Genomic DNA, 144,179 nt, shown 5'->3' with positions numbered 1-144,179 from the left:
AACAGAAAAATTAAGACTGTAAAAAGTTGCAACAGCGCCACCTATGGCTAAAAAGACCTTCCAGGTTGCCGGGAAACATGCAACACAAAAATTGACTGTAAGATGAGAAACGAGAATCAGATAACTAGAAGCTTATGTAGCATATACTGCACTTTGCTTCGGGGGGATGGAGGGGTATTCAGTATTTAATCTGATATTGCTAATACTCCTAAATATAAACAAAAGACATAGGCTCATGGAAGCTCATCTTAGAAGAGGAAAGAATCCAGTCCAGCCACTTCATTTTACACGAGGGGAGACTGAGACCTGAGATCTGTCCTCCTGGCAATCAGCAGCAAAGCTCTCCTAGGTCTCATGTCTTGCACTGTAGTAAAAACCAACAGAACTGTACTACGCCTATATTCATAAAAGTCACGTCTGTATTTTTCCAACAGTAGGTAATCTAAGTATCTTGCAAAATACTTCTCAAAGAGCCAGGAAATCATAGAAGGGTATTGAAATACAAAAACATTTATTTACATATTAAAACAGCATGAGCTTTATTCTCTCTATTAAAAAAGTGACATGTCAAATCAAAATTTTGAAATTTTAAAACCTGAAAAGAGTGCAGAAAAAAATCAAAATTTTCTTTAGTCACAAAAGAGAGAAGCTTATTCCCTGATAATAATCAATGTGGATTTTTCTAAACTTAATGGTTCTGGTCAGAATCCCGAGAAATTAAATGTCTGATGGATGGTTACACGGCAACATGAATTCTGAGCTTACATTCTGTGTAAATAATCTTCAAGGTCGTCTGCTTAAGGCAATTTAAGTAGTCCCTGTCTCACTAGAATGACACAGATTTCATTAAAGCTTCATACTGCACTTAAAAAAAACAATCCTAGTTACTTTAAGCCATATTAATGTATATCATATATACACATATTGAATATGCATCAGAAATAAGCTACCCTTTTTAGTATTCAGAGTTGATACTTCTAAACTATCAGTCACTGTGAAAGCGCATTTTTATTAAGCACCTCTACGGTGCTTTGTATACAAGGCGTCCAGCTCTCACAGTCAGACAAGGTAAACCATATTACTCAAATTTCACAAATGACGAAATATACTTAAGCCATGTAAACAACTAAGATATTCATCATCAGGAAAGAAAAGAGTAAGGATTTTACTTACAATACTCACTGACAAAGTTTTCTTTCATACTAAGACTACATAAAACAAATTCAGTGTTTGGAAATTTTTCAGTAAATAAGCACCACTAGAAAAAACAAGTAACATCATTAGCAACAGTTGGACTTTCAAAGACCACTTCTCTCTTGCACAATAGTTATTTTAAATGTTTTGTTTTTAGTTCTCACAAAGCACTAAATTAAAAAACTATTTCCTTTACAGTCATTACCTGAGAATAAAACATTTGTGAAAATGTACAATTTTAATTTATGCCACTCTGCCTCTCATTCTCACTGGTGTCTCTCCTTTGAAGACCTCATCAGGCTGAGATAGCTAAAATCGGTCATTTATGGGCTCACAGGAGTTCGGGAAAACACTCAACGGGAAGCTGATTAGAGGAGCAATTGAGAATTCATCCTGTGCAGCCTGGATTCCAGCATCGAGCTAGCCACCGCCAGCTGCGTGTCATTTGGGGCAAGCTGACCCATCTCTCAATCCCTCAGCTACAAAAAAGGAGACACTGATACCTACAATCAAACACTTGCTATGAAGTAAAATATGAGCAAAGCATTTTAGCCTCAGTTAGGCGTCCACTCACAGCGAGTTTGGTCATTATGATGATGAGGATGGCTGTTAACAAATTAAGCTCGACCAAACAGGAGAAATCACCTTAAAGGAGAAACATTTTAAGTCCATGAGTATTTCCTTTTGGGTGGACTGTAGAATATTCTATAGATTTTTTTTTAATAAACCAAATTTTGTCCATTAATTGTAGATTTACAGGTTCATGGACAAGTCTCCAGAAAAATAATTAGAGGCCTCTAACCTCTGAAAATTAAGATGTAAATTTAAAAAAAATATCAGGGAAGAGATTATACCTCATTTGGGAGAGTATGTGCTTAGCATGCATGAGGCCCTCAATTCAGTCCCCAGTAACTCCATCTAAAAACTTTGTTTTTTAAGAAATAGAGAATTAAAGCAAAAGGATGGAGGAATACGGAAATTTTTAGAGACTCATCTCAGATTTAAGATAGGGAAGAAACCATCCAATTCTCAGAAGAAATCTTGAGGACTATGTAAACTGGATCTGAGATGTCTAGTCTTTTAACATTATTCATGAAATCATATTACCAAGTCTTAAAACTACCTGATAACCCACAGTGGTGATACTGATCATAACAGCTACCATCACGTATCGAGCTCCGGCTAGGACTGCTCTGTTCTGACATCTCTACCCCTAAGGCCTCACCAGGCGGAGAGCACTAAATTCGGTCATTTATGAGCATCTCGTGTAAGTCCTCCATTTGTGCTTCTCACTCTCCCCTCACCAGCTCCTCTGAGGGAAGCACTGTTATCATCTTCCCCACCCGCAGATAAGGCCACTGAGGCACAGACACTAAACCCGTTCCAGGCCACATTGGAATTAAAGGACGTCTGTATTTCTGCTGTTTTGCTTTTGACAAAGGAATCTGAGATATCAATTCAAAGCAGACTGTTAAATAATCAAGTCTGTCAGGTCTTCACCTCAAAGAGCAGATACTATAAATTCCTGATGTAGGATGAGGCTGCCGTCACAAACTGACTCAGCTTGAAATTAATATCCAAGATGAAGCAGCGGATACACGTAAATATTCACGATTGTCAAGTCTGCCCACGGGTCTGGGCCCTTCACTGCCTGAAAGGGGGTGAAATCCCCACCCGTGTCTGGGAGGGAAGCGCGGCTCTTCCCGGGCTCACCCAGGCTTCATAGGCTATTTACCCCCACAGACTAGCCTCAACGGTTAAAAGCTCTCAAGATTTTTACACCAGGCAAAACTGAAAGACATTTCTGTAGATGGAGCACTTTCTCAGGCTTAAATTGTTTTGCCTACACTCAGCCAGAGGGAGAAAAGAAACAGGACTCTACAAAGTCCTGACCCTCACCACTCACAGGAGTAGAATGACCACAGCAGAAGATGGCCCTTCACATTGCAGGATGTGAACAAAATAAAGATGCCCCAACAACAGGCACTCCCAGACACAGCGCTCAGCAGTCTTCTGCACAATCACAGTTGTGCAGCCCTCAACACCTTCTATTTCCAGAACACTTCATCAGCCCAAAAGAATCCCCCTATCACTAGCATTCACTCCGTAATCCCCCTCCACCCAGCCCCTTCCAACCATCACCTGCTCTCTGCCTCTGCATGTGCCTTTTCTGGGCTTTTCAGATCACTGAAATCAACAATATCTGGCCGTTTGTGTCTGCTTCCTTTCAATTAACATGCTGTTAGCAAGGCTTGTATATTTTGAAGTGGCATCAGCATCTCTTTATTTTTTATTTTTTTTGGAAACGTTAAAGATTATTAGAAGGTGGTAAGTACTATCAAAAAGAGTAGAGTGGAGCATAAGTGATTGTGTTTCAAAGGGAAAAGTGTGGGTTGAACAGTCAGGGTGGACTTCCCAAAACAGGTGGCATTTTTCATTTTCCTCTTTTTTTTTTCTTTTTTATTCACTCTTACGTGTGAATAATGTTCCACTACATGGAGATACTACATTCTGTTCATCCATTCAGCAGCTATGTATGGACGAGGTCCAGAAGAATGAGTGTAAGGGGTGACTAGCATGGATGGCATTTAAGCAAAGGGCAAAATGTGTTTTCAAAAAAAAGCCAACAAACAGAGGCGCAAGGAAATTCAGTGCGTTTCTGAGCAAAGTGCTTGCTTGCTTCGGCAGGACTACCGTGCAGGGCTGGGGCGGATATTGGCAGGAATCACGGTGAGGGAGTCACCTGAGAAGACATCCCACTGCAAGCAGCTCAGCCAATCCTCCTCCCTCATCCTGTATTGTTAGAGCAATGTTTCTAGGTTACTCTTATTTCAATTAATAGCATTTAACTGCACGTCTGATCATCACCATCAGACCACATTACCTCCAAGTCACAGAAAATCATTCACTGACCGGAGCAGCACCAGGACATAATGGTGATGGATTAGGGAGTCCTGCAGCATTCCAGCCTGCAGGCACAAACCCCACATGTGCCCTGGTGATGTCCAGAAAATAAAATGCATGGAAATATCTCACTGCTGGAACACGACATCTGCCCTCAAATTGCCCGAAAATCATGCTGGCAAAGCACTACTCAACCTTCTCAGTACAAAAAAAAAAAAAAGCTAAGAAGGCAAATTTAGGCTCTTCCATTGAAAACCAGCAGCCACCACTGCCAGTATTTGAGCTGGAATGCTCCTGACTTTGAAAACCACTGCGCAGTTACTTTTCAAACGTGAAACTCATATATATATACCACGTAGATGATATTGCAGTAGGATTTTTCTTTTCAAAATTTCCAGTTGCAAAATTAGCACAAGAAAGTTTATGTTTAGGCTTTAAAAAAAGTCAATTATCCTCCATTTTCTTAATTTTGAACTTATTATTATTTTATAAATGGAGCTATGGTGCATATTTAAAACCTTTTGATTTCTGAAAACAAGACGTTTATGACCTCACTATTTCAGAGCAAACTTTAACGATTCTTTGAGAGGTGGGGCCTGGGGTGCTCACTAACAGCTCTTTAAATACTGACAAGGATGTGCTATTAAGTAATACAAAGGCTCTAAGTCCACATTAGCTCAGAAAGCAAAGAAACCACACCAAAGACTTCCTTAAATATTTTATATATTCCTATTCTTTTGAATATTAAAGCTCTTAAAACATATGATTTTTTTTGAAAAAGACAACAGCTGTAATAATTTTCCTCTCACCAAGAAAGCAATCTTTATCAGGAATAAAAACCCCTATGGAAATCGAAATGACAGGACGTTTCTAGCTAAGTGAACATCCAGATCTGAACACAAACCTAAATCCTATCAGATCTCACTCGAAGGAGCTCTACAAAGGCCTGGGCAACCCTGGAGATTAGCTCTTTTGTTCCAAATGTTGGCTGAGCTAAGATAATCACACTAGGCATGGAAAGAGAGAAGAGGAATGTCCACCTGGCAGCCTCCATCAGTTTTCTTCCAGCCACAAGGTGCCTCTAGGGCAGCCCCGCTAACAAGTCCCCCATAAGAAAAGCCGGCATCCACACTGCCCCTGCCGTCCCCAAGTAGCCCCGAAGCCCATATCCCAGCCTGTGAATGGTCTTCAAATGATCCCCCAGTTGGTGGCACCCTCCACCTCTTCCCCGCTACACACACACACAAAGCCACGACAGCCTTCCCAAAGCACAAATTTGATTACATCAACCCCACTTCAAACAGTTCAGAGGCTCCCTGGTAGAGTTCTAGCCCCACCCCAGACCCTGCTCGCCCAGCCTCATCTCAGTACATAGGTCCCCAGTGACCTCAGGAGCCCCCTGACCTGCTCCTACTTCCCACTTGCCTCCAGGTTCATTTTGACTGTTTCCCAAGGAAGCCTTCCCTCCCTCCAACCTCCACAATTTGTTCCTCTCTTCCTAGAACATTCTAGGCTAACTGACAACGCTAAGCTCTCAAGAAGCAAATACATTTTGCTTATTTATGTGGCTACACTCTCTCTCCCCTAGACTCACTGAAGTGCACGTGTTATGAATAAATGAATGACGGGTTGGATCTCAAAGGGACAGACATACCTGCTCTCACCCGTCCCGACCCTTTTGTCTGTAGTATATCAGAAGCAAAACCAGAAGTACCTTCCCTGAGGGTCACTTCTGTTGACACCCTTCACTGCCTACTGTGTCAGTTCTAGTAAAACTCAACTTCTTCCAAAGCCCTACACCCCGGACTCTCTCCAGTGTCCTCCCCAGCAGGGGCTCCCTCCACCCTGGACCGCACAGGGCACTCTCCCCGGGTCCCCACGCCATAAGCCTCCAGGCCTCTGCCCGGGCTGCACCTGCGACCTGAGCCACATTCTTGACTCCTTCTCTTGGCTGACTCTTACTCTGTCCTCACAACTGAATGTACAGCCCATTTCTTCCAGGAAGTCCTCTCTGATAATGTCCTTTAGGTCTTGTCTGGGCTCTATCTATAGCAGCAGTACATGGTGACCAACTGGGTGTTTGCCCGCTCCTTTGAGACCACGAACACTTGGGAACCACGTGGGAAGGAGTGAGAGATTACAAGACAGGTGGGGGAATCAAAAAGCAGAAATCACAGCCCAAGTCCCAAATTCAAGGATACTTTCTCAGAAAAAAGTATAAACTATTTCACACGTGTGCCATTTGGCTACTATTTTTGTGGCTTGTGGACAGCAAGAACTTGGTGTTCTAGCCCAAAACCCAGGTTACATGCAAAGAAATGTATATATTCTTATCCAAAGGAAACCAGAGCTGCTCAACAACAGTTTTCATTTAGAACTGAAAGGAAATTTGATAAAGGCAATCTCTCTCTCTCTCTGCTTTCTTTTCTGGAATCATATAATTTTAGAAGTATTTGCGTGACTAACAGACGGCTACAGCCCGTGATTCTGCACTGAAGTGTTTGGGGCTGAGGAAGCCCAGATTACATTCACTCTGTAAATGCAATCACACCAACACACTGATAGGTGCCGTGAGTGGTGGAGCTGATGTTCCAAAGCAGGCAACATTATTCTGTAAGAGAACTCTAAATAGAAAGTAAGAAATGCAATGTCCTGTACTCAATTTCATTTGCTATATGGGCCATTAACTGATAGTATATCTTGACTAATGAAACCCAAAAATAAATTGTCAACTTCGATTTTCTTCATCTGACCGTTTTATGCTAACATCGGATATTAAACTCTCACTCCATATGGAAAGCTCAGGCCTACGCTGCAGCACAGTTACATCCCGTGGAAGAAAGCCGACCAAGGGAGAACTGGAGAGTTTCCCTTCAGAAGCTGCAAAGTCTGGTTTTGCACCTGTACACCATTTGCAACCACGTCATCATCAAAGGAGTTAGACGTTACCTCTCTGGGACGAAAATCACTGCGTGCTTCAGAACCATCAAAGAATGCTGAGCTTTGTGAAACAGTCCAGAGGCGCTTAAATCATACTTTTTCTGAAAGGCTCCAAAACTGACCCACTTCACCATTCCAGGTATAACAGGGAAGTACTGGAAACAGTAGAGAGAACATGCCCTTGAATTCTGACAAGGCTCTGCTTGAATCCTGCTACAGCATTTACTAGTCGCTAAATGGACCAATTCTTTAACCCCTCTGAGAAGGCTTCCCAATCCCCAAAAGGGGGCTGCCACCGCCCACCTGGGAGGCATGGATGTGAATGAAACACGCAAGTGGGGCGGCCGACTGGTACCTGACACGGGGCCTGGCTAGTTTCCCTCCACTGCCCTTCTCCCCCTTTAAACTTGCACTGATCCCCCGGTAACGATCAAGCCCCCGGAACAGACTGCCCGTATCTTCTGTGTATCCCTGGATACATGCCTTACCCTTAGGAGGCCAGAAAAACAACTGCCTCCTCCCAAGTCACTAACAATGTTCTTAAGAGTCTGGGTATTTTTAACTCTATTTTTCAGGGAGACTATTCCAGAATTTTGCAAGCACCATTCTCCAGGTTGGCTCCCCTCCCAGTGCCCATCCCTTCTCACCTCAGATCCTCTGTCTGACTGCCTTCTGTTCATGGGAAAGCGAGTCCGGTAAGGTGGGGCTCCCTAGGCCTCCCTCCCTCCCTCACAGGTGATTGTGACTAACTTCTCCCCACTCCTCACTGCAACTCTAGCTTCTGAGGAGTCTACCCTCCCGTACCCTGCAGCCTCTGCACCTTCCCAAGACGCACACGTGGCCACGACCCTCCCTTCAGATTTCTTCCTGGCTGGCCCTGCCCAGCCCCTGGCCCCTTAAGGATAACTGGCATTGCTTTGAAAATGGCAAACGCCACTGACTGACACACCAGAGCTGTATGGTCTGGGCTTTCCTCCAACCAAGACACAGCCCTGCCCCCCTCAGTCTCAGTCTGCAGCTCTCGAGATGATCTAATTCACATGCAAGGCTGTGAACACCAGCTAAGAATGACGACTCCCAACGTGTATCTCTAGTCCGGCTCCTTCACCTGAGCCCCAGGCTCATCGACCCGAGTGCCTCTTTGAAGTCCTAATTTGGATGACAAATGGCATCTTAAAAATGCCTCATGTCCACCATTTACTCTGGAATTCCATTCCTGTCAGGTATCTCCCAGACTCCCCATTTTAGTAACAGCCCCAGCACCCACCGAGGTGTCTGAGGTCACATTCAATTTCCACTGTTCCCTCCCCCAGGCCCTGCCCTGGAATCAGTCCTGTTATCTCCATCAATAAGCCCATCTCAAGTGTAGTTCTGTAGGGACCATGGCCGGAAACACACAAGCTCACAGCATGGTGCACTAACAGTCCTCCGTAGGGTGCTCCCTGGATGGGGAGGCATCTCCTGCCGCTGTTCACCTCAGAAGGCAGTGGATTCTCACACAGGAGGCCCAGGAGAAGGGACTCAAGGTTCTCCCATGGTCTGAGCTTTGAAGGGCCCGAGGTCTGGGGGAGCTCCTAATTAGCAGACACACTTGCCAATGAGCAGATGAGGATGGGGGAACCCACGCAAGGCTGTTATCACTTCAACTCATGGGCTCTCAGGAGCCATGGGAAAGGCCTGTGTCCAGTGTACAGCCCAGCCATCACAGATCCCAGCCTGCATTTGCCAACCCGGACAGCCTAGACTCCATCTACTTGCGACACTTACTTCTGTTCTGTTCCCCACCCAGAATGTGATGGACTCATTCAGATATTCTGGCCTGTCTCAAGCGAGACAAATTCAGTGAAAAATGAAGTGTCCACATTTGGACCAGAGCATGAAAGGAGAAACAAGGCCTCATGGTCAGCATGATGGTGGTGGCCAAACAATTCCACCAGGTGAGATGAACCAGGGTAGGGTTGAGAATCCAAGGTCCTGGGTTGGACAAATCATCTTCCTTCATTGTTGACTGGGGTGTTGGGGACTGACTACCACAAACTAACGACACGTTAGGGGGCCCACGTGGTGGGCGTCAGCTGCAACAGAAACGGATTCAGCTCTTTACTGCCAACATGGGTTAAAAGTAAAGGCCGAGGCAGGAAGGTCTGCACGGCTGCTGAGGCAAACCACAGACCCAGCTCTGAATGCCCACTGGCTGGAGCAGAGAGGAAGCTACGGCCCTTTTAGCAGTCCCTTTGCCCAACAGATCCAGGTAAGCCAGCTACTTAGGAGAAGGCCATGTTGTCCTGATACTCAGAAAAACCAGCCTCGTAAAGGGAAAAAATAGTGGCATGGATTTTAGACCCAATTCTGCCCATTTATGAAGGCAAAGTAAAGTAAATGGCACGGGGAAGTTGAATGCAAAAAAAAAAAAATTAAAGAATCAAACGGTGACCGCTTCCTCCAACAGCGTCCCCTGCAGCTGTCACCTCCGTGGCGGCCACATCCTCACCAGTGACCGCCGGCCAGGAAGCGACGTCACGCACGTCACACAGCGACAGCCAGGAACCGCGTGCTGAGCACGTTTGTGTAAAAGCAGGAATCGAGCAAAATGCTGCAGAGTTTGACCTTACAAGTTTAAATACTCCATGAAAAGAATCCCTGAGCAGCCGACTAAATCAATTCACATCTTACTTCTTCAAAACAATGAAACAAATTTAATAAGGGCGCATTTGTCACCAAATAAAAGGAGGACCAAACATGTTCCTCAAAAGCAAGGATTTCAACAGGTATCAAACACCAGTGGGTGATGAGCTAACAAAGCAAATATTCCAAAAAATTAGAAAATAAAAAATGACTAAGATAATAGATGGATCAAAACAGCTGTTAGGTTGTTGCTTTTTAAAGCGATGGAGACTGTACGGAGGGCAATCTGGCTATTTCAAATGCAGGGTGTGCACAGCCCACATTTTCAGAAGCAACAACATGCTCACTGGGCAGTACAAGTGAAAAAGGAGTAAAGAAAAAGGAAAAAAGGAACAAGAGAAAATTAGAATCACACAAGAACAAAAATAATTTTGACTGCATGTACAAGAATTTATGTGAGTGTGTGAGGCCAGGGACGTGGGGATGGTGAGGCCCAACCTCACCTCCTGCTCAAGGGAAAGCAGGGGCCTGAGGGGAGCGGCGCTGCCGGGGGACAACAACGTGTTCAGCTCCCCTAACCAAAATTCGACCTACAAGCGACTAGGCAGCTTTTGAGCTACAAATTATTGTCGCATTTCAGTCTGGACCGTTTTACTCACTTCCACCAAGAGTAGCAGGAGAGAATGAGGCTCTGCTCCTGCACCAAAGCATTGTTTAAAAAATTAATGACTGTGGAATAGTAAAAGAAACAATGGAGTAAAAGTGACTGGAGGAGAATGTGCTTGACCCGAGCTCACTGGCCGCGTTATCTCAATGACGTTCAGATGCTGGCTGAGCCCTTATGGTACCAGAATAGACAGACCCACAAGGAGGCAGGTTTAATGTGCTGAACCACTGTGGGCTAAGTACACATCCGGCTACTCCGCCAAGTCCCAAGGGCAGACTTCAAAGGCAAAAACAAGCTGGCATTCTCTGGTGGGTCTGCAGACTCAGAGACAAGCATTTGTTGAGCAAAAATATCACCAGTGCCTCCTATGACAAAAGAAGTGGCACTGGCGTGGGGGCTGGGGCAGGGCTCCAGGCTTCCACTGCTCACTCACCACTCTGCCCAGGGGGAGAAGGTGGTCCCTGCTTAGGTTTCGCTGATGCACCTACCTTGACTAATGTCTGGGGCCTCAGCAGGAGTTGACAGGTGAGGTGAACAGAGCCAGACTCTGTGTAGCACGGTGCTGGGAGCTATGCCCTCAGCAGTGCCCAGGCTCCTAAACATGTCAACTCATCTCCAAGAAGCAGATGGGGAGTGAGAGCATATAGATCACAGGGCCCTGTGAGGACAAGTACAGATCATGGCCACGACATGCCTCTCCTCTTCCTTAAGCCATAGAGGTATTTCCGGGGAGGAACAGAAAATTCATCCAGAGCCTGCTAGGTGGGCTCTCGCAGGTGGGACTAGTGTCCCCTGTGCTTCTCACTCACAGGGCTGGTCTAGACATTCTTTTTATCAATTCTCTAGCATCTTCTCCTCCAACTTACCAACAACCAGAAAGTAGGATCTGATCTTAGGTAAGTTCAAGAATCACAGAGCACCACCTCCAAAGCGGGCCCGGTAGCACATGCCAGGTCTTCTGACCGCCACCTGTGGGACCACCATGAGCCCTCTCCAGACTCAAGGACCGAGGCCGTAGGCCGGGGGGACACAGCTTCCCTCACTCACCCCAGCAAAGGGGGACCATGTCTCGGCAAAGGCATCTCACCCTCTTCAGCCCGAGGGACAACACGATAGATATATGGGGAAACAGAGCAGAAGGTGGGGGGTAGGCAGCCCAGAAGAGCTCATCTGTACTTCCGAGGCAAAGTGGGGCCATTGACTTAATCACAGGGACAAAGTGGGAATGAACATTTCCCTGCTCTGTCCCATACACCATGATACGCCTTTCCCTGCATAAGGAGTTCATTAGGAAGTCCCTGGCGGTGTTTCTGATGTCCTAAATTGGCATGGTGGCTGTCGGGCAGGAAGAGACGGCCTGAGCTGAAAAGGTGCTGGGCCTGGGAGGCAGGTGACAGCGGCTCCAGCCGCAGCTCAACCAGCGCCTCGTTCTGCCTCTCGGGGCTCAGCATCTCATCTATAAGCAAATGGATGAGCATGTACCAGGACAGGCTGCCCAACAGAAATGAAATGAGAGCCATGTAAAGAAAGATTCCCAGTTGCCACGTTTCAAATTTGAAACAAAGAAACAAACCAACAAACAAAAAACAAATACTAGAATGTGATTTTAAGAACAGATTTTACTTAATCTACTGTATGTAAAATACTATTATTTTGACATGTAATCAATATAGGAAGTAAAGAGATAGTTTATGTACTTTTACTAGACAAGCCTCAGCGTCTGATGTGCATTTGACCTACAGCACATCTCAGCTGAGTCCAGCCTCCTCCCCAGTGCTCCTAGCATCAGTGGCTTTGGCTACTTTATTGGACAGCAACTCCAGGGGTCCCACCATGTTCCTGGCTGTAAAGCGGGAGTAAGTGTCCACACTAACCCTAAAAGGATCTCTCTGAAATAAAGGCGGATTCACTTTGAAATGTCTGGAAACCGGCGGGCTGCACCTCCCTCCCCCCTTGGCTACAAGATTGACTTCTTCCTTGCTGATCCCTTTCTGGATGTAGGGAAGCAATCCAGCACACAGCCAAGGTGGACTGGCTTCCAGGTAAACTTACCTGCTGTCTGTGTCCAGTCCCATGAAGTCCTCCTTCTCAAACGGGATGTAGGGGAGGGGGATCTTGTCCCCAGAATTCTTGGGGCCACCATCCAGCCACTTGGACTTGAGCAAGATGAAGAGTGACTCAGTGAAGTCCTCGATCCTCTTCTCCACCACCCTGCAGTACTCTTAGATTGAAGGCAACGTCGGTGCGCGTCTGCTCGGCTACCTCCCCATGCTGCACAAAGACAAAAAGCTGAGAGTCATTAAGCGATGTGCCATACAGCTCCTCTGCATGTGGAGCTTCTCGAAGGCCTTGGCAGAGAGACATTCGGTAATGGTGAGAAGGCCCACGACCTTGGGGTGTTTCTGGAAGACGCTCCACCGATTCTCGGGCACATAGCGGTGCCTGTAGTGGATACAGAGTGTCCACTGGGAGCCACAAGGGCTGATATGGCACACCGAGGTGAGTAGCTGATAGATGCAAAAGAAATTCTCCTCTGAGATGATCTCTATGGATTGGACCACAACGGGACGAGTCTGGTGGTCCTCAGCACACTGCACGTAGTCAGGGATGCTCATGTTGCAGGCCCTGCCGAGAGGGGAGAGGAGATCGAGGTACATTCTCTGCTGTGTGCTACGGGCCCATCTGGGTTGCGGTGACCTGGTGTGTACCAGCCAGAAGACAAGGGAAGCCAAAGCAAATCCAAGGGTACAGTTTGTCCTCAGAGTCTGCATATGGCTACTGTAGCTCGGATCACATTACCCAGCTTTTGGTCTAGGCTTCCTGCCTCTGCAGAGAAAGGTCATTTCTTATTTTCTATTTCCAAGCACCTAGCAAGGCCCTGATGCAAAGTCACTGCTCAAAAATGCTGAATAAAAAATGAACAAAGGAAATGCTTCCCCAACCCCCTTCAGCAGAATATAAAGAGAAGGACCACAGTAGGATCAAAAGATCTGGATTCCTATTCAATTTATTTGAACTCCTAAGCTTCATAATAATGGATAAGAAAACTTGCCTTGGGGTAGAGGGTACTGTTCATTGGTGGAGCACATGCTTAGCATGTACGAGGTCCTGGGTTCAAACCCCAGTACCTCATTTTAAAAAATCAAACAAATAAATACACCTAATTTCCCTCCTGAAAAAGTATTTTTTAATTCAAAAGTCAAAAAACACCTTGCAATTGACACAACATTGTAAACTTGACTATACTTCAATTAAAAAAAAAAGCCTTGCCTTACAAGAATATATCTGGATTACGGATGTTTGAAAATGTAAAATGCATAGGGTACCACCTGCATAAAAGGAGGTGACTGTACACATGTTCTATCCCTCCTTTATGAGTTATACTTCCTTTGGGGGGGTTATAACCTCTCAGAGCTAATTTTCTCAGATTAAAAAATATAAACATTACCTGATTCTCAGTACTGCTGAAGAATCAGATAACTCTATGAAAGCATCTGACCCACAGAGTTTACTCAATAAATGTTTGTTGAATGAATGAATAAACAAGCAAAGTGAATGCTGCTCCCTGCCACAAACCATCATAATGGTACTGCCTGGAAATCCCAAGCCCACGTTCACCCGACTCTGCATTAACAATGTGGGTGACCTGGACAGGCCTGCGTGCTTCTCGAAGCCCCAGTTTAATCGTGAATAGAAATAAGGGCAATAACACAAACCTCAAATTGTTAGTGAGTCAGTAATGAATTGTACCCCAACACTGCAAGATGGAACCATTAAGAAAACTGGGCAAAGGGCCCATAGGCCCTCTCCATATAATCTCTTACTACCACATGGGAATCTACATTACATCTCAAAATTAAAAGTCTAATATTTTAAAGAGGTTATCGAGGTTAGGTGAGCTCACTGTCTCAAATAAGGAACACACAGTACAAATAGGACAATGCCCAGCCCATGAGATACACTCAGTTAACATTCCCACTGAGCCCACTAGTCCCTCCAACTTCAGAGCAAGAGGATGGGTCCTCGTGGCAACAGGCCACAGCACCTGAAGCTAACAAAGCTAATGGTGTCCACTTAAAAGAGCCCCTGTCACCACCCTTGTTCTAATTTTCTATTTGTAATTTTTTTCTTTTCATTAAATTGGAACTCCAAATTGCATAGAATTCTTACCAGATATCATGATGGCAGCCCTTCAAAACCTGACCACAGAGATCATGATGGCAGCCCTTCTTGGTGAAACAATAAAATGAAAAGCCATTTCCACAAGACCTCTGTGTAAATCTACTAGGGAACTTCATCCTGGACTGAGGAAGAGGACTGGGGAGTAGGGGGTAAACAGGGACACGGAGAAATATGGGCCACCTGTCCCACAATGGACTTTAGACTCACCCTCACCCTCCAGGAACGTCTAAATACACACAGACAGAGTGCTATGGACAAGAATTTTTTTTAAACAAATCCCTGAATCCCTAGCAGATCTTGTTTCTACCGAGACACAAATGTCTTATTTGTATAATGTTTCACAGAAGCCTTAAAATATTATCACCCCAACTTGACACATCAAGAAACTGAGGTAGAGAAGTTTATCACATTCTACAAGATTAGAGAGAGGCCACGTCAGACACCGTATTTAAATCCAAGTCCCTGCTCCGTTGCTCACACTAGAAAGTGTCACATACTGCCTCTTTCCTGCCCTCTCCCTGCAATAAATCTCTGAAGAGTCTTTTCTGTGTCACCTGCAATCAAAATCACATCAATTTTTCACAAAGAGCTATGTCACTCCTTGGAGGACATACCAAAATCTAAAGTGTTGGGTTGAGAGGAGATATTTGCATTTTCTGTTTCTCAAAGGAAACATGGCTTTAAAAGAAACTGAAAAGTATTTATCTAGTCTAAGCGCTCATTGTGCACAGAAAGAAACGGAGGCTCAGAGGAGAAGAGGAAAGGGCGTTATTAACAAATATTGCCTCAGTGCAGCACCAAGCCAGCCCTGGGCACTTCTGGGGGAGGATCTGGAAGGCCCAGGAGAATGAGTGTTAGAAAATAGAAAGAGAAGAAGAATATAAGGCCCCGTCTCTACACCACCATACCATGAATTTCCACCAAATTACCCAGTATGGGTGCAGCCAATAGTAAGGTTGTCTAAACAGGTTATTGAAACCTGGAATTCTCAACCATAGTGGAAATTCCAGCATTTACTGTGCTTTTTTCCCAGTTCAATCATCAATTCAGTGGGCATTCTGTACCAGGGACTACACGAGACCTGGAGTTCTCCCAAATAAAGATCTCTATTACCACGTGTGCAAACCACATAAAGACCACCAGAAGAAAAGCGCCCACAGATAAGATGGAATTACTGAAACTGAAAGCAGCCAAAGAGCATATATTACTAGGAAAAATGGTGCTCCTATAAATGGACTCATGGACATAGAAAGCAAACTGTATTTAGCAGGCAGGAAAGGAGGGATTAACAGATACAAATTAGTAAATATAAAATAAATGACAAGGACCTGCTATATAACACAGGGAACTATATTCAATTTCTTGTAATGATTTATACTAAAAACAATCTAAAACATATATATATACATATGCATATGTTTATAACTGAATCTCTGCTGTACACCTGAAACTAACATTGTAAATTGACTACACTTAAATAAAAAATAATTTAAAAAATAAGTAAAAATAAAAGCAATGCCATTAAGAAAAAATAAAAGAACACTCTAATCCCCTTAGCTGTAGGTGGTGGAGAATTCTGGTTGAAAACACCAAGTCCACTGGATCACTCCAGCAATGGCTGTCACTCTTTCTGACCATCAGAGAGTCACTTGTTTCACTGAGGTTTCTTTTCTCTTCTGTGAAAGGCTACAGCTGCAACTAACGATGTATAGAATCTCATCATTCACAAGCCCAACAAGTAGTGAGGACTTCCCATGGGCCAGGCTCTGGACAGAGGAAAATATAGGGTCCGAAATATATTCATGGGTAGAAGAAGTTTGTGCCATAAAGACGTTAATTCTTCCTGTTTTGATAGACAGATTCATTGCAATTCTGATTAGAATTCCTACCAGATTTTTCTTGGAATGTAACAAGTGAATTTATGGTCAAGATTAGCCAAGAAATTTCTTTAGAACCACCACTGGGGAGGGGTGGATAGGTCATTAATTTCCACTGCTCTTTCTGAAGTGATAAAAACGTTCTGGAATAATAATGGTTGCACAACTGTGAATATGCTAAAAGCTGCTGAATTTTACCATTTAAATGGATGGAATTCATGGTGTGTGAACTATATCACAATAACGCTGTTATATGAAAAAATATTTCTTGACAAATATTTTTCTTTTTATACCACTAGTCTGTCCCACAATTTAAGAAAAACAAAAAACCAATACAAACCAAACTGTGCCAGGAGTTCTTTAGGACTGCAATATCCCTGGGTCTCCAAGGCCTCTGGTGATGCTGTTCCTGTTAACACACACTCGCTGGGCTGGGCTAGTTAGGGACTGTAACTGTCTTTTTAAAATCGACGGTCACACGTTTCACCCTTGGAGAGGGAAGGAAGGAGGATATCACAGCTTCATGCCTTCAGCTCATTTTTAACAGAACCAAGCCCTGCTTTCACCACTGTTAATCCCTCTCACTATAAAAACACGTGACATCAACAAGCACCGCCATCATAACACCTGAAAGTGTTCAAGGTACTTACCTGCGGCAGAAACACTGAGGGAGGAGACAGAAGCTTGCTCAGCACTGATGCTCCCTTTTCCCGACTCCACCAGGTGAAGCTGGGCGCTACAGCCAGAGGCCCTCAGCCCCGGGAGCAGCACACACGCCACTGAGCTGGTCCTGAGGGAGGGTGAAAGGGAAAGGAGGGCAGCCCTAGGGGGGAGGGAAAGGGGGGGTGCGGGCTGCAGCCCCGCTCGGAGGCCAGCCCCAGCACCAGCATAAGCCGCCCGCTCCCGTCCAGGTCCGCAGACCACGCCCACCCGGGAAACAGCCCGCCCATTGGTGGGGACGGGCAGGCGGCCGAGGAGAGGAAGCCCGGGAGGAGAGGACTCGCGGGCGGGAGAGGGGAAGGGGACGCCAGCCGTGGACTGAGGGGATCCCGGCTGCGTGAGAGGTGGCAGGCGCACACCTGGACCTGGACAGCTGTGGCCGGGGCGCCGGGGCAGGTGGTGCTGTCAGAAGGGTCTGGCCAGAGAAATTCAGCTGAACACGGGCTGACTGGCGCCCTTGGGGGCTGTGAAAGGCGGATCACCCTCCCGAAGCCGCCTGAACCCTTTCCCGGGAGCCCCCCACCTTGCACATCCACAGCCAGAAGCCCCGGCCCCAGGCAGGAACCAAAGGCCTAACGGGCGACAGAGTTGAGAAGCATTTGGGGCCAATCCCCGGCTTGGACATGGAGCTTCGAACCAGGGGACCACCAGGCACCGACAGCGCATGCGCAGGAGGGACATGGATCCTCTGGATTCTGCGAGAGAAGGTGGGACAGCGAGGGAGGGAGAAGATGGGAGCGGGTGGAGAAGAGGGGAAAAGTGGAGGGATACAGATGGACAGGAAGAGCAGAGAAGGGATGGGTCTGGATAGGGGAGTGTCGTAGCGGAGTTGGAGAGAAAAAGCTTTACCTCTAGGGCACCCTGAGATGGCAGACCTACCTCTGTACCCTTCTGTAACCGTTCAAGTCTCGCAGCTCATGTTTTACCTCCCTGATCCAGCCCTCCATCAGATGCTTCTGCAGAAACACTACGGGGATCACACCCGTTGCCCCCATGCGGAGCTGGGTTTTCTGTTGCTCTGAGAACCAAGCACCCGCAGGTGTTGTCGCTCAGAACTTCCTTGGGAAGAGCACATATTCCCCTTTTACACGCTGGGAAACAGGCAGGAAGGATCACTGCCTTAGCTCCACTGTCCCAGGTGTTGGGCTGGGGGGAGTGGTGTGGTACAAGATCAGAGCCCCAGACAGAGCAGACTGCCTGAGTGTTGGTGCATAGTCCCCATCCCTCCTGGGTAAACCATACCCCACCCTAGTGGAAACATCAAGGGCTCACAGTGGTTTCCTGGGGGTGGGAGAGCTGTCCTCATGTGAAGGAAAAGTCCAGCTGGGCTAACAAGCTAAGTCACAAATCTAAGTGTGATAAGTGTCGGTTTACTGATCTAAGTTCTGCTGGGCTATCTCGTAAATCTGAAGTTTAGTGTCAGTTTATTGGCCTAACAACCTAACTCGTAATTCCAAGCTCAACAAGTGTCAGTAACGTGATCTATTACAAATTGATAAGCTCCAGTGTACTGATTCCTTGCTTTTTGTTCTTTAAGTCTTATTGGCTAATATCCCCTTACTTGTATTGAAGTCTTTAAAACCTCATGTGCACGTCTTGGAGGTGCTCAGAACTTCGGAGCAGAAGCCCCTCTGAGCCCGCCGGCATAATAATTCTGAGTACTCCAGCACTCCGATTGGTGCTTGTTTCTTGGCTGGCCTGTTTCCATAACACTCAGCTCCAGTGCCCAGCTTTCTAGGTAGATAGGAGTGTTACCAAGTCCAAATTCATTCTCCTCAGTGCAGGACAGGCCAATAAGTTTGGAAACCAGATGTTGGGGCTTGGAATAGCAAGTTTCTGTAGACCTAGTTGGCAAACTAATGTTCTGGAAAACCATCTCCCCAAGTCACAATTCAGGCTCCTTTCCTACGCGCTTGGTTGTTGCAAACTTCTTAGTGTAGGAATTCCTTCTTGTTAGAATCATTTGTTCTTACAGCTATCTGCGTGGGTCAGATCCCTGTAAATCTCCAACAAAACAAACGTTATTTTCTATTCTGCAATTTGCTATCTTTTAATGAATGAAAAAGTGTTAAATATCCTTAAAGGTCAGAGCTTCAGAATAAGCTCTCCTGTGTATTTCAGGCTCTAGGCAACAATTTTTTACAAGCAAGATGAAGCCTAGGAGACAGAGCATAGGGTTAAATTCAAAGGAACAGATCTAATATGGAGTCAGATTTGTTCTGTTCTATTACCCGGGCAGAAGCCACTTGAGGATTTAAATCTCTTTAAGTTAAAAATAACTAAAATTTTAAAGGAATTTACATACATAGGTGGGAATGTGCAAAGCATATCTGGAAAAGCACCCAAAAGATAGTAAACAGTGGCATCTCCAGACAGGGCTGAAAGAACAGAGGATGAGGGAAAACTTATTTCACTTGTGTATTTTTGTGCTCTGTCTGAGTTTTTTTTTTAACCATTTGCTTGCATTTCTTTTTCAGTTAAAATAATGTGTAATGGAGCAAAGGAGTAACTAGCTTAGCAAATACAGCAGCCATGGAATCACTAAGTCATCACTTTTGATTTAAGCCAGAAAGCATTTATTGACTCTCTCCAGTGTGCTCAGTCCTGTTTTAAGACTTCTTTTATATTATTATTATTATTATAATACTATTATTATTTCTAGTACTATTACTATTACTATTATTACTATTATTTTATGAAATAATAACATGGTATACCTCACCCCTGCCCATGGCTGGTGGAAAACCAACTGAGTTTTTCTTGAGCTGTTTTCCAAGGAGTAGAGATGAGTTTATAAACAGAACACATCTTCAGGGCAAAACAGGCAGTGTGCATTACCAGCAGGCCAGACAGCAATGAAGGGTTTTCATTAGAGGCGCCCAGAAGCTGAGAGAGAAAGCCTCCAGGACACTACAAAAAGCTGCCCAAACTGCCATCTCCATGGTACTACTGAAATAGGAAAGAACAAATCTGACTCCATATTTGATCTGTTTCTTTGACTTTAACAAAGCCAAGTTAATATGCTCCGGTCTTTTCATGGGTTATGATGTCACAGAGGAAACGGACAGGTCAACAAGGAACCACTCTGCCGTGATCACGGAGCCGGGGAAAGGGACGGGCTGCAAGATGTATGAAGCAGCCGCAACTGTGCCCGTGCTTCTAGGCAGGTATCCAAAATCGCCTCGACAAGGTGTCAAACATTTGTGCCCATGTCCTCATCAACAGACATGTATTAAAGACAAATGGAAACATATAAAAGGCCAATACCCTTGCTGGGTACACCGTCCAAAGAACAAAGTCTCAGTTTGACAACTGGTCATCTCGGTTCCATGGGATTCATTCTTGGAGAACCTTAAAAACCACTCTTCTGTCCTCAAGAATTGCTGCATATTTGTCCTATCTTTGGCTCAGGGATGCAGCACGTTCAAGTGAACTTTAATGTCTGCACAGATTTGGCTGTCTTTCTCCAGGTTCATTTGTCCATTCCAATGAGGCCTGAGCTAAGTCCATCCTCTGTAAGATCTAGTCCCTCCAGTGACAGCTCATTGAGCCTGCAATTAAAAGCCAAGTGAACAAGACTGTCCTCAGCTAAAAATTTCACCCACCCTTCACTGTTTTCTTAATCTCCTCTCCTGGCTAAGTGCAACAGACTAACACCTCCCTCCACCAAGATTACCAACTATGTCATTTTGTCTCCCCAAAGAGAAAGTAAGGTCCATAATAGAGGAGACAACTACATAGTCACCTCTGAATACGTAGCATATAGAAATGTTAATAAATAGAACTATGATCATGGCTTCTTTCCTTTAAAACCTTTCTGGTTATTTGAATGAAACCTTGGAAGGGAGGTGTTTGCTGTCCAGTATCTTGATCCACAAGACTCTGGAGGCCTTTTTCAGAATAGCTGTTCACTGATTCATTCAAAACACAACTTATCAATCAAGGAGTAGCTGTGCTTTTCTGCCAGGTGTTTGTGGTCACTCTCATGCCAGAACAACTTTAAACTATATCCTTACTTTGGATTTGTTATTTTTCCCCTCTTCCAACAAAATTGACTTTCCTTATTTTCTTGCCTTGAGGAATTTTTTTTTTCCTATTTCACCCTTTAGTAAACCAAGATCCTCAGGATGGGCTTGGCCCATAATATGATCCCCCATCCAACTCCTAGTGTCAGAGGCCTGGGGCTCACATCCTGCCCTCCTGTCAAGGCAACTGAAAATCAGTTCAGGATCGAACCAGCACCCCAGGGATTCTAAGGCTCGCATATCTCCCAGAAACCCTGCTTTCTCATTTGTCTTGGCTTCTGAGAATTTCCCCTCACTTTCTTGACAATTTGTTGTGCAGCTTGAAAGATGAGGAAGGAAGGCTTTATTTCTTAATCAGCATTTTAAGGAACTTGTGTAATGAAAGTTTTCACGAGTTTCTAGAACCCTCCATTGCCGAGATAGAAAACACACTAGACATTTTCTAAATTTAGCTCCCATGTGCATTTTTTCTTTGTTTTTGTTTTCTTAACTGTTAACAGACATTTTTTAATTAAAAAAAAATAAGGCCCCAAAAAGGATAGAACACTGAAGGGGCAATCAAAATTAAAGGGCAAAGACAGAAAAATGATAACTACTCTACAAAGTTAATATAATACATACACTATGTATCAGATCAGCAATTCTCAGTAACAGCTAATTGAAACATGACCATGAGGTAAAATTTCTCTCCTGTCAGGACATGGCCAACAGAAAATACAATTAAACCAACAAACTAATATCCTAAGTCTGGCGAGGTACAGAAGGCTACAAGCTAAATGTGTCTTCTTCTGGAAAAGAGGAAGACACACCAGCTCTTTTCTGTGGAGCCTGAGCCCACGGGAGGACGGTGAAGTGAGCTCTGTAAGTACCCAATTAGCAAACTGAGTGATGAATAAATAGACGTGAGCTTTGATGACAGAGGTGATACTACTATTCATTTGTCCTGTAAAGTATGACTTCCGTTCAGTGATCAATACTTCGGTGTCCTCAGGAGTTGACATTATTCGAAAATGCACAGCCTGGGCGCAGACCTCCACTTTCAGCTCGTGACACTGCACTTAGATGTCACAAGGGCACCTCCAACTCCACCTGCAAAGAGCTGACTTCACGGTGCTCCTCCAATAGCCGTCCTGCCCAGGGCCTCTGGTCGGGGGCTAAGTTCTCCGTGCCTCTCCCAACTCAGACCCATCACTCACAGATGTGAATGGACCCCTCCTTCAGGGCCCAGATATCCTCAGACACCGAGTCCCACCACCCACACCTGACCTACCAGATACTCACTGGCACTCACTCAGCACTGACTCTGTGCTGGGACCATGCTGCACACTGCAAACGTTATCTCACTGGATCTCCACAACAGTCCTGGGAATTGGGTACATCGCTGCTTCAATTGATTAGATAAATTGTTTCACTTCCTTGAGTGCGTCATTCAAACTGACACGGCTACTGAGCCACAAGCCTGGGCCTGAAAACCACTTGAAAATTGAACACTGCTACACCTCGCAGCCACCCTACTCTGACTCATCACATCACCTCCTGCCAAGCCTTCTAAATGTTTCCAAGCATTCTACAAGACAAAAGTGAACTACGAGAGCACCCCACTCTCCAACATAAAATCTGTCAATGATGGTCCACTGCCCTTAGGAGAAAGCCCCACCGGGCCTGAGCACAGCCCAACGGCCCAGCATCCGCGTTCCCTGCGCGGCCGTGCCGCCTCACCCAGTACGCAGCTCTACACGTGCCTTCTCTAGGACAGGGATGCTGACTCCGCACAACCCAGGGCTTGTCTCACTTGAACAATGATCACCTTCTTCAGTGTTCATCTTCTTCTTTGCTGACCCTCAGAAAAATGTTTTCTCATGATGAATCAATATCTTTTTCCTTATAACTTCCCATCATTGATAATGAGCTCCCCCAAAAGAGAGAAGACCTAATTGTCTGTCTCCTTATCTGTAAAGTGAGATTAACAAGGAAATATGTGAGGTTTTATGAGAAATAATATTCATGTGAGGCTGAGGGACAATTCCATCATACAATAAGCACTCAATATGTGCTTAATTAATATTAATAAGATTATATTGCATTCCAGCAACCTTCAATCAATTTTTAATGACTTTGTCCAACAGACTACTGACAAACTGTTGGACGAACCACTTTGAGCAGATCAACACAAGCGTACTGGGATAGGTAAGCGCTGACTCCAGTTGCAGCTGCAGGCACCCAGCACTATGGGGTAGGGGCAGTTTGCTCAAGCTCTTACATGTTGCTTGAGCATTTAGTTGTCGTTATTGATTAAAGACAGGTGTTCTTTAGTCAAAGCCCCTGAAACATAAATCTTCAAAGATTGATGCAAATTAGGTTTCAAGAACAACACTCTCATTAGAAATTATTTGAAAATCATAGTCTTAGCTACTCCGCACATCAAAAGGGCATGTTCTTAATGTATCTGTCTAAATACACCGAAAGGGTTGTTTAAAAGAAATTACGATGAAGCCATCCTGAATAAGCTCCAGTATCATCTGCACAAAGCCCCACCCAAGGGTCTCATTTCACATTTCCACATAGGTGTTCAGGTAGCTTAACTTGGGTCTTGGTTTCTTATAACACGGGGTGGGGAATTGTTGTGGATAGATTTAAGTAGCAAATATATAACTAGGGTAATTGCTGTTAAGGAATTCTAGAAATAAGAAGATTGATATATAGTCCCACCCATAAGAAACTCAGCATTTCCAATTACAGCAGCATTAAAAATAAAATGAGAGATACATTTAACAAAAATTTACAAGATTTGTACATTGAACTTTTTGAAGTATCACCAAAATAAATTTTAAAAGATCTACATATATGGAAGACATCCCATTTCCATGGAATGATAGACAGTATTATTAAAAATATTAAGACTCCTCAAAATGATCTACATATACAGTGGAATCCCTATCAAAATTCCAGCTGACTTCTTTGCAAAAATTGAAAAACTGATCCCAAAATTAATATGGACGTGCAAGGGGCCCAGGATAGCCAAAACAACCTTGCAAAAGAAGAGTAAAGTTGGAGGACTCACTTTAAAAGGTACTAAAATGCTATAGTAATAAGTCAGTATGATGCTGGCATAAGTTTGGATAAATAAATCTATGAGACACAATAAAAACCCACGGGGAAAAACTTACATTTACAGACAGTTTTCCACTAGGGGGCCAAAAACACACCATTGAAAGAATAGTCTATTCAACAAATTGTGCAGGGACAGCTGGGTGTCTGCAGGCAAAAGAATCAATCTGGAATCTGAACACCCATATTTTATATAACAAATAAAAATTAAAACAAAGTAGATCACAGACAGAAATGTAAAAATTAAACCTATAAACTTTCTAAAAGAAGACACAGTATAAATCTTTGTGGTCCTAGGATAGGCTTTGGTTTCCTGGATACAATACAAAGAGCACAAGTGATAGAAGAAAAAAGCAGATAAACTGGACTTCATCAAAATTAAAACCCTTTTCTTACAAAGGACATCATCAAGAAAGTGAAATGACAGGGGAAATGGGTATCTCAAGTCAGAGAGTGCTTGCTTAGCAAGAAAAATAAAATAAATCAGTACATCTAACTACCTCCCCTGTAAAGAAATTGTTTTAATGTTTAAAAAAATATAGTTAAAGACAATGTGCAGAATAGAAGAACAATTTTGCAAAACATGTATCTAATAAGAGAGTAGCATCCAGGATATATAACGAATTCTTACAACTGAACAATACAATAAAACAGACCCAATTTTTAAATTTACCACGAATTTAGATACATATACAAATGGCCAATAAGCATATGAAAAGATGCTCAACATCACTAGACAAACCAAAATCAAAATGAGATCTCATTTTGCACCCACTAGGATGGTTATTACCAAATCACGGACAATAACAAATGTCGTTCAGGAGGCAGAGAAACCTCATATGCGGCCAGGGGAAAGGGACAATTGTGCAACTTCTTTGGAGAAGCCTGGTATTTCCTCAAAAGCTTAGAGTTATATGGCTCAGCAATTCCACTCCTATATGTAGAGTCATCCCTCAATACCCTTGGGGGGTTGGTTTCAGGAACCCCACACCCTGGATACCATAATCCAAGGATGTTCGAGTCCCTTTACAATCAGCCATCTGGATCCATGTAGTGGAAACTACAGATATGGAGGGCCAACTGTACAGCCAACAGAATGAAAACATATTCTCATAAAAATTTCACATCAATATTCATAGCAGTATCATTCAGAGTAGCCAAAAGTTACTAACAATATCCATCCATCAATGAACGGATAAACACATTTACCAAGAATAGGCCCACAAACTTTTGGTCATTGAAACTTTGACAAAGGAGGTGAGAACATACAATGGAGTAAAGACAGCCTCTTCAGCAAATGGTGCAGGGAAAACTGCACAGCTGCATGTAAATCAATGACGTTAGACTACTCCCTCACAGCATACACAAAAATGAATTCAAAATGTGTTAAAGAATTAAACATATAGACAAGACACTATAAACCTCTTAGAAGCAACCATAGGCAAAACATGTGACATACATCTCAGCAATGTTTTCCTAGAGCAGTCTACTCAAGCAATAGAAAAACAACCAAAAATATACAAGAGGGATCTAATTAAACTTACAAACTTTTGCACAGCTAAGGAAACAGTAAGCAAAACAAAAAGACAACCAACCTATGGAATGGGAGAAAATATTTGCAATAAATGAAACTGCTAGGGGCTTAATTCCCAGAATATGTAAACAGCTTTTACACTTAATAGAAAGAAAAACAAACAATTCAATTCAAAAAATGGCAGAAGTCCTAAAGAAACATTTCTCCAATGAAGACGCACAAATGGCCAGTAGGCACATGAAAAAATGTTCAATATCATTATCAGAGAAATGCAAATCAAAACTGCAATCAAGTATCACCTCTTACCAGTCAGAATAGCCATCATTGAGAAGTTCACAGACAATAAATACTGGAGAGGCTGCGGAGAATTGGGAACCGTCCTACACTGTGGTGGGAATGCAGTTTGGTGGAGCCATTGTGGAAAAATGTATAGAGGTTCATCAAAAGACAAAACCTTGACCTCCCAGATGACCCAGCAATCCCACTCCTGGGCATATATCCAGAAGGAACCCTAATTAAAAAAGACACCTACACCCCAATGTTCACAGCAGCACTATTTACAATAGCAAGACATGGAAACAACCGAAATGTCCACTGACAGATGGCTGGATAAAGAGGTTGTAGCATATTTGTCCAATAGACTACTATTCAGCCATAAAATAATAATAAAATAATGCCATTTGCAGCAACATCAATGGACATGGAGAATGTCATTCTAAGTGAAGTAAGCCAGAAAGAGAAAGGAAAATACCACATGAGATTGCTGACATGTGGAATCTAAAAAAAAAAAAAGAAAGGAACAAAAAAATAAACTTATCTACAGAACAGAAACAGACACAGAGTCACAGAAAACAAACTGTGGTTACCAGAGGGGGGAGGGTGGGGGAAGGAATAAATTGGGAGTTCAAGATTTGCAGTTACTGAGTATGTAAAGAATAAACAGCAAGTTTATACTGTATAGCACAGGAGAATATATTTAATATCTTATATTAACTTATGTTTAAAAACAGTATGAAAATGAATGCAGGTATGTTCCTTTTTAACTGAAGTCTTGTGCTGTAGACAAAAAACTGACACAACATTATAAACTGACTAGACTTCAATGAAAATATTTTTAAATAAACTAAAACCAAAAAAAATGGAAAAGGATATTATCAAACAAAAAGAATAAAGTACTGATTCAGGCTACAATATGGAAGAACCTTGAAATTTTATGCTAAAATAAGCCAGACACAGAAAGCCAAATAGTGCCCTATAAGGTGAACTGTATCTAAGCGTTTATTGTACTACTGTAAATTTTCCAGAGGTTTGAAATCTATCAATATCAAAATAAAATGTATTATGCATTAAAAACGCTTCCTCACAGGAGGGCTTTAATTATTAAATGCAGAAACGCATATAAAGCTCTTGGAAAAACAATTTGCACGTCCACACACAGTCACTGCTGTCACTGCCACTCAGAGGGTGGTGACAGCGCTGATGAGAGCTGCCTCCACTCGCTCCCCTGCAGAAAGGAGTGAAGGCCTGAGCTCTGACAGGCAGGGTGAGCGTGAACCTGAGTCATACACAGCCACGTTCCAGACTCTGCGTTACCCAACTTTCTTATACAAACTGCAACATGTAATGTAAACACGCTAGAGGGATGTATCTTACAACACAGGGAATACAGACAATGTTTTACAGTAACTATAAATGGAGCATCTATTGTACACCTGAAACTAATATCATATTTTAAATCAGCTATATTTTTATGAAAAATTAAAAAATATTTTTAAAATGCTATCACTTTAATATTCAATTCGGTTTTTAAGTTACTACTAAACAGCTCAGAATGTATAAAAGCATTTAATTGTGCTGTTTGCTTACATATTTATTTACATTCAGCCTCTTGCTAAAAGAGAATTTAAACAATTCTGTTAAACACAGCTTAACAACCATAACAACAAAAATGCAAAACGGAGAGTGAAGAGAAAATGGAGATTCAATACTTAAATGAAACCAGGGGGAGATAAACTCATAAAAATGGATTCCATGAAGTCAGGGCAAGTGTTAAAGGCCGACTACAAATTCAGCTGTAAGATTCTTGGCAGCAAAGCAAAAAGAAATTGATGAAGGGGCGGGTGGTAGAGCATGTGCTTAGCGTGCACGGGGTCCTGGGTTCAAGCCCCAGGGCCTCCACTAACAGATAAATACATCTAATTACCTCCCCCCAAAAGAACCCCAAAGAAAAGATAAAGAGAAATTTCTTTCCCAAAGAACCCTGATATTAAATTTGGGTTAAATACTTAAAAAAAGATAAAAAGAAAAATAAAAAATATAAGTGACACTGTGAAGGAAAACCCCAGCTGGGCTAACAAGCTAAGTCACAAATCTAAGTGTGATAAGTGTCGGTTTACTGATCTAAGTTTTGCTGAGCTACCTGGTAAACCTGAAGTTTAGTGTCAGTTTAATGGGCTAATAAGCTAACACGTAAATCCAAGGACAACAATTGTCAGAAACGGGATCTGTTCCAAATTGATAAGTTCAGTGTACTGATTCCTTGCTTTTTGTTGTTTGAGCCTTATTGGCTAATAGCCCCATACTTGTAATTAACCCTATAAAACCTCATGTGCACGTCTTGGAGGTGCTCAGAGCTTTGGAAATGAAGCCCCTCTGAGCGTGCCAGCGAAATAAATCTCAGTACTACAACCTTGTGAGTTATACTTGTTTCTTGGCTTGCCTGTTGTTTCTATAACAACACAAGCGATAATGCCCGTGAGATAAATCTGCGGAGGTTGCTGTCAGGTCCCCATGTCTCACGTAGGAAAATCTGAAACATTTTTCTTACCATTCAGGGTCATCATAAGCCCACCTCACACCTCCCACCTTTAAATGCAGGAGCACAGGTAGGGCCCGACCTTTGCTGTCTCTGTGTCATCACAGTGAGACAGGATGGAAGGGGGAAGAGCACAGCCATTCAAGGAAGGCCACAGCAATTAACATGAAAATGTTAAAGGATTCAAACCCCAATAGGCCTTGAGGCTCAGGATGAAGAGATTTAAATTCTAGCAGATCTTGAGCTTCAGTAAACATCCATTGTAATAGTAACTTGGTGAATAACATGCCCCAGGCAACATGGCAGTCCCAATGCTAGCCACAAAAGGTCAAAGGGTGGGAAATGGCCAACTCCCTGGGAATCCTAGCCCCTTGCCCTAAGGCTGGTCCTTCTACTTATTAGCATATGAAACCACCAAGCCCAAGAAAACAAGCAACACAGCGCCACCTCGCGGTCACCACTCTCTCTCCCTCTTTGGGGAAGGCCCACAATGTGGGGAGTGTGTACCTACTTCTAATATGAGCATCAAACCCCCACACCTCGTGAAGTTTCTCTTGCCTATCAATGTATCTCTCTGAATAAATCTACCTTTACTCAACACTGGCTTGCTCTTGAATTCTTTACTGCATGAAGTTAAGGAACAAAATCTGGTGGGGCACATCCCAGGGGCTCAATGAAAGCCTGGGACACAGCCCTTCTCATGCCCAACGTTTTTTATTCTTGTATCAACAGGACTGGGCTGTGAAGGGAGGTCTGAGGCCACAGCTAAGGGACAGAAGCAGCCTCCAGGGCTCCAATTGGTGGGCAGTCTCTCCCCCAGCATGGGTCTTGGGGTCTGCCCGGTTCTCTGTGTTTCTCTGTTGTGCTGACTCCCCAGACATACAGCGTACTCCTAGGCTTGTCCCCACAAAACCCTTCTCTCCAAAATACAAGCACGTCATGTCACAATCCTCTTGTTCAACAAGGAAATGTTCAGCCCACTTTTTTTCCTCCCTAATAAAGTACCCAACTGTCCTCGCTCCCATCACACCACTATTTTCTTTGTGAGAACTCTGCACTCGCCACACCCCATCCTGAACACAGGTGCCTTACTGGCTGTGATTGAGATGTTTCTTTCTCACACAGCCTGCGTCCTTTCACTTTCCCCTTGTTACCTTAAAAAAGCATTTCCTGAGTCACTCACCCCTCTGATTCTGAACTAACAAAGTGCTGAGGTTGCAGTCACTATATGCATACATCCCAGTTTTGGCTAGGTTTCCATCACAAGATCTTCATTAAGGAGCTGCATCAAGAAGTTTAAAGAGGATATTCTTACATCTGAGTGGAGGAGCCTGCAAAAAGTTGAATGGCTTTGAAGAGAGAGTTAACCAGGGACAAAGAAGTTGCAGGTCCTAGTCAAAAGTGTCATGAGGCAAAATGTTCTCCCAAGGCTCAGTGTGGCTTATGAACACGGAGTCGGCGGGGAGGAGGTGACAGGCAGTGAGTAGGGTGAGTGATACAGGTTACGCTCCCCCAGCTGGGGAAGAAAAGGTTTTTTCCAGTTTTCCAAACAATTTCTTACTACCTTTTTCTATTATTGTCACATACTATTTCCAACGAATTAAGCATATCAATGTCAGTCATTTGGGCCACTTGGGAGAAGCTACACGATGCCATTCACAGGGCTGGGACATGACAGCCACACCAGTCTAGATTGAAAGAACAGTCGGGGTATTTGCAAGGTAATCACGGGCATGCAGCAAACTCCCCAGCTTCAATGACCTCATCTCAATGCTGGGGCCAAGAAAACTACCAAGCAAAGTGCGTGATGATTATGGCCAACATCTGTTTATTAGTTAAGTGCCCGAGACAACTGTCGCTTAATGGGGAATGAGTACGATCAACGAGGCCCTGTCTACCTGGCCACACGCGCCCTGCCTTCCTGCCTTGGTGCAGCAGCAGAACTTGTTTAGCTGAGATGAACACCCCCAGAGCAGCCCAGACGGGAAAGCTCCCAGCTCTGCACGGCGAGACATGTTCCTTTCCTTCTCAGAGCTGATCACAATTTGCTGTCGTCTGTTTTTATGTTTATCCCTTTTGTAACTGTCTCTCCTTCGGAGTTTTTGCTCAAGCAGCACAGGGCCAGATGTGTCTTGCGGCCTGCCGGATATTCTGGGCAGGGAAACAACCGACTCCATATCTGGCTCTGGTGCTGAACAGAGAGGGCAGAAGGCCCAGGGGCCCATGCTGAACCGAGGCCTCTGCACCCAAAATTATGGTCTGATTTTGGGCAAATTATACAGTCTTTTTACCATGAGATTCCTCATCTGTCCATGAAAATAACTGTCCATGGCACATAGAATTACAAGGATTATAGGAAATCACCAAATTCATAACCTAGCCAAGGGGCTGCAAGTGCATCCTCAACAGACAAATGCTGCCTTTACGGCTCTGACACATGCTAAGCGGGGCGGCCCCACACAGTGAACACTGCTAAGTGCCAGTGGGTTAAGTGCTTCATGTGTGCTATAATACTCTTTAGATCTTACAACAATCCCAGGGTGAAACGAATATTATGCTCATTTCACAGATTCACCAACAGGTTAAGAGATTTTGAATTCTATTCCAAGGCCCTATGGTGAAGAAATGGCAATTTAAACCGGAATCTGGGCCCAGGCCTTGGCTCCATCTCTCTCCAATCCACCTGACCACTTGCCTTTGAATTCCACCTCTCCAATACACAAGTTTCAGCCGGCCAGCTCTTAAATGCAATTTGTGCAGTTTGTCAATGTTGGTTAATTACCATAAACTGTTCTCAGAAACCACTACAGTAAAGAAAATTGGACTTAAGGAATTCTGCATTGCGTTCTCCTGCAATGTGCAGGACCCCTTTCCTACACCTCCAAATCCAAGTGTATGCTTCCTCCCTGTTTATGTTTGCACACGGCTTATTAAAGCAGAAGGTACCTGCAGTAATTCCATCTCGGTTGCTTTCCAAGGTTGCAGATTATCCATAATCAGGCTGTGAACGAAAATACTACAATGTGAATGAGAATACTGCAACCATGACAGTAAACAAAGAATACTGAAACCAAGTCATTAAAGGCTGCCGCCACCCCCCAGCTAGGACAGGCCTGCAGCCCAGCTGCTACAGCAACTCACAATGGTGTCGTCTGAGCAGACTCAGAATAAGAAAGGACAGGCTACTGGCCCGAGATAGCTAGGTACTTGTCTAAAAAATGAATTCAGTGAGTCCAAATATTTGCTTCCTCTCACACATACAAAAGTACTAAATTCTTGAACTTGAGATACCTGGCTTTCTTTAGATAACAAGCAATCTTTTATTGTTCCAACAACCTGGTCTTTGTTGTAAAGCTCCTATATATCCTATCTCTGCCTAAACCTCTTGGGAGCAGTCCCTCAGAGAGTTCTGACAGGCTGTCATCCTGGCTCGAGTCCTCCCGCCAAATGAAACATAACTCTTAACTTTTAGGCTGCACATGTATTTCAGTCAACAGTTTTGGACACCATGATGCACCACAGCAGATTTCTCTCCACCTGAACTCTCCAAGTAACCGGAGCCTTGGTACCAGCAGTGGCCCTTTGTGCCCATCCACCTCCTCGGGGAGTCCAGATGAATTTGGGTGAGTCTCTCTTGGTTCTCGGATCTCACATATTGGTTGATGATCCTAAGTTTTATCTGGCGGTGTATTCAGGTACGTGGCCCTCCAGTTGAAAGAAACTGAGTTGAATTACCCACCCAGTGGAGACATATTGAGTGGGGCCTGGTTGAAAGATAACAGGAAATATCCACCTTGAGGATATGTCCAAAGTGGGGCTGGTGGAAACATATGAGGAAAATACTCACCCAGTGGAGACATCCTGAGTGAGTCCAAGTTGAAAGACACTGGGTTCAGGACTGAGTGGTTAGGTAAGAGTCTGGTCTAATATTTTCCTCAATTTGGTTACCTACATTGAATTTTTCAGGATAAAAGTAAAACTCTTATGAGGAAACTTTCAACTCCAAAATTCGGACCATCCTCCTGGCTGGTAACAGCTTTCTCGGGTGACAGAGAATCTTCCAGGAGTGGTAGACACAAAGACTTCATGACACAGAGTTGTCCCTGTGGGAAATCTTACTAGCAAATTTATTCTGAGAACCCGACCTTACAATGGGGAATAGAACTTTCAAAAAAAAAATAAAGAACAGAAAAGAAAAGAAAAAGAAATGACAGATTGCCAGTCTCCAACTATTACCCCAGCCAGGTTTATGTACATACAAAATTTACAACATTAATTGGGAATAAGAAAAAAAAAACTCACTCTGAAAATAACTAACCAGGCCTGATAAAAACAATTTTGGCATTCTGAACTTATAAAAACAAAATCCCCTTTAGGGGTAACTTGGATTTCTCTTCCTGTGTCCTTGAAATGTAAATGTTTTATCTTTCTCTGGGTGTTTTAAGTGTGTGTATGTATGTATATGTATGTTTAGTTTATTTTTTAAAGGAAACCTTGGACTCCACCATACAAAAGTTTCAAGTATTGTGTACATATGGTGGCCACGCAAATAAATTGGGATTCTAAGCAATTCTTTGATTGTACCAATTTTCAGATATTTTGCCATCTTAAACTTTGCTGCATCAGCCTGGACCACAAAGGCTTTTAGCTTTTGGAGAGTAAACCTTTGAATTTTATTTAGGCAACACCCCGACTCTCATGTGGAAGGGCCTCTTCATCTTATTGGTTTAAAATCACTATATATATATTATATTTGTATATAAATTGACGGCCATATGATGGATTTTTTAATTTGGAAAAACTTTTTAATTGGTGAAAGTTTAAAGAGATCTCATTATAAACAGTTGTTTTATGGTTTCTATTAAAATCAAGTTTAAATGTAGAAAAATATATCTAATGGTTAACCTAAGAACTTAGTTAAAAAAATAAAACTGGTTTGAAAAGCTACGTTTGTGTTTTCCTTTCTGATAAATGTTTCTAGATATGCTAATAAAAACTTAGAATAATTAATGTTAATTAGGTTGAATAACTGGAAAAATGATTGTAAAAATGTCGAAAAAAAAATTAAGTGGCTTATCCCAAAAGGATAAATATTTTTATATGGTTATTTTGAATCAAATAAATAAAATGGACATTTTTGGATTTACATACAGGGTTTTGATACTACACAACGTAAAGTTAAAAAAAAAAGGGCCAAAGAGTTCACCTACTCCCCCCCAAGACTAAAGTTCAAACAAGCCCATTTTACTTACCACAGTTTGAAATATATGTATATATAGACTGAAATACTTGATCAATAATTGGGATAACAGACCAATTAATGAAATTAAAAACTGAGAAGTGCCTAAGCTCTTTGGCTGAATCTTGGGCATCCTAGAGACTTCTATAAAATTATATACAATGCACACACACACAAAAAAAGGTTTCTGGCACTCCTTCTAGAAATAAGAATTATTGATTAAACTTAATAAATATAAAAATTAAAGGTATAAGATTTAATAAAATTGAGATAAAAGTTTGTGAAATTGGTATATTTAAGTGGTCTTTATACAAAACTTTTGCTTTTGTTGTGGGATACATATGTTTAAGAGGAAAAACACTTCCCCTTCTTGGTATTATAAGGCTAGGCACATATCTGTCCCTCTGAAAATATTAATTGAACAAATTAAAATAAACCAATATAGTTACATAAGCCGTCCAATATAATGTAAAACTAAAAACTAATTTGAGTGGCTAATAAAAAAATACAGGTTTACCCTGGGTTTAACTTATAACACAAGGAAAAGAGATCTTACTAAATGCCTTATGCAAGTTTTGGAAGACATATTTAAGTAAGCCTTAATGTTTTAAAACATGGAATTCTTTGTTTACAGCTCTTCTCACTGATACAAAAATGCCATTTAAGGAGATAAAATACGGCCTGGGTGAGAGAGCAGTTCTCTGGGGACCTGGAAGACAGTGTCTTTGTCTTGCACATCAGAAATATAAATACAACAAACAGTGACCTAGGACTGAGTCTAATTAGCTCAACGAAATAAACCTTAAGGCCAAGAAATTTTTGGCATATTAGAACTCAGAACTCTGAAGGGTCCTTCAGACATTGTGAAGAAATTTTAACTGTCTGTTTCATAAATAGTAAGCCTTAATGATTTGAGCAAGCAAATTCAGCTTACTCCAACTATTATTATACCTATCTTATAAGTAAGTTTTAAAGTGAAGCTATGAGATCTCTAGCTTTTTTCTGATTATAAGCCTGTGTACACATTATAGAAGTGAGATATTTCTACTGCTAAAGAAAAAAAATTCAAAGTCATAGAGCTCTGCTTAATTGACGTAAAAATATAAGAGCTTAAACATTAAGTATTTTTAAAATAACAACTGAACAAATTGACTTTCAGCGTCATGTGAAATGGAAAATATTCAATATTAAGATAATATTTGATATTGTTTAGTTTAAGTATGTTCTAATTAATATAGACATCTTTAAAGTCATCAATATTATGTATAATACCTTTACTGTACCTAGGTTTAATGAAAGTCAAATAAGATCCTGTTATATCTGTTGCAGATTTGTCAAAAAAAAATAAAAGTAATGTGCTGTGGTAAAATTTTAATTAAATTAAATGCAAATGAGATGAGAGCTTTGGGTAAATATTTAAAATATATTTTTAAAATGTATGTTTAAGATAATCTCTAAGTGTTTGGTATCTTTAAATTCTAGTGTTGTGCTAAATTAAGTTAAATGACAAGATTTTATTAAATAGCTATGCCATTTTCAGATAAAATAACATTGAAATACGAATTACTTAACATTTAACTTCCTCTTACAGTGAAACTAAAGGTATATAGAAATATTAATAAATGGTTGGTGCCACACTGAAATAGTCTCTATTAGTAAGGGAATGATCTCAGTATCCTAGGAAAGTAATATAAATGCGTAAAGGAAGATATAAGAATGGAATTATATTTTGTTAATGAAAAATAGTGACTTTCTCCTGAACCTGGTTACTTCTGAATAGAAGAAAAATAAGGGACACACTAATATAAGTATAGAAAGCTGTGGAAGGCTTGTGGAAAAGGAACCCTGAGGGAAGAGTTTTGTACATGGTCAGAATTGGCTAAGTTTAGAAACAAATTGGGCAACGTAAATGAATCTTAGAAGTAAGCTGGTACAAGATTAGAATTGTTTTTCTCTCTGTTAAGAGGAAAAAATTTTCTTAAAATGTTAATCCTCCTTCAGTAACAGATTGTAAAACTTCTTATACCACTTAGCTGATCTGTTCTGCCTTTACTTTTGACGTATTTTCTTGTTAATGAATTAGTACTACTTTACAGTGATCTATATGTTTATCTGATCAAGTGTTCTGAAATCTTTCAAAAAGCTCCCCAAATATAAAATTCTAATTAATTAAATAAAAATTAATTTAATTAATTAAAATTCTTTTAATCTCCAGTTAAGTTTGGGATGCTACAGAAGGCCCCTGAAACATCCCAAAGAGAGATTTTTAACTATAAAGTTTCATTTGGCATTTTAAATAACATGGAATTGTCAAATGAATCATAAAACTTCTAAGGTTATATTGAATGAGACAATATTATTAATATAGATATTGTAGAAATTATATGGACTCCCTAAAATTCTGGTATATCTGAAATGTTACCAGTGATAATTATGGGTATAGTGAACAGATTTCTTTATTGATTATAGTGTAACGGTGTTTAACCATGCTTTTAAATTTTTGTCATTTATAGACAGTTAATTGTTTTCTTCTGATGGTTTTGCAAAATGCTTTCTCTTCAAGGAGATTTACTGATTCCTAATAAATTTCACACTATAGCACTGAACTAAACTGGGTAAGACATTTTAAAGTTCTAATGAAAACTCTCATTAAAAGAATTAGTTACAAGGGACTGATTAACCTGCTGAATATGGTTATAATTTTTGATATTGTTTGAAATACTACTGCCTTTTAACCTGTTTCCCAGACGTAAAGAATCTCTTCTCCTTAAGCTAGTTATGGTTCACAGCAATTTGATAAATTATACCTATGTAATCACACTTGGAACACTTATCTTTTCTCTCTATCTGATCCCTCAAGAGACTAAAAACACTTAGGTTCCCAGTGGCTCTATCAAACAAATTAGGGAGATCATCTCCTAACAGATATAAGAGTATAAAGATATTTTAAGGATTTTAAAGAGAAAAGAATTTACCTAAATCTGTAAGGCAGAAACCCATGAAAAGCCTTGACGTGTCTTTCTTGGCCTTAGCAAACCTTAACATTCTACCCTGAGACTCCGTATTAAAACTTCCAACACAGCCAATTTAAAAAAGCCTATATGATCAAATAATCAGACTTAACTTGTAAAAAATTAATCTTGATTTGGCTATATTTGAGAAAACTGAGGGTAACTTAAGAGAGAAAATAAATTATATTTTAGTGGATATTAAATTCTAGTTTTGTTAATTGAGGTCCATATTTACTAAGACACTTCCCAGATTATTCCTTGCTGTTATGTCACATTACTGTACGGTTTAATTGAATTATGAAAAAGATACTCTAGGTTTGTTTCTGAAGCTCAGAAATCTATCCTTGGGTAAAGTTCCAATGCCCCATGACCTGCAGCCAGGGGATTATACATACTGCAACAGGCATGACTTAAATAACTGTCTCCAACCTGAATGGAAGGACCCTTTTTCAGGTACTCTTTACCAGACCATACACACCAAAGCTGAAGGAAATGGAGTCTCGGATTCATTTCCTATCTGAAACATCCCCTGCAGTGCACTGGCCTATCGAGTGCTGCTCACCTTAAAACAATGCCCAAATGCAGAAAAAGCTACCAGACCAGGATGAGAAGAAGACGACATCTGAGCTAGACAGCTGACCCAAGACACCGGACCAGGACTGTATACCAATTACTTTGATAATTTCTCCAACCTTTGATTATGATCTACTCCACTTGTTAAGTTTATGATAAATTACCTATGTCTAGTACTTCTGTGTTACCTTGGTGGGTTTCCCTACTCCAAGGCTCTAATTAGATAGCCCTCAGAAACGTTATTCTAAAAAGAATTTATAGTTCTGTTTAGGCCACTGTTGATCTTACAAGGTGGGAGATTTCAACTGGCCAATTAATACCTGCTCTGACCCTGACCATAAATATGAACTTTCTCATAGGATCAAACTCAGAAACACAAGCAAAATTTTAACCCAAAAATACAACTTCTCGACTATTAAATTCTTACTCGTGACTTTATTAACGTTACTAGCTGTATTACTTATATCCTGTCTATTTTATAAAATTGTTGTCTGTTACATTTCCCAATGTGTAACTAGGCCCACAAGATTGATGATGGCTAAACATCTTGAAGAAACAGATAAAATTTATAACCCTGAATAAAATAAATATAATAGTGTGATTCTATTTATGGGAATTAGCAAAGATGGGTAAACACTTTCTGTATCATAATAGACTAGTAAGACAGGTGATCCAGAGAACTTTTAGTATCAACAGGGCCTGACAAAAAAAAACTTACGGCTTGAATGGCAACTTAGAAGATTCTTCACCTGAACTAGGAATGAGCCATCCTAGCACCGTGGGACAAAATTGGTCATGAAATTTCTCTCAAAATATTGGTCAAATTTAGGACCAAGTGGGAGCACTGTGAATGAAAATACTACAATGTGCATGAAAATACTGCAACCATGACAGTAAAAAAAGAATGCTGAATCCGAGTCATCAGCGGCTGCTGCCAACCCCCAGCGAGTACATGCCTACAGCCCGGCCTCTCAGCCACTCACAGTGGTGCCCTCTGAGCAGACTCAGTGTAAGAAAGGACAGGATACTGGCCCTAGATAGCCAGGGGCTTGCCAAAGGAATGAATTCAATGACTCAAATGTTTGCTTCTCACCATACATAGAAAAGCAGTAAATACTTGAACTTGAGATATCTGGTTTTCTTTAGATAACAAGCAATATTTTATTGTTCCAATTACCTGGTCTTTGTTGTAAGCTTCTATATATCCTAGCTCCTCCCCTACCTCTTGGGAGCAGTCCCTCAGAGTGATCTGAGAGGCTGTCATCCCGGCTCGAGTCCTCCAGCCAAATAAAACAAAGCCCTTAACATATAGGCTGAACGTTTATTTCAATGACGTTCCAGAATAGACACAACTCATCAATTCTGTAATGGAACACACTGAATCAGGAACCAAAGCATGTTTTAGTCCAGAAAATCTCCGGGTTCCTATTTCTTCCTGTCATTATACAATCCCTCTAGAACTCATTAATTTGCTGTCTGCTCCTCTGGCAACAAAACTCGTAGAAGACTCAACTCAGCAGAGCACCCTGCTGGGGAGAACACCCCGCAGAAGCACTGCAGGCTGCCTGCCCTCCTGCACGCTCTGCTGACCCTTGGTGTCCTCCGTGGAGACCAGGCCAACAGAGCTGTTCCTAACAGCTACAAATTCGCACACGTTAAATAAATCATTTTATTTTATATGATATTTTACGTATATACACATCTCTGAAAACAACTTTGCAGAAGCTCAAATCTTCAACATCAATCCCCAAAGGCAAATCCGGTCCCCAAGGGGAAACAAGACTTAAGACGACGCTAAGGCCTCCAAAGTCCTCTCAAGGACCGTCAACCAAACTGCCTGCAGGTCTGCAGCTGCAGGCTGTTACATGTCTGCTTTTAAAGCAACCCCTTCCTTCCCTCGGGTATTACAGTGTCCCTCTACGCCCTCCTGTCTCAGAGTAAAAGCAGCCGTTGCAGAACCTTGCAGGGAAGCACTGACAGGAGTCGACAAAGAGGATCAGAGCTAAGCTAATACTTCTGATGACACGACCTTGTCACTGTGTCACTTTACAGATGAAGATATATATAGAGAGAGGTGGGGTGATATTGCTTAAAGTCACACAGCTAATAAGTGGCAAAGTCTATAACTCTGCTCTTCCCTTCGGCGTGACGCCCCAGCTGGGACGCCCACAGGGTTGTCTCATGCCTGCCTGAACAATCCTCTCCTGTCACTCATAACCCACCACAGGGTCTGACCCTAGCCTGCCTTTTCAGCATCTATTCCCTCCAGTCTCTCAGGAACAAGGCCGTTTGGGCCACTGTATGACTTCCGGCTCCCGGAAACATCAGTGCTCATGCTGGTCTTGCCTGTGCATCCGGCCCGCTGCTCAGAGGCTCTTCCTCCCCTGCAGGAGGACGTTTCCAGTCTCTGCAGGAACACCTCCTTAGGGGAGCCCTCTTCTCGCTCTCAGCACGGCAGGGCCACATCCCGAGCTGCCCCATTAGGACAGTGTGCGCCCAGGTCTGTTAATCAGACCAGCAGCATCAGAGCTAGGGATTATGCCCGGGCTACCCTGCAAAACTACTGCCCGCCACACAGCCCCCAGCCAGCAGGTCACCTGGAAGTCACAGCAAGTGCCCCACCCAATCCAGAAGCCTCTTCATTTGCCAGCATCGCTGATGACTGGTTTCCAAACTTTGGTCAGTTTCGCACAAAACAGCACCTTCAACTGTGAAGCAGAGGGTTTCGCTTCTGCTCCCCATCCTTACTGGTAATGTCAAGGAAAACAAAGAGGCCTTTTCTCAACACTTCTATAATGACACCCTCCCACCCACAATACTCATATGCTCAAGAGCTTTGGATCCACGTGATTTTCTTTCCCTTATGATAAGCGGCTCAAAACACTGCGGGATTCCTTCTATTTAGAGGGTATTTGTACTCAGTTTATCGGCTTTAATCTGTTTTTGTCTCTCTTCAATATCCCTAGCAGTTGCCACCTCTTACTCCCTTCAGCAGCCTCCCTCCCAACATCTACTCTAGGAAATCAGCTGTGATGAGGGGCCCTGGGGCAGTCACAGACGATGCAACTAAGGCAAAGAGAGGGTCCATAATTTGCCCGAGAAGATCAGCTTCAACCCCCAACAATTTGTGTCACATCCCTGTGTTTAACTCTTATGCTAAGCAAGATAACTTTTTGTAGATTATGGTTATAAACAGATGAGGTATAAAAATACATACAAGGACACACATCTACTCTAAGATGCTCACTAACTCCACTATTTTGTTTCTACTTATTTCTATTAAAAAATATTAAGAACCTCTGCAGTCAGTATAGCAAAATATTACTGGGCTTTAAATCCAGAATATAGAGGTGTTAAATGTGTCATTACTCATACTTATTTGTATGTTCACAATACAAAATTATTTGAAAGTCCCTCTCACCTCCCCCTACTCACTACTGGCTCTCACCTGAGCTCCCAGACCACACATCTAACAACCTTTCACTTTACCCACAGCTGAACTCATCAGTTTTCCGCAGAACTCCCTCTGCAGCTTTCCCTCCTCAGAGTACAGAAGGACCATCATTTACCTCATTAATCCACCCAGAAACCTGGGCCTTACTCCATCCTGCATTCACAGCCAGCCTTCATCCTTTCCTTTTTACCATCTAAACATGCCTTCAATATGTTCGCTTTTAAACACTGACCGTCCCACCGCTCAAGTGGAAGCCACCAACACTGCCCACCTGGACTCACGAGTCTCCTAAGTGGCCCCACAGCCACTCTCCCCTACTTGAGACAAATGGGACTGTGCCACTCCCGCGCTTTTTGGACTCTTTTCAGACCCACTCTTCTTAGAAGAAACTCCAAGTTCTTCACCAGGTGAAAGTCTTTGCCATGAAATTGTCACCTCAGGGAGGGCAGGACCCGCCCTCTCCCCTCGGCCCCGCCCTCTGGCAGAGCATCAGCTTGGGAGGACCTGCTGAGCTACACCAACCTGTATTCTAAACCTGGTCTGAGTTCTTAGCAAACTGCTTCACTTATCCATACAATTCCAAGGTAAATTAGAAAGATTTTAGATGTTGAGCTAGACTATTGATTTTGGGATTTTGCACTAGCAACCTGCAAGGACATGTTCTAAAGATTCTGTCTTCTTAAAACCACACCCAGGTTAAAGGAGTATTTGTGGAATGTCTTCGGAGGAAAAGGGACTGTACTTTTACAGGCTTTATGTTTTATAACATGAACAACCCGGACAGGGTCACAAATGGAACCGCCTCACAAGTGACAGAAGACAGGTGAGAGGCACAAAGCAACAGGTTGCAAAGATGGTAAGAGTAAACATGATTCTCCAACCCCCCCAAAAAATTTTTGAAACAACCAAAAATTCTGAATTTTAAAAGTAAAAGAGTATCATATAGAGAAATGAAATAAATAATGCTCTTCATCAGGGTTTCAAGATCTCACTCCAGAGTTTTTAGCAGGCCATACTGAATCCTAGCACAGAAAAATCAAATGGAATTGTAGTGAGAAAGTTCCAGGAAAACTGCAGTAATTCCTCCACTTGTGTAAGGACATACACTCACCTGCTGAAGGTGAATGTAAACCGCATTCTGGATAAATTCGAAAGCTTCCAGGCTCCGCTTCTGGATGCCAAGGACATGGACAGCTTGGAAGCATGCTTCTAACTCAGTCATCGGCATTTTTACACTGCAGGGGAAACGGAGGCACCCAGTCAAAAGCAGAGATATTCCTGTCGTGTCTCACAGGCCGTGCCTCGGGGATTCAGTGCCCTGCAGCAGCCCGGCCCCAGGCAAGGACCAGCAGCGTTTTCCACCCAAGCAGGAGGGGCACTGTGCTTGAGAAAGCCCATCTCCGATGGGGGCAAGAGGGGCTGGTGGGGTTCAGTGAACCTATAAATGCCCAAAGAAATATGCCTGCATTCATTCAAGTGATGCAAACAACTGTAGCAGGCTATTTAACAAAATTTCAATTGTCAGTGGAAATTTTGCCATTCCTTTCCGCTTGTCCCCTGCACTCTGAGACAGGCTTAGGCTCTCTTACACCTGCAGCTCTGTGCAATAGTTGTGAAGTCATTTTACTTTACAGATACCACGGTTCTGCCCAGGGTGATATCCAGCCCAGAGAGGTGGCCCAGGCCAATTTAAAGCTATGTGGCTTGCGTGCAAGGACAATTACAGGAGCTGGTTCCGGAGCCAGGCCCCTCCCCACCTCTGCTCCCCTCTCTCCCGAGGCCCCGCTGCCAAGCACTCAGGCTCCGTGATCTTAAGTCCTACTCTTCTACTCTACTCCAAACCCTTTTCCTTTTCTTTTTTTTCCCTAATTATTCCCAGCTGGAGTGATTTTTCAATCTCAATATCTGAAAAAATTCCTGCAGCCGAAAAAGAGGTCTCCAGAGGTCAATGCCCATATGCTGGTTCCTGAAGAGAGCCCCTGGCTACGGAGACCCTCACCAACACTCACGGGGCATCAGAGATGTTGCAGGGTCGGCCACCCCCTACAAGAGTTTGCTGTCACCCCAATGCCTGCACAGCATCCCTGCTCACAAAATATAGTTGGTACACTTATCGGTTATTAAGAAGCAAAAATACAAAATTGCTCGTATTTCTTACTAATATTATCTATGAAGCTGGAAACGGAATTGTAATAAAATGTAACAGTTTTTACCCTATGTTAAATCTGTTCCTTTGAGTTTAAACCTGTGCCCTGTTTCCTAGGCTCAGACTTCGTAGCTCTGCACCATTTGAAAAAGAAAGTTGCCTTTAGCCTGAAATCTGCAGGAAAGCCTATTCTCCTGGCCCTGATCTTTAAAAATGTTAGCTCATCTGCACGTCTGTAGAGATGGCAAGTTGCATAATAGAGAATAGCCTTTGTTTTTTTGGAGGTTTTACAGGGGTACCATGATTTGATCCACATGGACAGCTGCAAGAACAGCGGATTCAAAGGACAAACAATTCATAAAGCAAGAAGTATGCAACAACCAACCACAACCCCCCCCTTTTTAGTATAAAAGGAGACTGAATTCTTACTTGGGGAAGATAGTTCTCCAGGACATCAGTCTGCCGTCTTCTGGGTCTGCCAGCATTGCAAGTGAAGTCACTATTCCTTGCTCCAACACCTCATCTCCCAGTTTATTGGCCTGTCATGCGGCGAGCAGAACGAGTTTGGACTCGGTAACAAAATGACTGCATTGGAGGTAGTATGTCTCCAATGTTTCCTCGTTTCCAATATGTAACATGCACATCATTTATGATCTAGTGCAAATAATTCATCAAAGACAACCACAAAAAGAAACTATACTCACCTAGCTATCAACACTGAAGTCACAACCTGTCAATTTTATATGATGTTGAACAACACAATGGAAAAACCTAACATAGGGAGTTGATTCCACGGAAATAAAATTATTTCTACTCCTTCAATACTTTTTCTTTTCTTTTCTATTTTATTTTGTTTTGCTTATTGAAAGGAAAATAAAAGTCAAGTCATTTTATTTCACGTATTTTTGTTATAGTTACATTCTTTAAATACTACAAAGAGATTTAAACTGCAAAAAAAATTGTTCATATATTAGTATAAAGATATATACACAATCAATGGGGATTAGGAAAGGAATGGACATTTACTAAAAATCCACTGCAATCTTGTCTTTTACAAGCATATCCTGGAATATAAGCTGTATGATCCAGGGGGCCCCATCCCCATTCTCACTGTTGAGTCCCTTAGCAATCAACTACTAAGGCACCAGCATAGAACCATATGATCAGTATTTTAGGAATAAATTAGGGAATTAGCACATTCAATTCTAAAACAAAAACCCTAAAATAAATACTGAACTTATTTACAGATAAAGAAAATTGGAACCAAAAAAGTAGTTATTTCCCCAAGGTCACAAAGCTAATAACTGGTAAAGACAAGATTTGAACTCATCTGCCTGATTCTAAAAACTAAGGTGGAAATCCCATTCGACTGGGGAGGGTCCAGCAGCGGAGCCTATCACCCTATCTTTGTTCAGATCTAGCCTTAGACAGCCTGAGACAGCACCCCATTCCTATGGAACTTGAGGGCAAATGATAAGAATAAGGATTTTATATCCAGTAGTTTGTTAGGTCTCATTTATATAAAGTGTCAGCAGGTCAGCAGAAAAACTCTGGAAAATATGAGTGGGTCCAGAGCTTTCTGCTGATTAGTAACTCAGTCTCTCAGGACATAGTGACCTTCCCATGAGAGGCCTCATGGACATAAACTAAAGGCAGCTGAGCAATGAAAACTAACAAGAACCTGGAACTCAAGCAAGAAGGTTCCCTGCCATCCTCCACCCAGTTGCCTCTTCACCCGCATGGACACGATGGCAGGAGACCCAGATTCTTGTCCAAGTTACATCATCAAGGATTCTCATCCATAATAATGTATGACTCTATGCCACCTTATGTCCATTAAAACTCAAATATGATAACACCAATATCTCAGCAGAATATCTATGTCTCCACTTCCTGTCTTCTAATAGGAGAATATTTTTATGGACAAAAAGCAGAAATCCAATTTAAAAAACCATGCACGAAGCCAGGTGAAATTCTGCTTAAGAGACTGCTCTCACGCTGAGTAAATGAAAACTCAGAAAAAGTGGCCCTTCTCCCTCAGTAAATGGGAGGTAGCCTGATGTGTGTGTGTGTGTGTGCACGTGTGTGTGTGTGTAAATCAAATACAATGAATTCTGGGATGTGTACAGTTTTTTTAAGTCACTGTCATTTCATGGGAATGAGCCAACATTTAAATAATTTGAATCTAGTGTTCTGAGAGAGTCTCGGGCTCTTGGTGGAGGAGGTGAAAGGGGAGAGTGAAGGAGGAAAGAGGTACATGAAGCAAAGAAGTAAGAATACTGCCAGGGAAAGGCAAGACGTTAGTTTTGTTCTTCCTTGCACCACATACAAATTAGGGACTCGCTTTCTGCTGATGACTTATCGAGCACTGAGTTGCAGGAGAAGAGGGGACAGCTCATTGCTCACTGAGCTTGTGACTGTACATGGCATCTTATAGACACAAATCATTTACCCTGATCAAACACTCTAGCAGCAGGCTGTAATTCTTCTGTTTTGAGAGACAACAAAGCAGGAGTTCAAACAGGATGCATAACTTGACAAAAGTCAGAGGTCCAGTAAACTAAAGAGGATTAATTCAAACTCAGATCTGAATGCAGAGTCTGATCTTCCCACTCCCAGGACTGGAAAATCCTTAACACAGGCTCCCCAGCTCCCCTGCATTGTTCCTGGCACCAAGCATTTGCCATGGCAATGGTCACCATTTCTCACAGACACAGCGCTCTGTGCAGCAAATGACCTTGATCAGACCTTGATCATCTACCTGCCACGCCCACCAGGCTTCACCATACAGGCAGGAAAGCTGGCTTTCAAGTGCATACAAAGCCATTCCTTGTCTAACCTGGGCTCTTCTGTGGTTTCTCCAGCCTAAAGGCAGCCATGAAACTGCTCACAGTTTGTACATGAGCCACACTACCTCTCTCCATCTGTCTCCCCACCTATACTACTTAGCTATGAACATTTTGAGAATCTTCGACACAAATTTTTAAAAACAAAAAAGAAAGGATTCTGGAACAACTACTTAATACTTACAATTTTAAATGACAAAATACAAAGTGAGTATTTACAAACCGAATCTTCCTTTCTAAATTTCAGTTTTAAGCGTTTAAAAATATAATAGCAAAAAATTTTCACTTACAAAATTGACAAAAACATAAACAATAATCTGGAATAAGTTAAAAAATAATGCCCATGTTCTAAATGGAGAAACTTCAGGGCTGTACTGAGGGGTAAAGTAAGAGGTGAGAATGTAGAGACATCAACAAATTGCATGGAGGAAAGCAGTTTTGTAAAGATGTAAGTTCTCATCAGAATAATTCAAAACTTACTGAAAACTCCCATGACAACTCCAATCTGATTTTTTTTTAACTTGAACAAAATATTTTGGAATTCTTCAGGAATAATAAAATCATAATACTAGACAAGAAAATTTGGGATGGAAGAAAAGAATGAAAAAAATTCAGACTGCCAATTATTAAATAAATTTTTACAATATGTAAGTTATGGTGCTGGAGTAAGAAAGGCAGATTGACAGAAGGGAACCATGAGCTCAAAAAGAGACTCTAGTGTACATAAGTATTTTGTAAAGGTGGGATTTCAAATCAAAGAGAAAAGTATGACTTCAGTAATTGTCCTGAGACAATCAGACAATCACCTAGAAAGAATAAATACTATTCCTCTCATAAGGACCACAAGATAATTTACAGACAGTGATGTAAATATAAAAAAGTACTAATAACAGCAAATACAACACTTTGCTCTTATTAACTCAACTTACCCTTACATTAACAAGTACTATTATCATCTCCATCTTAGAGATTAAAAAAAACCTACAGAGGAGATTTATTCCAGTATAAGAAATTATTTTTAAGAATAATTTCAAAGATAAAACACATAAGGAATACATTTATTATCATAAGAATATTTTGAGACACTACCAAAATTAAAATCCTCCTAAACAAAATGAAAGGAAAGAAATGACAAGAAAAAGCTCTGTGATACATGTTGTTGAAGACAAGAAGTTAATGTTCATAACATACAAAGAGCTGTCACAAAGCAACAAGAAGCTCCCCCACTTAAATGTGTGCAAAGGATAAAAGGAATCATTCATTTTAAAAAAGTCAAATGGCTAATGAGTGAAAAATGCTCAATACCTCACTGGTCATCAAATGCAAACTAAAACAATGAAAAAGCACTTTTGCTCATCATATTGGCAAATATTTTTAAAAGATATTCTATCTAGTGTCCATCTGTGGGAGAAGAAACCATGAGCGACATTTTCAGAGGACGACATGTCAATGGATATGTAAACTCTGAAAAACGTACGTACACACTGACTCAACACCACTTCTACGAATCGTTTCCTCTAGGAAAAAACAAATTTAGTCCAAAATTGATGTACCCATCAGGGCATTTACACAGCACTGTTTACAATGGTGGGAAGAAAAACTGAAGTGAAATCATATCCAGCAATAGAGAATTGGTTACATAAGTAATTGTGCATCTTTTCATTCCCCTATGGAAGGAATTTCTAGAGTTACTTGAATGGAGTCTGTGATGAATGTAAATGTCACATCCAGGGACTAAATTTCCAGAAGCCTTAACTAAAGGAATACTCATAAAAGATCACAGGAATGTCTGTACAAGAAGGATGCCAGTCAAATATCCTTTCTGACAGTGGAAAATGGAGAAAACTTAACTGTCCACCATCAAGACAATGATGCGTTAAATCACGACGAGCTGCGAGCAATGAGGGAGCCGGCATTTCGCCGTGGTCCAGGGCCTTGTCCACAGCATTCTCTCACCAAAGGTGTGCGTGGGAAAGAGACCACACCCGCAAATCAGGAGACCCCTCCACTCTATCTGAAAGGACCGGGTGAGTCTGGAGTGGGAGGACGTCTATGATATACACCTGAGTGATTAAAGCGAGCTGCAGAAAAACATATAGTATGGTCTCATTTTTAAATAAAGCATATATACACACACGTATACATGGAATTCTCATATGTGTGTATATATGTATGTCATAGGCATAAAGGTCATGAAACATATATGTCAAATTTTCAACAGTTTTTACTCTTCGGAAATAAGGGGAAGGGAGGTAGGGCCTTCCTCTACCACCACAGTTCTCTTTTCAGTATTTCAGTTAAGTATACTTGGAATTTAAAAGTTTATTTAAGTCCAAAGTAAAATGGACAATGCCTCCACAAGACAGAATGCTATACTGGTCATCAAAAATCATGCCAGAGGAGATAGAATATTGTAGAAAAACATATAAAAAGCCGAATGGAAAATGGAGGTGTCCACACAGTAAACAGTCACAGAGTGCTCTCTGGTTTTTTATGACAGAGGTGATCCACACTGATGAAAATATACGTTAACGTGTTAATTATTATCTTTGAATAGCGGGACAAGGATAGCCTCTTTTGCCCCCTTTTTCAGAGTTATTATTTTAAATGCACATTCTTTTTCATCTGAAAAAAAGCATTTTTAGGTGTGTAGTACTATGCATTGGAGAATAATACAAGAATACTTAGAGAAACAAGTAACTAGGAGACAAAGCAGCAGCATCACACAATGTAGGACGGGCGATCCTGATTAACACCACGCAGTTACATAAGGACCCACAAAGTGAGAGCACCTGCTGTAACAGGGCGTGGCCCCCTTCTATTTGTCAGCAGTGTCTTCAGGGCTGAGGCAGTTCTGAGCACGGCCAGTGTCAGTGCTGGTGTCTTGATTGATGCTACTGGGGGTGAGGGCACCTGCAAGCCGAGAGGAAGAACAGAAATCATCCTCTGCCTTTTCTGTCTTGTTTCTTTGTTACTTTAAAAGAGAGCCATATATAAGATAAACCGTGTATCTCCCCAAATGAAATTTCAGTAATGAAACCATTTTTAAAGACTTCACAGCTTATATTCTGCCTATAACTGTCTTTTCAACAAAGATCATATTTATTAAATGTTAATTAACTCAGTTAATTAACTCCCTGTTGAAACATTCTAGTAAAGAACATGAAATGCAGTATGTAAAAGAACCACACCTGCAGTGACTAGCTCAGCTGTCTTGACGGCAGTGCAGTCAGCCCCCACCATCCCGTGGCCCTGAGCTCCTGATGCTGGTAAGAGATTACGCTGCCGCCTCAGATGGAGAGAAACGGTGAAAGCATTTCTTGAACCCTACAGCACTGACAAAACATAACTGACAAATCCCAGGCCCCTTTGAGGCTCTCATTTTCTGTTTCTGGCCAACCCCCATCAATGAGCAGAACCACCCAATCCCCGAGCCATGGGACTCACGTGGGAAGCAGTTTTGGAGAAATTTCCAGGTATAGAATGTAACCAACTATACATAGAACTCTGAAAAAAGAAAAGATGCCATACTCTGATTTTGGAAGACACTCAAAATATTCTCCTAAGCCTTAGTAGCTGGAAAGGCTGGGCTTCTCCTAAGTCACTTATTTATTTCACAGCCAGTAAGCATCTCCCTCAAATCCTGCTTCCCTGTGTCTGCTGGGAGCTTGAAGCACACTGCTGCTGTCGATCTTATAAGTCACATGGCAGAGACATGTGTCTCACGCCTGCAACCCTCACACAGGCTCGCCTCCTAGCCTCACTGTCTGAACTGGGCCCCATTTTCTCACCTGTTTATTTGGTATCTGTTCTTCTGTAAGCTACCTGAAATGCGTTTTGGAACATGTCAGAAGAAGCAGTGGGTTGAGAAATGGACAGATTGAGAGGTGAGAGATGGGCAGACAGAGAGAGAGACTCCAAGAAAAGGGGAACAAATAAAATTTCCTATGCAAAACCCTCTTCTAATCAGGGAAGGAAACCACCACGGAAAAGTGTGAAGAGGCAGGTAGCTTAGGACTGTTTCCTGGATTCCATGAAAAGTAACACCAAGAGATGAGAGGGTAGAACTTTAATAGTAAAAGAAAAAAAGCACGCATGCTTGAAAAATATATCTACAATATGTACTTTCTAAAGAATAGACTGAAATCAGCAGGACCCAATAACACTATACTTGGGTATTTACAGAAGTGAGAATCCCATCTCCAAACCACAAGGCATCCCTTCAGAGCACTGACAGTCTACATGGGGCGGTCATAAAGCCATCACCGCAAAAGCTATGCTACCCTGCACTTACGAGGAATGAGCAGCTGTGCTCAGGCTGCCCACGCGCGTCATTTACACCCCACAGCACCTCTACGGGGGGGACGCCTAGCGAGCCCCGTCTCTGCAGGACAGAAAACCAGTTCTGGAGAGGCTAAGCCGACTTACCAGTTCTCCATCTCACAGGACTGGTCTCTCCAGAGCAGGACACGAACTCGGACCCACGATTGTAACCATGGTACTACAGTGCTTTGTGTGCTGTTTGTGTGTATAATACATTTGTTTCTATCATGAAAGGTTATTTAATAAATGATCGGTTGTCTTGTCTATCTCATTAGCTCACAATCAATCTTTATACTGTTGAATTGTACTCTTTTCCCCTGAAGAAAGGAACGGAAACAGCGGGGGTCAGAAAGAGGTGGGGCTCCATTCTTTACCTGGGATCTCATCTCATTGAAGTCCCCAAACAGGGAAAAGGAGCAAATGTTCTCTTTATCTTTTAAAGAGAGGGCTCCAGTGATGGTGACTTATTCAATTACAAAATCAAGGCTGGGGAAAGGGCACATGCAGCAACTAGAGCAGTATCAGCTGTAGGAAGGTCAAAAGTGCTCATGGGAGGGCTCAGGGGGCAGCCTCATTTAATTTCAATCAATAAAACAATAACAAACTCTAAAAATACTGGCCTACAATGGATTAGCTCTTTCTTGACATCTAGCAAGTTTCCACAGCCCACATGTAACATTATCGGGAACCAGTGAAAGGAAGAGTCCACAGACAAGGAAAATCAATGCCACAGGCAGGCTGAAACCCAGGCTGGAGTTTAGGAAGAGAAAGGGCATAGTTAAGAACTGGGGAAAGGCTGGGGAAAAAAATCATCACAAGGACTCTCAAGCATCATCCAACAATCATATAATCATTCATTCAAGAGAGAGTTACTGAGGTCGTATTCTGTGCAAGATTGTACAGCGGGTGAAGCAAGAGTGCAGCGTCCATGGTGGCAGCAAGTTGCGGGGCTCAAATACACTTCTGATCCCAGTACCTTGCACACTTGTCCTCAATATAAAAGCAAAGATAATTAAAGTAAAATAATACTCTGTAAACTCAAAGCATTGTTGAAAAAAAAAGTTAAAGAAGACCTAAATACCAGGACAGACACTCCACACACATTCCCCTATCAAAAGAAAGTGCTCTTGGAATGGCAGTGCTCCCCAGAGCGATCCGTATATTCAACGTGGTCTCGATCACATTCCCAGCGGGCTCCTCTGCAGAAACTGACTATCTGCTGCTACAATTCATATGGGAATTCGAGGATCTCAGTAACCTATACGTACTTGAAAAAGAAAAATTTGAGAGGACTTATAATTCTCAATTTCAAACCTTACAACTGTATCTCCAGGTGAGATTAGAGGCCATTGTGAAGTTATTACTGTGTTAATCCTTATTTACTAAATTCTCTACAATGAATATTACTGTTACAATAAGAAAAATAAAAAGTAAGTTATCCTTTAAAACATGCACACCGATTCATTCATTGGGAAAAAATTATTCTATCAATTAAGAGATAAATATCTATTGAAAAAGGACAACTTAAAAACAAGAGTGCATTTGCATTTTTCATAAATTGAAAACTGAAAAGCACAAAGAAGTCAAGTTTCTAGGGAGACCAATGCAACATATTAATAGTTATTTTCAGAAATTCTATTTTAACAATGAAAACTCTGGAAAGGGAAAATCGTGACTGAGAGCCAACTGCAAACACATGGAGAGCAAAGGCCTAGAAATCACAGTTCCTTTAACTCTGCTCCTAACACAATAGGAGAGGAAATTCCTCACTGAGGGGACAGTGGAATCCCATGCATAAGTCAGGATACACAGTACAAACTGCACTAGAATTGGGGGTGAATTTTTTAGAAGAATTCTAAAGTTACAAAATTGCTGAAAAACTATTAAAACACTGACAGAAAGATTAAAACACACAGTCATATATATTATATAGAAACATATGTAGTCTGCTCCCATGTTGCATTTAAATACAAATATATTTGTTCATTTATGGGCACTTATGACTTTATCCCTGGTAGAATATTTCAACTAAAACAAATAATCAATATAACACTCCTTTGTCAAATCTACTTGATAAGTTACTCTGCTATGTAAACATAATGTGTCTAAGATAGATCTAAAATTAGTGAAAAAGAGCTTTGTATGGCTTCTTGAACTATTCTCAAAATTCAAAGCTTAATTTTAAAACAGATCTGAACAGTAATTCTATATTACCTTTTCCGTCGTGAAATGAACAACACAGTCTGTTGTCAAAATTGTGTCCTTACAATGATTCACGAGCACCGTATCCTCACAAAACTGCTGGACAGCAAGGCACTATCCAGACACTGTGACCCAACAAATGAAACACAATGAAGACAGTGACCCTATTTTGGAGGGCTTATAGTCTGTGTCAACACCAGGGTTTTATTTGATTGGTTTGATTGGTTGGCAAAATAAAATCAATCTAGTACTTTCTTCTTTGAGCATTCTATAAGTCATGACTCTGCTGTTATTGTCATGAGCAGGAAAGACTTAAGCATGACTTGATTAGATCAACTAGCAACAATCATCACTGGAGAGTGAGTAATAAAGAAGTTAACTGATAGCAATGCTTCTCCCTACATGAGACCTAAAATAAATCGACACTGATATCCGAAAAGAAAATGAGAATTTGAGGTCCCCAATAAGAAAAAAATCTAACAAGAAATCAAAAAAGTAAAGATTTTTTCATTAACGTTTCCTGGAAAGATTGGAGCATGGTGGTGTTGAGCTCAGATGCTAGGGAAAAACATGAGGGTCTGAATTCCCACAGCACTGGGTAGCTTTGACACTAATATGTCAGTCAAATTCTCTGCACCTCAGTCTCCGATGCATAGACTGGGGACAACAACCGCACCCATCTCCTAGAACGGTCCTAAGAATTAAGTTATTTTATATATACAAGTTTTAATAAAATACATCAGATATTAAATATTACCCCAAAAGCACAAGGAAAAATGAAAACAGATAAATTGGAGTTCATTAAACTTTAAAACTTTGCTTCAAAAAACACCATCCAGAAAGTGAAAAAACAACACTCAGGAGAAAATTTTTTCAAATCATTTATCTGATAAGGAATTTGTGTATCAAAAAAAAAAATTCCACAGCTCAACAATAAAAAGGCAACTCAATTAAAAAATGAAAAAAGAATCTGAAAAGATATTTTTCAAGGAAAATATACAAATGGCCAATAAGCACAATGAAACGGTGTTCAATAACATTAGCTCTAAAGGAAATCAAGTCAAACCAACTTGGAGAAACCACTTCACATTCACTACAATAGGTTAAAATCAAAAAAAGATTAACAAGCACTAATGAGGACACAGAGGAAGCGGAGCCCGCAGCCATTGCTGGTGAGGATGTAACACAGCGTGACCACTTTGGAAAACATCCTGGCACGTCCTCAGAGAGTTGAACATTTGGCTTCTGAATGATCCAGCAATTCTACTTCCTGGGCACACAAGTAAGAGAACTGAAAACAAATGTTAACATAAAAACTCCTACAGGAATATTCACCATTACTTTTCGCCATTAATTTTCAGAGCCAAAAAACAGAAACAACCCAAATGTCTATCACGTGATGAATGGGTAAATAAAGGGGCCCAGCCATACAGTGAAATATTATTCAGCAATAGCAAAGCATAGAGTACTGACCCAGGCCACAACGTGGACAAACATTGAAAACGTTACTCAGTGTGAAAGAAGTCAGTCAAAATAGACGGTTCCACTTCCATGAAGTGACTCGATTTGCATGAAATGTTCAGCACAGGCAAATCCACAGAGACAGAAGAGTGGCTCCCTGGGGCTTGGGGAGGATGGGGAAGTTGATAATGTCTGCTTATGCGTACTGGGTTTCCTGTTGGGGGAAGAAAATATTCTAAGATTGACTGGGATGCACATTTCTGGGCATAGAGTAAAATCCGCTGTACATTTTAATGGGTGATTTGTATTAAAACTGTTAAGAACAAAAGCACCTCGGATTAGTACCTTCCATAGTAAATGCAAATTGCTAACATTTATTACAGGAAGAAGAAACTGCCCTCAGCATGAAAGCAGGAGATCAGCAAATATTAGTTAACCGAAATTGGACAAGAGCATTTCACTTGAAACTGTTGCTGAGTGTACAAGAAATATTCAGACATGACAAGGAAAATCAGTTTGACATCACGAAGAAGCATTCTGCTTCAAATGCAAATCAAGGATTCGGCAAGCCCAGCTGCTACAAATGACCAGAGAAGAAACCTGGTTCTTAAAACAAGCACCAGAGCCAACAAGGAAATGGTGGTGAGGAAAGCAGGCGGCCTAAAATCTGGAACAGTGTGCTACAAATAATTTCTCCACTGAAAATTCAAAAATAAAATGAAAGTGATGTAATGCTGTGTTGAACTCACGTGAATGGGCTTCCTGCAGTGCTTGACAGTTCTGTAACCCCGAATGACTCAGGAGAATCAGCATGGCTCCTGGGAGTCCCCAAGTAACTGCCCATCAGCACGCTGACCACCATCACACGTGCCAGGGTTGAATTGCAGAGAAGAGAGCAACCTCTGAAAGGCACAGGGAATGTTGACAAGGGAATAAAAGGCTGCGGTCAATCCTGGGACAGAGGCCCAGTGAGCAGAGGCCAGAAGGCTGCAGGTGAACTGGAGTGGCCCTGGGGCAGGAAGGGACCACAGGGGAGCATATCTCAATTATCTCCTCTCTCTCCCTCGGGTAGGAGGGATAAAGCCTGCATCCTTCTCACCTGGAACTGTGGGTTCTGGCTGGCGGAAGTCTTACCGACACGGAATGAATTTCTCAAGACTGCGGAAAAAGGAAAGAAAGCGAGAGGGATTAGGGAGCCAAATCCACGAGTCTCTCAAATGCTCCCATATTTATTGTGTATAATCAAAGTAAAAAGTCAATAACAGTTGTGAGATAGTAGGCAGGAACTTGGGGAAAGAAGGGATGAGACAGAGATTGTAGACTCCACCATGAGTACTAAGGCTTAGTTTACCTTTAGGGAAGTCATGGGCTGAGGGGAACAAGATACATTTTTTAGACATGTTCATTACAAAGCAGACCACCAGACCAGCCTGGTCCCTGTTTTGGGGATAATAGACTATCTAACACCACGCAGGCCTGGCGTTTATAGCTGAGGGCCTGGGTCATTGCTGTGCAATAAGCAGTGTGCTACCTATAACCTCAAATATGCAAGCAAGGCATTGTCTCTGCTTTTTATGGCAAGGAGACAGGAGTGAGGATGCACAGGTGTTTGCTTTAAAGCAGTTAATAAGCACATTTTTTTTCTTAAAGTTGACAGGCGGCTGCGATGTGTTACAACTTGTTAACTCAATCATGGGCTCCCACATGGAACCATTATGGAGGACATCCTAGGATGACAAATCCTGGCTCTGGATCTTTTCCTGCCAGCTTCGGCCACTCCAGCAGGGTCTAGACACATCCCTGAATAACGATCCCACAGAACCACCTAAACTCTTAACTCCTGGTGCTTGAAACTTAATTTTAGCTCTACACAACTTAATGTAGAAAAGTTTCAGAAATAAAAGATATTATATTCTTTTTATATCTCATCACTGATTTTTCTGATTGCTCTAAGCTGCTTCTACATGGTAAAGCACCTAATTCTGCAGGTGAATTCAGTACTTTCCTTTGGGCATAACTAGACAGTCTGGGCTGTCTGACTTCTATTAGTCAAATACCAATACACTTAATTGATTTCTTTGTTCATCAATTTCAGCCTGGAGGTGAGGGTCTATCACTATTTTCCTCAGCCCACCCTCTACTCTTTTCTCATCAGCATCTCAGGCCTCCTGAAAACAAAACAAAGCATTTGTTTCCCTTCATCTACACTTTCCACAAAGGCAACAGGAATCATCATGCCTAGAGAATGAATTCAACACAAATGTTAAAACAAAAATCTATAAACCTGAAACAACTCCATCTCCGACTCATGATACACAATGACATGAGAGTAAGTGTGTCAGGTACAAAGCATGCGTGAGCCTGACCACCTCATTTCTATTCTTCAAAGGAAGGAAGGTTTTCGTATTTTTTATTATCATTCTTTGTCATTGTTTCTGATTAAGCCAAAAAATTTTTTATGAAATAATTAAGCACTGCAATAACAGATTTTCGCTGTATCAATTACAGAAGGAATTCAGAGGGGATAGGAAAACCCACCTCTGTAAAAAATGCAAAATTCCTTCCCCTGTTAAGAACACGAATACAAAATGCAACAGAGAATTCAAATTCTTGTGGAGAGGACAAAAGCCACAGAATCAAAGCAAAGTCATTATTATGACTCAATCCAAAATTCACTGGACAAACATGCTCAATGCATTCAAATAATTTTTAAGGCACACTGCAAACCATTCACTTAATTATCTACAGGCTAGAGGAAGAATTTCCCTCTATAACAGACAACATAAATCAATAGGTTGCCCCACCAAACAAGGAACAAACATCAGGTTTTTTGCAGTTCTGATAAATCAGCAAGTTTTAAAGATCAAAATCCAGAAATTTTAAACATTCATTCACACCAGAATGAATCAAGCACTTAAAAAAAAAAATAACCCAAAGAAACTAAACACATTGATCACGTACCTGGATCAATGAGAAATTCTTGTACAGCTGGGTAAAAAAGAACAGTCTATAGACTTATACTTGAAAAATAAAACTACTTTTAAAGATAACTGCTAAAACACATTTCATCATTCATGTTGCCTTGAAAAATCTGAGGCACTTGTCTCTGATCAGAAAAGCAATTCTGAGTATTAGTATGTTACAATTCAGTGCCAGTTTGCTTTAGAAGAAAAAGGAAAATCTACTGTTTCTCATCTTGCACAAAGTTTAAAGAACCTCCCTGCCTCTATCTCCTCCCATTTTCTAAGCTCATGCTCCCCAACCCTTCTGAAACAATTATGAGAACCTCTTATTCCCACCAATATGCCAAATCACAAAAGAGTATCAATTTATTTGTGTAAATATATACCTACACCTTGAACTGGAGGAGAAAGATTTCAGAAGGCTATATGGAACTTATTGCTATATTCCTGAAATCACACACATACACGTTCACAGAGACACAGACATATACAAACTGAATTACTGGGCACTTCACAAGCTAAGGACTTACAACTTCTAGAAGATAACTTTGTAGTTAGTTTAAAATACAAAACGGTCAGCTTTTGAAAGCCTTGAACATTGCAAAATCATCCAAATATCAATGAGATCCAATAAGCCTTCTCTGTAGAATGTAATTCCCCATGATGGCAAAGCAGACCCTAAGAAGTAGTGGATCCAAGACTCGTGTTTTTCACTAGCTATGATCGTTTTAAAACACGTAAACAGATTTAGAAAGGTATGTCCCCATGACATTTATTCTTATTGAGATGGCATATGTATTCAATTGTCTATGCAGAAAATAGGACCCATGATGGTGTTTAAGAAATATTTTGTGTATTGAAATATTTATTTTTAAGTGCAGACAAGGAGGGTGGGTATTACTCCATTGTAGAGCACCTTTTGTGCACGCACATGTTCCTGGCTTCAATCCCCTGTACCTTCATGAAAATAAATAAATACAAGTGCTTACTTAAAAATAAGAATAAATTTATATAAAAAAATAAATGCAGACTAAAAACCACTGCAATCTAGGAGCCACAATTATAATAAAAAACAAGTGTTTCTATCAAATATTGACTATACGCCAATCACAGAGACAACCAAAAGTCACACCTGACAACCATCACGTGTGATTCTCAGCAATCCTACTAAGTAGACACGGATGAGAAACCCGGCTCTGCAGATGAGGAGACGGAGCTCGGAGGAGCCGGGGACACTGACCGTCCTGCTCCCCGTGACACCGCGTCAGCCCAGGGCAAGCGCTGACAGAGCTGCACTGAGGGGACACCCAGCTGCATGGAACCATGGGGGATTGGGGAGTCCTAGAAAATACTCAAAAGTGTTCAATGAAAAACCAGCTCAAATATGTTACTCTGTGCCCCATCCTCTAAACACAGAACATGTCTGGGACCTTTTTGATGCCTCCGTGTCCTTTCTGCCATCATCAGTTACGTGCCCTCTCAGCGCGACCAGTCATGAACTGGACCCCATACGAAGTGCACTCAGATGGAAGAGCTTTAAAAGCTGTTTTATGAAGTTTGTAAGACTCTGTCTATTCCACACACAGGCGGTCATCCAGCACTACTCACCGGTGCGGATGTACCACCTGAAATCACACCTTTCTGCTTTTTAAAATCCCTTCATGTAATACAGACTTTTAAACAGCAAAGAAGCAGCTCAACCACAGACAGTGGACATCTTTTCACCAAACGGACTCAAACAGCCCATCGGACTACCTGGAAGCCCTTTTCTTCTATTAAACCCACTTCCAGGTACTTCATCTGATTGGTGGACTCGGCCTCTGAATGGCCTACTCAGAGAGATCCCATCCTCACATCCGGGGGTGGGAGAGGACCCTGCTGCTGGGAGAAATCAGTGAGGAAGGTGGACATCCTCCAGCCATTTCTGCACGGGTAGAAATGCCACATGCTCAGAAATTATACCGTCAGCACCCCTGGGCTCCCATGGACTGGTTTCACATTAAGCAAACTTATGACACACTGATGCAAGAAAACCAGAAATTTAATTTATTAATGTAACAGGAGATGTGAAACTACAAACCAGATTGAAATATCAGAGTTCAACCATGAGTACAGATTCTCCTCCACGGCCCAATCTCGGGCAGGCAGTCACATGGCAAGCGTGGACAGAAGCAGAGCAGGAAGGGTTTCTAGATTAACTCAATGGACTAAATTTCTGTTATAAGAACAGATCTACTGCCTGGAAAACAATTAATGCCAATCACGGGGCACACTCCATGGACAGTGGCTGAAACACGACTGTGAGTACCTGTATAACTCCACTTTCCCTGTATTTTCTGGTCTAACTGATGCAGAGGTACAGAGATCCAGGGATGCAGATACCTGTAAACACCCAAAGCCCATCCCTGGGAGCCTGGAAACCAGATAGCCAGGATTTAAATCCCAGCTCTGCCACTTACTAGCTCTGTTACCTTGGCCAAATTACTTACCCTCTGTGTGCCTCAATTTCCACACTGTAAACCTGGGATAACAATCAAATCTTTCTTACTCACTTGTTGTGAAAATTGGAGGATTCATTTCTGTAAAACTCTCAGAAAAGAATGTAGCACATTTTTGGTGCCCAACAAATTTCAATTTAATAAGAAAGTGATTTACAAGTCTCCCATCTAATCATCTTCTGTGTTTCATGACTATTCTGAGTCCCAAAGGAAATCCTTATTTCCCCTCTTATAAACTCTTGAGGAGCACCCTTCTGTTTCAAGCCACCACCTGTTTAATCTGAGGGGGGATTCCCTCCTCCCCACTCCTCTGGTCCATGGGAGACTGCTTCTCCCTTCACACCCCTGACCACTGGCCCACGGCTAGCCCTCCTCACACTAACAGATTGAGGTGTGAGTCCGGGGAGACAAGCAGGGCATATGAAAGCTTTCCTTCCCCTCCAGTGTTGGCCACCCTTAGGAAGCAGCCGGGATGCTCAGTTCCATGGCAAGACAGTCCTGTGCATTATGGGTCAGAATCTCTCAAGGGAATGCTCGCTGTGGACCAGAGTTACCTGGGACTGCGTAAGTCTCTAATTCTGGGACATAGTGTCATGACACTCACTCTCCCACAGCCCTGAATTTCATGGAGAACGTGGCTTCATCAGTAATAAAGGAGACATTTATCGCCTGCCTGTTCTTCTTTGTCATCTCTCAGTTGGCTGCTGGACACAACATGTGTATAAGTATTGGGTCCCCTTAAGCCCCAACATATATGAAGTAACAAAAATTCTGTGGCTTAACATTGGTTCAGGGCGACTGGGTAAATGTCCTGACTCTGCTGATGCTAAATTATGTGTATAGGAACTATGGAACCTCCTCAAATATCTTTCATCATAAAACCAGCTTTTCTTATTTTCCTGTTTCTCAGTAATTGCCAAAGACTATCAAATGATGGCTTCACACCAAACAGCAGTTAAGATTATGAGCCCTCTTGTCATACACACTGTGCTAAACACTTTACATAATTTCTAATTCTCACAATTCTACAAAGCAGAAATGAGTGTCCCCATCTCACAGACGAGGGAAAAACTCAGAAAGAACTGACTCAGGATCACGTAGCTCAGTGGCAGCGCGTGCACGCAAACCCAAGTCAAAACACCACACCCCTTTGTATATGTACCAAATCTCCTACCACCCATTGACACACAGCGGTTGGGATAATACTTAGGGAACTCAGTACACTTTTCAGCTTTAAGGTGCTCCAGAGGCCGCTTCTAGCTCTTTTATAAAATCCCGGCTCACTGGTTTCTAACACTGCAAGAAAAGTCCGATGTTGCAACTGTTTGCACAGGAAGTCTGAAATGTTCACAGCGAGATGATAGAATAAAACTAAGACATAAGCAGAATAATAGTTCCAGGTAGTCAGACATAATGGACATTGTGCTACCCTGAAGCACTAAGCAAAGGAATCAAAAAAAAAAAAAACACGTTGTTTAAGACTTCCTTTACAAACAGGAAAGTTAAGACTGTAAGAAGGTGTAACAGCGCCACCTATGGCTTAAAAGGCCTTCCTGGTTGCCTGGAAAGGTGCAACACAAAAATTGCCTGTGGATCAGAAACAAGAATCAGATAACTAAAAGCTTATGTAGCACATACTGCTCTCCTAGTCCTCATGTCTTGCACTGTAGCAAAAACCAACAGACCTGTACTAGGCCTATATTCATAAAAGTCATGTCTGTATTTTTCCAACAGGAGGTAATCTAAGTATCTTGCAAAATACTTCTCAAAGAGCCAGGAAATCATAGAAGTGTATTGAAATACAAAAACATTTATTTACATATTAAAACAGCATGAGCTTTTTTCTATTAAAAAAGCTGACATGTCAAATCAATGTTTTGATATTTTAAAACCTATTAAGAGTGCATAAAAATAAATCAAAATTTTCTTTAATCACAAAAGAGAGAAGCTTATTCCCTGAAAATGATCAATGTGGATTTTTCTAAACTTAATGCTTCTGGTCAGAGTCCTACGAATTTAAATGTCTGAGTGTATAGTTACACGGCAGCATGAACACTGAGTTGTAACAATACACATTCTGTGTAAATAATCTTCAAGGTCGTCTGCTTAAGTCAATTTAACTAGTCCCTGTCTCAATAGAATGATACAGATTTCATTAAAACTTCATACTGCACGCACACACACACACAAAACCCTGAATCCTTGTTACTTTAAGCCACATTCATATATATCCATATTGAATATGCATCAGAAACAAGCCACCCTCTTTAGTATTCACAGTTGATCCTTCTAAACTATCTGTCATTGTGACAGCACATTTTTACTAAGCAGCTCTTGGATGCTTTGTATACAAGGCGTCTACCTCTCACAGTCAGACATGGTAAACGGCATCACTCAAATTTCACAAATGAGGAAATATACTTAAGCCATGGAAACAACGTACATATTTATCATCAGGAAAGAAAAGAGTAAAGATTTTACTTTCAATATGCACTGACAAACTTTTCCTCCATACTAAGACTACATACATAAAACAAATTCAGTCATTGTAAATTATTCTGTCAATAAGCACCACTAGAGAAAAACAAGCAACATCATTAGCAATGATTGGACTTTCAAAGCCCACTCCTATTTTGCACTATAATCATTTTTAATGTTTTGTTTTTAGTGCTTACATAGCACTAATATAAAGAAAACATAAACTATTTAAGTCATTACCTGAGAATGCAACATTTGTGAAAATGTACAATTTTAATTTATGCCGCTCTGTCTCACATTCTCACTGGTGTCTCTCCTTTGAAGGCCTCATCAGGCTGAGATCGCCAAAATCGGTCATTTATGGACTCACAGGAGTTCGGGAAACCACTCAACGGGAGGCTGATCAGAGGAGAAATTGAGAATGCATCCTGTGCAGCCTGGGTTCCAGCACCGAGCTAGGCACCGCCAGCTGCGTTTGATTTGGGACAAGCTGCCCACCTCTCAATCCCTCAGCTGCAAAAAGGAGACATTGATACCTACCGTCAAACACCTGCTTTGAAGTAAAACATGAGAAAAACAGTTTAGCCTTTGGTAGGTGTCCACTCACAGCAAGCTTGGTCATTATGATGATGAGGATTACTTTTAATAAGTTAAGCTAGACCAAAAATTAGAAATCACCATAAAGGAGAAACATTTTAACTCAATAAGCATTTCCTTTTGAATGGATTGATAAAAGTTCTAATGATTTTTTTAATAAACCAAATTTTGTCCATTAATTTTAGATTTACCGGTTTATGGACAAGTCTCCAAAAAAAGAATTAGAGGCCTCTAACCTCTGAATACTAAGAAAGTAAAGTTTAAAAAAATTATGGGGGAGAGTATACCTCAGTTGAGAGAGTATGTGCTCAGCACGCATGAGGCCCTCAGTTCAGTCCCCAGTAACTCCATTTAAAAACTTTTATTTAAAGAAAAGGAGAATTAAAGGAAAAAGATGGAGGACTACAGAATTTTTTTAGAGAATCCACTCAGATTTAAGATGGGGAAAAAATATCCATTTCTCACAGGAAATCTTGAGAACTATGTAAACCGGATCTGAGTTGTCTAGTCTTTAACATTATTCATGAATTCATATTACCAAGTCTTAAAACTACCTGATAACCCACAGTGGTGATAGTGATCATAAAACCTGACAATACGGATCGAACTCCGGCTAGGACTGCTCTGTTCTGACATCTCTGCCCCTGAGGCCTCACCAGGCTGAGAGCACTAAAATTTGTCATTCATGAGCATCTCGTGTAAGTCTTCCACTTGTGCTTCTCAGTCTCCTCTCACCAGCCCCTGTGAGGGAAGCACTGTTATCATCTTCCCCACACGCAGATAAGGTCACTGAGGTACAGAAACTAAACCTGCTCCAGGTCACATCGGCATTAAAGGACGTCTGTATTTCTGCTGTTTTGCGGTTGACAAAGGAATCTGAGATATCAATACAAGATAGACTGTTAAATAATCAAGTCTGTCAGCTCTTCACCTCAAAGAGCAGATACTATAAATTCCTGATGTAGGATGAGGCTGCTGCCACAAAATGACTCAGCTAGAAATTAATATCCAAGATGAAGCAGCGGATACACATAAATATTCATGACTGTCAACTCCTCTCACGGGTCTTGGCCCTTCACTGCCTGAATGGGGGTGAAATCCCCACCCGTGTCTGGGAGGGTAGCGCGGCTCTTCCAAGTCTCACCCAGGCTTCACAGGCTGTTTCCCCCTACAGACTGTCCTAAATGATTAAAAAGCTCACAAGATTTTTACACCAGCCAAAACTGAAAGACATTTCTGCATATGAAGCACTTTCTCAGGCTTAAACCATTTTTGCCTACACTCAGCAAGGGGGAAAAAAGAAACATGACTCTGCAAAGTCTCTTAGCCTTACCACTCACAGGATTTGAATGGTCTCAGCACAAGATGACCCTTCACATTACAGGATGAGAACAAAATAAAGCTGCCCCAACAACAAGCACTCCCAGAGACAGCGCTCAGCAGTCTTCTGCACACTCACGGTTGTGCAGCCCTCACCACCATCTATTTCCAGAACACTTCATCACCCCAATAGAACACCCCTGTCACTAGCAGTCACTCCACAACCCCCCTCCACCCAGCCCCTTGCAACCATCATCTGCTCTCTGCCACTGCATGAGCCAATTCTGGGCATTTCTAAGATCACTGAAATCAACAATATGTGGCTGTTTGTGTCTGGTTCCTTTCAGTTAACGTGCTGTTATCAAGGCTTTCCCATGTTGAAGTGGTATCAGCATGTCTCTTTTTTTTTGAAAATGTTAAACTTTATTAGAAGGTGGTAAATACTATCAAAAATAGTAGAGTGGGGTATAAGGGGTGGGGTTTCAAAGGGAAAAGGCCGGGTTGAGCAGTCAGGGTGGACTACCCAGAGCAGATGGCTTTTTTCATATTCCCCTTTATTTATTTTTTCTTTTTTATTCACTCTTATGTCTGAATAATATTCCACTAAATGGAGATACTACATTTTGTTCTTTCATTCAGCAGCTATATATGGATGAGGTCCAGAAGAATGAGTGTAAGTGGTGGCTAGCAGGGATGGCATTTAAGCAAAGGGCAAGATGTGCTTTCAAAAAAAAAAGTGAACAATCAGAGGCACAAGGAAATTCAGCGCGTTTCTGAGAAAGTGCATGGTTGCTTCAGTAGGACTGCCATGCAGGGCTGTGGGGGATAGTGACAGGAGACACAGTGAGGGAGTCACCTGAGAATATTCCCCACTGCAAGCAGCTCAGCCAATTCTCCTCCCTCATCCTGTATTTTAGAGACATTTTTGCTAGCTTTTCTCTTATTTCAAGTAACAGTACTTTAGTTACACATCTGATCATCTGCATCAGACCACATTAGCTCCAAGCCACAGAAAATCATTCACTGACCGGAGCAGCTCCAAGACATAACATTGATGGACCAGGGAGTCCTGCAGCATCCCATCCTGCAGGCACAAACCACACATGTTCCCTGGTGATGTCCGGAAAGTAAAATGCATGGAAATATCTCACTGCTGCTGCACGACATCTGCCCACAAATTGCCCCCAAATCATGCTGGCACAGCACTACTCAACCCTCGCACTACCCAAAAAAAAAAAAAAAGAGAGAGAGAAAAGAAAAGAAAAGAGAAGAAAAGAAAAGAAAAGAAAAGAAAAGAAAAGAAAAGAAAAGAAAAGAATAAAGCTAAGAAAGCAAATTTAGGCTCTTCCATTGAAAACCAGCCACCATCACTGCCAGTATCTGAGCTGGAATGATCCTGACTTCAAAAACCACTGTGCAGTTACTATTCAAATGTGACAGACATATATGTATTTCACTTAGATGATATTAAAATAGGATTTTTCTTTTCAAAATTTCCAGTTGCAACAATAGCACAAGAAAGTTTATGTTTCATTTTTTAAAAAAAATCAATTATTTTCCACTTTGTTAATTTTGAATCTATTATTATTTTATAAAGGGAGCTATGCTGCAGATTATAAACCAAATATCTGGCTTCTGCAAACAAGACCTATATGACTTCACTATTTCAGAGCAAGCTTTAATGATGCTTTCAAATTGGGGGCGCTCACTAACAGCTCTTTAAATACTGTCAAAGATGTGCTATTATGTAATGCAAAGGGTCTACCTACACATCAACTCAGAAACCAAAGAAACTACACGAAAGCCTTAGTTTATCATTTTAAAATATTCCTATTATTTTGAATATTAAATTTCTTAAAGATAAGATATTTTTTGAGAAAGACATCAGTTGTATTAAATTTCCTCTCACCAAGAAAGCAATCTTTATCAAGAATTACTACCCCTATGAAAATCCAAAAGACAGGACGTTTCTAGCTAAGTTAACTTACAGATCTCAACACAAGCCTAAATCCTATCTGCTCTCACTTGAACGAGCCCAGCAAAGTCCTGGGCTACTCTGGAACTTAGCTCTTCTGTTCCATATGTTGGCAGAGCTAAGATCATCACACAAGGCAGGGAAGGAGAGAAGAGGTAAGTCCACCTGGCGGCCTCCATCTGTTTACTTCCAGCCACAAGGTGTCGCTAGAGCGACCCCGCTAACAAGCCCTCCACACAAGGAAACCCGGCATCCACTCTGCCCCTGCGGTCCCCAAGCAGTCCCGACGCCCCTCTCCCACTGGTGGCCTCCGAGCCTGTGAATGGTCTTCTAATGACCCTCCCAGTTGGTGACACCCTCCCCCTCTTCCCCGCTACACACACACACACACACACACACACACACACAGCCAAGGCAGCCTTCCCAAAGCACAAATTTGATTACATCTCCCCCACTTCAAACCCATCAGAGGCTCCCTGGTAGAGTTCTAGCCCCACCCCCGACCCTGCTTGTCCATCCTCACCTCAGTACCAGGTCCCCAGTGACCTCAGGGGCCCCGTGACCTGCTGCTACTTCCCACTAGCCTCCAGGCTCATTTTAACTGTTTGTCAAGGAAGTCTTCCTTCCCTCCAACCTCCGCACTTTGGATTAGGTGCCCTGCTGTGTTAATAAAACATTTTAATCTAAGTCAACTTCTGACACTGCTAAGCTCTCAAGAAGCAAGTACATTTTGCTTACTACTGTGGGTCCACCCCCTCTCCCCTAGACACTCAGAATTGCGTGTTTTGTGAATAAAAGAATGAAGGGGTGGGACTCAAAAGGACAGGCAGAGCTGCTCTCCTAAGGGTCACTTCCTGCTGACAACCTTCACTGCCTCTTCTGTGTCAGTTCTAGTAAAAACCAAGCTCCTCCAAAGCCCTCCACCCCTAGGCCCTCTCCAGTGTCCTTCAAAGCAGGGTCACCCACCACCCTGGACCACACAGGGCAGTCTCCCCGAGTCCCCACCCCACAAGCCTCCAGGCCTCTACCCGGGCTGCTCCTGCCACCTGAGTCACCCTCTTGATTCCTTCCCCTGGCTGACTCTTACTCTGTCCCCAGAACTGAATGTAGAGCCAATTTCTTCCAGGAAGTCCTCCCTGATGATGTCCTTTAGCTCTTGGCTGGGCTCCATCTACAGCAGCACTGCTTGGCGACCAACTGGTATTTGTCCACCTGCTCTTATGAGACCATGACCTCTTGGAGGCCACGTGGGAAAAAGGAGTGAGGTGACAAGAGGGGTGGGAAGAGCAAACAGGAAAGTCGCAGCTCAAGTCCCAAATTCAAGGATTCTGTCTCAGATAAAAAGAATAAACTGTTTCATACGTGTGTCATTTGGCTATGATTTTTGTGGCTCATGGAAAACAAGAGCTTGGTGTTCAAGCCTGAAATCCAAGTTACATGCAAAGAAATGTATATATTCATATCCAAAGGAAACCAGAGCTGCTCAACAACACTTTGCAGTTAAAATCCAAAGGAACTTTGATAAAGGCAATCTCCCTCTCTCTCTTTATTTTTATTTATTTATTTTTTTTGGTATCATATAGTTTTAGAAGTATTTGTATAACTAAGTGATGGCTACAGCCTATGATTCTGCACTGGAGTGTTTGGGGCTAAGGAAGCCCAGATTACATGCACTGTGTAAATGCAATCACACCAACAAAATGACAGGCGCCCTAGTGGCTGAGCTGAAGTTCCAAAGCAGAGAACCTTATGTTGGAAGACAGCTCTCAGTAGAAAGTAAGAAATGCAATGTTCTGTACTCAATTTCATTAGCTTTATGAGCCATTAACAGATAGTATGTCTTGTCTAATGAAACCCCAAAATATATTGTCATCTTCGATTTTCTCCATCTGACTGTTTTATGCTAAATTTGGATATCAAACCCTCACTCCATACGGAAAGCTCAGGCCTTAGCTGCAGCACAGTTACATCCCGTGGAAGAAAGCCGATCAAGGGAGAACAGGAGAGTTTCCCTTCAGAAGCTGCTAAGTGTGGTTTTGCACATGTATGTCATTTACAACCACGCCATCGTCAAAGGAGTAAGACCTTACATCTGTGGGGCAAAAAGCACTGCGGTGGTTCTGAACCATGAAAGAACACTGAGCTTTGTGCAACAGTCCTGAGGCACTTAAAGCGTACTTTCTCTGAAAGGCTCCGAAACTGACTCACTTCACCATTTCAGGTACAACCGGAATTAGTAGAGAGAACATGCCCTTGAAGTCTGACAAGGCCCTGCTGGATTCCTGCTACAGCATTTACTAGCTGCTAAATGAACCAATTCCTTAAACCTCTGAGGAGGCTTCCCAATCTTCAAAACGGGGCTGCCACCGCCCACTTGGGAGGCATGGATGTGAATGCAACACGCAAGTAGGGCGGCCGACTGGTACGTGACACGGGGCCTGGCTAGTTTCCCTCCGCTGCCCTTCTCCCCCTTTAAACTTGCACTGTTCCCACTGGTAAGGGTGAAGCCCCAGGAACAGACTGCCCGATTCTTCTGTATATCCCCGGATACATACCTTACCCTTAGGAGGTCAGAAAAACAACTGCCTCCTCCCCAGTCACTATCAATATTCTTAAGAGTCTGGGTTTTTTTAACTCTATGTTTCAGGGAGACTATTCAAGAATTGTTCAACCACCGTTCTCCAGGTTGGCTCCTCTCCCAACGCCCATCCCTTCTTACCTCAAATCTTCTGTCTGATTGCCTTTTGTTCGTGGGAAAGAGAGTCCGCTAGGGTGCGGACTCCCTAGGCCTCCCTCCCTTCATCACAGGAGAGTGTGACTACATTCTCCCAACTCCCCACTCCGACTCCAGCTTCTGAGGAGTTTCCCCTTCTGGACCCTGCAGCTTCTGGATCGTCCCAAGACGCGCACACGTGGCCAAAACCCTCTCTTCAGATTTCTTCCTGTGTGGCCCTGCCCACCCCCCAGAACCTTAAGGATAAATGCCATTGCTCTGAAAATCACAAACGCCGCTGACTGACACACCAAAGCTGCATGGTCCGGGCTTTCCTCCAAACCAGGCACAGACCTGCCCCCCCTCAGACAGTCTGCACCTCTTGAGATGAGCTGATCCACTTGCACGGCTGTGAACACCAGCTAAGAATGACGAATCCCAATGTGTATCTCTAGTCCGGCTCCTTCACCTGAGCCCCAGGCTCATAGACACGAGTGCCTCTTGGAAGTCCTAACTTGGATGACAAATGGCATCTTAAAAATGCCATATGTCAAAAAAAAAGGCCTTATGTCCACCATTTACTCTAGACTTCGATTCCTGGCAGGTACCTCCCAGGCTCCCCATTTTAGTAACAGCCCCAGCACCCACCTAGGTGTTTGAGGTCACATTCAATTTCCACTGTTCCCTCCACCTGGCCCTGCCCTGGAATCAGTCTTGTTATTTCTGTCGCTAAGCCAGTCTCAAGTCTGGTTCTGCAGGGAGCACGATGGAAACCCACAAGCTCACAGCAAGGTGCACTGAGTCACAGTCCTCCGAATGGAGTTCCCTGGAGGGGGAGGCATCTCCTGCTGCCAGTCACCTCAGAAGGCACTGGATTCTCACAAAGAAGGACCAGAAAAAGGACTCAAGGATCTCCCGTGATCTGAGGTTTGAAGGGCCCGAAGTCTGGGGGAGCTCCTAGTTAGCTGACACTCCTGTCAGTGAGCAGATGAGGATGGTAGGAACCCAGGCAAGTCTGTTCTCGCTCCGACCCCTTTTCTCTCGGGAGCCATGGGAAAGGCCAGTTTCCAGGGCACAGACCGGCCATCACAGATCCCAGCCTGCATTTGCCAACCCAGACAGCCTAGACTCCTACTTGCGACTCTTACTTCTGTTCTGTTCCCCCCCAGAATGTGATGGACTCTTTCAGAAAGTCTGGACTGTCTCAAGCGAGACCAAGTCAGTGAAGGATGAAGTGTCCACATTTGGACCAGAGCATGAAAGGAGAAACAAGGCCTCATGTCCAGCATGACGGTGGTGGCCAAGCCCTTTCCCTGGGTGAGATGAACCAGGGTCGGGGTGAGAATGCAAGGTCCCTTCACGGCTGACAGGGGTGTTGGAGACTCACTACCGCAAAATAACCACACGGCCGTCAGTGGTGGACATCAGCTGCAACAGACACAGAGTCAGCTATTTACTGCCAAAAAGGGGTAAAAGTAAAGGCCGGTGCAGGGAGGCCTGCACGGCTGCTGAGGCAAACCACAGACCTGGCTCTGAATGCCCACTGGCTGAAGCAGAGAGGAAGCTACGGTCCCCTTTAGCGGTCCCTGTGTCCACCAGATCCAAGTGAACCAGTTACGTAGGACAAGGCAATGTTTTCCTGATACTTAGAAAAACCAGCCTCATAAAGGGAACAAAAGAGTGGCATGGTTTTAGGCCCGCTCCTGCCCCTCTATGAATGCAAAGTAAAGTAAATGGCACTGGGAAGGTGAATGCAAAAAAAAAAACAAAAAACAAAAAACCGGTGACTGCTTCCTCCAACAGCGTCCCCTGCAGCTGCTCACCCCCGAGCCGGCCACTTCCTCACCAGTGACCGCCGGCCAGGAAGCGCCGTCACGCACGTCACACAGCGACAGCCAGGAACCTCGTGCCGAGCACGTTTGTGTAAAAGCCAGAATCAAGCAAGGTGCTGCAGAATTTGACTTTCCAAGTTTAAATACTCCATGAAAAAAATCCCTCAGCAGCCGCCTAAATCAATTCGCATCTCACTTCTTCAAAACAAATAAACAAAATTAGTAAGAGAGCATTTGTTACCAAATATAAGGACGAACTAACAGGTTCCTCAAAGCAAGGACTTTAACAGATATCAAACTCCAGTGGGTGATGTGCTAACATAGCAAAAATTCCAAAAAAGTAGAAAATAAGATGACTAGGATAATATACGAATCATGGCAACTGTTAAGTTTTTGCTTTTTATAGCGATGGAGACGGCACAGAGGGCGATCTGGCTATTCCAATGCAGGGTGTGCACAGCCCACATTTTCAGACCCAACAACATGCTCACGGGGTGGTATAAGGGAAAAAGGAAAATAGAAAAAGGAATAGAGGAACAGCCAAAATTAGAAACACACGAGAACAAAAATGACTTTGACAGCATTTACAAGAAATTACGTCAGTGTGATGAGGACAGGGACGCAGGGACGGTGAGACCCACCCTCACCTCCTGATCCAGGGAAGGCAGGGGCCTGAGGGGAGCGATGCTGCCGGGGGACCCCAACGTGGTCAGCGCCCCAAACCAAAACTTCACCTAGATGCGTGTAGACAGCTTTTGAGCTACAAAATGTGGTCGCATTTCAAGCTGGACAACTTTACTCACTCCCACCAAGAGGAACAGGGGAGAATTAGGTTCTGCTCCTGAACCAAAGCATTGTTTAAAAAATTAATGACTGTGTAATAGTAAAAGCAACAATGGAGTAAAAGTCACTGGAGGAGAACGTGCTTGACCCGAGCTCACTGGCCACGTTATCTCACTGACGTTCAGATGCTGGCTGAGCCCTTATGGTACCAGAACAGACAGACCCACCAGGAGGGAGGTTTAATGCGCTGCTGTATTTTGATGCCGGCAGCCATGCCTGGTACACGAGGTTCTGGGTAAACAATGGTGACAGTGTCAACCACTATGGGCTAAGCACACATCCAGCTACTCCGCCAAATCCCAAGGGCAGACTTCAAAAGGCAAAAACAAGCTGGCATTCTCTGTTGGCTCTGCAGAATCAGAGCCAAGCAGTTGCTGAGCAAAAATGTCACCAGTGCCTCCTATGACAAAATAGGAGGCACTGGCGTGGGGCTGGGGCAGGGCTCCAGGCTTCCACTGATCACCCACCAGTCTGTCCAGGGGGTGAAGGAGGTCCCTGCTTTCATTGCACCGATGCACCTACCTTGAATGACGCCTTAGGACTCAACAGGAGGTGACAGGTGAGGTGAACGGAGCCAGCCTTGGTGTAGCACGGTTCTGGCAGCTATGCCCTCAGCAGTGCCCAGTTTCCTAAACCTGACACCTCATCTCCAAGGAGCAGAAGTGTAGTGTGGGCATGTAGATCACAGGGCCCTGTGAGGACAAGTACAGATCATGGCCACGACATGCCTCTCCCCTTCCTTAAGCCATAGAGGAATGTCCGGGGAGGAAGTGAAAATTATTCCAGAGCCTGCCAGGCACCACACGCAGGTGGGACACGGATCCCCTGTGTCTGTCATTCACAGGACTGGTGTGGATTTTCTTTTTATCAATTCTCTGGCATCTTCTCCTCCATCTTACCAACAACAAGAAAGTAGAATCTGACCTTAGAATCACAGAGAATCACAGAGCCCCTCCTGCACAGCGGGCCCGGCAGCACGTACCATGTCCTCCGACCGTCACCTGTGGGACCGCCATGAGCGCTCTCCAGACTCAAGGCCCGAGGCCGTAGGCCGGGGGGACACAGCTCACCTCACTCTCCCCAGTAAAGGGGGACCACCTCTCGGCAAAGACGTCTCACCCTCTTCTGCCCGAGGGACAGCTTGAAAGATACACAGGGAAACATAGTAGAGGGTGAGGGGTTAGGCAGCCCAGAAGTGATCGTCTGCACTTCCAAGGCAGAGTGGGGCCTTTGACCTAATCACAGGGACAAAGTGAGGACGAATTTTTCCCTGCTGTGTCCCATACACCGTGACACGCCTTTCCCTGCGTAAGGAGCTAATTCGGAAGCCCCTGGCAGTGTTTCTGATGTCCTAACTTGGCATGGTGGCTGTCAGGCAGGGGAGAGGGCCTGAGCCGTGCTGGTGCTGGGCCTGGGAGGCAGGAGACATCGGCTCCACCCTGAGCTCAACCAGCACCTCATTCTGCGTCTCGGGATTCAGAGTCTCATTTATAAGCAAAGGGATGAAACTGTCCCAGGACAGGCTGTCCAACAGGAATGAAATGAGAGTCATGTAAATAACGTTTCCCAGTTGCCACGTTTAAAATGTAACAAAAAAAAAACCAAGTAACTGATTTTAAGAACAGACCTTACTTATTCTACTGTATGTAAAATACTATCATTTTGACGTGTAATCAATATAGAAAGTAACAAGATAGTTTATATTCTTTTTACTAGACAAGTTTCAGCGTCTGATGTGCATTTGACCTACAGCACATCTCAGCTCAGACCGGCCTCCTCCCCAGCACTACTAACATCAGTAGCTGTGGCTACTCTATTGGACAGCAACTCCAGGGGTCCCCCCAAGTGTCCTGGCTGAAAAGGGGGAGTAAGTGTCCACACTAACCCTAAAAGGATCTCTCTGAAACAAAGGCGGATTTAGTTTTAAACGTCTGAAAACCGGCGGGCTACACCTCCTTCCCGCCTTGGCTACAAGAAAGCCCTCCTCCTTGATGATCCCATTCTGGATGTAAGGAAGCAATCTGTCACACAGCCAGGGTGGCCCGGCCTTCAGGTTGACTTGCCTGCTGTCTGTGTCCAGTCCCACGAAGTCCTCCTTCTCAAATAGGATGTAGAGGAGGGGGGTCTTCTCCCCAGAATTTTCGGGGTCCCCATCCAGCCACTTGGACTTGGGCAAGATGAAGAGTGACTCAGTGAAGTCTTCGATCCTCTTCTCCACCACCCGCAGTCCTCGTAGATTGAAGGCCACGTCGGTGTGCGGCTGCTCGGCCACCTCCCCATACAGCATAAAGACAAAGAGCTGAGAGTCGTAGAGCGTGGTGCCATACAGCTCCTCTGTGCGTGGAGCTTCTAGAAGGTCTTGGCCAAGAGGCAGTCAGTAATGGTGACAAGGCCCATGACATTGCGGTGGGTCTGGAAGTCACTCCATCCATTCTCGGGCGCATAGAGATACCTATAGTAGATAAAGAGTGCCCACTGGGAGCCGCACGGTCTGATCTGGCTCACCAAGGAGATTCCATTATAGATGCAAAAGAAATTCTCTAAGATGATCCCCACAGGTTGGACCACAATCGGGAGAGTCTGGTGGTCCTCAGCGCACTGCACGTAGTCAGGGGTGTTCATGTTGCAGGCCCTGCCGAGAAGGGAGGGTAAATCGATGTACATACTGTGCTGTGGGCTGCGGGCCTCACTGGGATGCGGCGACCTGGTGTGCACCAGCCAGAAGGCAAGGGAAGTCCAAGCAAATCGGGGATAATTTTGTCCTCAGCATCTGCACATGGCTACTGAAGCTCAGATCACATTACCCAGCTTTTGGTCTAGGCTTCCATCCCCTGCAGAAAAGGATCATTTCTTGTTTTCTGTTTCCAAGCACCTAGGCAGGCCCTGATGCAAAGTCGGTGCTCAAAACTGCTGAATAAATGAATGAATAAAGGAACTGCTTCCCCACCCCTCAGCAGGATATAATGCAAAGAACCATAGTAGGATCAAAATATCTGGATTTCAACGCCAATTTATTTGAACTCCTAAGGTGCAGAATAATGGGTAAGAAAACTTGCTTTGGGGAGGAGGGTACAGTTCAGTGGTAGAGCACGTGCTTAGCATGTTCAAGGACCTAGGCTCAATCCTCAGTACCTCATTTTAGAAAAATGAAACAAATAAATAAACTTAATTAACCCCCTCAAAAAATATTTTCTCCATTCAAAATTCAAAAAAAACCACGTTGCAATTGACACAACATTGTAAACTTGACTATACTTCAATTAAAAAAAAACTTCTTGCCTTACAAGAATATATCTGGATTATGGAAGTTTGCAAATGTAAAATGCCTAGGGTACCACCTGCATAAGAAGAAGGAACTGTACAAATGTACTATCCCTCATTTATGAGCTATTTTTCCCTTGGGGAGATTATAACCTCTCAGAGATATTTTTCTCATATTAAAAAAAAAAAAAAGAAAACATTACCTGATTCTCCATACTGCTGAAGAATCAGATAACCCTATGAAAGCATCTGACCCACAGAGTTTATTCAATAAATGTTTGTTGAATTAATGAATAAACAAGCAAAGTGAATGCTGCTCCCTGCCACAGACCATCATAATGGTACTGCTTGGAAATGCCAAGCCCACGTTCCACCCAAATCTTCACTAACCACGTGGGTGACCTGGGCAGACCTGTGTGCTTCTCTCAACACCAGTTTATTCATAAGTAGAAATGAGGGCAATAACACAAACCTAAAAGGGTTAGTGAGTCACGAATGAATAGTACCCCAACTTTGCAAGATGGAACTATTAAAGAAAATTGGGCAAAGAGTCCATAGGCCCTCTCCATATTATCTCTTACAACTACATGGGAATCTACATTACATCTAAAAATAAAAAGTCTATTATTTTAAAGAGGCTATTGAGTTTAAATCAGCTCACCGTCTCAAATAAGGAACACACAGTACAAATAAGAGAATGCGCAGCCCATGAGATGCACTCAGTAAATATTCCCACTGAACCCACTGGTCCCTCCAAATTCAGAGCATGAGGATGTGTCCTCTTGGCCAGAGGCCACTGCACCTGAAGCTAAAAAAGCTAATGGTCCCCACTTTCAAAAGCCCCTGCCACCAACCTAGGTCTAATTTTGTATTTGTAATTTTTTTTCTTTTTATAAAATAGAAATCCCCAATTGCATAGCCCTCAGGTCACCAAAACCTGACCACAGAGATCATGATGGCAACCCTCCTTGGTGAAACAATAAAATGAAAAGCCATTTCCACAAGACCTGTGTGTAAATCTACTAGGGAACTTCATCCTGGACTGAGAGGAAGAGGACTGGGGAGGAGGGGGCAATCTGAGGCACACAGACCCATGGGCCACCTGTCCCACGATGGACATTACACTCAACCCTCACCCTCCAGGAACTTCAAAATACACACAGACAGAGTGATGTGGACAATATATATGTATTTTTAAAGAAATTCCGACTCTCTAGCAGGTCTTGTATCTACCGAGACACAAATGGCTTATGTGTATAATGTTTCACAAAAGCCTTAAAACATTACCACCCCAACTTGACACATTAAGAAACTAGGGATAGAGGTTTATCACATTGTGCAAGATTAGAGAGATGCCACATCAGACACTGTATTTAAACCCAAGCCTTTGCTCCAGTGCTCACACAAGAAAGTGTGGCATACTGCCCCTTTCCTGCCCTCTCCCTGCAATAAATCTCTGAAGAGTCTTTTCTGTGCCACGTGGAATCACAATCACGTCAATTTACCACAAAGAGCTATGTGACTCCTTGGAGGACGTGTCAAAATCTAAAGGGTTGTGATGGGAGGAGAGATTTGAATTTTCTGTTTCTCAAAGGAAACATGGCTTTAAAAGAAACTGAAAAGCACTTATCTAGTCTAAGCCCTCATTGTGCAGAGAAGGAAATGGAGGCTCAGAAGAGATGAGGAAAGGGACTTATTAACAAATATTGCCTCAGTGCAACACCAAGCCAGCCCTGGGCCCTTCTGGGGGAGTACCTGGAAGGCCCAGGAAAATGATTGTTAGAAAAAGGAAAGAGAAGAAGCATACAAGGCCCTGTCTCTACACCACCATACCATGAAGTTCCACCAAATTATCCAGTATTGGGTGCAGCCAAAATTTAGGTGGGCTAAAGAGGTTATAGAAACCTGGAAGTCTCAACCATAGTGGAAATTCCAACATTTACTGTTTTTTTCCAAGTTCAAGCATCAGTTCAGTGGGCGCTCCATACGAGGGACTACACGAGGCCTGGAGTTCTCCCAAATACAGATCTCTATTATCACGTGTGCAAACCACACACAGGCCCACCAGAAGAAAAACGCCCACACATAAGATGGAACTACTGAAACAGAAAAGAGCCAACCAGCATATATTGCTAGCAAAAACGGTGCTGCTAGATATAGACTCATGGACATAGAAAGCAAACTGTTGTTAGCAGGCAGGAAAGGGAGGATTAACAGATACACATTAATAAATATAAACTAAATGACAAGGACCTACTATATAGCACAGGGTACTATTTTCAATTTCTTGTAATGAGTTGTACTAAAAACAATCTGAAAAACATTTATATACATATGCATAAGCTTATAACTGAATCTCTGCTGTACATCTGAAGCTAACATGGTAAATTTACAACACTTCAATAAAAAATAATTTTATATAATAAGTAAAAATAAAAGCAACGCCATAAAAAAAAAAGTAAAAGAACACGGTAATCCCCTTAGCTGTAGGTGGTGGAGAACTCTGCAAGCACCAAGTCCACTCGAATACTCCAGCACTGGCGGTCACTCATTCTAACCATCAGAGAATCACTTGGCTTCTACGAGGTTACTTTTCTCTTCAGTGAAAGGCTACAGTTGCATCTAATGATGTATTGAATCTCATCATTCACAAACCCAAGATTTCCCATAGGCCTGGCTCTGGACAGATGAAAAGATAGGGTCCCAGATATATTCGTGTGTAGAAGAAGTTTATGCCATAAAGACATTAATTCTTCCTGCTTTGATAGACAGATTCATTGCAATTCTGATTAGAATTCCTCCCAGATATTTCATGGAATGTAACAAGTTAATTTATGGTCAGGAACAGCCAAGAAACTTCTTTAGAACCACCACTGGGAAGGGGTGGATAGGTCATGCATTTCAACTGGTCTTTCTGATGTGATGAAAACGTTCTGGAATAATAATGGTTGCACAAATGTGAATATGCTAAAAGCTGCTGAATTGTAACATTCAAGTGGGTGGACTTCATGGTGTGTGAACAATATCACAATAAAGCTGTTATATGAAAAAATCCTTCTTGCCAATTATTTTTCCCTCTATACTACTAGTCTGTCCCACAATTTAATTAAAACAAACAAACAAAAAAAAACAAAACAAACCAGATTTTGCCAGGAGCTCTTTAGGAGTGCAATGTCCCTGGGTCTCCAACGCCTCAGGTTGTGCTGTTCCTGTTAACACACAATAGCTGGGCTGGACTAGTTAGGGACTATAAGTATCTTTTTAAGATCGACGGTCTCACGTTTCACCCTGGGAGAGTGAATGATGGAGGATGAGACAGCCTCATGCCTTCAGCTCATTTTTAACTGAACCAAGCCCTGCTTTCACCACTGTAATCCCTCTCAGTATAAAAACATGTGACATCAACAAGCACCGCCATCATAACACCTGAAAGTGTTCAAGGTACTTACCTGGGGCAGAAATCCTGATCAAGGAGACAGAAGCTCCCTCAGCACTGCCGCTCCCTTTTCCCGACTCCACCAGGAGAAGCTGGGAGTTACAGCCGCGGGCTCTCAGCCTGGGGAGCAGCGCCCACGCCGCTAATCTGGACCTCAGGGATCGGGAAAGGGAGAGGAAGGCAGCCCCGGGGTCGCGGGGCAGGGAGAGCGGGGTGGGGGACGCGGGCTGCAGCCCCGCTCGGAGGCCAGCCCCAGCCCCAGCCCAAGCCGCCCGCCCCGTCCGGGTGTGCAGACCCCGCCCGCCCGGGACACAGCCCGCCCAGTGGTGGGGACGGGTCGGCGGCCTAGGAGAGGAAGCCCGGGAGGGGAGGACTCGCGGGCGGGAGAGGGGAAGCGGACGCCAGCCGCGGACTGAGGGGAGCCCGGCTGGGCCAAGAGGCGCAGGGGCACACCTGGCCCTGGACAGCTGTGGCCGGGGCGCCGGGGCAGGTGGCGCGGGCAGAGGGGTCTGGCCCGAGCAATCCAGCTGAACACACGCTGACTGGCGCCCTGGGGGGCTGTGACACGCCGACCGCCCTCCCGCAGCCGCCTCACCCCTTTCCCGATATCCCCTCACCTTGCACTTCCACAGCCAGAGGCCCCGGCCCCAGGCAGTAGCCAAAGGCCTACAGGGCGACAGAGCTGAGAAGCCATTGGGGCCGATCCCCGGCTCGGAGCTGGAGCTTCCAACCCGCGGTCCAGCTGGCAGCAACTGCGCATGCGCAGGAGGGCCAGCGATCCGCTCTGGGTCCTGAGAGAGAAGGGGAACCGAGGGAGGGAGAATAGGGGAGGAGGAGGGGAGGCGGGGAAAAGTGGAGGGAGACACATGGACAGGAGGAGCAGAGGGAAGGCAGTTATCTGGAATTGGGAGGGGAGTAACAGAGATGGGGAGAAAGCGTTTTACCTCTTGTGGCACCCCGAAGGAGGCAGCAGTCCTGCCTATACACCCTTCTCTTACCCGTCATTGCCCACAGCTCATATTTTACGTCCCTGGCCCAGCCCTCCAGCTAAGGTCTCTGCAGAAACCCTACGGGTATCATACCCGTTGCCCCCACAAGGAGCTAGGTTTACTGTTGCTCAGGGAACCAAGCACCCGCAGGTGTTGTTTCTCAGAACTACCTTGGGAAGAGTACATATTCCCCTTTTACACGCTGGGAAACAGGCAGGCACGATCTCTGCCTTAGCTCCACTGTCCCAAATGTTGGGCTGGCAGGGAGCGGGAGGTAAAATGTCAGAGCCCCAGAAGGAGCAGACTGCCTGAGTGTTGGTGTAGAGTCCCCATCCCTCCTGGGTAAACCACACCCCAACCTCGGGGAATAATCAAGGGCTCACCGTAGGCCCCTGTGTGTGGGAGAGCTGCCCTCAGTCCCAGTGTCCAACTTGCTAGGTAGGTAGAAGTGTTATTGAGTCCAAATTCATTCTCCTCAGTGCAGGACAGGCCAGTAAGTTGGGAGACCAAGTGTTGGGGCATGGAATAGCAAGTTTCTGTAGACCTAGATGGCAAACTAATGTCCTGGAAAACCATCTCCCCAAGTCACAATTCAGGCTGCTTTCCTATGTGCTTGGTTTTTGCAAACTTCTTGGTGTAGGAATTCCTTCTTGTTAGAATCCTTTGTTCTTGCAGCTATCTCCCTGGGTCAGATCCCTGTAAACCTCCAACAAAACAAACGTTATTTTCTATTCTGCAACGTGTTATCTTTATATGATTGGAAAAGTGTTAAATACCCTTAAAGGTCAGAGCCTTCAGAATAGGCTCTCCTGTATATTTTAGGCTCTAGGCAACATTGTTTTACAAGCAAGAAGAAGCCTAGGAGACAGAGCACAGGGTTAAAGTCAAAGGAACAGATCTAATATGGAGTCAGATTTCTTCTTTTCTATTACTGTGGCAGAAGCCACTTGAGGATTTAAATCCCTTAAAGTTAAAAATAAGTAAAACTTTAAAGGAATTTACATACATTGGTGGGAACTTGCATAGCATATCTGGAAAAGCACACAAAGGATTGTAAACATTGGCATCTCCAGGGAGGCATGTAAGAACAGAGGATGAGGGAAAACTTCTTTCACTTGAGTATTTTTTGCTCTGTTTGAATTTTTTTAACCATATGCATATATTTCTTTTTCAGTTAAAATAAATGTGTAATGGAGCAAAGGAGTAACTAGTTCAGCAAATACAGCAGCCATAGACTCACTGAGTCATCATTTTCGATTTAAGCCAGGAAGCATTGATTGTCTCTCTCCTATGTGCCCAGTGCTGTTTTAAAACATTTTTATATTTTTTTTTATAAAATAATAACATGCTATCCCTCACCCCTGCTCAGGGCTGGTGGGAAACCAACTGAGTTTTTATTGAGTTGTTTTCCAAGGAGTAGAGATGAGTTATAAACAGAACACAACTTCAGGGCAAAACAGGCGGACTGGTTTTCCAGCAGGCCAGATAGCGATGACGGGTTTTCAATAGAGGCGCACAGAGGCTGAGAGAGAAAGCCTCCAGGACCCTACAGAAAGCTGCCCACAGTGCCTTCTCCATGGCACTACTGAAATAGGAAAGAACAAATCTGACTCCATATTAGATCTGTTCCTTTGACTTTAAACATGTGCCCTGTTTCCTAGGCTTAGTCTTGCTGTTTCTGCACCTTTTGTGAAACAATGTTGCCTAGATCCTGAAATATACAGGAGACCCTATTCTCAAGGCTCTGACTTTGAAGGATATTATCACTTTTCCATTCGTATAAAGATAACAAGATACAGAATAGAAAATAACATTTGCTTGTTGGAGGTTTACACGGATCTGACCCAGGTGAAGAGCTGCAAGAACAAAGGATTCTAACAACAAAGAATTCATACACCAAGTTTGCATCAACCAAGCATTCCCGCTTCCCCTTTTTAATATAAGAAGAGCCTGAATTCTGACTTGGGATGATGGTTCTCCAGGACATTGTTCTACCATCTTCTCCACTGGCTTTACAAATTAAAGCCGCTATTTCTTGCCCCAAATCCTTGTCTCCTGATGTGTTGGCCTATAATGCACGAGTAGAACAAGCGTGGACTCGGAAACACAAACATACATTGAAAGTATGCATTTGGTATATTAAATGACCTGCTTCCACTCGTATTCCTGAGGTTTTCTTCTCTTGACCACTCCTACTTTATTTATGAAAAACCTGTCATGTGGACACATTTCCTTCTCTAGCCACTACCCTTCCATGTAAAAACTGATGCCAAGAAGGCAATGGAAGTTGCTAGAAGGTATTACCTGGCCAAAAAAGAGCAGAAGTGGGTTCTGGCTGATGTTCAGGAGCAGGCCGGGGCACCTGACAAGATGTCATAAGTACGGATAGACAGCTGGGCACCAAAGGAGAAGCTTCTAAACTTCCATGAGGGACTTGGATAGGAAGGAACAGTCCCAGACTATAGCTCTGATCCCACCACGAGCTTCCTGGGCAAGGCTGGGCAAGTCATTTAAATTCTCTAGACCCGTGCTGTCCAACACGGGAGCCACCAGCCACATGCAGGATTATGATGTTATTCTGTAGCCAGACAGAATTATAAATAAACACTTTATTGCAAAGGGTCAGCAGGTATAATATTTAAAAACATTATTGGTTATCTTGCCTTAACAAGTTATTTTTGTATGTCTAGCTTTCTGTGGGTTGTAATGCCTGCGACTAATGTTTCCCTTACAGTGAGGTATTTTGAAATTATAAGTTACTGGACACAGTACACTCATATCACAGTTGAAAAAAACTGATTAAATAAGCAAGGTGATCTGACTTAGTAGTTATGAGCAGGGGCTCTGGGGCCAGCCTGCATAAGTATTAATTCTCACTCTCCCTCCAGGGAGTTCTGTGTGAATCTTGGACAAATTATTGTTGCTGTTGTTGTTGTTGTTGTCATTGTCATTGTTATTGTTTGTGCCTCTTTTCCTTACCTTTTAAATAGCGAGGAAAATGTAGACTCTATCCCCTACAGTGTTGGCAGGATTAAATGAGTAAACGTCTGTGCTGCCCACTTCCCTGGGTTTCAGCATTCTCCAGGCAATCAGTGCAAAACACAGTGGCATTCTCCACTGTCTTCGTCAGTCTGGGATTCTGTAACAAATTACCGTGTGTCGGGTGGCTTAAACAACCAGCATATTCCTTATGGTTTGGAGGCTGAGGCTTTCAAGGTCAATGTATCTGGGAGAGGATTGCCAGCTCGAAGATGGCTGTCTTCCCACTATCTTCATGGCCCAGAGAGGAGAGAGAAGCAAGCACTTTGGGGCCCTGTATAAGAACACTAATACCATTCATGAGGGCTCTACTCTCATGACCTCATTTTATCCTACTAATCACCTCCCAAAGGCCCCGCATCCCTATATCATCACCCTGGGAGATGAGGTTTTGACATATGGATTTTGAGGGGATGCATTCAGTCCACACATCGGCTAACTCTCCCAAACATGCAGTCATCAAACCTGTAGCTAATTTCAAAATAATGTTTATATCTCTCTGCCCATTTCCATTCCTACATCTACTAACACTGAAGCCCTGCTACATTTTATTTCTTATTTTCCTTGTGAGGTTTAATTGATTCCTCTAACTCCAAGGATTCGCTCACTCCAGTCTGCTTGACAGCCCTGCCAGGTAGGTCTTCCTTAAAACACCTTCCCACTTCACCTGGTTGTTTTTTAGGTGTAAATGTCAGAATTCTCTCCACACCCCATCCTAGACCTTTAATCCCTTACACTACCACTCACTATGTTATTTTCCTATTACCACTGTAACAAATTCCCATAAGCTTAATAGCTTAAACCAGCACAGACTTATTAGCTTATGGCTGTGGGTGTCAGAGATCCAACACAGTTCTCATTGGGATAAATTCAAGATACCAGCAGGGTTCCTTCCTTCTAGAGGGTCTAGAAGAGAATGTTTCCTTTTTTTTTTCCAGTTTACAGAGGTCACCCACCTTCCTTAGCTTGTGCCCCTCAACTTCCTCCATTTTCATGGTCAGCAGCCTTTCTGAACATTGCTCCATCGCTACACCTCCCTCTGATTTTAAACTCAGCTGGGAAATATCCTCCAATTTAAGGACCCCTGTGATTACATTCAGCCCACCTGGACAATCCAGACTACTCACCCTATTGTCTCATCTCAGGATCCCCTTGTCCCATCCCACTCAGGCAGTATGTATGTGGCTGTGACATTCACCTTGTGTAACATTTCCTCATGAGCAATTTATGGTTCAAGGCACTTATAAGTGACTTTTTGTTTTTCTTCCTTATCCTTTCTACATTCAGTTTGTCTGGTGAGATTATATGAATCCATTTTATTTGTGCCCCTGCACTAATCTATAATAATGTATCATGGGTTTAAAGGCTAACTAATAGACAATTTAGGAGACAGAAATCCTCTAAGATTTTTAATACTAAAATATCTGTCATCCCTTTTGCCATGTACAGTAACATGTCACAGGTGGCTACCCTGTGGCCGGGGAGGGACATGATTCTGCCATCACACTCCCCTCATACTCACCAATGTGCTGATCAACTAACCAAGGATCTATGCTCTCCAATTCACTCACTTCCTCCTCCTTTCCATTGACTATCCTGTTCCCACCGCTTCCTTCATTCACCATATCAGGATTTCATGACCACATTCTCCCCTAAATGAAATGGGTATCTTGCATCTAATGTCTGACAGCTGTTCTTATTGTATATGCACACACTGACCTACACATAATCCCGTCCATCTCTTTATTTTCCTAGAATCTTCCAGAAGAATCAGTTCCATGATGATGATGATGATACTGACAATGATGACAGGGGCCTCTCAAGGATTCTGATAAAGAGGGAATCGATAAAGGGAGGGAATCATTGCAAAATTGCCCCAGAAACAGGCTTAAAGGTAAATAACTCTTATAGTGTTTAATGAAATTGACTAATATTTAACTATTTTTAAGACTTTATATCACTGAATTTAAAATTTTAACGGGAATTTTCATTCACCACTAACCAAGATTCAACTCTGGGACCAAAATCTAAGGATTTCTGTCTTCTAAAAAATTGTCCACTAGCCTTTTAAACACGTGATCCTTTTAAAAAGTTTAGTGCTGGGCTGAAAATAAGCAGGATTCATATAATCTCACGAGACACAGTGAATGTGGAAAGACTAAGAAATAAAAACAAAAAGCCATTCATAACGTCTTGAACTTTACGTTGCTCACAGGAGAAAATGTTTGCCAATGTGTGTGTCACATCAACATGACGACTGAGTGGGATGGGGAAGCTGATCTTCCCCATCAGTCATTTATGCTGATTTGTTAGATGTCAAAACAGTTTCCTCATTGAAATTGCTTCTAACAAGTATGGAAGAATTTAGGTTCTACCAAAAGCAGGCTAAATATTTTCCCCTGCTTTCAGGTCTCTGGACTGAATGTCCCCACAAGAAGGACATGGTTATGTTTCATAGGGAAGTCTTCCTGAGAAGCAACAGGCTTTTCTAGGGCAGAACTGCAGGGCCCCCCATGGAGGGCTGGAGGAGGTCTAGAGGGGACACTGGAAAAACAGCAGGAGTGAATTCAGATACTGCTGCTCAGGTCGCCAAAGACAGCATTGCTATCTCTAAGGATATGACATTCTCCCAAATTTTCCATGAGTGAAGGAGCCTGTGAACACTAAGCAGGTTGTTAAGACACAGCAGCACATAATTTGCGTGACAACACAATTAGAGTATGATTTGATATTTGGAAAATAACTAGCCCATTGTTCTTTGAAACTGCAGCAGTAGCAATAGAAATAAAAAAGACTGAGCCGTCTTGGAGACAACAATCAATAAACAATTCTAAATCTGCAGAATTCCTTGACAATATTCAAGCAATGAGCTAGATGTGTGCTGCAGATACCTCTTACTGCAGGTCTCACTCCTGCAAAGCATAGAACTAGTTTCTCAGCACACAGAGGGAACCAAGTCAAGATTCCTAATCTTTTGAGATTTACTAAATGGCTGGAAAGGTCAGACAAGTACATACAGGCAAATATGATTAAATGTAATCAAATAATATCAAATGTGATTTGAGCACAGACGAAAGAGAAATTCCTTTCACCTGGGATCTAGAGAGACTTCTTCAGAAAATGTGGCTTTGGAGACAGCCAAAGACATGGGTGGAATTTTGGCAGAACAGGATGTAAGGAATTTAAAAACTTATTCTATAATTCATATAAAAATTCAAAGGATCCCAAAAATCCAAAACAACTTTGAACAAGAAAAACAAAGTTGGAAGACTTGCACTATCTGATTTTCAAACTTTTTTTATAAAGCTACAGTAATCAGAAATTAGGGTGTTGGTGTAAAACAGGAAAATAGAATAATGGAACACAATAGAATGTTCAGAACTAAACCAAGACTTATACAGACAATTGATTCTCAAAAAGGATGCTGTGGAGAAAGGATCTTTTCAGCATGTAGTGCTGGAACAATTAGATCGTGATACGCAAAAAAAAAAAATGAACTTTGATCCACACCTCACAAAATATACAAAATTTACCTCAAAATGGATCATAGATCTTAATAGGAAATCTAAAACTATAAAACAGCTAGGAGAACAAGCATAGGCTTAAGGTTTATGGCCTTGGGTTTGGAAAATTTTTCTTTGCTATGACACCAAAAGTATCATCTATTTTAAAAAGAAACTGATAGAGTGAACTTTATGAACATGAAGACTCTTCAATGCTCTTCTAAACACTGCTAAGCAAATGAAAAGACAAGCCATAGACAGAAGCTATTTGCAGATCATATATCTGATAAAGGTCTCTCTTTGTATCTGATCCAGAATAAAGAGGTCTCAAAATTCAATAATAATTCAAACACCTGAATGAATGAGGCCAGAAAACACACTTCAGTAAAGATATCCAGATGGATAATAAGCATATGAAAAGATGCTGATTAAAGGTGTCATTAGTCATTAGAGAAATGCTTTTAAAAACCACAGTGAGATACTAGTTCACATACATACTAGAATGAATACAGCTAGAAAGACTGACCTTACAAGGTGCTGGCAAGGAAGTAGAGCAACCAGAACTGATACACACCACGAGGAATTTACAATAGTACAACCATTTTGGAAAAGTCTTTAACAGATTCTTTTAAAATGGTAAACACCTGTGTACCATATAATCCAGACATTCCTCATCTGGTGCTTTAGAAAGGAAAAGCATATGTCCATACAAAGACTTGTAACCAAACATTCACTGCTATTTTATTTATAATAGCACAAGTTGTAAATAACCCATGCATCCATCAAGAAGTAAATGCAGAAAGAAATGATGGTCTATACAAACACTGCTCACAATAAACTCTTCAGTAAAAACTCAGCACTAAACAATACTCTACTATAAGACAAACAAGCTATTAATACAGCAACACAGATGATTCTCAAAATAATTACACTGAATGAAAGAAGTCAGACAACATAGAGTAGATACTGCATGAATCCATTCATATAAGGATCTTGAAAATGCAAACCACTATGTTGTGATAGAAAGCAGATCAATGGTTCCCAGGGGAAGAGACGGGGAGGGAGGGAGGGACAACAAAAGTCAGGAGAGAAGCTTTGTGGGTGATGGGTATGTTCACTGTCTTGAGTGTGGTCATGGTTCCTTGGGGATATACTTACGTCAAAACGTATTAAGCTGTACACTTTAAACGTGTGAAAATTATTTTGCCAAGTATACCTCAAAGCTGTTTTAAGAAAAAAGGCACTTTAGTCCTGATCCACCTCAGCGCCTGATTGGAGTGACATGATCAGTCCCTCACACTGTCTGCCTAACGGGAAGGTAGAAAAGCTCTCACGGAAGATAACATGGATTTTTCATTTGCAATGTCTGCCATGTAATAAAGAATTTCTAGACTTGCAACATGTCCAGACTATATGACAGATAACATGAGAATAAGGAGCATTAGACAAAGGATGCAAACCCCAGGTGATGTAGGCATCAGAGTTACCAATAAAGGCTATAAAATACTTTTAATATATTCAAGAAAATAAGGAAATGATGGGACAATAGATAACAGGGTAGAGACTTTCACCAGAGAAATATACTGGAATGTATTTTTAGGAAAAGTCAAACTGATACTCTAGAACTGAAGCTTTCAGCTCTGGAAACAGGTAAACAGAGCTAATTAGGATCCCTTTTAAGTAAAACTTTCAGTAATTCTGGGTAAAATATAACAACAAATTAACACAGAGCTAACTATGGAGAGAGAAGTTCCCTGATGACAATACAAAGAGGACACTTAAAGCCCAGAGTGGTCATCTTGTGAGCTGATGCCACCGCACCCTGGAGGGAAGGGGTTTTCATCTGCACATAAATAGGGATACAATGTCCATGTAGGAAAAAGGGTCCATACCAGATGTAGAAGACTCTTCCTCTATATCTATATAGTCAGAGACAGAGATGTAAAGTGGCAGCAGAGGTCACAGTGACACAGGGCCCTGGGCCAAGGAGTGTGAGCACCTCTGCAAGCTGGGAAAGGTAGGATGATGAATCCCTCCCAAGAGCCTAGGTGTGGAACTTAGCCTTGGCCACTCCTTGGTTTTAGACCACTGACATTGACTTTGCACTACTGCACCCTAGAACAGTGAGAAGATGAATGTGTATTGCTTTAAGCCACTGAGTCTGTGGTCCTTTGTTACAACAGCAATAGGAAAGGAACTCAGGAACCAATATGAACTTGAACCACAGGCTGCCTGCTGTGCTGGCAGGAAGTCCTTTGTCTCTGATCCTGGGGGAGTGTCCTGTCCTCTGGCAGCATCCACAAACTACCTCATGCTAACTTGGCAGTTTGCAGAGGGTTAAATCTTATCCCTGCACAGTTCTTGATATTTAGTTAATAAAAATGATGGTGTCATCATGGGTATTTTTCCATTTTTTAAATACCCTTCAGTCTTCTAATAAAGCTACTTCTAATTAAGAGACCGTGTAAATAGTTTTCAATCTTCATAATAAATAACTGTGGTTTTATCTGGTTACTTAAATTATGAATAATAATGTTCACATTTGTAAAAGTTATTAAAATCAACATTGTTTAATGAAAATATCATTTCTTTTCACATGAACATGTATTAACTACAAGAAATGTTCCATGCTTTCTTCTACGATTTACTGTTAGAGCCTTAAAGAATAATATTTTCCTCAAAAGATATTACGGCAAAGGGATTTCTTTTGGTGGAACTGTTCCGGCATCAAATCTGGTGCATGTCTCAGGCCACTGGCAACATAGAGATGATAGAAATTAGGAGGCATTATAAACACAGAATCATTTTTAAAGGAATTAAAAAAACTGGATATGTGTAAACAAAGAATCAGAGAATATTCTGGTGAAATAAATGTATTTTTCAGCTTAAGCAAGACATGGGGTGAATAAATCTGAAATGAAAAAACCACCCAGAGATTAGCAGCGAGTCATGCACGCAGTGTGAATGATCAAAACCAAGTTGTTTCCAAACCAGTGTGCAGGCTTGATGCCTTCATGAATCAAATCTGTGTGGCACCAGGCCACCTCGAATACATGTTGATGAGGTATTTATAAGCCCTTCACCATCCCAAATCAAAGCCCACGCACGAGCCACAAGACCATCACCTACACATTTGGAAAACACACAACATGGTGAATAGCACTTTTCTTGTTCAGTAGCCGGTGGCAGCGAACTGTCAGCAGACAGAGATACAGGGACACAGAGGCACCTCCCCTCACTCAGCTGATAAACTTCCGTGCATCCCTGGGGACAGGATTGTCATAAAATGCACCATGGATTGATTCTCCTCCTAGGAAAGGAACCGTAGTGCTGTCATTAGGTTTGAGCAGGGGTGGGTGGAGGATCTCAGAAGAGTTGTTTCAGCACACCAATAGAATTCTTGGCCACCGTGACCACGAAAGACAAGTCCCCTGCCATCCCGGTAGGCACTTGGGCTCCTGACAAAAGCTGGGCTCAGTAAAGGGTTGAGTAGAAGGCACAGACCTGAGGGATGCCCCAGCAATAGGCAGGAGGTAGGGCCTGGTTTATACTGCTCTGGGTGTATCCCAGACTCATCCGAATACGAAATCAGAAATTTGCAAAACAGCAGAGCTGGGGTGGGTCATCTACTCCAGACTCCTCACCTTACAGTTAAAAGGGTGGCAACCCTGACAGGCAAAGCAACGTGCTAAAGGCAGAGCGTGGAAGTGGCAGTGCCAGATGAAACGCAGCGTGCAACCCCCGTTCAAGGCCGCTGACTCTGACGACGGGGCCAAGGTTTCCAATGAGGAGAATAAGACAGTGTAAATACTTTGTTCCCCCTAAAACCCCAAATGTTTTTTAAAGGCACAAAAAGTCACCTTAACTAGATCTCTTCTGAGGGGGCTCTCTTCTGCTTCTTCGTCTTTCTGTCTCCATTTCCCTCTCTCAGACACAAACACATTCAGTTTTGTGAAAGGGGACTTCCTTCCATACAAAGACAGACTTCACATCTTCAGAAAGATACCTGAGAAAGCACGTTTCTCAATTCAAGTCTTTGTGTGAGTTCTGGGCAACTGGCTTATTTTCTAGAACAATCGGTAGTTACAAAATCAGGAAATCATCTTCCACAAAGGCAGAGTTCTGGTCCGTGTTGATAAAGTTGGGGATGTCACATTTCATGAGTCTGTTCGGCTCCTCCTCTGGCCACCTGCTGCATCTGATGGCTTCCTGGAGCCGAATAACACTGTAAAGGGCTATGGTAGGGATACCAGCTTTGGCCTTGTCCAAGTGGTCCACTTCATTGATGTAGCAGTGAAAGAGGGACCTAGATTCGTCATTGCACTGCCAGAGAACACCTTGGGCAGCAGCGGTCTTCCAAAGTCTGACACAAAGCTGTTGAGTCTAAATCTCTTCTCGGGAGACTCTGCATTGCTACAAAGAAAACCAAAATAAAATATCGTTCACAGTGTAGCTCGGTGACCTGAAGAATCATAGTTTTTGCCATCTACTGAGAGTAAATCCCTGCACAGAGCATGCTGACTTGCACTGGAATTGAAAGACATCACTTCTGAACACATACAATTAAACCCAAGGCAAAAGTCTAAAGTGAGGGCCCATGGACCATCCTAAAAAGACATCGTTCCCTGAGAATCCTCAATATTGGTGCCTCGCACACCAGTGTTTCTCCGTGGGACACTCAGATCTCTTCATCAGGATTCGTTAAAGTGCTTCTTAAAATGCAGAATCCTGGGGTGCACACCCTCAGAGTCTCCAGAGGTAGCGACTGGTAGTCTGTATTTTCATAGCCACCAGGATAACTAAACATGCTCAGGTTTAGCACCGCAGTCTACATCGGGTCACCTGAGCATCGACAATTCTGTCTCACGGGATGGGGGGTGCCATGTGTGTCAGGGTGCTGTCCTACCCATGTGTCTCCCCTGATTCTCAGAACTGACAGTGCTGCCCCATTGGGCACGAAATACCACCGTTTCACAATGCATACACAGGGCGCCCGACTGAAAAACAATCAGTGATAGGAGAGGGGACAAAACTCAGCTTCCTGTTACCTTGTTTCACTTACTGTGGGACGAGTGATCAATTCAAGGGTAATAAATCAGTGAATGAGTGAATAACATGACTCGCGTTAGTCCCACGAGTGCCTGGAAGAGCAAGCCTGGGCACATTGAGAACCATAACAGCCCATCTACTTAAATGTCATCCTCCACAGATCTATGTAAAGGTTACTTCCACCCAGGCAGTGACTCCAGAAGGGCAAGAATCATGTATGAACACACTCTCAAATCCAGAACAGAACCTGACAACAATTAGGCTCTGGAGACGGTGTTTAGCGAGTGTGGAATCTCAGTGATTCCAGCTCTTACACCTTGCCTTCCCATCCCACCACACACGATATGGCCCTTATGTCCAGTTCTCCCGGGGCTGGGGCCACGGAACCCATTTATAGGACTGGAAGAATCTGATCATTTAAACCATCCCCCAGATTATCATCAAGAGTCACCTGCATTTCAGGGATCAGTAATCCCAGAAGCTTTGCAGTTCAGGCAGCTGAGGGATTTTTATATCAGCTCTGTCTTCTACTGTGACTGCCTGGGTGACATCAGACAAGGAATTCTGAAAAGCCTGAACTTTTCCTTTCAGGAATAATCTAATTAACAAATCTCGTTGACCACTCAACAAATGTGATGTGAAGTTCAATAATTTACACAGGAGTACAACATTCACTAGGTCGTGGATTTAGAATCAGAGGAAAATCATTTTAGAAAGATTGACAGAATGTAGCTTTAATGCGAATTTAAGTATTCTTACCTTTCAGTAAATCATCTTCCCCTACTTATCACTTCACCCAAGTTTAAAAGATGTCTGAGAACAGGGATGAGTGTGTCAGCAATCTGAGACCCAATAACCTAAAATGTCACCTAGGAAAAAGAGGGGAGTAACACATTTTTAAAAAGCATGGCGAGGATGGCGGGGCCATCCCCAACCCCAGACTAAGAAGCTCTGAGTAATAGCTTTCCTGCCTGCCTGGGGCATCAGCTGATGTGAAAATCCACCCAGAAACCTCACTGTCCAGCAGCTCTTCCATAACACAGGCTACACTTTCTCAGAATTAAGAATTGCGTCCAGTAACCACTTCGCTGAAGAATAAAGACAAAGGAGAACAAGAGAGTTCTGCCCCTCCCAAGGGAGAGCCCAGACCTCGGGCTGCATGCACTGCGCCCACCTCCCTGGAGAAGAATAAACTGGAGAAGGGCGTTCTGCGAAACTGCGGCAGCAAAGGTTGAGATGGGAACAAATTGACCAGCTGGCCAGGGACAGCCCCCTCCGTCGCTGCCTTGGCGGCTGCCTCAGCCCTCTCAGCCCATCCTGCCCACCTCCGGTGGCTAAGCTGTCAGAGAAATTGCTTTGCGACCTGGAGCAACAGAGGCTGCCCTCAGGCCAATCTGCGGAAAAGATGGGAGCTAAACCCCCAGCTCCCGAGCGGCAGGCTCCATACCCCCGCCAACACCCCGACGCCCCCGCACCCTACCGCAACCCCGGGGAAATATGACCCGAAGAAGTGTGACCTGGGAACGAGGGGCAGCAGAGGCCGCCCCCACGTCAGGCCTGCAGAGAGATTGGAGCTTATCCTCCAGCTCTCCAGGGGCAGCCCCTGTCCTCTCCACCTCCTGATCTCACCGCGCCCACCTTCCAGGAGCAGTCAGACCAGGTGTGGGGTGTCAGGCGAATCTTGCGCCAGAGAGGACGTCCCCAGGCCAGGTCAGGGGAGAGGAGAAGAAGTGGCCCCATTAGGCGGGGCAGCCGGCCTTCGCAACTGCCTCTGCCCCTCGACCACATCGGGCCCGTCTCCCAGGAGCAAGCTGACCTGGAGACGGGCATCCGGCTTCTTGGGCAGCAGAGGACGCCCCCAGGATTGGTCACGGGGAAGAGGAGAGCAAATTGACAGGCTCCGCGCTGCAGGTCTTCTACCCCCGCCATCGCCACCCCCGCACCTTAAAGGCACCGCCCAGGGCGCCCCTCCCCCAGCAGGCTGAGTGGGACAGGTGCGTCTGGTGACCTGGGGCAGGAGAGGCCACTCCCACACCAGGCCATCGGGGAGACGGGAGCCAATCCACCAGCTCCCCAAGGCAGCCCCTACCCCCGCAGCAGCCACCACTCTTGCCCATGACCTCACAGTGGCCTCCTCTAGGGAGCAGGCTGACCTGGAGATGGACGTCCGACGAACTTGGGACAACAGGGACCGCCCCCAGGGCAAACCATGGGGGGAAGTGGGAGCAAATGGACAAGTTCCATGGGAAAACCTGCCGCTGCTGCCACCACCCCCAAAGTACCAAGTCCAACTCCCGGGGTCAGGCCGACTAGGATACACGCGTCTCATAACACAGGGCAACAGCGACCGCCCCCAGGACAAGACGCGGGGAAGATGGGAGCAAATGGGCCGCTCCCCCGCTGCAGGCCCCCGACCACCGCCACCCCTGCACCCTGACTACCCTGCCTCCCGCCCCCAGCAGGCAAAGTGGGACAGGGGTGTCCCGGGACCTGGAGCAGCAGAGGCCGCCTTCAGGCCACGTGGTGCAGACATGGAGCTAATCCACAGTCTCCTCCGGGGCAGCCTCCCTATGCCTGCAGTCACCACCTTACCAGCCCCCTGACCGCACCGCACCCATCTCCCAGGAGCAAGCTCACCTGGAGTCGGACCTGAGGCAAATCTCCGGCGGCAGACGTCGCCCCCAAGCCAGGCCGTGGGGGAGAGAAGAAATGGAGCAACTCCCTGGAACACATCCCCTGCCCCTGCCGCCTCCGCCGCCGCCTCCCAGGAGCAAGCTCATCTGGAGACCCGCGTCCCACCTCTAGGGCAGCAGAAGCCGCCCCTGGCTCCGCCTCTGGGGAGAGCGGAGCGAATTGATCGGCTCCCCCGCGGCAGCCTCCCTCCCCCCGTGGGTCCCGCACCTTAACGGCCCCGCCCCCACTCCGCACTCAGCAAGCTGAGTGGGACAGGAGTGTCCGGCGACCTGGGGAAGAAGAGGCCGCTCCCAGGCCCAGCAGCCGGGACAAGGCAGCTATTCCACCCGTTCACCAGGGGTAGACCCGCTCCGCCCCTCTGCCGCTGCCACTGCCTTCTGACCTAACCGCCCCACCTACCAGGAGCAAGCTTACCTGGAGTGCAACATCTGGCGAATCTCCGGCGGCCAAGCCCCACCCCAGGCCAGGCTGCAGGGAAGAGAAGAAATCGATCGGCTTGCCCGGGCAGCCTCCCAACCGCCACCGCCGCCGCCGCCGCCCAAAAGCATTGCAATAGCCTACCGGGGTCAGGCTGACTGCAAGGATGTGCACTTGCCTTCTTATCCTGGCCAGGTCCCTGAGCACCTCCCTGCATCCCTACACTCCCTGCACCTCTGCACCCCTGCTACTCTCTGCAATTCTGCATCCCTCCACCCCCACATCCCCTGAAATGCCTGCGCCCTCCACAGCCCCTGCACCCCTGTCACCAGTTACACTTTTGCACTGCTTACACTCCTGCACCCCTGCATGTCCCACACACCACCTCTTGGGCCTTTGGCAGAGTCTCTGCTGTTAGACCAATGCACAGTGACTCACTCTTTGCCAGTATATGATGCATCAGTGGACGTCAGGGTTTGCCTGCAGGAAGGTACATGTTCCCGGTCACTAGCCTGGGCCACTAGGGTGATCTCTGTGAGGTCACCCAGGACGGGTTCAGAGATGCTGTTCTCTGGGAAGAGAGGAGTTGAAACCGGTCTTGAGGGCAGAGCTGTGCTCACCAGGCCGTCCATGCTTCATGTTTTACACAGGGCTTCGGAGAAGTGAAATGGATCCGGCCAAGTAATACCGGCCTGCTGTGAGCCCACCTCAGTCCTGGGCTCTGAGTCAGACCGACTGGCTCCCTCAATCAGGGCCCAGTTTGGGCACCTGAATGGTCCCTTTGAGGCATCCCAACAGTTCTCAGGATGAAGTCTGGCTGCTTCCACCCCATGGCCCTCCCTCCTACTGTGCTGGCCTCAGGAAGGTTCCTTATATGGGGAAGAAGGCAGCCCACACCCTACCCCACCCCTCACCTTTCTCTAACCCAGGCTGGTGCTCTCTCTGCCCCTCAGAGTCTGGGAAGCCATCCCTCTTCAGTTATGTCCCTTCTGAGATGGACTTGCTTCCACTCAATTCTAGGCGAGGATGCACCATGGAATGCACTGGGTAAGAGAACCAAAATAAATAATTTCTTCTGTGAGGTTGTCTGTTTATCTACTGGGGCTGGGCTGTGTGTAGTTTGCTACAGCTATTGGTGTGAGAGGCTAAAACAGCCTGTGTGTCCTTGTTTTCATCTCCCCGCTGTCTTTGGGTTTTCCCTAGACACTCCTGAGACATTTACTTCTGTTAGTATTATTCCTGTTATTACACACGGGCCCTACTGACATGGAGGTAAGGTGTTGGGGGAGCGGGACAGAGCAGGGCATCTGCAGTCCTGTGATTAGTTCTCATTGAGCCTGTGCCCTGAGCTGTGACCTCCACAAGTGTGTCTCTTTCCCCCCACCCCAATTTGGGTGACACAGAAGGGATTTCCCTTCTCCCAGGTTGGTTAGGCTCTGGTAAAATAATTTCTCATTAAAAAAACAAACAAAAAACAACTTCCCCCAATGAAACAGAATGTTCTGGGTGTATTTCAATACAGTTATTTTCTCCTCTCCAGGCAGGAAGCATGAGGAGTTATCCTCTGACCTTCATTCTGAGAACAGGACACGGTCCTGGATGTAAAATACATGAAAAAGAGCATGGGGACCCTCTGACTGGCCCCCTGGACTTGTCACACTCTGATTTCCCCACACTGAGCCTCCTGCTGGCCTCAGGGACCTGTTAAATCTGCCTGCCCCCGGGGTTCTTACAAAAGCAGGTTCTGCCTTGGGAGCTGTGACTCTCCAAGCCTGCCCGCTGTTCCCTTTGCAACCTCTCTGGGTTGGAAGCAGCTTTCCCCCTCAGTCTTCTGGGATCTAAGAAGAGCAGTGGGTTTGCAGCTCCCTCAGATTTGGTGTTATTTTCAGGACAGGAGGAAGAACTTCTGAGCTCCACACGAGCTGGACCAGAGGCTGGAATCCTCCCTTCCTCTGACACCGTGCAATCAGTGGCTGTGGTTCTAGCCGAGTTTCTGAAGATGTGGACTTAAACACACATATCCCAGCCCTCACAGGAGCACACAGTCCCATAAATCCCCCTAGTTTCCACTGGTAACTATGGAGCCGATGGGGACACGGGTTTCGGGACCACAGAGGCCTGACTGCACGACTTGCTCCGTGGCCTATTTACGTGGTTGCTCCGGGCCTTGTCTGAAGTGGCTTGTTTACCACACCTGGTACGTGGGAAACACAAAATAAGTACTAGAACCTTCACTTTTTCTCCCTCCAGGGCCCTCAAACGTAGAAAGTAATAAGTGAACTCAGACAGCCTAGTCACCACAATGAGGTCCGTCCAGCCTGGCTCTCCTGAGTGATGGGCACTGACTTGCACCTTAACTCGGAACAGTAGGGGAACTGCCTTCCTCTAACTGGGCCTCTCCCCACACCAGGCACGCCCGCAGCTCAGACGGGGCCAGCTCCCCAACTGAGGTGTGTGCTGGTGGCTTCAGTGTGACCTGGCCCTGCCGGGACATGAACCTGCAGTGAGTGAGGTGGAGGGTCGGGTGGAGGGGGGTCCCTTCTGGGGTGGCAGGGGGCCCGGTAGCACCCCTCCCAGCCTGGTGCCTGGGGCTCCCTAACAGCTCCTACAGCTCCTGGGTTGGCTCCGGTCCTGGCCACTCCACACACCCTCCCAGTATCTTTTCATTATGTCCCTTTTCTGCTTTTATCAGCGAGAAGTGGCTTCTGTTGCTTGTTCAGTGAAACAGTACATCGGGAAACCAGACTACTTCTAACATCAGTAAAATACCAACCTCGGTCAGCTCGCCGGGCAGACCGTGCAGCACAAAGGCCTGAACAGGGCTGTGCGAACGGCTTACGTGAAGGGTCCTCAGCATCTGTCTTCAGAGATACAGAAGCTGATGGTTCAGGTAAAACCTCAGGGTGGGATTGAGGAATCCAAAGCTGGTTGGTTTCAAAGGCTAATTGGTCAGACCAGACCCCTGAGCTGTGGTCAGAAGCCTGGCTCACCGTCACGCAGACTCAGCGCCCTAAGTGCTGGGTGGGGCCGGTGCTGTTCCCTTTGTAGGCTCTCGTTGGGGATTCAGTGTAGCCCCTTAAATACAGCAGAAATTCCAGCCCCATTAGCCCCCAACCTGAGTGTTCCATGACACAAATCCCGGGAGTGTTTAATTTTCATCTTTGTTTAGGAGGATGAAGGTGGTTCAAGAGAAGACATAAATTCACACTTAGTGACACAAGGTCACAGCCAGTACTTCCTCCACGGAGAGCTATGTGCTCCCACAGTGGTGGCTGGGGGCTCGGCAGAGACCCTCTGCTGGTCCGAGAAGGACTCGCTCCTCTGGCCACAACTCATGGGTTGGACAGCAGATCCAGAGGTGACAGAGCATCTTTCCTGGGAATTTGGAACTGACACATAGAAATCAAGTTCACTCATCTGGAGTTTGGCGGAGGGGAGGGGCGGTGGTTGGAAATCAAATGAAACCAGAGCATGAGAGACACTTAGAAGTGAAAGAGCGAGAGACAGAGAGACTGAGCTTGTGAGAGCAAATAGTCAGAAAGAAGGCAAACAATCAGGGGACAGAAGAATTCCAGCTCCTGACTGTGTAGTCTTTCCCAGCCCATCAATGACCCCGTGAGATTTTTAATAACATTCCAGTTTTGCAGATTAGGAAACAGGCTGAAAGAGGTGGGGGCTGGGTTTGGGTGCACAGTTAATTCAATTGCCACTGGACCCCACACTTCCCATTGCCTGAAGGCACCCTAATCCTCACTGGGACCCCTGTGGTCCCCTGACAGCCCAGCACCCTGATCAAAGGGACCCTGCGGGAGTGGGAACCCCTCTTGAGTGTGGAGAGTTCCCTGCCCCGAGATGCCATGCATCAGCAAGCTCCCGCTCACCCCAGGTTAACATCAGCCCAGCTGTACAGTCTCCCAACCCGCTTCCCTCCCTGCCAGGCACCCCCAACCTTACCACCGAGTGTACTGCAGGAATTCAGGCACAGGGATGCCCAAATCAACACGAGCCCACCGGCTATAGAAACAGCAGACTCCCAGCCCCACCTGGGTTGTGAGGGGACAGAAGGTGTCCTCAACTTTCATGTGTCTAAAACAATCTTCTTCAGCTGGAGGTTCTGGAGAAAAATAAAAGGTCCAAAACATAGTTCGGTGAGGAATTCCTCCAAGGACCTGACTCCAGTGTCTACAACCATGTGTACCTACCCCCGGAATTGGGGTGAAGGTGGATTATTGATCAGCACAACCCCTGGTGGCCCAGCTCCTTGGCTTGGCTGCCCAGAGGGGGCTGGGGGAATGGGTAAGGCCAGGGCACTCAGGAAAAGCACAGAGGACATGACCTCTCCCTTCTGCACTCGTAAACCCTTCCCCAAATCTCAAGGCATTGGACAGAGATCCGCCACAATAATGAGATGCTCCCATCTCTTCACTCACTCCTGTCGGTTCACTTACATGCTGAGCATCCACTGGGTCCCAGGACAAGACACATAGAATGGCTGATGGGACAGGCTTGGTCCTTCCCCCTGGACCTGTTCAATCTGATCAAAGAATGATCACTCATAAAGAGTTTCTCAAAATTATACAGAGACCAAAGACCAACTGCAGAGTGAACCAAATTTAAAAATATATATGAAGATCCCCCAGTCTCCCCGCCTAAGGTTAACAGCATAAAGCAAAAAATTCTTGCCTTTAATCACCAGGGAAGTTGTCACCCCCTCTCAGGTGGAAAGGAGAGTTATTCTTTGAGCACGTCACAGAAGTGCTCCATCGGATTGGACCAGGGCATCTACATTCATTCAGCAAATGTGTATAAGCTCCTACTACATACGGGAATCTCCTAACTAGACCGTTCCCAAGGCTCTCGGGCTTTATCAGTCAACAAAATAGACATGACTCCCCGTCACTGGGGGCTCAGAATTTTAGCAGAGGAAACAGGCAGCATGTTGGGGTAGCAAGAGTTTGGATAAATTTTTAAAAAAGAGTGATATGAGCAAACTCGGGTGATGGCGGTGGGGTGGGAGGCAGGCAGGAGAGAATAAGGCAATCCTGGCAGATCTCACGGAGTAATGAACTTGAAGCAGAATAGATCCGGAGGAAGAAGGAAGAGCCGGAGCCAGAGGCCCCCAGAGTGAGAGGGAGAGTGTGGGCAGAGAGACAGAGCCCGCCGGGTCCTGAGGCCTTTGTGATGACTTTGGCTCCTAATGACATGGTGACCCGTTTAGTGAGTTTTGAGGGGAGGGGTGATGTAGTCCAACTTATGCTTTTGTGTTTGTGTTTTTTGGGGGGAAGTAATTTATTTATTTTAATGAAATGTGCTGGTGATTGAACCCAGGATCTCAAGCATGCTAAGCATGCGCCCTACCACTGAGCAACACCCACCACCCCCAATGTATGTTTTTACAGGCTCCCTCTGACTCTGTGTGGATGAGAGATTGTAGGAAAGCAAAGATGGAAACAGAAGGCTATTGGTATCCAGGAAAGGCTGAAGGTGGCTCTTAGGAGGGCGGGGAGCAGAGAGCAGGTATTTAATTAAGACAGAATAGCCAGAATTTTCTAACAAGCTGGATTTGCTGTCTGTGAGTGTAAAAGAAAGAGAGAGAAAGGACATGGTTCCAAAATCTGGGCCTGGACAATGGGAGGGATGTCCTCTCCGGATGGGAAAGGGGATGGGAAAAGGTGGGGCTGAGCAGGTGGAAAGGGGCTGGTATCAGCTCAGTTCTTCAATGTCATGGTTAAGGGGTGTGTTACATATTGCCACAGAAGTGCCTAATAGGTAGAGGAATCTGTTTTCTTTTTCTTTTTAACATTTAAAAAATATAATTAAACATATTAATTGTATTATGTGAATGATTTGGGAATTTTGTTTCATGCCAAGTTATATGTTATATATAGCCAAATGGAGCATATATCAAAAAGGGGAGAAATGAGGGCTTTCACATAAACTGACTGTCCGTAACGTAGGTAAAATTTCAATAAAACCAGTCTTCAGGGCAAAAACCTCATCTCGGTGTTACATAAAAATAAATGAAAAACGACTATGTTGATGTACCATTATTTCATGTTACATAATAGCCCCAAACTAACAGTGTTTAACTATGAGGCTTGTAGAAATACTATTCGCTTTATTCACATAAATACAGAAGTGCAGAAATGTTCTAAGGTAGAATTAGCATCTTAGTGGAAATAATACATATTTGAGCATTTTACATGATATATATGTACTGATTCAAAATTTGGAAAAGTAATTTCATAGTAGAACATATGTATGAATGTGAAAGCAAGATGAATGAAAGGAAAAGAATGTGATGTGAGTCTCAGGGATAAAGGCTCAGATGGAAAGGGGAAATCAGGGAATTTTGGAGAAATTGAGAAATTGATGGCATGCCAATTTCCAAGGCTGGGTTGTTTCCACCAAAGGAATAGCAGAGAGAGAGAGGAGAGGCCCAGGAACCCACCCTGGGGAACACCCACAGTATATGTTTGGAAAAAACAGGAGACATTGGCAAAGGACCAGCCAGCAGGCCAAAAGCAGAAACAGACACAGAGATGGGCTGGAGGTTGAGTGAAGCAGGAACACGGGGTAGGAGGGATGGAAGAGCTGGGTCAAATGCTGCCGAGGGGCCAAGCATGATGAGGAGTCAAAATTGACCACTATATTTAGCAACATGGGGTCACTGATGGCCTTGACAGGGCAGTTTCCATAGAGCGAGGGATCAGGCGAAAATCCAGAATGGGTGTAAAAGGGGATGGCTCAAGAGAAGATGCAGACAGTGAGTTTAAACAACTCCTTAAAGATTTGCTGCAAAGACACAGGGTGGCAATTGGTGGGGGTGAATTAGGGTCAAGGAGTGCTGTTGGTTTAAGAGGATGGACGTTTATATACTGATGGTGCCAACTAGCAGGAGAACAAAATAGATGAGGCAGTGAAAGAGAGGATGGTTTTGGGAGTGACAACCCAGAGAAGATGGGAGGGATGGGGCCTCGGGGACTTTTGGAGGAACTGGCTTTCGATGCCACTTTTAATAAGCGGTGGGGCACCGAGAGTGAGGTCACAGACATCAGAAGGCGAGCGGATGTGCTGGGAGTTGCTTGTGAAATTTCTCTTCTGTTGGCTTGTTTGCTTGTTCAAAGTAGAAAACTAACCTTACCAGCTGAGGAACAAGGAGGAAGAAAGAGTTACTGGAGCCATGAGCAGAAGATAAGAAAGAGCCTTCCAGGGAGAATGGGACAGTAAAAAGGGCAGGGGGAGGCGGGGGAGTGCGCTCCCAGAAAGTTACATTTTCTCTTTGACGTCCCCAAATGTGTGACGTGTTATTACCCTTCCTGCTGTCTACAAAATAAAAATTAATTATGGTTCAGAGGAAATGCTATTTCATTCTAAGAGGCTGCCTGTTTCTCAGGAATGGTCATCTTAAACTGCAAATATTACAAACAATGTTGAAAAGATGAACCTGTGTACCTAAAATCCCCTATTTTCTATTAATCTGTTTACTACTTAGTTCCCCTATCAATAACACATAACAAATACTGCCATGATGGAGGTACACCGATGCTTAAAAGGAAATGAGATCTGTATCCTTTTGCTAAATTCCATGGCTTCCTTAATATGCAGTTCCACTTGGAATTTAGGAATGTCTGGTATAAGAAGTGAGAAACAGTTTGAGAAAATCCCGACTCAGAATTATACATCACAACCACATCTCACAAGTATATAGAGCCGTAAAAAGTTTAAAAGCAAAACTCCGTAACTACTCTTAAAGACCTTTGCAAACCTGGGCCTGCCAAGATGTTTCCAAACTGGAAAGGAACTCCAATCTCTTGCCTGGTACCGGACCAGAGGCTGGCCAGCCTTTTCTGTAAAAGCGAGAGAGTAAATATTTTCAGTTTTGCAGATCATTTTGTTGTAACCATGCAGGTAGGCAATAAGAAAGCTAAGAGCACTGGGAGATAGGAAACAAACGGGCATGCCCACACTCTCCCTTCCACTCAGGGCAGCTTCTCTGTGGTGGGGAGCTTTGCCACAATCACTTGCTTCTTTTTTCCATTGGTTTCTTTGTTTCCACCTTACTGCTCGAGCTCAGAATTTCAGGTGGGCCTGGTCCTTCAGCATCCATGCAGAGAAGGCTGAGCGGGGTTGGGAACCCCACCTGATGGAGAAGAGAGATTACTGGGAGGGACATTGTGGAGGCCACCATGACACGAGACAATCACACCTTCCGGGGTGAAAGGGAACGAAGACAAGGGAAGGACACAGTAGTGGGACCCCTAGGTCGCCTGCCAGGCTTGTTCTCCCTCCACGGCAACCATGGGGGCCTGGGGGGTGTTGGGCTTCAGCTACGGTGATTAGGATGAAGGGACTCAATATAAAGGACCCTCCAACTCCTCACTAGGTTCCAAACGCAGCCCCTCTAATTCCACCCTCTGAGTTTCTGGAACTCTGCTGGAAGAATACATGAGCAGGCCAGAACCAGAGCCCAAGCCAAACATGACAGGGGCTCGTGGGGCTGTAACCCCATGCTCAGTGGTCGGGGACTCCTTGCAAATCTGCAGAAATCCCTGTTCCACCTCATTCCTGGGAGAAACCCCAGATCTCCTCCTGCTCTGTCTGTTCTTCTCTTGAGGCTATTGTCCTGGAGGGATGCTGAGTCCTTGAACCTGGTCCTCCAAACGTACATAAGCAGCCTGTTCAATAAAACAAATTATGCACTTTTTCACATTTGCCAGTTTTTTGATTCCAGAAAGGCTGTGGGACTCATTCTCACAGTCTCCTGTGCCCCCACCACATGGTGGCCCTCTGCTCATGTAAACACGATTTCCCACAACTGCACCCTGCCTCCCAGCTTGTCAGAGGGGAGTGTCCCACAAAGACACAGGTGTTTGTGAGGATCCTGTCCCCCAGCAGAAAGCCTGCTCCTGGAGCCACGGACAGGGATCTGGCCTCCTAAGCCGCTCAGCTCTAATTCAAAGCCTAAAGTGGAGGCCCCGAACATTGCTGAATGACTTTCTGAATCACCTGGACTGGAGGGGACTGATTTTCTTTCCAGGAATGGAGGTAGCGCAGCCTCCATTTTCAGGGCTGACCTTGACGATGGATCTAGTTCCCCCGACTGCACCGCAGGAAGGAGTGGTCCTTCCATCCCACAGGTTGGAGACCCAACCCAAGGGAGTACTGAAGCAGTGCATTGCTGCCAGGTCCAGCATCCCTGCAGAGTGGCCTCTGCCCTTGAATGACCCCCTTCCCAGGGCCTTTCTTGCCCGGACACCACCACACCCCAGGCTGTGCCAGAGCTCTGGGGCTCTGCGTGTCCAGGGCACACAGGTGGCACCTGAGCCAGGTGTCCCCTGGGCCTCAAGGGAGAGAGGTCTGCTTCTGCATCAGGGGAAGGTGACCCCACAAGGCTGGCAGGACACTCTCAATATGGACCTCCAGGAGCCCTGGGAGCAGTTTCCCTGCAGGTGTTAAGAGCCATCATCAGGAGGGCAGGCCCCTCTTTGTGCAGACCATCCAGCAGTGCTGGGCCCACGTGCTGACCTCAGAAATCTACATGCCCCCAGGATACCCCAGGCAACCTCACAACTTCGTCACTTGGTGACCTGGGTACCACGAGCTCCTTGGCCATCCCATGAGGGTGGTCCTTGCAGGCATGGTCTCCAGGTTCTCCCGTTGAGAAATCCCCCTGGGTTTCTGTGGTCACAGAGCAGACACCAGAAGATTCTAGTCCTGCAGTGACCCCCACAGCAGTCAGCTCCCCTGTGCATGTCCAGGGACAAATGACAGCAATTTATTGCCAGGTACCGTGATGAACAAGGGGGTGGGATTCCATACTAAGTTCAGGATCCTGGTAACTCACTCTGCACCCCAAAAAGCTTCCATGAGAAATGTGTGTATTGGGATGTCTGTGCCCCTAGAAGAGCTGTTCCTGAGGGTTCCTGGGACCCTCCAGCCCCTCTCAAGGTTCTCAGATCCTGGGTCTAAATTTCTATCTGCCTCTTTTGGTGTACGGCCACCTGTGTCTCGTGGTCATGGGTCACTTTATTGCATGACTTGGCATGTTCTTAGTGCTCGTCCTCCACCCCTGCACTAGACTCCCAAGATGTTCCCACTGACCCTTGGCTCCCTGGGTGGCTCAGGGGGCCCTAAGTCTGCACCCTTCACTCTCCTCCTCTACCCCCACCTCTGGGGCCACCCCTAGGTGGACTTGGAGGTGTTTGTAAATGAGTCTTACACAAGGACATGTCTGGAAAAAGCAGGACCCCACCCCCGGAAAACTCACCTGCTCCCTTCTCAGAAGAGGACCCCACAGCCCCACATTGCCTCCCAGGGGTCTACTCAGGACACAGTCCCCCAGTTCTGGGCAAGGTGTCTCCCTGGAATCCTTGCTTCCAGGAAGAGTCTCTCTGTCCTTCTTCAGAGTTTAGAGGTGTTCCCATGTCCCTGACCACCAAGATGCCCAGCACAGTCCCTTCAGTGACCTGGAGAGACAAGTAACTTATGTGGCCACAGGTCTCACAGGACACACCTGCTGGGACCCCAGGCTAAAGGGCTGTCCTTCTGCATTCTCAGGTGTGGCTCCCGTGGTAACTTTTTGCAGGGGGCCCAAACGGGGAGCGTGGCCCAAAGCAGTTCATGGGGCTCTCTGGGCAGGGAAGACTTGGGCCAGGTGGCCTTGCCTGGTTTCTCTGCTGGGCCACTCTGAAAACCCCCGCTCCTCTGGCTGTGGCTGGAGGCCCCTCAAACCTCAGGGCGGGGCTCTTTCTCTCAGCCTCCACTGACTCCAAAGCCACGCTGGTGCTGGCGAGGGGAAAGAGCTTTCTTGCCTTCTTTTGGCCAAGTTGCCACAGGTGGATGCTGCGGGGAGCTGGAGAGAGAGGTAGCACTTGCTCAGATGTGAGTGGTTAAGCAATTTGACACCCTGTCAACTAGCCTTAAACATTGGAATGAGGTCTTTCCCGGTAAAGCTGGAAGTTACTTTCAGTAACTTGTCTAAAGATTTCTTTTTTTTTTCCACTTAAAGACTCATAAAACCTCTCCCAGGTCATTCCTGGTATGGACCATTATCCAGGGATCAATCAGGAAATGCAGGAGGAGAGGGGTGGGGGTGGGGGAGAGGGGAGGTTAGATCAGAGCCCACGGAGAGGAGATGCCCCTCCCAGGAGCCTCACACTGGGCAGTGGCTTCTGGCATCCAGCTCTCCTGTTCTCAGGCCCATTCCATCTGCGGGGTTTTCCAAAAACATAATGGTGGAAGGGCCATGGAGGACACCTAGAACTTCCAGAATAGACAGGGGGAGCAGAGTTACCATGCTGGCCCTGGGTTTGGAGACAGACCTGCAGTGGAGACCACAGGCTTCTGAGAAGCCAGTTTCGAAATAAAGGCAGTATGCACTGGAATACCCGGCTCGAGAGAGTGCTTCATCATAGACATGTAATTTACATAGTTCTCACCACTAAATTCTGTGTTCCCAACACGCTACATGAATGACGGCTTCAACACACATTCATTTCTGAGATGTGAAAAAGTGTAGAGCCGCTCTTTCATCCTGCATAATGGGCATGGCTACACTTAAGAACACTTACCAAGATTTCTCAGCAAGAGCCAATTTCGAAATAAAGGCAGTTTGTGCAGGAAAACCCTGTTGGAGTGAGGGCTTCCCCATACACATGTAAGTTATAGAGTTCCCCTCACCATGAAACGCTGTTCCCAACATGCTACATGCATGAAGGCTTCGACACACATTCAGTTCTAAGCTGTTAGCATGTGGAGAGCCGCTCTTTCATTCAGCACAAAAGGCATGGTTACACCCAGGAAGATTTACCCAGATTTCTCAGCTGCTTCCTTCAGCCAGATTCAAAATAAAGGCAGTTTGTGCTGGGAAAGCCTGTTGGAGCGTGTTCAGAGCTGTTTCGGGCTCTGTCCCAGCTGGAGGGTGCAAAGCCCAACCTCCAGAAAGAGGGACCAGGACCCCACCCGCCAGGTGGTGTTGCCTTTGTAGGGGAACAGTGATCTTTGGGTAAGATATATTGCGGCTCTCTCTAAAAACTGCTTTGACTTAAGTTTGCATCCTAGTCACCAGTTCCAGGACAACAGAAAAGGCATACCCTACATCCCTTTGCACTCAACTCTTCCCAAAAGAGCAAATATTTGTCCATGAAAATACCAGCTGCTCTTCTAAGGCCCACTAAATACCCAGCAGTGTGGGCGGTGCACTCTTGATCAGGGACAGGTGGAGAGGGAACAGCGGTCCTCCAGCAGGCTTGGCCTGGTGTGGCAGCTGCGCTGTGGGTGCGTGGTGGGGAGGGAATGCAGGGAATCCTGTTTGAGGGGCCTCTGTGCACGCCTGCATTATAGTCTGAGGTTTCATACAAAGGCTCCAGGCATCCTAACTGGTCAGATACAGCCCCCACCCTTGGGCTGGAACCACCAGGAGATAAGTACCTGTAACAGGGACGGTGCCTGGTGTGGGGAGAGGTCATGGGACCCTCCGGGGGCAGGGGCGGTGGTGCTGGGGAAGGCAGGGGATGCAGTGAAGGGTGGAGGGAGCAGGGTCCTTTGCTTGGGGGTGCGAGTTCTTTGGGAGACCACAGGGAATGGCACACATCATCCCCACCCTATACCCCAAATTCCTAGCCCCGCCAACACAGGGGCTGCTCTGCACCCTCTCAACGTGGCTCTCCTGTAAGACCGCACCCAACCAGGCATCTGGCACCCTGCCCTACCTCCCCTCTTGGGACAGATCCCGTCTTCTTGGAAACTGCCTAGCAGCGCGTATTCAAGGCCGGCAGCCGGCCTGGCGGATCTGCACTTCAGGTGCCCTACCTGGCCAGCCGTGCCTGCCTGGGCTCAGTCCTCTATCTTGCCCACCGGTAGCCTGGGTCCACTTCCGGTGCAAGCGGAGGCCGCGGAGCCCAGGCTGAGCCCCGCACAAGGACAGGTGAGGGTGCCCCCACCCCGCCGCCCCGCCGCCCCGCCGCACCGCCGCCCCGCCCACTGTTGGCAGCATTGCCCCAGCCTCCGGCCGGTGCCACCTGCAGCTGAGGACCTCCGCGCGGCCCCGCCCGCCCCGGCCCCACCCAGCTGCCCCATAAGCCTCCCCCCACCCCCGTCCTGGCCGCGCCCTTGCTCCCATTGGCTCCGAAAGTTCTGCTCTCGCACGTCTAGCCTCGGGAGGACGCAGACGCAAGCGCTAGGGGAGGGCCCCGCGGCGTTGCCATGGATAAAGACGCCGCGCTCCTCGCGGGCTGGCGTGCGCTTCTGGGGCAGGCAGCGGGCTCCGGAAGTGTGCAGCTGCCCGGGACCTTGGCGGTGTTTGCTGCTGGGGATGGCGGCTTGCTTGGCCGGGCCACTAGTTCTGGCCGCGTCAGTCGGCGGCCGACATCCTTTCTGGGGCGGCGTCTCACAGACGGTAAACGTACGGCAGCGCCGTTGGCGGGGCCAGTGGACATGGACCGGGGTGGGATCCGGGTTGGTGTGGCGGCCGGGGAGGGCTGTGGTGCCGGGGAGCGGGTTGGGGCGGGGGGTCAGGGCTGGGGCACAGCCTCCGGCTTTCCTCCCCCTCGGGCTCTGGGGCTTGGACCGCGACTCCGGGTAGCCCTGCGTGGCCGCGGCCTCCCAGAACCCCTGGGAAGGGCAGGTGGAGGACCCGTCTTTTATGAAGCGGGGCCTTACCCGCGTTTTGAAGAGCCCCAGAATCAGATGTTGGAATAGGGTGGTTTATCAGCCTTGTATATCAGCAGGGAAATTTCAGTTCCATCCAGATGTTGGCTCCTTCGCTAAAACTCAGGAATAAGACAAGGGTCAGTGTCAATTAGCAGTTATCTAGGGCTTGACTCAAAATAGACTGTGCGGGGTGTAGAGATGGTAGATGGGCCCTCCCTTTCAAGGTTGGTAGTCTTCTGGGATTAGAGGCCTCAGTTGAGGATTACATCCTCATCTGCAGTAATGGAGGTTGTGGGAAACATTAACACAGAGAAGGGAGGGGTGTTGCTGCGGTAACTCATTAAAGAAGCCAGGACACTTGCCTGGCTCTTGTGTAGGAGAGTCTCGCCTAGGGTAGGGCAGCAGTTATCAAAGTGAGTCCGAGGCCCCTGAGTTGCAAGACTATTTTCGTAGGAACGCCGGGAAGTCACCTGCCTTTTGCACACTCTTGCACTCCCGAGTTTCCTGTGGGGTTTTCCAGGGAAAACCTAGTCTGTGATATCACAAAACAGGTAATGTAGAGGCAGATAGAATTAAGCTCTCACCAGTCCAAAAGAGATTCTCAGAAATTAAAATCACTGCTATTCCTCTCATTAATGATTTTTGTTTAGAAAAATATACTTATTTTTTGCTTAAGAGTATTAATGGTATCATGTAGTAGGTTGTTATTATTTTTAAGTGAACTCATAAGCATTTTTTAAAGTTCTTATTTAACTTCTAACACAGGAACTATTGATAGATTTAACCCACATAAACAGCAGCCTTTTGAAGTCCTCAATATTTAAGAGTGTACAGGGGTCTTTAGGCCAAGAAGTTTGAGATTCCCTGGAGAACGGGTGCTCAGGTACTAGTCAGGTGCTTAGCGTTGATAGACAGATGCCAAGATGTCTTCTGCATGTGCTCCCGGACTCGAAATAATTGGCCACACAGAGATCGGTGGGCAGTGCCTCCACTATACAAACCAGAAGCTGCTGAACGTGTCTTGAGTCTAGGCCATGTGCTGTGCAGAGATTCCCATTGTATCTGTTCTATCTAAGCCGGGATTCCTGTGCAGAGACCTGGCTCTGAAGACCCGCTCTCCTTTGCTCCCTGCCAGGTACCTTCTGTGTTATGTCAACCCTCCGGAGGGCTTCAGCCTCCGTAGGGGCGTCTGTATCCACATCGCCTTCCTCCTGAAGACCCTGCTGAAAATGGAAGAGTCGGTGCTGGTGATACCCCCTTGGGGCCGCCTCTACCATTAGCAGAGCCTGGACATCCACCAGGTCCGGATTCCCTGGTCTGACTTTTTTGATCTCTCAAGTCTCAACAGAAACATCCCTGACAATGAGTACGAACAGTTCATTGCAGGTGAGATGGTGATCGTTTAACTGGGGCCAGACGGTTTTTGTTCTGGTTCCGATGTGAACATCGGGCCGTCTTGCTTCGGGTTTGTCAGTCTGCTTAGGGGCCGTGCTCATGTTTCCTGCACTGCAGGTGAATTTGGTCTTTCCACAGTTTTTCTCAGGAAATATATCTGAAGTGTATGAGCTCTGTGTTCCCTCCCCTCTGAAAACCCTGGCCTTCTGGTGAGATGGAGCGGTGACAAGGAGGCCACTGCCACAGAGGCCTTGTCCCAGCAGGACTCGCTCCCTGGGCAGTAAGGGCCATTCTTACCTGAAGGAAAACACGATGTATGTGTACCATGGGCCACGTGCTGGAGAAGGTATGTAACCTCTCATTCAGTATAATTTGGTCCTGCTCAAGCTTCCCATTTTACTTTTTGTAGGAGGTAAGATTTGAAGATTTTCTTTGAATACAGCTATTTAGAGCTTATCTTTTTTTTTAATTGAAATGTGGTTGATTTACAATGTTTAGTTAGTTTCAGATATACAGCTGTTTTGTTAGTTTCAGGTATACAGCATAGTGATTCAGTTGTACATATACATAGTCTATTCTTTTTCAGGTTCTTTTCCATTATAGGTTGCAAGATACTGAACATTTTCCCCTGTGTTCTACAGTGAATCCTTGCTGTTTGTCTGTTTTACATATAGTAGTTTGTAATTGTTAATCCCAAACTCCTAAGTTTGTTTCCTAAGTCTGTGAGTCTGTTTCTGTTTTGTAAATAAGTTTATTTGTATCTTTTTTAAAAATTCCACATATAAGTGGTATCATATGTTACTTGTCTTTCTCTGTCTGAGTTATTTCACTTTAGTGTGATAATCTCCAAGTCCATCCATGTTGCTGTAAATGGCATTATTTCCTTCTTTGTTACAACTGTGTAATATTCTTTTATATCTAAATACTACATCTTTATCCAGTCATTTGTCAGTGGGCGTTTAGGTTGCTTCTATGTCTTGGTCATTGAAAACAATGCTGCTGTGAACATTGGGGTGCAGGTATATTTTGAAATTAAGGTTCCCTCTGGATATATGCCCAGGAGTGGGATTGCTGGATCAAATGATGTCTTTTTTTAGTCTTTTGTGGTATCTCCATATTGTTTTCCACATTGGCTTCACCAAACTACATTCCCAGCAATAATGTAGGAGGGTTCCCTTTTCTCCAAGCCTCTCCAGCATCTATGGTGAGTGGATGTTTGAATGGTGGCCATTCTGAGTAGTGTGAGATGATAACTTATTGTAGTTTTGATTTGCATTTCTAAGATAATTAGCGATATTGTGCCTTTTTTTCATATGCCTATTGGCCATTTGTATATCTTCATTGGAGAATTGCTTGTTTAGTTGTTCTGCCCATTTTTGGATTGGGTTGTTTATTTTTTTTTCTTATTAAGTTGTATGAACTATTTTTATAGTCTACAAGTTAAGCCATGTTCAGTCTCATCTTTTGCAAATATTTTCTCACATTCCATAGGTTGTCTTTTCATTTTGCTTATGGTTTCTATTGCTTTGAAATAGCTGATAGGTGTAACTAGGTCCCATTTGTTTATTTTGGCTTTTATTTTCTGTTGCTTGGGTGGATTGCCCTAGGAAAACACTGCTGAGATATATGTCAAATAATGTTTTGCCTATGTTTTCTTCTGAGAGTTTTTTAGCGTCTTGTCTAATGTTTAAGTCTTTAGGCCATTTAGAGTTTGTTTCTTTTTTGGTTTTTTTTTTTTTCAACTCTATTATATGCTTTCGATTTGTGGTTACCCTATTTTTCAAGTATATCAACCCATTATCATATCTATTTCCTTTAGACTGATAATCACGTAGGCTCCAACACATCCTAAGAATAATGAGAAAAAGGAAAAAGAAAGAGAAAAAAATCTATCTTTTCTTGCTACCATCTCCCTTTCCCACCTTTTTGTATTTTGATATACTTTTTCTTTTTTACATCTTCATGTTTATTGTCTTGTAACTCGTTATTTCATTTCCAATGATGGTTTTCCCATTTCTATAGCATCCTGCTTCCTTTCTGTTTAGAGTAGAACCTTTTAATGTCTCTGTTTGGTTCCATAATGCTGAATTATCTCCCTAACCCCCTCCACCCTGAGCCTCTGAATACTCAGTACAGGGAAGCCAAACCATCCTAGCCTTCATCAGTCTTGGGATGCAATCTTCAGAGTGGGAAAGAAGAATCATTGAAAAATAATATTCTGTTTGTTGCTTTCTACCCTTGCCCAGAGAGTGAGAATCACCTCTGAAGGCGGAGGAAGAAAGATGGGGGCATGGGGCACAAAGTCTTTTCTCCTTTTGCTACTGAAAAAATGATTTCTTTTGTAATTAGTGATGATGCCCTTTAAATTGGTAAGATCGAGATTCCACAGCTTCAGCGCCTGTGAATAACCAGCTGGGAGAAAGCTCTCCAGGGCCCCTGCAGTGGGAAAGGCAGCCCCTCTGAGCACCTGTTGTTCTGTATTCTTCCGGCCTCCACACAGTTTCGCTAGGCACTGTGCAGGACGATGCAGTTCCCCAAGGTGGAGGACTGGGAGACCCCTGCTTGGTGGCAAGCCACAGGAGCCCACACTTGAAGGACAAAATGAAGAGTAGTGGGGCGGGCATAGGAACAGAGGATGGTTGAGACCCAGGATAGTTTCCTGGAGGCCAGCAGGTGAGACTGGCGGGGCAGATGGGGCCCTGGTGCATGGGCAGTCCTTGAGGGATCTGAAGCAAAGATATGAACCAAGATACTGGATTCGTGTGGGGGTAAATCGCCCCCTGGAGGCCACGTGGCAGTGCAGCGAGCCCAGGAGGAGAGGGCATTTCCCCAAAGTTGGGTTGACAGATCACAACCAACTCACTGGGAACCGAGAGGTACAGAGATATTGTTAACTTTTTGTCCCTCTTCCTGGAAAAAAAATTGCTTCCTGTTGAATAGCCTGTGTAGTTAGTGAGAATTAAAGACATGAAGTAACATTTCCTCAAAAGTCATCCATTGTGCAGTTGTTAATAATGGCCAAATGCAAACTTGAATAGATTAAATCAAGCAGTCATCATCGTATTTTAAAATCTTTTAAAATAAAAAATCTTGCTGTCTTTGTTCTTCATTTCAGGGTTCACTTGGTGATAATAGTAACAAAAGCAACAGCAAACCTTTAAAGAATTCTGTCCTGCTGTTCAAGGAACTCTGTGTTCATGACAAACAAATGAGGTGGCACTTTACAGGAAGGACAGTCATTAATCACACAGCTAGTAAATGGCAGGGATGGGACTTGAACCCAAGCTGTCTGACCCCAGAGCCCCCTCTCAGGCCCTTCAGTGCAGCTCATCACTTGGTATGCCCAACAGAGGCCAGCATTAAAGAGCAGCATGACCTTGGCTGCTTGGCCTCTGTTTCTTCATCTGTAGAATGGGGGTGTGGGCAGTGAACTCTGTGAGCTCAGTGGTCACTTCCTCCAGCTCTGCTATTCTACTGCTTTGAGTTAATTTAAGAAGTATCCGAGCCCCTGAATGGCCCACCCATAGGCTGGCGCTTTGCTAGGCCGTGGGTTACGGAGAAAAATAAGATCAGCCTGCTTCTCCAAGGAGCCTGTGTCCCTCCACGGCAAACGGCTTTGAGGCCCAGGCTCCCTCGCTGGCAGTCGGGGACTGGGCAGGAATGTCTGATAGAAGATGGAGGCAGAGCCCCTCCGGGAACAGTGGTGGCCACAGAGCTATCAGGAGCGGGAGCATCTGTCCAGGCTGCTGAGAGGGGGGCCCTCATGAGGCCAGTAGCCCCCCCAAACTAAGCCCTCAGGACAAAGATCCAGCCATTCCTGCAGTGTCACAACAGAGCCAGTCCATCCTCATCACTGTGCCCCTGTGCTCCTTTGTCCTGGGGCCTCTCTTCCCCCTACACCCAGAAGACTCATCTCTCTCTCTTCTCTGAGTGTCCCCTCACTTCACCCATGGTCCCTGCTTCCTAGGCCACCATCTCTGGAGTTGACGATTTGCCCCCTCACACTCTCCGTTTGATCAGGAGCCTGGGTTGACCTCCTTGTGCTCACTTTCCCCCATGAGGTGATTTCTCCTCCTCTCTTGGGAACACCTGGAAAACCCAGTCCATTCCTAGCAGTGCCTGCCACCCTGGCCTCCCTGCTCATCTGCCTCAGTCAGGAGCAGCTGGACCACCAACTCTGTATTGCCTCACCGCCTACCATCAAGACGTCAATGTTGATTCTCCCTCCACCACCCAGTATGGTCATTGTAGGGTCTTCTTCTCCGTCAGCCTGAGCCAGACACCTCCCATTCACCCTACCCCCGGGCTCATACCCGGGCGTGTCTCCACCCCAGGTCCAGCCTCTCTCCTTTATGTGCCCAACTCTAGCCATCCAGCTGCTTCTCCACCAGCCTCGTTGGCCCTCCTTCACCCTCACTGGGGCATCATGCACTGACTCCTCTGCTTTCCTACCTGTCCACGTTCCTCTTACTTCCACTTCCCCACCTTCCAGCTCTGCATCCACAGTCAGCACTCTCTTTATGACAAACAAAACTCCCTTGACCCTTGATCTTTTCATTTCCTCACCAGGATGACTTCCATCTCGGTTCACCCAGCTCTATTTGTTCTGAGCCTGCAGGCAGCAGGCTCTCCCAGCACAGATTTCTAAGACTACAAATCAATGCCCAGCATGTTGCCACTGCCAGGCAATCCTCCAGGATTTCTCTAGTGAGCACATTTCCCCACTTGCCACACAGTGGTGTCAACATTCTATGCTCTCTGCACACCTCTAAGCTTCCCTCTGTCTCTTCCCTGACTCCCAGCAGATGGCCTTGCCTCCTGCTTCAGAGAGAATGACATGTTACTTGAAGGGAACTCGCTCACCTGCAGCAAATCTGCTCACCTCACCTTTTATCTGTCCCTCTCCCACCTGGACTCTAGCTGTAGTTGTTCTTAATTTAGTGAGTTTAGTTGACATATATATACACAGTTAAAAGCTTAGCACACTATAGGCTACCTTCTTGGGCTTACTTTTTCAATTTAACATAGGGTGTATGATGCATCCACTTCGTTGCATGTACCTGCAGTTCATTTGTTTTAACTGATCTTAAATGTTGTGTGTGTGACAGTAACACAAGGCAAGTGTAAGCCAGGATTCAGGATGCTGGTTACTTCCTGTGAGAAGAGGCCTAGGGCAGGATAGGACACAGTATGTCACTGTCAATAGTCCTGTTCTGGTGCTGGGTGACAGGTTCACAACTGTTTCTTATAATATTAATTTTAATACATAAATACTTCTGACAGGCACCTAAGGTGAGAATGTGTCATGAGCCAAGATATACAATGGATAATATTACATCATTATTGTTATGTAATCTTGTTATAAAATATAATATTCATAATCCTACATTGTTATGTGTTATATATTATATAGATGCATGAATTATATATTATGTATATAAATAACTACATATGTATTATATACTATCTGATAATAAATAAACAGAACATAACATGCTAGTATATCTACTATTATGTATTATTTAATAAATAATATACTATATCCTGTTATATGACATGGCACCTAATCTTTAATCAAATAAAAATATGTCACTATATGTAATGGTAATTAATAAAATTAAATGAAAATGCCCGCAGCTTTTAACGCCAACACCGCTCCAGCTGTCACTGTCTATCTTCTTCCCTTTCATGGTCGAGGTCCTCACGGTGCTATCTGTTCCCCTTTTCATCTCGTTATCCTGAACCTTCCTCCCCCTCCCATCCCATGCTGCCTTCTTCCCCGTGGTCCCTCTAGTCACCAGCGGCCTCTGGGGCACTGATTTCAGGGCAGTGTCTCAGGCCCAAGCTCACCCGCCTGTCCTCCACCTCTGCCACTGCTGGTGGGGACAGGGCGGGGGGCAGAGTGCACCTGTTGTCCTGGAAGAGAATACAGCACAGACTCCGTGACCAGCAGGAGGTGTGGCCGGAACCTGCAGGACTGGGGGGAGAGCCAGACTGTCTGCATCCAGACCGGGGGCACTTGGAGTGTGAAGAAGCCCAGTCCTCACTGCCCCTGAAGTGAGGAAAACACCCTCAGGTGAGTTAAAGTGCTTATGACCTAGGTCTGTTGGCTGCAAAGGACAAAGGGGTCCCTAAGGGGAGGTTAGTTGATGTTCCAGGCCCCACAAAGGCCCTAAGGGCTGGCGGGGAAGCAGGCTGGACGCTCCACTGGACCCAGTGTCCCCTCGGGGGTGGGGCCTTCCGGAACAAGCAGAAAGCCCTCAGTCTCTTGGGGAACGCGGCAGTGTGGGAGCATCCCTGCAGTGAGTCAAGTGACGTCAGGGCCTGTGGGATCCGTTTTTATGGCCACATTGAGCCACAGCAGAAGCCACAGCAGGAGTGGATTCCTGTCTCTCCAGCTGACATCCTCGTGTCTGAGTGCCAGGCTTCAGACCCGATCCCCTGGGGTGCTAGGACAGTTATACACAGAGGCGGCTCGGGGAGGCCTCAAGAGGGCTGTACTGGCCTTGCTGTCGACATGATTACACAAAGATCAAACAATCCATCGATGGGAAGAAAATAAGAACCATGGTCACATCTGGACCGCAAGCTTAGATGTGGTATATGGGTGATATTTATCGACAATCTGGCGAGGATCTGGTCAAAGCTAGAGGCCAAGGCAGCAAACCGGTAGTGACACTAAGGAACATCGTGGTGCAGAGGCTGGATTGGGGGTCTGAAGGCTCCTCCCAGGAGGAGCCTCAGTGTTTGGGAGGTGGCTAATGTGCCTGCTTCATGTCACTAGCAAGTGATGCCACCTGCGGAAAATCAGCTATAATCCTGAGCCGGGTGAGCCCTGGGTGATGTGATAAAGGCTCCTACAAGAGGAGGCGCCAGACGGATAGTGAACCAACCAACAGGCTGATGAGTTTCTGGCCTGTGTTTATCGTGCTTTCGCAGCCAAGAATGAGGAGAGAGTTGAATGGTTCACCATGAAGATTTTAACAACTTAAGAGAGTTCCGTGTCTCACTGCATTTCAGTGTCACCCGGAGGAATTCAAGAGGTGTTTAGACCCAGAAGGGACTAACAGCCTCTTGGTTCCTCATCAACCTGACAAACCCACCAGCCCTCTATGGCCAGACCTTGGCAAGTGCCTTCCCTTGTTCTAACAAATCCCTTTCCACTCACGCCTGTGGTATGCTTTTATTTTTGTTTAATTAATGGGAATGAAGATACCTTACAGCCTCTTCAGATCTTTCCTTAGGCCTTCTGCTCTTAGACCCCGGCAAGGGGGCCCGCTGCCCTGGGTCCTGCACTGCAGAGGGTCCCTCTGGCCCTGACACTTCCTCTGGCCACGCCCTCCATGGGGTGGAGTCAGCAGGGCCAAGGGGGCAGGGTCATTGGCTCCATCCCATGCTCTAGAAGCCCAGGACCCCAGATGCCCTGTCTCAGCAGCCCCTGACCCATTCCTAGTGCCTGCACCGGCTCTCCCGGAAGCTCAGATTCCCAGGACTCACAGAGAGGCCAAAGGGCAGCTGTATGTATGGAGGGTATGAGCAGATCCCGAATGTGAGTTTTGAGTGTCCCCCTGTGAACATCCAAGGCCACTTGTGGCAAGGGATGGACCCAGCATTGGGAAGAAAAGGATCAGGCTAGTGGTCAGAGACTGGGAATCAGCTCTCCCCACACGCTCACTTTCTTTGCCGGACTCCCCTGTGTCTTGGAATTCTAAATTTGAACCTGGTCTTCCCCCTTATAATGAACGTATATTTGTAAAGGCAGGACTTTAGAACCTACTGCACTTAACATGTTTACATGTACAGGATGTGAGCTCCCAGGTATGCTCTGGCCTGCACTTCCAAAGGTCCAGAGCAGTTATGTTGGCTCTACTGAGACTGTAATTGGTAAAGACCATCTCCAGAGAGGAGAGCTCCTGCTTCACGCTCCAAAGTCAGGACCTTCTGAGTGGATAAAACAATGGACACTGTGACCCTCAATTGTAAATTGATTTAGAATAACGCCAAAGTGTGTAAGACGTGTGTGTGTGCACGCGCGCACCTGGGGACGTGTGTTGTACATGACTGTGTGTTTGTGTGTGCTCACGTGCACCTGGGGATGTATGTGGTTCTGTATGTTATGTGTGTGTGTGCGCCTGAGGATGTGTGTGGTTGTGCGTATGTTATGGGTGTGTGGGTGGTACATGACTCCATGTGTGTGTGCCCGTGGGGATGTATGTGGACTAGAGCCAGTGTGTCTGCACGTGTGTTTGTGTGTACGTGCATGCATTACTTTTAATAGTAGAAGCTGTCCTTTAGAAATACGATGTAGTAAAAATTGTATGATGTCCTTTGCTGTATAAATCAAAATTAAAATTATCTTCAATCACCAGAAATTTAGTCCCCCTCAGATTCTGTTTTTTTTCCATATTGATTATGTCTTCATTTTACTGATGAGGAAACTGTAGCTTAGAGATGTTGACTGACTCAACCAAGGGCATGGAGCTCGCGCGCCCAGGGCCAGGACCCAGTCCAAGCCGCACTGCTCCAGAGGCCTGGAGCCCTGCTCATGATCATGCGTGGCCTCTTGGCGGGGGAACAGATTCTGATGGGCTGTGGCCAGTGTGCAGGCTGCCCGTGCCGGGGACTCGGGAAGCCGGGTGGAGAGTACCAGACAGCAGACAAGAGTGAAGGGCTGCTCAGAAGTCAGATAGTTTCCTAGGTCTTGGATGAGGAAGGAGGCTCACTGCTCATCCTTGATCCCTTTGCTGGTGGCCAAAAGGGACCAAGGCCCACGAGAGCACTTCTGGGAGCTGCCTGCCAACACCTGGAAAAGGACTGCTCAGGACTGGCTCTGCAGTAGGAGCAGAGGAAGGAAATGTCGCCTCCTGGTGGACATCCTTTGTGATGGCAGTAGGAGGCCTAGGAGCCTTGGTATTGAGGTGGCAAGGCAAGGTCCTAGTGGATGATCGTTTCCACGTGTCTTAAAAATCATTGCTTCATATATTTTATCCATTTTGTGGTTTATTTTAGGGTGGTAAATATGGTCAGTGTTACTCCATATTACCTAGATTAATTAATTTTTTTATTGTTAATTTTCTCTTCAGTGATTTGGAAGCTATATTGCCTCTTAAAGAAAATTCTCTCTAAATCTTTATAAATCATCTCTAAGTTCATAAATTTTTATGCAGTTGGACCAGTATTCCTATAAGAGTCTCAAAAATGAAATAATCTATTAGATCCTGTTCCTCAATAATGATAAATTTAGCATATTTTACCTCTCTGTTGTTCTAAATTGTGTGTGTGTGTGTTTGTGTGCTCCAGTTACTACTTTTTAGACAGTTGCTTTAAGTTTGTTACATTAACAAAGAAAATATAGGTATATACATCTTGGATTTCATTGCTCACTACCACTATTTAATCCCATGTCTTTCCCACTTTTGAGTTATTTACTTATTGGGATTTCCCAATCAACTGGACACATGATTGACTAATTGTTTTTGAGTGGTGGACTTGGAACACTTACATATCTATATGCAGATTTATGTTCTCCTCGTCAACAATTCTCAGAGTGTTGTTGATGGCCCAAGCCTTGTTTTAAATTAAGGCATTGTTTTTCATCACCAAAAAAAAAATTATTAATTTAAGGTGTTGTCTTTTTATGGCTGGCTAGTCTTTTATGGTGAATGGATATTAATAGAGATTTCCTTAACCTTCCTCCTTCTTTTTGCCATAACTCGAATTCATTGAGAAACATGTTTTTACCATTTCTCAGATGGGCTTCAACTTTGACTTCTGCTTTAAACCATCACCCCACTCTTTTTCTCCATGCTTATTCCTGAAAAAGTGAGCTCTCTATTGGTTTATAGGTGGTTCCCGTCAAAGATTTGTGACTCCCTGTCCAAAGTTCCAAAGGAAGAGAAAAGGAAAGATTCCTGTTTCTGGTGGTTACATTTTGTCAGGTTAGAGATCTAGTTATCCATGTGGCTGCAGTGGAATCTGCAATATCTTGGCTCAGAGTTTCGTTTTTCTGGCTTACTAGGGGAACCGCATTAGCTGGGGTCACGTCGCTGTGGCCGTTGTCAGGATCCTGGGACTGAGGCAGCCCCTTTGCCTCCTTGTTATTTTGATCTTGCAAACTGGGTCCCAGTTATGTGAACCCTGCACCTGGTGGCCAGGATCGCCCCACACGTGACGTGTACCCAGTTCCTTGGCGTCCCTCACTGCTGTCAGCTAGTTCCAGTAAGAGTACGTGATGGCTTCCACTACTGTCCTTCCTCCATCCTCTCCAGGCAGGCCCTCCTTTCCCACTAGTTGGCCCTAAACCTTCTCTCCTGCTCTACATACGCTGACGGAATTCCTCAGGGTTTCCAGCAGGTAGATGGGTCTCTTCTATGTTTGGACCCCTTCAGTGCTTGCAGTGAAAATATAGGATGTGGGAAGGAGGAGCTTGGGGATTCTCCATATCTAGGGCCTCCCTATCCAGCAGATTCAACTAACGGTGGATTGAAAATATTGTTGAAAAAACAGAAAGTTTCAAAAAGCAACACTTGAATTTGCCATACACTGGCAACTACTTACATAACATTCATGTTGTATTAGATACCATGAGTAATCTAGAGATAACTTAAAGTACACAGGAGGACACAGTGAAAGAGAAAGTGACAACAAATATATGTGTATACACATGTATAACTGAAAACTTGTGCTGTATGCTGGAATTTGATACAACTTTGCAAAATGACTATAACTCAATAAAAAAAGTTTGTATATATATATAAAAGTAGATGGGGGGATGTACATGAGTCCCATGCAAGTCCTATGTCATTTTATACAAGAGGCGTCAGCATCCATGGATGTTGACTTCAGGGTGAGTCCTGGAACCAGTGCCCCATGGTTACCAAGGGATTACTGGAAGTCCAGGCTCCTTATCCCAGCCTGCCATGTCCCCACATGGTCTGACTCCTACCTGTACCACACTTCCCTTGTCACTCTCCTCCAGCCCTGGCAGACTGCCCTCTGATTCTTGAACAGGCCACACTCACTGCACTTCATGTCTGGCCCTTAGAAATACCCATTACTTTCTGAGCATGGCTCTGCTTTCACAAGATGGGCTGCATTGTCACTAGAGAAGTCAGTGTGGAGTTTCCTTTAAAAACTGAAAATGGACTTAACTCATGATCCAGCCTTCCCATTCCCGGGCATATGTCAGAAGAAAACTCTAATTCAAAAAGTCACATGCACCTCAATGCTCACAGCAGCAGTATTTATAATAGCCAGGACATGGCAACAACCCAAATGTCCATTGACAGGTGACTGGATAAAGAAGTAGTAGTATATTTATACAATGGAATACTACTCAGCCATGAAAAAGCAAATAATGTCATTTGCAGCAACATGGATGGACGTAGAGATAGTCATTCTAAGTGAAGTAAACCAGAAAAAGAGAAAAATGCCATATGATATCACTTATATGTGGAATCAAAAAAAGAAACATATGAACTTAAATACAGAAGATAAACAGACCCACAGACATAGAGAAACAAACTTACGGTTCACAGGGAGAGAAGGAGATGGGAAGGGATAAATATGGGGATTCGAAAAGTGCCCCTTTTGGGGAGTGATGGAAATGTTAGCTATCTTGATCGTGGTTATGGTTTTCTGGGTGTAGACATTTATCAAATTCACCAAGTAGTACATGTGAAATATGTGTATTTTATTGTACAGGTATCATACCACAATAAACGTGCCCTTAAAAAAAAAAACAGGAAAACACTGGCAGCATTTTGTCCTACGTTTTTATGTGTCTTAAGTGAGTGGGTCTTCAAGATTCTGGTCTGCCATATTTTCTGAACCAGAAGTGCCCTCCTTCCCTTTTCTTTGGTAAACTGTCAGTGGGTGGCATTTATTCCCATGGCTTCAACTGCCCTCTGTCCAATGATTAACTGTCAAATCTTTTCCAGCATGGACATCTCAGTTCAGTCCCAGAAATATATTTCTAATTGACAAGTAGACATTCACATTTGGTTAGCACATAAAAATCTCAAGCTCTGTTTGTCTGGATTTACACTCGCCCAGAACTAGTTTTACTTTTTCAAACAATGGCATCACTGTCCCATCTCTTTTCTGTGCCAAACATCTGGGAGTTTTCCTTTACTTTTCCACTCCCTCACCCCCATCAGTACTACAATTCTATTCCTTAATGTCCCCCAACTAAGTCCCTGCTCCTCGCTCCCCACTGCATTAATTCCCACCCCTTTCTAGTCTCCCCAGTGCTGTACTTTAGAGTGAACAATCCACTTTGCTCACTTTTAATGACTAATCTGTGTCACTCTCCTCCTTAAAACTGCAAAGAATTCCACGCTGCGTGTGTGAGGAAGTCCACGCTCTCTGATTTAACGTCACACCTTCTCATCACCTCATTGCTGCTTTTTTTCAGCCTCAGCTTCCGTTAGTTCCTCACAGCCTCTAGCCTCACTGACGTTCCTTCCCTAAGTGCAAAGTGCTCTTAGACATGACCAGGGGTCTGCACGAGACACGCAAGCTGCTGAGAATCCCGTCCCCACCATGCACTCTCCTGGTCTACAGATTTGCTGGAATCCGTCAGATGTCAGTGCAGAAAGCATTTCCTCTCTGACACCTTCCCTATCTTCTAGAACACAGCCCCAGGCAGTGCAAGAGCCCCTCTGAACATATAGTATATATGATGCAAAGTGACTCTTACCACATTGTTTTGAAAATCTATTTAAATTTGTATCTTCCACGACACACTGTGATCTCCTTGAGGGATGGGGGGCTGTGTGGTATTTGTCTAGACAGCTAATGTCTGGCATAGACCCCGGGCCATCGGAAACAGTGTGCTGACTCATCAAGAAGACTTGTCGTCTTTGCGATGTACGAAAGACTACATGCTCTCTGATCTTACACCATCCGGCAAGGGTCAAAATAATTTCACATAGAACTACAGAGGCAAAATATGTGTATTCTTTTCCTCTTTGTGAGCCCGAGATCATAGGCATCCTGGAACGGAGGTGTCACTCAAAGCTGTCTGTCCCCTAGGCTGTTACGCCCAGCTTCAACATATTTTTTGAAGTTGTAGGGATACGTGTACATCACCCCGTCTTAGAGCAAATGGTGCTTCAGCCTGACCAAGTTTAATGTCCATATAAAAATCAGAAATCTTCCAAACTGAAGCCTGAAGAAACATTTCCCTTTTCTCCTTCCAGTCTGTGTGTCATCTGCACCCCACATCCCCACTGCTCATCTGCGTCAGGCCACGTTCTATCTAGAAACATTTCCGGTGGGACACTTGGACAAGAACTAATTACAGCAGTAATGAAACTGGTCCCATGAACGTAGGCTCTGCACAACAAGGATGTTTGACGGGAGGCCTCAGCCGCGGCCTGCAGGGTCTGTTCACGTTTTCTGCCTGGCTTCCCTGCAGATGTTGTGCAGAAAATGAAGCCTGCAGTTAAAGTCATAGAAGGCCCAAGAAATCCAGAATAAATGGAGTGAGATTCATCTCCTTGGGAATATTTTTGAAAACCATCCACTAATAAGAAGAAGAGATTTAAGAGGTACGTTTCAGACCAGATGATGTCCAACTGCAGGTGGGTCAGTTTTGTCATTGTTGCTCGCTAGTTGGCTTTCTGCTGCTTCTAACATGCCGCCTGTAAGAGAAGTGGCCTGAGTCGGCCCTCAGAGCAGAAAGGTGAGCTGGGCCTGGAGACAGCCAAGCTCCTCTGCTGTGTAGTGACCCGCTGAGAAGGAAGGGTTGGCCCAGAGCTTCCTCTGACTCTCTCCCTCAGTTATAAACTCTATGAAGGGAAAATGGAACAAAAATCTTAATTCAATATGGTATTGTCAAAGTATAAAAATAATTGTCTTTGGAGGGGATGGTATAGTTCAAGGGGTAGAGTACATGCTGGATTCAATTTGCGGTACCTCAATGTAAAAAAATAATAAAAAAAAACTTTAAAAAAAGAAAAATAACGAAGAAGAAAAGAGATCTCAAACAACCCCAGTTTAAAAAGAAAAAATTCCTTTAAAAATAGTAGTCAGCTAGGCCTTTTGCTAGACTAGGAGTTTGGGATTAACAGGTACACACTACTATGTATAAAATAAATAACCAACTCTCAGGTCCTTAATAAATTAGTTCAACCTGAATCCTTTTTCTTTTTTCCCCTAAGCAACCCGTGGAAGCCTCTGAAATTCTCATCTTATAAAAGAATTCATTTAAAGGTGGTTTGAAAGTTACTGGTTAAAACAGTTATTTGTGGTTCCATGAATATAGGTCTAGTAAGAAAGACAGACAGTAAACCAGTAAGCAAATAAATATATGATGTACTGCCAGGTACTAATAATTGCCACAAAGAAACATAAAGCATATTAGGAGAGAAAATGTTTGAATAGGAAATATGTGTGTGCTATTTTAAATAATCTGGTCAGATAAGTCCTCTCTGAGGGTAAATAATTTGAACAAAGTCCTGAATAAAGCAAAAGAATAAGCCACGTAGGTAACAGACAAGAAAAGCCTCCCAGGCCGGAAGAAGTGTAAGTACTAGACTTGGAGTTAGAAACGCAGCTGTCCTGGTGGGGACCATCGGGGCGGTGAAGATGGGCTGGAGCAGAACGGTGAGAGCTGAGGCTGCAGAGATCGGTGAGGGCCCGGATCACATAGGGCCTTGGTAGGGACTCTGGATATCCTTCTGAATACAATGGAAAATCACGAAAGTATTTTGCAATGCGGAACTACTTGATCTGATTCATACTTTAATAAGACCGTTGTGGGTAACGTATGGGGAATAAGCAATGGAAACAGGGCAAGGTAAGCTGATGGGAAGCCAGTGGGAAGAGTGCTGCTGACCTGGAGAGAGACACCGAGGTTGGACTGGGATGATGGCGGGAGACGGGCAGAAAGGGGGACACGATTTAACAGTAACGGTCACAGGCCTTAATGCTCGAGTTGGACACAGACACAGAGTGGTACAGGGTGATGGGTGTGTGATATTTGGGGATGAGCCACAGTTTTTGTGCAGAGACCTGACAGGAGAATAAAGTGGGGACGTTGACGTCGGTAAGAAAGGTTGGTGGGTTTTGAATTCCCCCTAGAGTCGCGTCTGTTTCTCTGTACATGACGTCAGCAGAGCAGGGATGGGTGTTCCTACTTCTGCAGAGAATTGCGTGTCCTCCTCATCGACTAATTCGAGAGGCCGACCTGCCCATCCAATTGCAACATCTTGAATCTGCTTCTTTCTATCCAGGAGGAGATTTCCAACTAAGATGCCAATCAAAAATTCCCGTGTCCAGAGTTAGAGATTTGTGCCTTTGGGAGGGTCTCAGAGATGCCTCCACAGAGGCTCGGTGTGCTCTCTCTCCCTCAGAGAACACAGTTACCTTCAGTCCGCTGGGTCTCAGCAGAGAAGATTTCACACATAGCCCCTCTCAGGCCCTGGGGACCAACCTCCCGCTTGGCCGAGCTCTGAAAATGAGCACGAGTTCCGGGCAAAGGGCCTTCTCCAGGGGGCCATCTGGCAGATTACATGAGGACAGTGTACAAAAGGGTGGGAGGGTTGATGGTAAAATGCATTTTAATTTTTGCTCTGAAACTGATTCTGTCCTTCCGTTTTGTTAAGCAAGTGTTCTTAGGCCAGACATGATTCTCCTTTTTTCTTTATATTTGATCATCCAAGAGGTTTAGATAGGGGATTTGTTTTAGGGTAAGAATCTTTAAAAAAAAACCCTTGCAAATAGCGTCTTGTTAGGCATTTTGACAAGTGAATTCTCCAGGCAGTATTGAACCCCCTTGTTCCTCCAGGGGGTCTCCAAAGGTATACATGTTCCAAATCTGACCCAAAACCAATGAGACTTTTCTTTTTTTTAAGAACTTCACCATGGACAAAAGATGTCACTAAAGAAGGTGAGAAAAGAGCAGGTCCCCATAATCCAGAGTCCCTCCCAAAGAGCCCACAGAAGTAAAGAGGAGATGAACGAGAGAAACGTTTTATTTATGCACACGCAGGAGCCAACCAGAAAAGTAACTACCATGTTAAATGGTGAAAGTTAAAGGCTTTTTTATCAACCTAACTTAATAGGGAAAAGGGAAAGGAGAGAATTGGCTTCCATGACAGCTTTTCTTCTGCATCTTTTGAATCTCAGTTATCTTCAGCTTAAAGAGGTTTTGTATTAACCGTGGGTTCCATCTGACTTTCCATTCCTCAAACTTTGTTCTTCTTTTTCAAGATTCACTCATGTATTCTGACCTCCTGGATTTTCCACGTGAATTTTAGATTGATTGTCAATTCCTGCAAAATACCACCTGGGATTTGGGTAGGCATTCTTTGAATCCTTAGATCTATTCGTGGACCTTTGTCATCTTAGTAGAATGAAGCCTTCTGCTCCATGAATATGGGATTATTCTCTTTGAATATAGGTCTTAATTTCTCTCAACACACTCTCTCATCTATTGTAGTCTTCAGTGTCCAAGTTGGGTACTTCTTGCTCACCTGTATTGGATGCTGATTCAGAAGAGACACGACCTCCTGGAGAACCTCTGCTTCCACTGAGCTGACATGGAACTGAGTCCTGAGAAGGCTTTAAATTCTTTTAAAAATAGGATTAATGTACTTTAATTACTCCATAGATGAGTAATGAATGGGTCACATTAGCATAGGATTTTAATCCTTTTAGAATTAGTAGAGTAATACAGAGACAGTACAAAAAATTGAAATATTGCCTAAAAAAGAAGTGATTTGTAATTCCCACCCACAGCGGTGTCTGTCATGAATGATTTGGTGCTTATGTCTCAGTCTCTGTGTCTCTCAGTATGTCTCTCTCCATCTCTGTCTCTCACACACTCACAATCAGGTCAATTTCCATCTATATTGATTTCACACACATGTGGTCGTGCAGATGGGACCCTGGATGCAGAGAGTGGGTCTGCATACTTCCACCCTGAGGCCTCCCTTGACATTGGGTTGAGACCAGGCACCCACTTTTCCAACTGAACAGCATTCATTCATCCACATGAACCAGAACGAATGGACCCCATCCCCTCTCCATCAATATTAGTGTTGCCTTAATTCCGACTGTTTCAACCAGTGCTGTGATGGACACCCTTGAAAAGGCATCTTTGAATAGGTGTGTAAGGATTTTATTGGGATGAACTGTAAGTATCAGATCTTCTGGGGAAGAGATGCATCTGTGGCCCTTTGATGCGTCCTGCACCCTGTTCTCCTGAAGAGGAGTGTCCCTTCACTCTTCCCTCCAGGGGATCTGCTGGAGCCTCTGCCTGCTTACATTGTCACCAGGGCTGGTTGTCACCTGACTAAAGAACTGCCAGTGTGATGGTGACCGATGCTGTCTCTGCAGTGTTTCTCTCTGCCTCTGTTCTCACCTGAGAGGTCAAACATCTCTAACACACACTGGCCACCTGCATTGCCTCTCATTGGAACTGCCCATGCCTGTTCTGTTTCTGTTTAGAACACTGAGTTTCAAAAGGATTTTGGACTACAGGGATGGGAAAAATTTCTCCAACCTTTGGTTATGAGGAATGAATTTTCCAGGTTGTGGTTTGCCTTTCAAGCAATTTTTCTGGGCTTTTACTAATTTTTTTGATTCATTTTGTTTTGTTTTTGCCACAGGAAGAGCTAAGCATCTCCCTTGTGTCTTCTGGCTGTGGAACAGCAGTGTCTACCCTGAGATTATGCACAGAGTTACCAAAAGGGCTTCATTTTGTGCATCACATCTTTAATCCCCCTGGATATCCCCTGAAAATAATAAAAATGCTGTTTCAAGTGAAAACAAACAAAAATCCTCAGCCCCAGGTGAAAACATGTGGGCAGGAAGGAAAAAATCCTTTTTTAAAATTTCATTGGCAGGGAACAACCAGTAGAGGTAAAGACACGCAAAGAGAAAGAGGACTTGGGGTTGTCAGGGGCTGGGTGAGGAGGGAGGGGAGTGCATGCTCTGGATCCAAGGTTTCACTTTGAGGAAAGAAATAGTGTGAAACTAGATGGTAGTGATGGTCGCACAACATTGTGAATACCCCTAATGCTCCTGAATTGCATAATTTAAAAGGGGAAAAGTCTATATTTTATTACATGAAACTCTAAAAAGAAAAATAAAGGATGTCATAAATGATGTGAAACAAGCAAAGGAAACTAAAGAAAATGAAACAAAAACATCTCCAGCGGAAGGGACGTCAAGTTTGTGGGGGGACTGACGGTGGGATTTTGGAAAACATTTTGGAGAAGAAGGTGTGGGTGGGTGCAGAGGGGGCTCTACCCCAGGTGGTGGTGATGCCTGAACTGGTTCTCCATTGCCCAGCAGTCCAGCTGCAGATGCAGGTTCAGGAAGAGCTGCAGGAGCGGCAGGAGGTAGCTCGAGGTCTCCTGCAGGATCCAGTTCGTCCCATTTTTGGTCTCTGACATCTTCCCCTGCCCCTGCCTCCTCTGTAACTATTGGAAGTGGAGAGAGTTTTAAGTCTTGTGGAAGACCTCATGCTGTGAGAGAGGAAAATTTTACGCACCTGCCTCCCTTTCCATGTGCCTCTACAAGGACAGAAATCTTCCCAGAGCTTTCCAGACAGCTCCCACCCAGAAAGTGCCCACAGGATGTGTTCTGTGACTGAATTTTTCCAGACAGGTGGTCTGAGGCCATTCTTTTTTCTGGTCCCAACAGTAGCCTCTAGGGACACCTCCCTGTGTGGCCCAGCCTTTGCCCCACCCTCACCTACACACATACACCAGCCCTGCCTTTTTGACCTTTGGTCTCTGCTTCGGGGGCTCCTGGTCCTCCACCTGACTTGCAGCGAGGTGGGCACGGTGCTCCAGGTCAGACCAGGGTGTGCTGAGCTACCCGTCAGCCCCGGGTAGGTCCCTGGGAGAGCCCTGGGTGATGTCTGGGTCGGAGGCCTGCCCCACTGATTTGTGGGCCATGGTGGTGGGGACCCCTCCATATCCAGACCCACCAGGAGTCTGCGCTGGCCCTCAGAAGAGTGACACACCAGCCCTTCACTTGGGGAGGGGGCATTGGTGTTCTTATTCATCAGCTTCTTTTCAATATGTGGTATCTGGCTCTGCAATGATAGTGACCAGCAGCTGACCCAGCATGGAAGTCTCAGAGTCCTTCCCGGCCAGGAACACTCCTGATTCCTTAGACTCTACCCTCTGCTGCTAGATCAGACCAGAACCTTTTTCAGCTCAGACATCCGGGAGGGAAAATACATACCCAGAGAGCATGGGCTCCACCTCGGGCAGCAGGACCCTTCCCAGCCTCTCCACATCTCAGCCAGCCAGCTTTGTCCTGGGCTGTCTATGTGACTGGGCCCCCCAGGCCTCTGTCCTTCTCTTTCTTGAGGCAGATACCCATCCCCAACTTGACTGCTCCACCTCCACCAGGCAGGATGGGGCCGTGTGGCTACCTGGATGGGATCTGAGTGGTGGCCCAGCCTGGAGGGGCCTGCCCTGGGCCTCCCTGTGTTACCTTTGGGTCTCTCTGTCCAAAAGGCCAGAGGTGCCTTGGGTGAGACCTGACCCAGTGCCGGCAGCGTTGGTAGAGACCCTCGCTGCGGGCTTTCTGGGGCCTGCGGCCTCAGGATAATGGAATGCAGCAGAACATGCCTCTGTCTCCAACCAGGTGAGCTGAGTAGGGACTTCTCTACAGAGTGGGTGCCTGGTGACTTCGGTTCCAAGTTCTGTTGGGCTCTATTGCCAGGGAAGTGAGGTCACTTCCTGGGGTCCACTTCTCCAAGCTTCCTCCTGACACAAAGCTCCTCAAGGGCCTTTCTGGGCTTCCAATCTCTCATTTCTCACTCCATGCCATGTCCACACACAGTGACACCAACTCAGGCCCCCCCCATAGCCCTGGGGAGGCCTGGATGCAACCAGTGCCGCAGCTCTGAAGACACAGCTGGGTTCAGACCTGGCTCCCCCTACTCAGCAGTGTTATCATCCTGGACAAGCCATGTGCCTCTCAGGGCCTCCCCAATCCCCCATCAGCACAGTGGGGATCATTCTGGCCCCTGCTTCCTAGAGAACCCATCCTGTCTCTAGACCTAGAAACACCTATTGCTTCTGTCACCCCACGGGCTGGCATCACAGGGAGATCGTGCACAGACTCAGCAAAGGAAGGACCCCACAGAGGGCTGGCAGAGTTCAAAGCACACCCCACACAGGCCGGGGTCTGCCCTGGGGTCTGGAGAAAGTCACTTTCCTTGCTGCTTGCTTCCCCGCTCCCAGTCGTGAGACTGAAATTAAATACAACTCTGACATCGTCCGCTCTGGCATACAACCTCCTAGGTCATTCTGTCATGTTGAAATACAGGCCCAGTGTCCCATCTCGGCCTCTGTGGTGGGCTGCCCCACAATGGATTCCTATTTTTTGCCTTCTGTTCCCACACCCTTGTGGGATCCCCACACCCTCCCCTGGAGGGTGGATCGACTTTGGGACCAGGTTCTGACACATAGACTGACTTGTGAAAATGTATGTGAGTTCCACTCATTACCAGCTCCAGTGTTCTTTCTCTCGGTCTCTGTCTCTCAGTGCCTCTCTGAGTTGTCTCTCTCTCTGTTTCTCTGTCTCCCCGTGCTTCTCTGTGTTTCAGTCTGTCTGTCTGTTTTCCTGTATGTATGTGTGTATATATTTATGTGTATATGTGTGTATTTATGTGTGTGTATTGTACGGGTCCAGGGCAGGTCACTTCTGAAAATCCCTTGATGACATATTGATTATTTTGAATTCATGTTACTGAAGAAACATTATCTTTGAAAATTGTGCAAGCACTTTGGTGGGATCTTCTCTAAGGCTCAGCACTGCTAGGGAAGGGATGCACCTGTGGCACTTTGATGTATCCTACACCTTGTTCTGCTGGAGAGGAGCGTCCATTTGCTCTTCCTTCCAGGGTACCTCCTGGGGCCTCTGCCTGCTCACATTGTCACCAGGGCTGGTTGTCACCGGGCTAAAGACCTGCCAGGGTGATGGTGGCCAATGCTGTCTCTGCAGTCTGTCTGTCTGCCTGTGTCCTCACCTGAGAGGTCGAGCATCTCCAGCACAAACCGGCCACCTGCACTGCCTCTCGTTGGAACTGACTCTGTGTGTTTTGTTTCTTTTCAGAACACTGGGCTTCAAGAGCTTTTTGGACCACAGGGATGTGAAGCTTTTTTCCGACCTTGGGTCATGAGGAAAGGTTTTTCCAGGCTGTGGTTTGTCTTTCCAGCTGTCTTTCTTGGCCTTTGTTTTCTGCTTTTGTTTGGTTTGATTTTGCCACAAGAAGAGCTAAGCATCTCCCTTCTGGCTCTGATTTCACACTTAGAACAGCAGTGCCTACCCCGAGATTATACACAGAGTTACTAAAAGGGCTTCATATGGTACGTCTCATCTTTAATCCATCTGGACTTTCCTCTCAAAATACAAAAATGCTAATTCACGTGAAAAAAAAATAATTCACCCGTCCCTACTTAAGATATGTGGGCAGACAAACCAAAAAAAAGCCACCTTTTATACGATTTCATTGATAGGGAACCTCCAGGATAGGTAAAGACATAGAGAGAGAAAGGGGATTAGGGCTTGTCATGGGCTGGGGGAGGTAGGACGTGGGGTGCTCTTTGTATACAAGCTTTTACTTTGAGGAAGGAAATAGTCTGAAACAAGTGGTGCTGGTCTCACAGCACTGTGAATGCAATTAATGCTCCTTAAAATTGCACAATTTAAAATGGAAAAAGGCTAAACTTTATTCTTATATACTTAAAACAAAAATAGAATATAGTATAATAGAAAAGAAAAAATCTGACTCCATAGAAGATCTGTCCTTTTGGCTTTAACCCTTTGCCCTCTTTTCTAGGCTTAGTTTTACTAGCTCTGCACCTTTGTAAAACAATGTTGCCTTTAGCCTTAAATATACAGGAGAGCCTACTTTCAAGGCTCTGATTTTTAAGGATATTAACACTTTTGCACTTATATAAAGACAACAGGTTGTAGAATAGAAAACTACTTTTGTTTTGTTAGAGGACTTACAGAGGCCTGGTCTACATAAACAGCTGTAAACCAATATAATGGCGGACTAATATCTTGGAGAACCATCTTCCACATGTCAACTTCAGGCTCTTATTCTGCTAAAAAGTGGAGGGGCTGTGGTTGGTTGTTGCAAACTTGTTGGTGTAGAAATTCCTTGTTCTTGGAATCCTTTGCAGCTGTCCACGTGGGTCAGATCATGGTGTTTCTGCAAAACCTGCAACAAAACTAACTTTTTCTATTCTGCAACTTGTTATCTTTATAGGAGTGCAAAGTGTTAATATCCTTAAAGCTCAGACTTTTGAGAATAGGCTCTCCTGTTTATTTCAGGCTAAAGGCAACCCTGTTTTACAAAAAGTGCAGAGCTAGCAAGTCTAAGCCTAGAAAACACTGCAGAGGGTTAAAGAAAAGGAACAGATCCAATATGGAGTCAGATTTGTTCTTCTCTATTACAGTGACTTTTGGTGAGAGCTAAGTGGATGATTCCTGGGTGGGTCCTCCACTGTCCCAGGCTGGATTTCAGGCAGGATCCTTGCCAGATTCACCATGATTTTGGACCTAATCTACCGCAGAGAAACTGACAATTATTGGATTAAAATTACCTTTCAAAATCCCTTCAATTGCCTGTAAACTATACCACAGCAGGGGATGTCTCATTGGCCAGTCAACTGCCAGTCTCCCCTGATGCAAGGGACAAGCGTCGCGGTGAGATCCATGGTGGCCTGGCCAGTGCACCTTCCTACTTTGCTCTAAAGCTTTGGATTCCTCACATTGACACTTTAAAAACTCCCTTTCCTCTTCCCTCTGGCCTGGTGTGAATGAACAAGGTCCCTGCACCCACCTGTGCTGAGTCCATGCCATGCACACAGCCCCATGCACACAGCCCACCATCTGCTGTGTAACCCTGGGATCAAGTGCAAACTCTGAACTCCCCCACACCAAAGGTCCGCGTGCCCAGTGCCTCCGCCCTAGGGGTCCAGATCACCATCAGTACCATCAACCACCCAAAGCCCAAGGCCAGTGGCTGGCAGCCTGGGATCAACCTGACCCATCGGGTCAGTTGAGGCACAGGCTGCGGGGATCAGGGTGCCAAGGCGGGAATTGGAACCACCTTCAGCCCAGCCTGCCTCACCCTGTAGTCTCAGACATTAACTATGAAGGTGCACACTAGGCTCGATCCCCCACTGGTGGCAGTAGTCATCATTACTGGAGCACGGATTTCCCCACCCCAACCACAGGGTGAGGGGTGAGTGAGTGAGCTCAGAGTAGGGGTGCACTCAGATTGAAGGGGATCCCATGGTGTGGGGGTACAGGTTGAGAGGTGTGGGGCCCGATCAGAGTGGAAATGACCTGGCTGAGAGGTGAGGGGGATAATTTCAGGTTGTTGGGTGTCCTGTGTTGAGGCATGAGGGGTAAGCTTGTGGGTGTAGGGGCCATAGGTTAGGACCTAGCAGGATGGAGTGTCAGGGCAGGGACAATGGTGTGAGGAGAAGGAGCCCTGTCTTCAAGGTCTGGTGGGAGACTGGGCCTGGCCAGTGGTGGGAGGGTAGTAACAGGGAGGGGAAGTTGATCAGGGGAAGTGGGGCTGGGTGGGTGAGGCCTAGCCTAGGGCAGTCGTGGTTCTAGTTCTGTGCCAGGACCCAGTCGGTGGCTGGGTGAAGGCTCTGGGGATGGAGACCCAGCGGGACAAGCAGGAGGGGCCCCACCTGGCTCCTCCCGGCCCCAGTGGCCAGGGCCGGTAAAGCAGGATACCCACCCGAGCAGTTTGCGCTGCGGGCGGGAGGAGGAGGGGCGCGCACGCGCAGACGGACAGACGCGCGGACGCCGGAACCCACCCAGAACGCGTGGAAGCTGGCGGCAGCCGGTTGCTCCTGGACCAGCTCCTGGAAGAGGAACACGGCCTGGGGCCTGGGCCGCCGCTTGCCCGCGGCTCGGCTGCCGCTGCCGGACAGTTAAGAGGGCGCTGGTAGGGGCGCGCTTCTCGGGGACCCGGCGGGTGACGCCTGTGCTGTGCAGCTGAGGATGCGCCCAGGGAGGGGTGCGGAGGTGAGGTCCCGGCCGCGCGTCCCGTTAGGACCCAGAGGCGGGTCCCAGCCGCCGCTGTGGTTCGTGGTAACCCCGGTATTAGTAGTTCCTGAACACCGCGTTTTTGCCGCCGCTTCTACCCGGGTTTAGGAGAGCAGGTACAGCCCCGGGAGTTGGGAGGGCGCGTGGACGGTTCCAGAGCATCTCCGACTGGCCCTCAGACGATGGCCTGCTCCTGGCAGGCGGGTGCGGTGCGGTCGCGGGGCCTCGGATGGAATGGGGACTGCCCCATGAGAGCCCCTGGATTTGCTCCCATCTTACCCGCGGCCTGACCTTGGGGGCGTCCTCTAAAGACCCAGGTTAGTGGGACTCAGGTTACAGGTCAGTCTGCTCCTGGGAGATGGGCTCGGTGCGATCAGTGTGCTGGGATGGCTGCAGCAGCAGCGGGAAATTGTTGCAACCCCCGCTCTCACAGGGCAGCCCCAATCCCGCCATAGCAGCCGCCACCTTTCCCTGACAGCACAGCACCCGCCTTCCAGGAGCAGGCTGACCTGTAACCTGAGTTCCACGAACCTGAGGCAGCAGAGGCCAAGCTCAGGCCATGCGCTGGGGAGTTTGAAGCAAATCCAAGGGCTCCCATGGGCAGACCCCATAACCCGCCACTGCCTTTGACCACACCGTGCCCTCCTCCCGAGAGCAGGCTGACCTGCGGACCGTGCCTGGAGCAGCAGAGGCCGAGCCCTTGACAGGCCGTGGGGGAGATGGGGGCAAATCTACCAGCTTGCCAGGTCGCTGCCCATCTCCCTGCCGCTGCCCCATGTTCGTGGACCACTTGTTTTCAAGTCAGTGGTTTCCTGAGAGGCAGGCGTGGTGCAGTCAGGTGGCGGGGGCTGCAGGGAGGGGTGCTGCCCCAAGGGGAGCAGGTGGACTTGCTCCCATCTCCCCTAGGGCCAGACCTGGGGACGGCCTCTGCTGCCCCAGGTTTGCAGGACGCATGTCATGTCCGCCTGTCCCTGGAAGGAAAGCTCAGTGTACTTGGGGCAGCCTCAGTGGCTGACAAGGATTTTAGAAGTCGGCTCTAGCCCAGCATAACTAACTCTCCTTTCTTCTCTTGCTTCCTCAGTTGGTGGCTGTATCGGCTTTTTCATTACAGGTTATTGCTAGATAATGAACATAGGTTTCTGTGCTATATAGAAGAAACTTAACTTAAAATCTCTTTTTATATATAGTGGCTGACATTTGTAAATCTCGAACTCCCAAATTTATCCCTTCCTATCCCCTTTCCCTGGTAACCTTGACTGTTTACTAAGTCTGCAAGTCTGTTTCTGTTCTGTAGATGAGTTCACAGTGTCTTTTTCTCTCTTTTTTTACATTGCACATATGAGTGGTATCATTTGGTATTTTTCTGTTTCTGGCTGCTTTCACTTAGAATGATGATCTCTAGCTCCATCCATGTTGCTGCAAATGGTTTTATTTTGTCCTATTCATGGTAGAGTAGTATTCCAGTGTATAAATATGCCACAACTTCTTTATCCAGTCATCTGTTGCTACATTTAGCTTTCCTCCATGTCTCGGCTATTGTATACAGTGGTGCTGTGAATACTGGTGTGCAGGTATCTTTTCACATTGGAGTTCTTTCCAGTTATATACCCAGATGTGGGATTGCTGGGTCATAGGGTAAGTCTACTTTTAGTTTTTTCAGGGATTTCCATGCTTTCCATAATGACTACACCAAACTAGATTCCCACCAGCAGTGTAAGAGGGTACCCTTCACTCTACAGCCTCTCTAGCATTTATCATTCATGAACTTCTGAGCGATGGCCATTCTGACTGATGGGAGCTGATACTTCATTATAGTTTTGATTTGAATTTCTCAGTTTATTAGTGATATCGAGCATTCTTTCATGTGCCTATTGGCCATTTGTGTCTTCATTGGAGAAATGCTTCTTTAGGTCTTCTGCCTATTTTAAGATTGAGTTGTTTGTTTTTTTGTTATTAAGTTCTATGAGCTGCTTATATATTCTGAAAATTAAGCCTCTGTTAGTCGTATCATTTGCAAATATTTTCTCCCATTCGTAGTTTGTTGTTTCCTTTTGTTTTACTTATGGTTGTCTTTGCTGTGAAGAAATTTATGAGTTTAATTACGTCCCTTTTGTTTATTTTTTTCTCTTATTTCCATTGCCTGGGTAGATTACCCTAGGAGAATGTTGCTAAGATTTATGTCAGATAATGTTTTGCCTATGTTTTCTTTTAGGAGATTTATCATGTCTTGTCCATCTGCATCTTAAGTCTGTACTCAACATCTGTGCTTCAGTTTTGAATTTTGAGCTTCTTAGAGAAAACCTACTCTTAGCTCATACGTCAGATTCAACATGTCTAAAGCTGATTTCATAATCTTTTTTCTTGCAGCGTCTCCACTTATTCAGTGGGATAATCATTCTTCCGGTCTTGAATACACAAAGGCTTGGAGTGGTCTTTGATTTGTCTTTCTCTCACCACCCTCCACATTTTGTCAGCTTCTTGAACTGTATGTTGTTGGTTTCAAGTGTCTATTCTGATTGCTGATACTCTGATGAAGAGCTTTCATCCCTGATACATGAATTTTTCCTTCTGCTGCATTCTTGGATATTCTCTCCCCCCCTTTCAGTCAACCTAGAGTTTTGGTGCTCCAACATCTACAGTCAAGTCAAAGACTTAACACAACCAGATCTCAGCCAGGGAGTCTCGACCCTTCATCATTTTGGACTTACATTATTTTTTCCAATCATTATGTAACTTAGCCTCCTAGGGTAACCTGTGCCTTATTAAAAACCAGGAGTCACCAGCCTTTTCCTATCCAGTCCTCAGTTAAAACAGATTAGAATTGCCCTGAGAACTAGTTGGAGCCCCATCCCCTTCATAGAGTCTTCCCTATTTATTCCAAATACTTCTAGCTCTTCTTTGTATTCCTGTACTGTTTATGATCAGTAGCCTGTAATCTTGGATTTGAGTACTGACTTGGTACCATTCCTGGGTGATTTCCAATGTGTCTCCTCACTTAGCTGGTAACTGGAGAAGACTCACTTGTTCAGCCTCCTTTATACCCCTCACCCTGCTTAGCATCGGGCAATAACAGGCATCCAGGCAGTGCTTGCCTTCTTTATTTATTCGCAGTGGTGGTGGTGTGGGTTATAGCTAATAACTATTAATTCAGTGTTGCAGTTAAAAAGAAAGCCAAGAAAATCCAAAAAACTTTATCTCCATGTTCAGTTTAGCGCTTTATCTCAATAGTTTTCTTAAGACTGTGTTTACATTCACATAGTGTTCAGTGCTTGTACAGTTCCCTGAGGCAAGCAGGTGAGATGTCATTATGTTTGACTTTCACGTTACATTTCATATTGGATATATTTGTGTAATGACAAAACCTTATTTTATAAGTAAACAGCCGGAAGCCCAGAGAGACTAAAAGCCTAACCCAGGATCACCTGGTTAGTGTTTGGCACAGGCCAGGACCGCAGTGCACATCTTCCAGCTGATCCTCTTCCAGTGCCTTTTCATTCCACTGCTGGGAAATGTAGCCCCATCAGCCAAACGGCCAAGTCACATTGCTGCCCCTTTACCTGCCAGTGATGGCAGTGCTACAAAAAGTGGCAAAGGAAAGGTCAGAAATAGGAGTGATAAAAGACATGGAAGTGCTGGAAATGGATCCTCAACCTCCTCCTCCCTACTTGAGCGCCTCACAAGTGTCCCACTCTGAGAGTGCTGTTCATTGTTTATAACATAGCCTTAAAATCAGACTGATCTTTTATAGGACATGCTTTTATCCTGGTCCCTTTCCTGCTAGTAGTCACCGTCATGGGCAGAAAGTGCCTGGCTGTGCTCTGTTTGTCACGTAGGTGGGAGGGAAAGTGGGAGAGGGAGTTGGTTGAACTGAAGCCGAGCTTTTTACAGCTCTGTTGTTCTAGGACCAGAGCAGTTCCACTCTTGCTTTCATCACCTCTCCACCTCCGAGTCCCAGCCACCCATTCCTGCCTGCTTCCCCACATGCCACGTCCTGGGGGAGGACAGAGTGGTGGGCAATGCCCCCTCTGCCCTCTGTTCTGGGAGGTGCAGGAGTCTGCTTTAACTTTTGAGCTGTTTTGGTAATTGGGCTTTTCCAGCTTTTCTAGACATCTCCTTTCCAGCTCTGAGAAATTGGAGATGTAACTTAACCATACATGGACTATACTAAAGTATTCAGTGACATTAGTGTCATGTTGTCTGTAATTGTGTTCTGTGACTGGATAGGAGGTTTTTTATCTCACAGGATGCTTCACATCCAATTCTAAAGGCCTAGAGGCTGCAGGTGTAATCCAAGTCCTTACATGTCTGTAAGGTAGACATGAACATTATTTGATAATATGACCATATGTTCATAGATTGCGGTTAGTCCACCGGCTCTGTATCTAATGAAAGTTTAAATATCAAACGCTTGAAGAAAATTTGCGGGCCATGTCTTTTTGCCTGTAAGTAGTTGCAAAAACTGAAATCACAACTCTACCACAAGCCACAGTGTTTCCCAGTAGAGAAAGCCCTCTAATTTTACAACCTCTAAGTAATGCAGTGGTTCTTTGAGTGAGATGAGGGATGCCAGAGTATTTTTTGGGACACTAGAGTGGGATGACAAGTATTCTGGGACTGGTTACAGTTGAATCTCTACTTCCTATATCCTGGAATGATTACAGAGGCAATGTTAGTGCGGTAACCATCTTGTGGATGCAAGTGTAGCTAGGAAGACAACAGAGAAAATAGAAGGGATATAAAGTAATGGAGGGACTTCATAGCAGTACAAATGGCGACTTTGACACCACCAGCTGCTGATGTGAACTTTGCAAGAATTTGTGAGAAGTGGTGGGTGTCATTGCAAGCAGGAGAGTCCTGCAGCTTTTGGGGTGAACAGGCAAAGGGGAGAGCAGATATGGTGGCTATCCAGGGGCTACTTTTGTCCTGAATGTGAAAATGTCCAGTCCCCTGTTCAATTTTGCAGCCACAACTTCACATGACTCAGGGCGTTATTTCCACCAGAATACCATAAAAATATAAACAACCTGTTTCCCAAAGTGTTTGTTCTCGATCTGAGATGATTGTCCTGTGGTGGTAGGTAAGTGGGCGATGGGGCCTATTACATCACCCCCTTTCACTAGAAGTCTACCTCGCTACTTTTCACCCTACTCCTAGAGGTGCTGTCATTCTGTTACACCTAGGCCTGTAAGACCGTCTTGCCTGAATCCTCACGTGAAGAGGGATGGTTATGTGCAGTTTTAAAAAATTGCTTGGGTCATGTGGTCCTTTGTTCCTTCCAATGGAAATCACTATTCCAGAGCAAATAGTATGCCTCCATAGAAAGTATATTGTTTGTAAGTTGTCTTCAGAGGTTTTGCAGTTGGTTTAAATATTTGCTTGGTGATGGCATCTTGATTGATTGAAGGAGGCAACCCTCACTAGGGGCATTGTGTGCTTTCTGTCTGAGAGTTCCTTTACTGGCAGCAGAGTGTTCGTAGGCAGAGTTAGAAAGTTACCTGGTCTGAGAAGCCGAATTTGCCCGCAGCTGGGAATTGGCAGAAGAGTCTGTTATGGAAGGAAAGCTTTAGGATTATCTGGTAGCAGAGTTCTGGGATCCAAACCCTGGGAAACCTCAGCTTTTGTAGCGTATGTTCTGTAACAATAGGCTATAGGATAATTTTTACACTTGTTATAGGATGTAGAGTTGGGGAAAGGCTTAAAAGTGAAAGAACCTTAAAAGAGAATCTCCGAATATTTTAAAGAAGACAGTTCTCAGAATGAGAGCTTTTCTGGAAAAGACTAGCTCTTCACTTCACAGGGGAAGCAGGGAGCAGGTGTAACTGCACTTACGGTAACTTAAAAGGTAAACCTTACCCTCCCACTTAGCTGTTTCCTGGTGTAGGTTCATCTCCCACATCTGTAGTTTTAGACCTGATGTGTCATTTTCTGGTACTCCATTCTGCTTCTTAGTGAGAGACTGACCCAAAGTCACATAGCAATTGAAAAATTGCGCAAAGGTCTTTATTGTTAAAAATGTAGACCTGTGGCAGGGTGCTGCATTTGCAATTGACTTTCAGTACAGAGAACACTGAAAAGAATGCAGTGTTATTTCTTTTTTTATTCCTTTAAGCCTTTGAATAGAAGGTTTTCTTTGCAGAGTTTCTGGAGTACATCAGAACAAGCAGGAACTAAAATAGCTTTAAGAAATCTCCAGTATAGACGTTGCTTATAGTGTGGTATCTGTCTTATGTTAATTCTTTAAAGCAGGAAGTTGTAACTCTCAATTTCTTAAGCAAATATAAACATTCTTGACTCTTATTGACATTCTTTGTGGGGTGAAGCTGCTTTTGCTTCCATTCTGAGCATTGAAAGGCCTTCTATGATACTTCTACCAGTCCTCAGTATTTTATTTTCCCTCTGTTGTGAACTTGTTTTTAAATTTGAAGCAGATATAAATATCATTAACTTGCTACATATGTAGATATTCAGTGTTACATAGTCAGAAAGTTTGTGTACATCACACGTATCTACATAATTCCCCCCTTTCCAACTGTGTTCCTGATGAAAGCATGGTGGGAAATGGCATTATGGGCATATGTCTTACAGTACACAGTGTTTCCCCTGTTCCCTCTACCATATCTGGATGTTCTTTCATCTTTCAGCTTCTAGACTTACTTGCTCTTTTTCTTAAGCCAGGTGTATCTCATCCCCCTGCGCACACACACATGTGTACACACACACACATTCTACCGTAGGGAGTAGCGTGCACCATCCAATTCTCCCACTCCAGCTCTGGACCCACCCACTGGAGGCAGTGTCTTGCACGAATTCATTTGTAAGTTGCTTTTTAAAACTCGAGTGGTCAGGAATTAGGACTGATATCCACACCTACTAGGCAGGCCCTCAAGGACAACTTCTATGGTTAATGCCAGGTTATCTTAATGTTTGACTACCTGGGTTTCATGTCTTCCTGTGCCACCTGTGTGACCCATGATTCCCACATTTCTGTCTCCTGCTAGAATTTTTCTCTCCAACTCTGGACTCTTACAATCTTCTACTGATTTGACACCTTCAATTGAAACTCTGATATCTTAAAAGCAACATGTGTAAAAACTGAGCCCTTTGTTCTCCTACCCCCCAAACTGGTTCTTCCTGCAACCTCCCCCATTCAGTTAGTGGAAACTTAATCCATCCAGCTGCTTGGGTTAAAAAGCTTAGAGTTACTCTGACTTTCACTGACATACCACATGAATTCTGTCAATAGATCTGGTTTAACACTGCCTTTAAACCATATCCAGAACCCAGCCACTTCTCACCATGGCTCCTGCCTCGACTGCTGCTTCCCTGCCCTGAGCCACTGTCCTCTCCTCCTGCACAGCCCTTTTCAGAGGCTTCCCACCTTTCATCTCTGACCCGTTTTGACTATTCTCACCTGGCAGTCAAGTGAGCCTCGAAAACCTAAGTTAGATAGTGTCGTCCTTCTGCAGTGCCTCCCCATTTCACTCTGGGTAAAAGCCACAGTCCTTACAACGTCCTCCAAGGCCATGAAGGACCTGCACTGACCCTTCTCTGCAGCTCCAGCCGTGTCCCCATTCTGGAACATGTGAGGTGTGCGCTGCCCTTGGTGATGGTTATTCCGTCCACCTGGGACTTCTTACCTCCAAGTCTTAGTTCTAACCTCAGTCCTCAGTGTGGCCTGCTCTGGTATTTAATACAACATCACCCTCATCCCATACCCTCAACTCTCTTTACCTTGCCTTTTTTTGATTTTTCCATGGTTCCTCTTTCCTAACATGCCACCTCCTCTGCTGCTCTGTTGTGTGAATTGTCATCTCCACCCCCATCCCAGCTAGACTCCAACCAAGCTCCATGAGGACAGGAATTTTGTTTTGTTTATTGATCTATTCCAAGTGCCTAGACTAGTCCTGGGTACATAGTAGGCAGTCAAAAATTATTTGCTGAATAAATTTAAAGACTATTTTAAAAATGAATCATCCTTTCAGGAACGGGTGAGGATCGGAAGCTGCATGAAGGAAAATGGTGCAGTAAATATTGATATTTGCCTGTTGTTCTTTGTGTGATATATATATGTGTTTTAGTCTTAATTTGGTATCCCAGTTTCTTAATTTAATAGCTGTATTAAGGTGTAATTTACAGGCCATAAAATTCACACATTATAATTGTACAAGTCAGCCATTTTATCTATTTCTAGATTTGTGCAACTTTGTCCTCATAAAGTCCCCTTGTGTCCGTCCATATGCAGTTTGCCCTCCCCTCAGTGGCACCCTGATTTTATTTCTTTTTTTTTTTTTGGCAATCACATCTCAAACGGATAATTTACACAGCAGTACTAATATAGCTTTGCACTTTTTGAAATGACACACTTAAATATGAAATTAGCGGTCATTGCTGAATGTAGGTAGCAGTATCCGACATTGGTGAAAAGAATGGACTTGAGTGTCAGACTGGCTGCAGTCTTACCCAGCTCCACCATTTACCAAGTTACCCAAATTATTTTCTGCCTCAAGCTCTTTATCTGTTATATGGGGGTAATAATAGCAGCTTACAGAGTTGTTGTGAGGATTAAGCAAACAGGGAAAAAAAATTTAGTATAGTGGCCTGCTTATGTTATTACCTAAGAAATGGGCTTATGTTATTACCTAAGAAATAGCCTTGCAGGTAAAGGGCAAAATTCAAATCAGTTTCTAAAGTATATGTAAAATATAATCCAGTTCCTGCCTGGTTTGTAAACACATATGCCTACTGAAGAATTTAAAAGCAGGCTAATTTCCAACAGAAAAGATCATTTCTCAGCATTTCTTTCAAAGATAGCTGCAAAATCACTTTTACTAAATGTTCCATGCCCAACTCTTACAGAAATTTGACACCACGGACGTAATTATCTACATTTTTGTTAAAATGATTCTGACCATCAGGAAGTGTTCTCAATTATATTTTAGCCTTTATGTTGAGAAATACTGTGAGACTTCTTCTAAATTAATGGGTGGGGGCATTCATTGTAGCTCTTGTAGCCTGATAAGCCTGCACTAAATTATCTTTTTTTAACTTTTAATTAAAGTAATAAATTAATTTTTTGCTGGGGGGTGGTAATTAGGTTTTTATTTATTTATTTTATTTTTAGAAGAAGTACTGGGAATTGAACCCAGGCCCTTGGGCATGCTAAGAACATGATCGTCCACTTGAGCTATACCCTCCCCCCTAAATTATCTTAAATAAGGTCTTTTTCTCTGTTTTGTTAATTTATGTACAGATGCGCAAAGCAGGGTCATCAGAAGCCTCTCAATCACGAAGATGATAATAGTGAAAAACATTGCGCAGTGACAGTGAATCCTTGGCATATGAAGAAAGATTGTAAAGTCCTGAATGAATTAAGAAGGTATTGTTACATTAACATACGTGTAAGCATGGCTCTCTTACCTTTATTTTTCACTTTATAATGAAGATAATCCCCAACCGTCACGGTTGCTTTGTTTGATAGAGGCCATATCTAAACCCTTTTCTGCAAGTTTTTTAAATAAGAAAGAGCAGCTAATTTATCAGAAGTGTGAATGGTGTAATCTGGTCTGTCTAGTATGGTAGCCACGAGCCACATGTGGCTATTGTGAATTGAGATGTTCTATAAGTGGAAAATACATAATAGATTTTCAAGACTTTGTACAACAAAAATAATGTAAAATATTATTAATAAGTTTTAAAAGTGTCAATCACACTTTTGAAATGATAGTGTATTGGATATTTTGGGATAAATGTAATTATTACTGGAATTAATTTCACTTATTGCTTTTTATTTTCTAAATGGAATTACTGGAAAATTGTGACTTGCACTATGTTTCTATTGAGAGTGCTGGCTTCTAACTTATTGCAAATAATATGAAAAGAAAACTTTGATTAAAAATTTTGTAATTGAGTCGTTGATTTACATCATATTAGTTTCAGGTGTACAAAATAGAGGCTCAAGATTTTCATAGATTATATTCCATTTAAAGTCACCATAAAATAATGGCTATATTTCCCTGTGCTGTATGATACAGCCCTGTAACCTATCCATTTTATACGTAGTACTTTTTACCTCTCAATCCCCTAACCCCTCCCTGCCTCCCCTCTTCTCCTTCTCCCCATTGGTAACCACAAGTCTGTTCTGTGTACCTGTGAGTCTATTTCTGTTTTATTATAGTCATTAATTTGTTTTATTTTTTAGATATACATATAAGTTAATACATAGAATATTTGTTTATCTTTCTCTGACTTATTTCACTTAGCATAATACCCTGTAGGTCCATCCATGTTATTGAAAATGGCATTATTTTATTTTTTAATGGCTGAACAGTATTCCATTTGTGTGTGTGTTCATGGTATGTATATATGTGTGTGTATATATATGTATACATGTATATATACATATATATATATATATATAATATACCACAACTTCTTTATCCAGTCATCTGTCAGTGAACATTTGGGTTGTTTCAGTGTCTTGGCTATTTTAAATAGTGCTGCTGTGAACATTGGGGTGCATGTGTCTTTTTGAATTAAATTTTTCTCCAAACATATACCCATGAATGGGATTGCTGGATCACACGGAAGTCTATTTTCATTTTTTTATGGAACCTCTCTTCTGTCCTCCATAGAGGCTGCACCAATTTACATTCCCACCAATCGAGTAGGAGGGTTCCTTTTTCCTTAAAAGGTAAAAAATTCTCTACATTTACCTACCTTCCTTTCAGTTTAGGACACAGTTTGGCAAAAACCAGATAGAATTTAATAGGAGTAAATACAGTATTTATTTTGAATGTCCATGCATTATGGATAGATATGTTATTGATGAGTTGGTTCCCTATTTTTGTAGGTGCAGATGTTTTTATAGCTTCACAGACATTTCAGTCTTGCAGAGAGGAAAATTTCTTTTTATTTTGCTGAACTTGTCCGGGTGTCTTTATTGGACTTGGTCCAGGCCTGCAGAGGTGAATACACATCCAAACCTGAACCATTTGAATGTCTGCATGATATTAAGAGTCTAGAATATCAGATCTGGACTGTAACTCTGGTAAATGACATCAGTGACTGGACTCAAGAAAACTCCATTTGAGGACAAAACCTTTCATAAGCCAAAAAGGCTTTGAAATTGTGGCAAAGCCAGAGACTTTTGTGCACCACTTATGGCCACAAACCCATGAGGACAACCACAGGCCTTCTGGAGTGCCAAGGAAATTCCATGTGAGGAGTCCAGCACTCACAGGAATCCAACAAGTCCCTGTCTGCCAGAACACTTTCATTGCTACTGTGCTGTTTTGAGTAAATGTCTTTTCATCAGGTTCAAATTGGTTTGTTGTTATTTTTTTGCATAAAAAAACAACTTCTTGTTCCCTGGTGAAAGTAAAAGCCTAACATTTTCTGATTTCTTTTGACAGAGAAAACATGAGCCTGTGGATCTAACCTCATCTGTGATGGTCTGCAGCTGGGAGCAACCAGATCAGTGTCAGTCCCCTTACAGCCATTGGCTGGGAGCCTGCATGTTCCTTGGAATGGTATTTGAAACATGTCACACTAGCCGTGCCTTCACTGTGGGCTGGGAGGCGAGTCACTCAGAATCTGCATTATGGAATGTATGTTTCAGATCTACA

General features: G+C 44.6%; 1 protein-coding gene and 3 long non-coding RNA genes across 7 annotated transcripts; 1 reads left to right on the top strand and 3 right to left on the bottom strand.

The window, feature by feature from the left end:
- Positions 1–47,661: 47,661 nt before the first annotated feature.
- LOC140693333 (uncharacterized) lies at positions 47,662–89,423 on the bottom strand. Of its 4 annotated transcripts, XM_072957267.1 has the most exons (8): positions 81,731–81,873; positions 78,380–78,553; positions 77,776–77,915; positions 77,467–77,535; positions 56,808–56,834; positions 54,946–55,004; positions 54,596–54,748; positions 54,000–54,060 (listed from the first exon to the last, which is right to left on the bottom strand). In XM_072957267.1, exons 2-7 carry the CDS (start codon positions 78,520–78,522, stop codon positions 54,653–54,655), a joined length of 534 nt encoding a protein of 177 aa, XP_072813368.1. In that variant the 5' UTR covers positions 78,523–78,553; positions 81,731–81,873; the 3' UTR covers positions 54,000–54,060; positions 54,596–54,652. The 4 variants fall into 4 exon arrangements, 1 of the variants encoding a protein (XP_072813368.1); XR_012069057.1 differs by lacking the exons at positions 56,808–56,834; positions 77,467–77,535; positions 77,776–77,915; positions 78,380–78,553; positions 81,731–81,873 and adding an exon at positions 89,154–89,423; XR_012069055.1 differs by lacking the exons at positions 56,808–56,834; positions 77,467–77,535; positions 77,776–77,915; positions 81,731–81,873 and having other exon boundaries at positions 78,380–78,649.
- Positions 89,424–89,431: 8 nt separating this feature from the next.
- LOC140693339 (uncharacterized) lies at positions 89,432–97,979 on the bottom strand. The gene is made up of 9 exons (XR_012069088.1): positions 97,902–97,979; positions 97,408–97,567; positions 96,227–96,314; positions 94,368–94,496; positions 93,892–94,024; positions 93,451–93,504; positions 92,980–93,176; positions 91,102–91,211; positions 89,432–89,706 (listed from the first exon to the last, which is right to left on the bottom strand). It is a non-coding gene; the product is annotated as an uncharacterized lncRNA (long non-coding RNA).
- A 2,372-nt stretch (positions 97,980–100,351) lies between these two features.
- On the bottom strand, positions 100,352–104,866 carry LOC140693347 (uncharacterized). Its single transcript, XR_012069100.1, has 7 exons — positions 104,613–104,866; positions 104,188–104,308; positions 103,724–103,922; positions 102,015–102,131; positions 101,422–101,596; positions 101,222–101,303; positions 100,352–100,600 (listed from the first exon to the last, which is right to left on the bottom strand). It is a non-coding gene; the product is annotated as an uncharacterized lncRNA (long non-coding RNA).
- Positions 104,867–108,241: 3,375 nt separating this feature from the next.
- LOC140693354 (uncharacterized) lies at positions 108,242–111,735 on the top strand. The gene is made up of 3 exons (XR_012069111.1): positions 108,242–108,492; positions 108,640–108,847; positions 111,617–111,735. It is a non-coding gene; the product is annotated as an uncharacterized lncRNA (long non-coding RNA).
- Positions 111,736–144,179: the final 32,444 nt, after the last annotated feature.

Source organism: Vicugna pacos, unplaced genomic scaffold (assembly GCF_048564905.1).
Source record: "Vicugna pacos unplaced genomic scaffold, VicPac4 scaffold_19, whole genome shotgun sequence".
Lineage (NCBI taxonomy): Eukaryota > Metazoa > Chordata > Mammalia > Artiodactyla > Camelidae > Vicugna > Vicugna pacos.
This window is presented reverse-complemented; position numbering and strand designations above follow the sequence as displayed.

What these genes read in the sequence shown, in the direction of transcription:
- LOC140693333 (XM_072957267.1), bottom strand. Translation starts at nt 78,522, where the DNA reads ATGCGCAGTTGCTGCCAGCTGGACCGCGGGTTGGAAGCTCCAGCTCCG. An exon ending in GATCAGGATTTCTGCCCCAG is followed by an intron (nt 77,536 to 77,775) that starts GTAAGTACCTTG and finishes GTGTGTTAACAG; the next exon opens with GAACAGCACAACCTGAGGCG. An exon ending in AGAATTTCTCATTGATCCAG is followed by an intron (nt 55,005 to 56,807) that starts GTACGTGATCAA and finishes CTTTTTCCGCAG; the next exon opens with TCTTGAGAAATTCATTCCGT.